Genomic DNA, 144179 nt, shown 5'->3' on the forward strand with positions numbered 1-144179 from the left:
CATAAATAATAAATGGGTATGAAATATAGACATAGTGAATGAGCTACAAGTAAGATCATATAAAGAAATGAAATATAGCCACTCTCAGAAGAAATAGAAACAAAGTTTGAAAATAAAAGTTGAAGGATAAAATCAAAATTAAAATGAAGCTAATTAGAAATAAGAGATGAGCTGAGGAATATGAAATAATAACAGCATTGATATCAGAAGAAGTAGAGAATCAAAATATAGTAGTACTGATTTTGGTGACTAGAACTTGTGAATGGCATATGGAATAATGATGTTTGGAGGAGATCAAAAGGGAAGCTTTAAAATGAGTTGAAAAATTGACAAATCAGAGTATTAGGAGAAGGGAATGTCTCAGGAACATTAGAAACCTAAGCGTACTAGTCTACTTTCTGTTCTCATTGGACAGGAACAAAGTATTCTAAAAAAGGCCTCGGAGAATCACACCATCATCACTGAGTTCATCCTGCTTGGGCTGTCTTCAGATCCCAACATTCAGGTTCTTCTCTTCATATTGTTCCTGGTGATTTACATCCAGACACTTCTGGGGAACCTGATACTGCTGCTGGTGATCAGTACTGATTCTCGTCTCCAAACACCCATGTACTTCTTCTTGAGTCACCTGTCTTTTCTGGATCTGTGTTTCTCTTCAGCCACAGTGCCCAAAATGCTGGAGAATCTCCTGTCTCAGACGAAAACCATTTCTGTTAGGGGTTGCCTGGTTCAAGTCTTCTTTGTATTTGACACCGGAGGTACCGAAGCATCCTTGCTCTCAGTGATGGCCTATGATCGCTATGTTGCCATCTGCCACCCTCTGCTCTATGATCAGAAAATGAACCATCACCTCTGTAAAGGGTTAGCTTTGGGGGCCTGGAGCCTAGGGTTTTTGGATGCACTCCTCAATATCCTTCTAGCAATGACTTTGGATTTCTGTGGGGATCGGTCTATTCCACACTACAGCTGTGAGTTGCCCTCTCTCTTCCCTCTGTCCTGCTCTGATGTCTCCATTAATTTTGCTGTTTTGCTCTTTTCTGGCCTCTTTCATGGATTTGTTACATTTGTCCTGATAATTTTTTCATACACTCTCATTATCTCCACCATACTCAATATCAGCTCTTCCTCGGGTAGAGGCAAGACTTTCTCTACCTGCTCTTCCCACCTCACTGCAGTGATTTTATTTTTTGGATCAGCATTCCTTCGCTATTTCCTGCCAACCTCAGGCTCTCCGCTGGAGACGATCACCTCTGTACAATACAATGTGGTCACTCCCTTAGTGAATCCCCTCATCTATAGTCTGAAAAACAAGGAAGTGAAAGCAGGTGTGAGAAGGACCTTTAAAAAGTATTCACAATATTTTAAGTAGCTAACCAGGGTCGAAGAATTATTATTATTATTATGTGTGATTGTTGTTTTTTCTTTTGCAGGGGGCACACCTGCTGGTGCTCGGGACTTACTCTTTTTTCTGTGCTTAGAGATAAGTCCTGGTGTGCTCAGGGATCCACATGGGATGCTAGATATAGAATGTGGCTTGGTCATGTGCAAGTCAAGTGCCCTACCAGCTATAATATTGCTCTTGTCTCAGTCAATGGATTACTGGGAATGTATTTACTTGAGTTGCATGTTGTGGTAAGTTGGCTCTATAAGAATGTGGTCATTGTTTCAGTTATTATAGAGATCAATATTAGGAATTTGTAGTCTGAAGATCAGGACCAATGACAACATGAAAATTTATTTTTAAATTTTGTAAGAATTTAATGAATCATCATGAATTATCAAGTTTCACAGTTATTTGTGATTGAGTTTCAGCTGAAAAACTTTCTAAGTTATTTTCCAGAAAGATTCCAATATTTTATGTTGTTAGAAGTAATGTACTTGTAATTTAGTTCCTTGTGTCATAATGATAAGGCAGTATTATAATTTTTAAATTTTAATCAATCTAATAATTCTGTGATTATTTTTAAAAATAATCTTTATCCCCCCAAATTAAATCTGTCAAGCAATTAAAAATTGTTTTTGATAGTATTTATGCTGTAATTTTAATATTTGTGACATCTTTTATTATTTATTTATAAATTATCATTGAAATGATTTGGTGACAGAATACTGGAACTATTTGTACCATTTTACAAATATTGTATTTTATCAGTTTTGAATAAAATATAAAGAACTCTTGGTGACTATGCTATATCAATAAATGTTCATCAATTATAATAAATATCTCTGTGAGAGTTCATGAGTAGAACTTATAATGTTTTGAAGGGAAACTATGTACAAACAAAATCTGTGAGCTCAGTATCCTTCTCTTGAATGAACCCCAAAACTACTTGGACAAGAATCTGTTGATGCTCTACTGGAGGCCATGATATTTGTCTTCCAATACGCCAGATTTATTACACTACAAAAACCTGCCCACTGTAATTGGAGTAGTTGCAGAGTGTTACTCAAACTGATGCTGATTTTGAATATTACAAAGCTGAAGTGTTGGAGTCCCTGGATGAAGTCATGGCCAACAAACATTGAGAGTAAGTTTCTAGTCCTGTGTTTGCTGAATGATAAGCTTGTGTAAACTAGAAATCCCATTTTGTCCCTCTCTCCACTAGCAAGCCCATGTTTGGTTTTCAGCTGACCCAAACCTCAATCATAAATTATAACATAGAAAACATAGGCAGAATTCCTTGTGACATTCAAGTGAGTGGCATTTTAATGACCCCACGCTACTGTCCAAAATTGCAGAGCAAAAGTAAAGAAATGAGAATACACCAAGTTTAGAAGTTTCTTTATCTCAAAGAAATGATGATTACAATGAAAATATACCACAGAGACAAGGAGGAATTATTTGTTCAACACTCACTTGACAATGAGTTAAGATTGAAGCTACATAAAGCTTAAATTTAGGAACAAAAATCTTGAACACCTCATCTAAAAGTGGAGAAAAGTAATGAATATATTCCCTCTTAAAAGATACATACATATGAATATTGGTATATCAAAATTCTCTCTTTATAGGGCTGGAGCAATAGCACAGCAGGTAGGGCATTTGCCTTGCACGTGGCAGACCCGGGTTCAATTCCCAGCATCTCGTGTAGTCCCCTAAGTAGCACCAAGAGTAATTCCTGAGTGCATGAGTGCCAGGAGTAATTCCTGTGCATCGCTGAGTGTGACTCAAAGGGCAAAAAAAAAATTCTCTCTTTACTTATCATCAAAGAAATGCAAAACAAAATAGATATAACCTCATGCCAGTGAGATTGTTTCACATGAAAAAGAGGAAACGTGTCCAGAGCTATGAAACCCTCAGTATGGTTGGTGGAAATGTCCACTGGTTCACCCTCTTTAGAAAACATGTACAAGTCTCAAGAAACTAAGAATTGGGGCTGAAAGTGATAGCACAGTGGGTAGGGCATTTGCCTTGCATGTGGCCATCCTGGTTTTATTTCCAGCATCGCATATGGTCCCCTGAGCACACCAGGAGTAATTTCCGAGTGCAGAGCCAGGAAAAACCCCAGTGCATCACTGGGTGTGACCCATAAAGGAAAAAAAAGCTAAGAATTGAGCTTTCAAATAACCCAGAAATTCAGTTTTTGATATTTACCCCAAGATTCTCCCAATACTATTTGACATGACATCTATGCCCCTATGCTTGTGGCAGCATTATTCACAGTCGATAAGATCTGGGAAGGAACAACAGTTCCTCAAGAGTACATAACTGTATATGGGCCAGATCGATAGTACAGCGGGTAGGGAGTTTGCCTTACATGGGTTGACCCGGGTTCAAGGCCCGGCATCCTATATGATACCCCCAAGCACCACCAGGATTAATTCCTGAGTGCAAAGCCAGGAGTAACCCCTGAGAATCACTGGGTGTGACCCAAAAAGCAAAAAAAAATGCATAACAGTGTAAAGAAAATTTGGTATATATACGCAATGGAATACTACTCTGCTGTAAGAAAAGATGAAATCAAGCAATTTGCCGCTATGTGGGTGGAATTACAGGGTATTATGTGAGTGAAGACAGAGAAGAGAGACAGATACAAAAAATTCCTCATGCATAGGATATAAATAAAATAGAAAAGAACCAACATATGAACAAAGGTAGTTGAACTGGAGAGCTTATCTATAGAATTCACCTTACCTGGTGGGGAAGTAGGTAAGAGGAGGTAGTTAAGACATTGGTGGAAGCAGTAATTTTTTTGTGGTAGGGTGTAGTGTTGAAACAACAAATACATTATTCTATTATTAACAGGATTGCAAATAGCAGTATTTCAATACAAATGGGAAGGGAAAATATCAAAATTTAAAACTTGGTAGAGAGGCTTAATAGACACTTCTACAAAAAAAAACATGGAGATATTAAAGAACCATGTGAGAGACTGTTTATCATCACTCTCAGTGAAATGCAAGTCAATATGATGATGCTATGTCATTTAACACCAGTGAAAATACCCTATAACCAAAAAACCATAAGATGTCAAACAGGTGTTATTGGTGATATGTCAAAACAAAATGGGGAAAATTTATACTAGTTCACCTCTATGCGAGATAATAGGTATGAAGATGTATTGAAAGTTCAGAATAGAACTATCATAGGGATCTATCATTTTTATACCATGCTATCTACATGGATAATACAAAAACTAGTGCCAACACATTTTTAATTGGAAAAATAATTTAGCTTCCATTATTTAGAATTTTACACTGTCAATTGTAGAGTTTTATGCTTACAACATTCCAACATTAGACTCACCATGAAAGTTCCTGTTTTTCTCCACTATTGTATTGACATTGTTTTAAATTTATATTTAAAATTTTCTTATGGTCATGTGAAAGGAATACTAAGAGAGTAAGAGTTTCCAGATATAAGTAATTAAGTGATTCATCCTTTCGCACACTTTCTTTATACAGACTATTCTTGGACTCTAAGGCTATTTTCATATTTTGGTTAATGTGAATAATACAATGAATATAGTTGTGCAAATAGATTTTATAATGATTTTATTTATAAAATTTCATTCATAAAAATCATACTAATGTAAACATAGTAGTGGTGGGAAACTTCAACATCCCAATTTTGTTTGCCATTGGACAGACCAACCAGACAGGCATAATATCAATAAACAAACAAGAGCTTTAAATGAGGAAATGGAAGAACTGGGATTAACTCACATATACTGACATATACATTAACATAAGAAAGCTGAGTACACATTTTTCTCTGCTGTACATGCTATTCTTGCCAAGACAGACCAAGTATTAGGACATAATGCTAACACACATAAAGGTGCAAAAATAGAAATCATACAAGTATCATCTGTATTACTATGATGGTTGAAACTAAGCATAAAAGATGGTGGTACAGGTCCAATAATAAGAAACTGAACAAAATGCTGCTAACAGGATGGTAAATAAAATCAATAATAAATTAAAAAATTTCTTTAAACTAATGAGGATGAAGAAACAAGCTACGAGAACTTAAAGGAGATGGCAGAGGCAGTAGTTAGTGGAAATCATAATAACACAAGCTGACATTAGAAAAGAAGGAAAAGCTCAGGACATAACCTACACACATGTTTTAAGAACCGAGAAAAAGAACAATGATAAAAAGGGGAAAAAACTGATGAACGCAAAACAGAGATGAATGGCTAAGAAATTAAGAAGGACCTTTAAAAATTATTTCCAATATTTTAAGTAGCTGATCAAAGTATTATTTTGTTTGTTTTTCTGCCACACCTACTGGTTCTATGGGCTTACTCCTTGCTTTGTGCTCAAAGATAAGTCCTGGCTGTGCTCAGGGAACCATGATGGGAAGCTAGACATCTAACGGATTGGCCGTGCTCAAGCGCCCGACCTGCTGTACTATTGCTCCTGTCCCAGGCAAAGGATTATTGGAAATTTACTTACTCGCGGTACATATTATGGCAAGTTGGCTCTATAAGAACTTAGTCATTGTTTCAGTTATTGATGTAGAAGCAATATTAGGAATTCATAGTCTGACTGATGATCAGACAAATATCAATATAGTATTCATATTTTTTCAATTTTTAAGAACTTTTTGAATCACCATAAGTTACTAAGTTACAAAGTTTTTTATAATTGGGTTCCAGAATCTTTTTCTAAGTAATTTCCCAAAACGGTTCTCATATTTTGTATTGTTAAAGTAATACACTTGTAATTCTGCTATTTTGTATCATAACCTTAACACACTATTACAGTTTTTAATTTTAGTCCCTCTAATAATTTTGTGATGATTTTAGTTTTAAATAAACCATATACTACAAAATAAATGTGTGAAACTAATCTTACCAGTGATTGGAGGCCACCCTAAAAGCCTCCATCCCTCTTGGAAAGCCCGGCAAGCTACCGAGTGTACCCCGCGCAAACGGCAGAGCCTAGCAAGCTACCTGTGGCGTAGTTGATATGCCAACAACTGTAACAACAATGGGCCTCATTCTGAAAGAGCCCCCCATTATGTCAGCATTTAAGAAGGATAAGCAAGGTGAGGCTAATAAAATCTCAGGGAAGAACTTGACTGCCAAAACGAAGAAAGACTAAAATGACTCTCTGTACTTTCAACAAATGCATGCTGGCATCAGAAGCATCCATCGAGGACCTGATGGTGCAAGTGCAGAAGATCAAGTACGACAACGTTGGTCTGACCGAAACAAGAAAGCATCAATCACATCATGCCATTTTCGACACTGGAGAAGAACTGTTCTTCAGAATATGCAACAACAGTGGCATTGGTGGTGTTGGTGTCATTGTCAACATGAACTTGGCCATGAGCATTGATTCATTCCAATGCCTAACAACCCGAATCAGATGATTATGCTTGAATAGATGTGGCTCACAGCTGGCAGTTTCTATCTTCGTTGTCTATGCACCAACATCCAACTTCGATAAAGAAGAAATCGAGAATTTCTATGTGGAGCTGGAGAAGTTCTATAAAGAAGATCACACCTTCTACAAAATCATTGTTGGTGATTTTAATGCCAAGATAGGACCAAGAAGGTCACCCGAAGATCTCCACATTGGGTCCCATGACTAGAATGGAATGAACAGGGTGAGAGACTGTCTGAGTTCATCACGTCGACCAAGACCATTCATGGTAACTCACAGTTACAGATGGCCGAATCTAAATGTTGGACATGGGAGTCTCCCGGTGGACAGTTCCACAATTAAATTACCACATCATATTCAATCGAAGGTTTTGCCTGACTTATGTCGCTGTTGTCCCAAAATTTCAAGCAGGATAGGACCACCGTCTCCTTCATGCAAAATTCTACTTCACAGAGAGGGGAGAAAGGACGCAAAGTTTAAGTTTAAGAAGAGAATTCCCAGAATGGCCACCAACTGGGGGCTCTTTGGCACTATTGCAGCAACTTGGGAAGATACCATCATTGACAACATTGACGAGGAATACAATTGTCTGGTTCACCATCTCCATGATTGCGCAAAAAATGCCGAGTGTAGGAAAGCCACAAAGAGATGCCTGTCTTTGGAAATTCTCCGGCTCATTCGTCAACATGATTCGGCACGAGCCTCGGGCAACCACAAGTCAATGTGTAAGCTCGCAAAGCTGTGCAGAGAAGCGATAAAGGAAGACCTCAAAGAGAGAAGAGCAGCAGTGATGGCTGATATGGCAGAAGTCGGGAAAAGTATTTAAATGCTCGCCTGTCTTTCACCAACTACAATACCAAGATGACTGTCCTCCGACAACCTGACGGATCTATCACATATTCCAGAAAGGCAATGGAGAGGATTATTCATGACTTCTACTCGGATCTCTTCGACAGCCACATCCACCTGCCCACATACTAAATTCCTCAGGATGGATATGTCCTTCCCAACCTCCTCCCTTCCAAAATCCAAAACGCCATTTTGTCGGTAAAGACGCGTACAGCACCCGGTCCAGACAAGGTCAGACCTGAACACCTGAAGAATCTGCCGCCAGTACTTGTCAATACACTGGCTTGGCTCTTCACACGCTACCTGTCCGAATGCAAGATTCCGTCCCAATGGAAAACCAGCAGGACCACTCTGTTGTACAAGAAGGGAGACATCCATGATGTCAGCAACTATTGCCCAATCTGCCTATTATCCATAGTCTACAAGTTGTTCACTCAAGTCATCCTGAGTAGAATAGACTGAACACTAGATGAAGGACAACCATGCGAGCAAGCCAGGTTCCAAAAAGGACCTGGACAATCGACCATTATCCACACAGTGACCAAACTCATCGAAATTTCGTGAGAGTTCAAGATGCCACTCTGTCTATCGTCATCGATTTAAAGAAGGCCTTTGATTCTGTTGAGACTGAAGCGATCATTGAAACCCTAGCTAAACAGGGCATTTAACCTCAGTACATCAAGATCCTCCTCGAGCTGTATTAAGGATTCACCACAAGGATCTCACCATTCTACAAGGAAGTGATCATTGACGTAAAGAGAGGGGTTCTAGAGGATGATACTATTTCACCAAAACTCTTCAGTGCCACCCTCGAGAACATCATGCGATGACAGGAATGGGTGTGAAGATAGACCATAGGCAACTACACCACCTTTGCTTCACTGAAGACATTGTTCTAATAACACCAAACATTAGCCAAGTGGCACAAATGCTGGCCAACTTCAACCATGAGTGTGGAAAGGTCAGACTGTAGCTGAATCTCATGAAGACAATGTTCATGAAAAAACAAACTAGTCCCTGACTTTCCATTTGCTCTCAATGGAACGAATATCTCCAAATGCAGCAGCTATGTGTACCTGGGTCGAGAACTCAGCATGAGGAATAACTTGGTGCCAAAACTGTGCAGGAGGAAGAGAGCAGCATGGAACACCTTCAAAAGAGTATTAAAGAAATGGTTAAGAGGACAAAAATCTTCTGACTCCGTGCACATCTATTTGACTCCACAGTTCTTTCTGCAGTAACATACGCCTCAGAGACCTGGGCACTACACAAACAGGATGAGAACGCTATTCAGGAATCCCAAAGAGGAATCAAAAGAGCATGCTAGGAGTATCACATTTCATTCAAGTGAGAGAAGGAATCCAGAGTTCCGACCTCCACCGATGGTCAAAAATCAGGGACGTTGTCTCATTTGCCAAGTCATTGAAATTCAGATGGGCTGGACACGTAATGCAATTCAGACGACCGCTGGACTATAGCTGTTACCTACTGGATTCCACCGGATGTTAAAAGACTGCATGGCTGCCAACCAACGAGATGGTCAGACTTCTTCATCAAAACCCTGAATGAATGATTTGAGGCTCTGTGTTCCTGGAGGGAACACATACCATTGGGCTACACTAGCACAAGACAGGGACAAATAGAGACATTACTGGCACCTGCTGGAGCAAATCGAGGATCAACAGCATGAAAAGCAATACAAGTGACAAGATGTACCAAAGTTTCTTTAACCAGTCATCTGTTCTTGGGCACTTGGGTTTTTTCCAGATTTTGGTTATTATTAACATATCATCATCATCATCATCATCCCACTAGAATTTCTTAAGGAGATAGTTACCTCATGACCCTTCTCACCCCAGGTTCCAAGCTATCCTTGCGACTAATGATACTTTCTTTCACAGAGGAAAATGTCTTTGGGTTAATGTTTTAAAACCTCGCCGATCCAGAACTATAGAACGATGGGTAATGCACTTGCCTTGCATGTGGATCATCTGGGTTCCATTACAGAACCCCACCAGGAGTGATTCCTTGCTGCAAAGTCAGGAGTAAATCCTTAGTGCTGCCAGATGTGGCCCAATAAACAAAAACCAAAATATTAAAAATTAGGAAGTTCTAATTCCAAAATATACTCGCTTACTTCCAAGGAGAAACACATCATCATCATCATCATCATCCCGTTGGTCATCGATTTGCTCGAGTAGGTCCAGTAATGTCTCCATTCGTTCTAGCCCTGAGATTTTAGAAGTCTCTCTTTACTCGTCCTTCCCAACACTGCTGCATTGGAGGCTCTTTCAGGGTCAGGGCAATGAGACACATCACTGTTACTGGTTTTGGCAGATGAATATGCCATGGGGAGTTTGCCAGGCCCTCCCATGCAGGCAGGAAACTCCCAGTAGCTTGCCAGGTATTCTGAGAGGGAGAACTAGGCTATAGGATGTCTTCCAGGAGTTTGGTTTTATAATCTCTGGATGTTGGCTGTTGATGGGATTACAGGGCTCCAGGGGCAGTTTCTGGGTGTGACCGACTAGCTACTGGAAAATGGGGGATCTGGGCAAAAGAGGCCCTGTCCCGATAGGAGCAGGCTTAGAGATCTCAGCCCCGGGTCCCACACATCTGTGTTCCTCTGCCGGTTCCTTCATGCGTGAGGCTCGTCCAAATGTGTGGAGAGGGGCCTCAAGCATGGCTGTGGCTGGGTTCCAGAGGTTTTCAGCTGTGGGGCTCTGCTCGGGCAAAAAAGAAAACAGTGAATTCAATTCAGTCCAAAGTTTGAGTTATTAGTTCCAGATCTAAAAATGGGTAGAGAGTCTAGTGGTTAAGACTTAGTTTCCTAGAGGGCAGAGTTAGAAAGAAGGGTTTAAGGTGATCTTCCCCAAAGATATTTACCAAGTTTCCTTGAAATGTAAATGTTGGGAGGAGGTACTCAAACCCAGACGCTGCTGTGGTGCAAGCCATGGGAATGGAAGTAAATTTATCAGGAACGAGACAGTTTAGCTGGAGCCAAGACTATACGTTGGTCAGATGGACACAGTGGAGATCTCCAAAAGAGGAGCCCATCAGCATTCTTAGGGATCTCTTTTTAACCATGCAGCTTCAGAAGGGAAACTTCCGCTATCTATTGTTAGTCCCGGGAGGGGATAAGCAGGAGAACGTGCCAAATTTGGGTGAGAAAATACATTGTATATAAAATACTCTAAGAATAAAAATAAGCAGTATAAGGAATAATAGAAATTTGGATCAACAATAATATGTTCTCAGCCAATCATATAGGGATAACAAATTGTAAAGAAAGTAATTTCAGTTCGCAGTGAAATTACTTTCTAGTAATTTTGGTTCAAAAGGACCCCAAAAATGTCTTGGTAGGCCAGTTTGATTAATCAGGGGTGCCTAGACTGGTTTTAGAAAATGTGGGGCAGCATGGAGCAATAGGGGAATCTCTAGAGCTTCCTGGGAACTGCTCATTTTCTTAGCAAGAAGAATCTCACCCTTCCAGCCCTTTAAGATGGGGTTTTGGGTGGGGCATCCTTTTTAGGGTCCTTTTGCTGGACCAATTCAAAATGGATACAACACAGAAACAGAAAATGCTTCATTCCACTTTTTCCCCCTCAGACCATCTTAACAGAAGATAACTATTAAATTAAAATAATACATTGCTTTAAGTGTTCATCATCTTATTTTCTACTGAAATTAAAATATTAGAAATAAGTTTTTTACCAGTGATTTTTTAAAGTAAGGTATGTCTTAATAAGGATTGTATATTATGTTAATCATGTGTAAAAATCTAAGGCACTCCGAGGGGCGTGTGCATTCACGGGCTCTCCAGGCAGCTCTGTCTCACTGCCCACATTCAGTTCTCAGGAACCGCTGTGTATGGGCTGGATCGGGACGGCCGTTGGCCAAGAGCAGGCGAAGGAAGAACGAGGACCAAGTTGGTTGCTGTTTAGTTACCATTTATTCAATCTTCCATCTTTCTCATCTCCCGCACTCCCAACTCCGTCCTCTCTCTGGATCTACTGCAGCCTCTCTCCATTCTCTTCTCTCTCTCCTCCCTCTTTCTCTCTCCCCCTTGCCCCTATGCTACACACAGCCAGGTAGCAAAATCATTATTAGAGAGCCCTTCCTGAGGCCCAGGCATTCCAAAGCCCTTCCTGACTCTTAAGGTGTTTTTCTCCTTTCCTTACTCCAAGCACTCATTAACATCTTAATACTAGTTATTTTTGTATGGACATAGCAAGAGATACATTGAGGCTTGCAAGGCAGCTCTCCTGGCAACATCTTGCCACAGACTCAGACTACAGCACTCAGGCCAGATTAATCAATCATTTCTCACCCTAGCAGGGTTCAAATCTAGTTATCACTATTTGGATCATGACAACATTTGTGAATTATCAAGCTCTTAACTTATAGTTAAGCATTAGGCACTTTGGCCAGGCCCATCTCCATGCCAGGGTAGCATACAACTCACCGCTTGCCCTGGGTCCGTCTTGTCCCTTGTCGGGACCCTGCTTTTGGGAGTGCTAGGAAGTAAGAGCAGCTGAGGCTTAGCTCGAGAGAACAGATGCCCAGGAGGAAAATATCATGTAGAGTCAAATGACTCCTAGGTTACAAAAGCAAAGCATTTGCTTAGTCTTCCTGTGTCCATACAAAAAGGACATGGATCTGAATAAACTATGCAAAGGACTCAAGGAGAAGAGAAAAACAATATTTACAAGTCAACAGAACACTGAGAAAGAAGCTACAAATAAACACAGAGGAATGGGTGCACTGTATCGGGAGTAACCCAAAAAACCTATACTACCTGAGACTATGTAATCCTATAGTCATGGTGCGTCAGATCTAATGAGAACATCAATAGTTTCAAAAACAACAAGTAGAAATATGTGACTCACATAAATAGGTTTCTGGTATTTGTCCTAGTACAGTTACTAAAAAATTATCTTGTCTTAAATGAAATTAAGGATATATAAATGAGGTCATAAGTGCTGAGGTATAATGTTTATATTTAGCAGAGGTATGTGTCCAAAATTATTACTGAAGTATGTAGCTGAGTGATAAAACAATTACCTTGCTTGTGGGTTGCATACAAGGGTTCAATCCCTGGCACTAATTAAAAGATTTGTTATAATACTGTGTGCTTATCTTCCTTGTGTTGCATAGTTAGGCATGGATAAAATTAGGAATGCATGTTTGGTATAAAATGAATTATCTGCATGTAGAGAATTGAGGACACAGAAAACAAAAACATACCTCATGGTACCAATAACTTTACAGGATTCAAAAAATCCTGTATCCAAGAAGTTATCACTATTCATTGAGTAAATACTTATCTGTTCATTAATGAATCAAACCCACAGGACCACAATAGGAAATACAAATACAATTTAGGGAGTCCTGATATCCAAAACTTTACTCTCTAGTTTTTGGAAAGTGAGGTTGGAAAGTGAAAAGAGGTAGCTTAGAGAACAGAAAAAGTTTTACAAAGATGTTAATCTTTAAGTGACTGGAAAGAATTTGGGAAGTGCTTTCAAAAAAATCATGGGAGATATTGCCATTTTCTTGCATTTTCCGATTACGGAAATTGTTTTTTTTCAGTGCTAGCTTTTATACAGGTGGAAGAAAAAAAACATATTTTGGGTCATCACAATCACGATCATGAAATCCCATTAATCATCAATTTCTCGAGCGGGCTCAGTAACTTTTCATTGTGTCCTTTCCCTGAGATCTTAGAAGTCTATCTAGACTTGGCCCTCCCAATGATGTCACACTGGGGGCTCTTTGAGGGTCAGGGGAATGAGATCCAGCTTATTACTGGATTTAGCATATGAATACACCATGGGAAGCTTGCAAGGCTGTCCCATGTGGGCAGGAAACTCTAAGAAACTTGCCAGTTTCTCCCAGAGGGAGAAGTAGGCTAAGATATTGTGTGGACACACAGCAGCCATGCACTTCTGAGAGCTTGCTTTTAAGTCTCTCTCTGGATGTTGGCTGTTGATGAGATTACACACACCAGGGTTCCTCTGCTGGTACTTTCATGCATGAGGCCCGACCGAACATGTGGAGAGGGGCCTCCAGCATGACTGTAGCTAGGTTCTGGTGGTCTTCGGCTGCCAGGAGCTCTGCTCGGGGTGGGGAGGGAAGCTGGAGCCCATCCCCTCTGAGGGGCCCCGGGGAAGACAGCCAGGCATGCGGGCAAGAGACTCTCTTATTTTGGGTCATAAGTACCAATAATTGAATGAACTAACTGTAGCACTGTAGCACTGTTGTCCTGTTGTTCATAGATTTGCTCGAGGGGGCACCAGTAACATCTCCATTGTGAGACTTGTTTCTGTATTTGGCAAATTGAATACACCACGAGGAGCTTGCCAGGCTCTGCAGTTCGAGGTGGGATACTCTCGGTAGTATCTCTGAGATCTCCGAGAGGGATGGAGGAATCGAACCCGGGTCTGCCGCGTGCAAGGCAGACGACCTACCCGCTGTGCTATCGCTCCAGTCCTATAGGGAAAAATTTCTTTCTGGTTGTAACTCACAATGAGGGCAGGGAAGAATTAGCTATAACTTTCCCTGAAGTTTGTATTGGAGGGTGGGTGGTGCTTGAACTAAACACATAGGTCCTCAGAAATGTTTCCTTGGACTGCTCAGACTGTGCTCAACCAGGTGACCCCTGGTTGTTCTCAAAGGACCATATATGGTCCCAGATATTGAACTGGTTCTATCTCATGTAAGCAAGCGTCTTACCTCCCGAATGACCTCTCTAGATTAGTGCTTTCCTGAAGTTTGAGCATCCATTTATTCATTAGTCACAGTGAAAATATTCTCAAATCCTCAGGAGATGGAATTTGGTGAAAGATTTCTTTCAGGTGGTCTCAGATCCAACTATATGGTATCCCCTCTTACTTTTGTTGGTGAAAGTAGATATTGTGCTCAACATAGCAATAAGAAAGTGAGTCTGAACGCTAACCTTTCAGAAAAGCAGGTTCAGGTCCTACAGTTGTTCATAGGCTGGCTGTGCCTAAGAGCTCAAGAGAAAGATGCAACAATATCTGAATTCCCTAGAGTTAGAGCTTGAAGCCTAAACTGCATGGGCTAATTAGGGAAGTAGAACTTCATAAGAACCATGGGAGACTATCTTAACAGTTGGCTCACAACTCGACTTTGAAATTAAAATCTCACAAAACTCCAGGGCATTGGGATCTTTATTTTCTCTTTTTTCCCCCTCTTTTTTTCTTTACACTTTATTTCTTTGTATTCACTTTTTTCCTTTTCTCTTCTTTTCCTTCCTTCCCCTATCCATCACCACCACTGTCCCTTCCTCCATCCTTTCTCTCATTCCTTCCTTCTCTCATTCCTTCCTTCCTTAATCCCTTCTTCTGCGCTCTCTCTTCTCCATTCCTGCCTCTTTCTTCTATAGACTTTCAAGAGGTAATTATCCACAGGCCTAACACGTAGCTATAAAAATATTAAGACTTGCATTTAACTTTAAATTATGTGAAACTGAAGGTTTTGTGTTAAATGAAATAAAAAAAGAGTGTAAAGATCAAATACCAGATGATCTCAATTATCCTTGCTCTATAAAAACAAAAAAAAACGGATAGATGATACCAAATTAAGAAAGACCCTTGATCTCTGATAACAAAGCTAAGATTTCTGAGTAGGTGGAAAAGGTGTTGGGGTAGAGACTAGGTCTAGAAGTTACATAGACAGTGGTGGAAGGTCTTGCACATTTTGATGATAAGCAATTGTAATTGCTCTACATTAAGGCCATAACATCAACACTTTTATAAGTAGGTTATTTAAACTACCATGAAAACAAAAAAATAAAGATGATATTTAAAATTTGCAAAATGATGATCTAATAAACAAAGACATTGTGAAATAATGTGAAACATTGTGGAAATAATAATAAGTGACCACTTCCCTCCACCATTTCTCTTTATTTTTGTTGATGACTCATGTTTTATCCACAAATTCTCCCACAGTATTTTCTTTCTTTGTCTTTTTTAATTTTTTTGAATCACTGTGAGATAGTTACAAGCTTTCATGTTTCGATAACAATCACACAATGATCAAACACCTATCCCTCCACGATTTCAGCATTGAGAATTCTGTAGCTGTGACTTGCTATTTTATTCTTTAGCTTCTTCAAGTCTATTTGTGTGTATTCACTAGTATTCTGCAATAGTTCTTCTTTGAGTTGCTTGCATTCATCCTTAATTTCCATGGCCATTGTATAAAGTGTTGTTTTGAAGTCTTCTTCCATTGGGATAGAAGATTTAGAGAACTTGAGGACTTATCTAAGTTTAGGCTGAGGGTTTGTCAATGTTATTCATTATTTCAAAGATCCAGATTAATTTGGGGTAGAATGCTTCACGATCTGGACCTCAAAGGTACTCAATGAGATACTTGAAAGGCAACAGATCAAAAATTTAAAATGGGACTACATAAAATGAAATCACTCCTGTATGGCAAAAGAAACACGAACTAAAACTAAAGGACAGTAACAGGATTAGAGAAAGTATTTGTGGTCAATACATCAGAAAAATGGTTGATATTCAGGATGTGTAAAGTATTCAAAAAGATAAGCAATGAAAAATCCAAAGATCCTATCAAAAAGGAGGACAAAATGAACAGGGATTTCTCTGAGCGAGACCAACAGATGGCCAACAGGCAAATGAAACAAGTACTCACCATCACGTATTACTAAGGAATTCTAAATCAAGATGACAATGAGATATCTCACATCAATGAGACTAGCACATATCAAAAATAATGGGGAAAATCTGTATTGGACTAATTGTGGTAAAAAGAGCACTTTTACCCACTGCGAGTGTGAATGTTTCTGATTCAACACTTATGAAAAATAGTGTGGAGACTTCACAATCAACGAAAAATTGAGCTGCCTCATCCAATGACTTTAAATACCACATAAAAGTGACATCATTCTGTTTTTTCTTTCTGTCTTACTTAATTTAACATGGTATCAAAATTTTCATCCATGTTGCAGCAAATTGCATGAATTGATTATTCCTTAAGCTGCATATTGTATTGCACTATGTATATATGTTATATACATGTCACTGTATCACTGTATCACTGTCATCCCATTGTTCATCTATTGTCTCGAGCAGGCACACGCAACGTCTCTATTACACTCAACCCTGAAATTTTAGCAGCCTCTCCTTACTCGTCTTCCCCAATGATTGGAGGCTCTTTCAGTGTCAGAAGAATGAGGCCTATCCTTACTGTCTTTGGCATATCAAATAAATACACCACAGGGGGCTTGCCAGTCTCTGCTGTATGGGCGGGATACTCTCAGTAGCTTACCAGGCTCTCCGAGAGGTATGTATATATCTCTTACTGTATTTGGGGTATGAATACACCATGCAGAGCTCGCCAGGCTCTCCCGGACGAGCAATAGACTCTCTCTAGTTTGGCAGGTTCTCCAAGAGGGAGAATTAAGCTATTAAAGGTCGGCGGCAGCAATTCGGCCATTCTCTTCCGGGAGCTTGGTTTTATTGTCTCTGAATGTTGGCCGTTGCTGGGATTACACGGCACCAGGGGCAGTTTCTGGGTGTGACTGCCAAGCTATTGGAAAATGGGGGATCTGGGTGGAAGAGACCAACTCCCCATCCAAGCAGCATTGGAGATCTCAGCCCCGAGACCCACACATCTGGGTTGCTCTGCCGGTTCCTTCATGTGTGAGGCTAGTCTGAATGTGTGAAGAGTGGCCTTGAGCATGACTGTGGCAGGTTCCACAGATCTTCAATTTTAGAGGCTCTACTCAGGGCATGGAGGGAAACGCAACCAGTCCTCTCCGAGGGGCCCAGGTGAAGACAATCAGGTGGGGTGGGCGGCAAGAGACTCTGTGCCACTCTCTTCCGGGAGCTTGGTTTTATAGTCTCTGGATGTTGGCCATTTATGGGATTATACGGCACCGGGGGCAGTTTATATACATATAACCATATATATGCATACATATATATCATATACACATAATATGCTATGGGGGACATAAGAAATATTCTTCACATCACATTTCCTAACTTTAGAAACTAGTGATTGGAACTTGTTTTCTATGCTTTGTCTTAACACTCTTATCTTTTGTTGGATATTTTGTCTATGGGCAATTTTTCTCCTGGCAAGAAACTAAGAGTCTTCCTGCTGATTACTTTGTCCAAAGGTTCCTCCAGACAAGATTTCAAAATAAATCTTGGGTGTAAAATTAAAGCAGTTTATCAAGAATATATTGTCTATGCATTTGGTTTTTCAACCCTGTTGACTCTGCCCCCTCTCCACTGTATTATTAGTTTTTAGTAGTTGTCAAATTATTATTACACTGTATAAATACACTCTCTTGCCCGCATGCCTGTCTGTCTTCCCCGGGGCCCCTCAGAGGGGATGGGCTTCAGCTTCCCTCCCCACCCCAAGCAGAACTCCCAGCAACCAAAGATCACCGAACCTAGCTACAGCCATGCTGGAGGCCCCTCTCCACATGTTTGGACAGGCCTCATGAATGAAGGTACCAGCAGAGGAACCCAGGTGTGTGTAATCTCACCAACAGCCAACATCCAGAGAGAGACTTAAAAGCAAGCTCTCAGAAATGCACAGCCGCTTTGCGGCCGCGCAATATCTTAGCCTACTTCTCCCTCTGGGAGAAACTGGCAAGTTTCTTAGAGTTTCCTGCCCACATGGGACAGCCTTGCAAGCTTCTCATGGTATATTCTTATGCAAAATCCAGTAACAAGCTGGATCTCGTTACCCTGACCCTGAAGAACCCCCAGTGTGACATCGTAAGGAGGGCAGAGTCGAAATAGACTTCTAAGATCTCAGGGAAAGAATGAAATGAGATATTACTGGATCCACCCGAGAAATTGGTGGTTAATGGGACTTCGTGATTTCGTGATATATACTGTATACATATGTATACATATATACAACACTATATGTTTCAAAAGTGATTTATATAATGATATGCCTTGTTGCATGAACATTCGTTCAGTCCGAGACACAGAGACAAGGAATGTGAGAGAAATTATTATATTTCATGGAGGGCCACTGGACTCACTCTGATCCTGTGACAAAAGGCAGAGTCTCCTTTTATTGATTATCGTAACTCTAAAGGGCGCAATATAGTGATGCCATCAAAAGAATTTACATAAAAAACATTGAGGCATCAAAACATGCGTTGTTTTCAGAAAAAGATACAAAACCAAAACCGAAACCAAAACATTTCTTGGGCTCTCCATCATTCTGATATGGCATCCATCATTCTGACTATGATACGTCTTAGTATCTCTTTGTTAGGGTCTCTTTTAGCTGGCACCCTTCAGGCTCCTTGGATCTGGATACCCGCATTTTCTAGCTCTGGGAACTTCTCAGCAATACTATCTTTAACTGTGGCTCTTTCATTGGGGTTGCTTTCTTGCCTTTCCGGTACTCTGATGAGTCTTATGTTGTTCCTCTTGAGATCATCCCATAGGACTCTACTTCACCCTAGAGCTATTTTGAGGTCTTTTGTCGCTGTTTGTTGTTGCCTGTAAGCTTTTTGCAGCTCATCTTCAAGCTCACTGATTCTGTCCTCTGCTGTAGACATTCTACTGTTGAGGGCAACGACTGAGTTTCTTTCTTTCTTTTTTTTTTTTTGGTTTTTACATTTTTAAATTTTTTATGGACAAACTTGTACAGTAAAATGAACAATGAACAAAATCAAGTAGAATCAAGATAAAAAGACAGAAACCCAATGTATAAAACAAGGACCTTGCTGGGCAAGAGCTGGACACCTGCAGCTCCCACCGTCGGCAGGACGGAACCTGGCTGTTAGCCCGCTCACCGCGTCTCCGTCAGGTCTTCATCTTGCTCAGCCTGAGGTTGCGCTCGATTTCAAAGTGCCTGTGATCCACCGGGTCGAGGAAAGCTTTCCGCTCAATGTACCCTTCCTTGCCCTGGTTGTGGATGGCCAGCTCTTCCCGATGCCCTCTTCCTCCTTGAAGCTCTTCCAGTTCAGCTTGGACTTCTCTAGAGTGCTCAGCTTCTGCTTCTTGGCTCCAATTTTCCCCAGAAGGCTGCTCATACCACTTGGTCTTTTTAATCCTGACCCAGCGGGCAGTGACGACAGAGCTTAAGGGACAGAAAGAAGCCTGTGGCTTTTCTATCTCATTTTGCTTGAAGAAGGACTTGGCTTCTTTAGAAGTGGCATCCACTTCCTTCGCCACCCTCACTTCTTCCCCAGCAAAATCAAACACCTTGGTGATTTTAACTTTTTCTGTTTGTTTAGGTTTCTTTAGGTCTTCTGCTTTGACCAATACTTTGCCTGAACTTGTCTCTTCAGTCTCATTTTCTCTTTGACCTTGCGCGCTGGGGGTCACCTTTGGTTTGGGACGACATCGTTGAGAAAGCTGGCCCACAGCTCATCCTCGTTCTTTCTTGCATCGTCTGACCCCGTGCCCTTCTCCTGCTCTTCAGCTGTCTCTTCCTCCTCACTGTTGCTTCCTTCAGATTCCTCACTGGCATCTTCCTCTTCCTCCTCCAGCAAGAGTCCAACTTGTTTTCTCTTTCTGGCTGGAATGCTCTGAGCTTTTCTTTTTTTCCCTTTGGTTTTTTGTGTCTATTCTTCACTGTCCACTTCATCTTCTTTCACTAATTCATTTACATCATCTTCACTATACTCTCCACCCCACGGCACGTAGTCCTCGTCCTCCTCCAACGTGGAGAAATCCTCGGAGATGAATTCCTCCCATGGCGCTGTCCCGTGCCGGTGGCCGAGCCTCGGCGCCCCCCCCCCCCCCAAGCATCAAGGCTTCGAGGCAGCGACCCGGAGCAGCGGCCGAGGGGGCAGCAGTGGCAGCGGCGGCCTGAGTTTCTTATTTCATTTACTGAGTCCTTTATTTGTGACACTTCTTTTTATAGCTTTTTCATTTCTGCTCTCATTTTTTCTTTTATTTTCTTGGCTTCCCATTTCACTATTTCTTTCATGTCTTCCATTACTTTGCTGTATGTCTGTTCCATCGTTACCATGAGTTCATTGAACATCTTCAGCATTTCATCTCTGAATTCTTTTGGAGAGATCGTATTTGTGGGTAGCCCCTGTTGAGGTCTCTGGGATCTTATTAACCTCTCCTCGTGGTCTAAATGCACCAATTAAGAGACACAGAGTGGAAAAATGGATTCAGAAACTGAATTCAAAATTCTGCTGCCTACAGAAACACATCTGAACAGTCAGAGTAAACACAGACTCAAAGTCAAAGGATGGAAAACAGCCCTGTGAGCAAACAACTCCCTCAGAAAAGCCGGGGTGGCCATACTGGTATCCAACAACATAAATTTCAAGTTGAAAAAGATTAGAAGGGAAAGTGAAGGCAATTTTTTATTAATCAATGGATATATACAGCAGGAAGAAATCACACTCCTATGTATATACGCACCTAATGAGGAACCAGATAAATACTTAAAACAACTGCTAGCAGATTTTTAACAAGGACATTGCTAGCAACACAATAGTAGTTGGAGACTTCAATACTGCCCTATCACCTCTAGATAGATCAACAAGATTAAAACTCAGCAAGGACACACTGGCTTTGCAGGAGAAGCTGGCCTCACACGCTGGGGGAAAAGGCAGCTCAGATAGAGAAGAGATCACTAAGTAAAGGGTGCTAGGAGGGCCCACGCAGGATGTAATGTGTGGGCTGAAAGTAGACTATAGACTGAGCATAATAGCCACTTAATACTTTTACTGCAAACCACAACACCCAAAAAGAGAGCAAGAGAGCAAAAGGAAATGCCCTGCCACAGAGCCTGAGTAGAAATAGAAATGCAATCATGTATAATGTTTTATCTCATGGTAATTCAATAAAAAATTCCATATTGGTTTCATTATCACTTCACTAATTTCTGTTTCCCTGATGGTGTATAAGTAACCTCTTCTCTCGGAATAATCTGTAATATTTATTTATTTGTTTGTTTGATAATGGTCATTTTTACACAATAGAATGATATCTTATTGCTGTTTTTGTGTGTGGTGTTTTGCTTTGGGGCCATGTTCAATGGTGCTCAGGTCTTACTCCTGGCTCTGCTCTCAGGGATCACTCCTGGTGGGGCTGAGGACACCATAATATATCTGTTGTACTTATTGTTGTTTTGATATGCATTTGGTGGCTTACCTGTTAGAAATCTGCAGGACTCTATCCAATTCTATTTTGAGTATTGACCTTTGCTTTAATGATGGAGCAGTGTTGGAAAGACTCCTCTATCTGGCCATCTTCACCCTGTTTTCCCTCATTTTGTTCTATTTACCTATTTCTCATTGATGGGGTAAGTTTCACCCAGATTATGAAGTGTGATTTTCTTTACTCGAAATCCATCAATTTAAAGGTTGAGTTTCTGTGTAAACACACAAAAAAGAAAAGAGGGGAGAGGAGGGCACCGCACCGGGCACAGGACAGCAGTGCTCTATCTCTCCCACCGCCCACGTTCGGTAGTCTCCAGTCGCTTCCCCTATCCCGGGGAGGTTGATGGTGATGATGAGGGAGGCGAAGGAAGGAACAGAGCCAGGTTGGTTGGTCTCAGTTGCAGTTTATCCCATTCCCATCTCCATTCTCCTCTGAATCTCCTCCTGCTTCTTCCTCCCCCATGCTACTTCATTCTCCTTCTCCTCTGCATCTGCATCTGGATCTGGCTTCTTCAGATCTGGCACTGGGACTGGCCGCCCGCCCACTCTTTCAGCCTAGTTAAATCCCCCAGCATGAGGGGTTGGGGCTTACACATAGGTGTGGTCACAATCAATAGGGTTAAAGTTCTTTCCCTCAGGGGATGCTTCTTCTAGGACAGATTCTCTTTCACCAGGATGACCCACCCAAGAGCAGAATCCCATCGGTGTGTTTCTCCTCTCCTTGTCCAACTAACATATAAGTATTCATAATATTAATCATTTTGTATGGACATAGCAAGAAATGCATTAAACTTATAGAATACATGTCCTGGAGTCATCTCGATCTCAGACTGCAGTGCGCAGGCCAGATTAGTCTTTCCTATCCCTAGCAGGGTCCTAGTCTCGTCTTTGCTTTTGGATCATGACATGATATGTCCATGACCAAGCTCTTAACTTATAGTTAAGCATTAGGCACTTTAGCCAGGCCATCTCGATGCCAGGGTAGCACATAACACACCGCTTGCCCTGGGTCCGTCCAGTCCCTCGTTGGGACCCTGCTTTTGGGGGTGCTAGGAATTAAGGGCAGCTGAGGCATAAGTCGAGAAAGCAGATGCCCGGGAGTGAATAATATTCGAAGCCAATTAAATCCCATGTTACCAAAGCATATTAACAACTGTCTTTCTTTGTCCATACAAAAAGAACATTGCTCTAAAGTAAACTATTCAAAAGACATAAGAGAGGAAAAAGAGAATATTAACTTATAATATAAGTTCAATGTCCTAGAAAGGTCTGATCTTACAAAATAACAGAGAGTCTGATTAGAGGGAAAGGTGATTAACTGGTTGGGGAAGAGAGCATAGAAGTGATTACAAATAGACAAAGGAATGGGAGTGACTCAGGAGCACCTTGATGGGCGTGACCCGATATACCTAAGCTCCTTGTGGAAAGGAGAACAGGACATACCAATGTTGTCTAAAAATGTTTAGAGATTATAACCAGATAAGCCCAAACTCTGTGGCAAAGGAGTAAGGACAAACCAATGATATCCTACAAGTTTAGAAATGTAAATTTCATTTCTACTATACCTTTTTGCCTCTCCAGGATATATTCCCATGAATGGTATTGCTGGGTCAAATGGGAGCTCAACTTCTAATTTTTTGAGAATTGTCCATATTGTTTTCCAAAAGGGCTGAACAAGTCATTCATTGCAGCACTGTTTACAATAGCCACAATCTGGAAAAATAGGAGTGCCCAAAAACAGATGCCTGGTTAAAGAAACTTTGGTACAACTACACAATGGAATACTATGCAGCTTTTAGAAAAGATGAAGTCATGAAATTTGCAAATAAGTGGATCAACATGGAAAGTATCTTGTTGAGTGAAATGAGTCAGAAAGAAAGAAACAGATATAGAAAGATTGCACTCATATGTGGAATACAAATTTATTTATATTTATATAAATTTATTTATATATTGTAGCAGAGAGATTTGAGCTAGCAATGATGCAAATTCTGGCAGAAATTTCTCTGGACTTTGTTACTAAAATACTAAAAAACAGAAATTGAAAACCTCGCGGCCACTATTGTGGCCACACAACCTCATATCTCTTCATTCTCAGCGATGGAAAACAAATTATCAAATGCTTCCTTTCTAGCAGGTCCGACTTTGGGGTGGGGGGAGAACTCCAAACAATAATAGTGAGTTTTCTGTTGAAATATCCAATGTAATGAAAATAAAGAGAAAGTAAAGTGAAATTTATCAGCTACACAGGCAGGCGGGGTGGGGGGCGGGGGGTTAGGGAGGTGGGGGGAGGTATAATGTGATTCTTGGTTGTGGAATATGTGCACTGGTGAAAGGATAGTGTTTGAGCATTGTGTAACAGACTTAAGCCTGAAAGCTTTGTAACTTTCCACATGGTGATTCAATAAAAAATATATATAAAATAAAAAATAAAAATAAAAAAAGGTTGAGTTTATCCAAAACACCCTCACAGAAATATCTAGAATAGAAAGATACATACAAAATCAATCTGAGGAGCCATACAAAGTCACATATAAAATTTACTATCACAGAGAAGCAGAGTGAAAACTGAGAAATGTCTTATGTACAATGAAATATTTAAAATATGTTTTAGGTAAAATTTAATTTTGGAAGACTAGTTTTTGCAGTATAGGAAAATTATACATAGGATAGCTTGTTTTTTAAAAAAAATTTTTATTTATTTTTGAAAATGAATCACAGTGAGATAGAGTTACAAAATTGTTCATGACTGGAATTCAATCATACAATGTTCCAATAAGAGTCCCTTCACCAAAGTAAATTTCCCACCACCTATATCCTTAGTTTCCTTCTAGCACCTCCCAGACACCCCCTCACCCTGCACACACACACACACATACACACAACTCTATGGCAGGGACTTTCTCTCTCACCCCTTTTGGGCACTACGGTTTGCAATACAGATACTGAAAGGTTATGATGTATATCCCCTTGCCTACTACTTTCAACACCAGCCCAGTACATGTTTATTATATCTTGTAAGTTTCCCTCTGATTGTGAAAATTTCTCAAAAATGTTTTGATGATTTTAGTTTGATATTTTATATGAACACATTCAATTCTGCTGTATCTGATGTTTTTCTTATTGCCAGATTAGGATTATGGGGTTGGGGGAATGAGAAACAGAGGTGAGAGGGTGTCATAGCAATAATATATTCTATTAACATGATTTTTCATTGTTGATATTTGCCTTGTTCGTCTATCTTAAGTAGCACTTGCCATTTTTAAAACATTTCCCCTCTAAATACTATATGTTTAGAAGGAAATAAGTAAAATTACAATGCATTTCAGTAATGGAAAATTGTGCAATTAATTACTTAAAAGTGAATTTTCTATACACATTATTTGAAAGAGATATTTGTGCTAGGCAAATGCTTTAACCATTGTACTATCTCAAGCCTCTGCAAGTGATATTTGTGTGTTTCCCCCATCCCAAATTTACTTAGTGAATTATTTCTTTTTATTGGCATGTATTGATGAAATTTGATCATAATTTAATGATATATTATTTATTTATTTTTATTAGTGAATCACTGTGAGGGTACAGATACAGATTTATACATTTTTGTGCTCATGTTTCCCCCATACAAAGTTCGAGAACCCATACCTTCACCAGTGCCCATTCTCCACCACCAGTAAACCCAGCATCCCTCCCACCCTCCTCAGTCCCGTCTCCCCCCACCTCACACTGCCACTATGGCAGGGTCTTCCCTTTCGTACTCTCTCTCTGATTAGGTGTTGTGGTTTGCAATAAAGGTGTTGAGTGGCCATTGTGTTCATCTCTAGTCTACATTTCTAACAATGTTTTTTACAAAGGAAAACAAAGTCATGAACTCAGACTATTGAACTGAGTTATGACAGGAGTAGGAACACAAATGCTACAGAAGGTTCATTGGACTTTGGCATAGTAATTTTGGCACTTTGGTGAGAGTCGTGGTATAGTGAGATATGTTTTGAAGAGACATAGAGTTGTATGAGTGGGTAAACAGCATTACCCAAAATAGATAAATGAATGACAACAAATCTTAAAGAGAGAAATACATCAGTATTATGCATCTCTAACATGACAACTTTGAGGCTGAAGTAAAAGTATAGTGGGTAGGATGCTTGCCTTGCACACCACCAAGCTGAGTTCAATCCTTGGCACCGCACATGGTCTCTGAGCCCCACAAGGACTGATCCCTGAATGCAGAGCCAGCACCACCAGGTATGCTCTCTCCACCTTCCCCGAAAAAACAGATCCTCCCCAAACAACATGCACAACTTTGGGTGTCATACATTAAACACTAAACACCTGGTAAATGTTTCCTAAAATAGTATTAATCAATGGAAAGAAAATTTGAAAGGAAAAGAGAAAATTCTCGAGTAACCAAGGAAAATAAAATAGAACAATAGCCATGTAATATGAAGTCATTTCAGAAATGTCAGGTGTAGATTTTCTCTGAAATTTTGAAAAGAAATACAGGCAGTTGTTTTTAAATGTTATCTACCAGCAGATTGTAGACATAAAATTCAAGTCATATCTCCTTTATAAACACAAATATTTTTGAATTTGAACCATTTTTTAAGTGTGCAAGATATCTGCAAAGAAAAGTGACCTTGTGGAGATGCAGATGAAGGGAAACAAAAGGGAAGGGATAAATTGTTTCCTTAACAGAAACTGAAGGTGCTAGGACATAGGGAGGATGAAAGATATGAGTTTCACATTTTTCTAGAGAATGTCTCTTTATGCCCCTCCTACATTTGTACAAACTCCCCCATTTGAGTTCATGATTATCCCAAACTTTTCTTGTAACCCCGAGTCTGAATTTTATCTAATGATCAGAGACCCTAGTTCTTTGATTTCTAGAAAATATTTTTCTCTAACTGATATTCAGAAAGAGTTCAGGTATTCAACAATTTTATTACTACAAATTTCATTGAAAATGTTTCTTAAAAGAGAAATAAGTGACCTTACTTTATTCTTGATCAACTTAAGCATTAGCCAGATTAGCATTTCTTGGCTTTCTCTAACATTTCAAAAAAAAGAGTGTTTTAAACTGTTTGTCATAGAAGCTATAAAATAAAGAATGTGTTTTCTATCTATCATTTACTTATCTAATGAAATTTCCATTTCACAATTTTCCTCTACAAGTTATCTACTGTTTAAAAAAACACACACCTTTTTTGCAACAATTTTTTCAGTGCTTCTTTTACTTCTTTATTCTTCAGGCTGTAGATAAGAGGATTCACTAGGGGAGTGATCACACTGTACTGTATGGAAAAAACTAATTCCAGTGGAGAATTTAAGGTGGGCATGAAATAACGAAGCAGAGCAGATCCATAGAAGAAGCTCACCACAATTAAATGAGAGGAGCAGGTAGAGAAAGCCTTGCTTCTGCCAGTGGCCGATTTGATGCTCAGAATGGTCGAGATAATGTGGGCATAGGAGAAGAAGATCAAGAATAAGGTGCCAGAGGCATGAACAATGGCAGAACATATCAGGACAATAAAGTTGCTCGAAATGTCAGAGCAAGATAGAGAAAATAAGGAAGGCAGCTCACAGCTGAAGTGAGGCAGAGTATGAGCCTCACAGAATTCCAATTTACATGCCATAAGGGTATTAATGAGAGCATCCAGAAAGCCTAGTCCCCAGGAGCCCCATATTAGACCTCCACACAACTGTTTACTCATCACCTGGCTGTAGAGCAATGGGTAGCATATGGCAGCATAACGGTCGTAGGCCATGGCAGAGAGCACAAAGGCTTCAATTCCTACAGCAGAAAATACAAAGAAAGACTGGGCAAGACAATCTTCCAGTGACATAGATTTTGTCTGAGACAGGAGATTCTCCAACATTTTGGGAACTGTGACTGTAGTTAAACAAATATCCAGGAGAGAAAGATGACTGAGGAAGAAGTACATAGGTGTCTGGAGGTGGGGATCTGTTCGAATAACTGTTATCATCATAAAATTTGCCAGCAGTGTCAGGAGGTAAATCCCTAGAAACAGGATAAAGAATGTAACCTGGATGTGAGGGTTAGAGGAGAATCCAAGAAGAATGAATTCTTTTATGGCGCTGTGGTTTCCCAAGACCATGACAGATGTTTCACTGGAATAAAAACAGAAAGAAGAAGGTATTCACCCTCCTTTTGTTCCATCTCAGAAAATAAATCAAACTCTATGTAAACTCATTGGGACTTTTTATTACCCTATACATCTTTCACCTGGGTATGAAACAATCTCCTTTCCCAGCCTCTCAATATATTTTCTCTCATATGATGGTCTAACAGTGCTTTGTTTTAAAAATCAGTTCTCTGTTCTTTCCTTAATATTACATCTTTTTCTTTTCAGATGCTTGGCCTCATGAGTTGTGCTCAAGGTTTATTTCTGGAATCACATCCTATTGATGGTTCAGGGACTGAGGATTGAACCAGGGTCAGCAATAAGCAAGGCAGGCATCCTGCCAGCTATATTATGTATCAGGTACCTGCCTTTTTTCTCTGTCGCTCCCTACCCCAAAATATTCCTGGAGAGCTTCATCTGATTTTCCATTTACTCTGCAATTTATTGGTTGCATCTCCTCAAACTGTTCCTTGTTTTAGCCTGCAAGATTGATGCTCAAATTATACGCAACACACATTCTGGAGAAGTGATTTTAATTTTCTATGGTTTCCTGAGCTACACAATATCTCACTTACCTTATAAAAGTTGGCAATCGTCAGGTATTTGTTAATAAAAACTTGCTATTATTACCTTAGTTTACTCTTTATGTATGTTTATATATTCTGTCGTTTAATTCAAGGGACCATCCTTGAGGCGGTTGTGAAGTGTTTGATGGGAAAAGGAAATAAGGGAAAATATTGCTCAACTGATAATTTTACCAATTTAAATACTCAGAGGATTCATATTTGTTTAGTTCCTCATTTTCAACTGCCAGAACTTGAATCCTATCATAGAACTGATTCTCAGGTCTATGAGGCTATCATGTCAAACTTTTACCCCTAAGCATCTGCCATCATTTTCTCATAATGCTTCTCTTCACCCTGTTCTTCACCCTTTTCCTATATACATCTTCATATTTGTATTGCCTTGTTTTCAGTATATGTGAGCAATATTTTCCCTCTAAGTTGTCTACATATTTATGAACAATAAATTCTGCATTTAGTGCTCTCAAATCTTGGATATACAGAAGAATATGAGGCATATAGTGGTCCTCAAATTTTGTTGAATGCAGAAGGAATAAAGCAAAAATATTGCTTATTTGTGTTTCGTTTAACTAATATTGTTGGGAAGAATTCTGCTTGGAAATAAATATAGCTTTCATTTAAAAATGACTGCGATAAAGAAATTTATATGAGGTGCAAATTGTGTGAAGTTTATAATTTCAACTTTTCTCTACTAATTGGCACCTAAAGATTTCTTCCCCAATGAGCAGTTTATACTATATAATACCAGCTCATTTCTTTACACATTTGTAAAGCTACTTAAAATAGTGAAAGTATTTGTTTATCTATTGCATAATTTTTATCTTTCAGTTTTCTATTTGTCTGGACATATGATATATAAATTATTCACTCCTGTATCCATGCTATCAGTCATTTCTGTCAGCTGTCCTAATTCATTCATTTGCCCATAATTATACTGTATCACTGTATCACTGTCATCCCTTTGCTCATTGATTTGCTCAAGCAGGCACCAGTAACATCTCATTCGTCATTTCGCTTTTGAGTCAGGGGAATGAAGCCCATTATTTTCACTCTTTCTGGTGTATTGAATACACCACGGGTAGCTTGCTCAGGCTCTGCAATGATAATTTTACTAATTCCCTTATTTGTGTAGTTATTCAAAATGCTGTGGATTTGGTTTCTGCAAAGTCTCCTACTTACACCACATCAGGAAACAATCTTGAATCTTGAAATTTCTTTTTGAATACACATATTTGTTGTTTTATCAGTTGCAATACCTATATCCACTAACTTTGATATACAGCTTGATTTATTCCTTCACAAGTTCTCTTTTTGGGGATAGCAATTTTGACCTGAGAATGCAGATTGAATTCACTCTGAATTTCCCAATTTTCATATAGGGAATTTTAGCAGAGGTGCAAATTTTTCTTGCCCAAAGAACACACCATAAAAGACTGCATTCTTTGCTGGCCTAGTCAATGCTCTGCTTTCCCTAAGTTTGCTTTATGATCCGATTTCTTTTATTTGGACAAGTTTCCATTATTCCAGCCTGAATGAGATGCCATAGTCAAATTCTATGTGGTGTCTTTGATGAATAATTTGTAGCTCAGCAAATAACCTAAATCAATTGAGACAATGCAGTGAACAGGAAGAATCTAGTGAAAGGGCGTATTTCCCTTTCTTGATGGTAGTAAAAGTCAACACATTTTAATACTTTTTTTCAGTTAGTTGCAAAGTAAGAAATCAATTCAGTGAATTAACTTTAATTTTAAAAATCTCTCAAAAATTTTAGTTTTCTGTTTGACACTTATCATTTATTTACTCCAGTTTTTCTTTTTATTGTTACAAGCCTGTCTGAATTCCCATCTTCCCCTGCCCACAACACTTTTCTAGAAAAAATATACAGAGACTTTGGGGCAAAATGTGAGTTTCATATCCAACATTGAAAAGGACAAAATAATCCTATGCTAATTAATAGCTTGTACAGTTCACCAATTAGGTAGAGGCCCGAACTAATTATATCAATAACTAGGTATAAGTATCAACCGTAGCACTGACATCCCATTGTTCATCGATTTGCTTGAGTTGGCACCAGTAACATCTCCATTGTGAGACTTGTTGTTACTATTTTTGGCATATCGAATACACCACGGGTAGTTTGCCAGTCTCTACCGTGTAGGCGGGATACTCTATGTAGCTTGCCAGGGTCTCCGAAAGGAATGGAGAAATTGAAACTGGATTGGCCATGTGCAAGGCAAATGCCCTACTCGCTGTGATGTCCTACCCGCTATGAACTAGGTATAATTATGAAAATATAAGAGATGAATACAATGGCTACTCAATGCCTCTAGTGCAAACTACAACACCCAAAAGAAGAGAGAGAACAAAAGGAAATGTCCTGTCACAGAGGCGAGGTGGGGTGGGGAAGAGGGGGTGGGGTTTATGAGAGGGATACTGGGATCATTGGTAGTGCAGAACGGGCACTGGTGGAGGGATGGATACTCAATCATTGTATGACTGAAATGCAAGCATGAAAGTTTCTAAGTCTGTAACTGTACCCCACAGTGGTTCACTAATAAAAAGTTTTTTGAAAAAAGATTACAAATAAAAAAATTATAAGAGATGAGAAAATATAAGAGATAAGTTCAGTGCTGAAAGGTACAAGTGGTCTGGGTAACTATTTCTGGAAACATTAGGAACTCAAAAGAGTAAAATACCCTGGGTACACAGGAGCACCTAGAGTGGGAAGAAAGCTCACAACTCTGTTACTAAGAATGGAAAAAAGCCTTCACGTGCCTTAAAATTTTCCATAAACTCTAGATTTGACTCTTCCTCTTCTCACTTAGCTACCAATGCTATAGATAACTAGAATTGATGAGCTGGTAATAATAGCAGACAATTTAGACCCTTTTATCAAGTGCATCTAGGATCTGGGAGAAAGAAGAGAAAGTTCTCAGACCCATAAAGAACATTGACTTTGTTGAGTTCCTCCCACTCTCCTTCATATCAGCAACCCAAGACTCTTGGTTTTAGCTCCTCAGATCAATTCAGACATTGATCTAATATGCAGACTTCAATAACAACTGTGCACAAATACTAAAAGGTTCAGGAATGTTTGGTTTCATAGATTTTTGATAATAACTTATGACAATATCTTCACAGGAGAGAAAGATCCACAAAGTTTTTTGAGACTGAAAATCAGTCTATAGTACCAGGAACAGACAATGAAAGAACTCATTATAAAAGTAGTTGCCTGAGATGGTGAGGAAAAGAAGGCTATAAGAGACAATAAAAACCTTAAATCTTTAGTTGAATAAGCAAAATATTTAGAAGAATTTAAACTATTTCTATTTTCCTGGCACAAAAACCATCTTTTGATTCTAATCTCACCATAGTATATGACATCTTCTTTGATCTTATATTATTATACAGGAGATCACTTATGTACCAATACATCCATAGACCAATTAGACAAAGTGTGCATTTTAAGTTGTTCTATTCACAAGTTTCAAAGAGAGATGTAAAAGAATTTTAGATGGAGACACCCAGAATAACTTGCCATTTGAAATCAACCTTGATTCTTCTGCTCCCACTTACTAAATTAAATGGGAAGCATTTGCTTTCTGAAAGGAGGACTTACTCTAATAGACTTCCTTTTTATCATCCCAGATAGAATCACAAAGGCTCTCTTCATTCAATTAGTTTTCATAAGTCTATGTGCTGGACAAAAGTTATCAGTGAAATAATTGCTTTTTAAATATTATCAAGCTGATGGGATGTGGAGGCTGATGAAACTAAGCATTGAAGGAAAACTAAATTCCCAAAAGTCACCAGCTGTAGGCAAGATTTAAATTCATTAAATAAAAGTTAACTCTGTAGAAGTCCTAGGGGAATATCACAGATGGATATTCTAGAACTTACCCTAAGATTGAAACTCTAATTGAAAAATTTGAAATATTTGAGGTGGAATAAGCAAGTTGGGAAGTCTTTTCCTGGTGGCTACTTGCAGGAGAAATATCTCATTGAGAAGGTTTTAAAGACAGTGATGTAATTCACCTTTTAGCTTATCTTTTCATATTCTAAGTGAATTGTATACTTAAGCTGATTTTAGTTGTATATTTTATCGTTCAATATATTTAAGATGAAAAATATAAATGGAACTATGCAACTTCTGTCAATTCTTAAGTAACGTCTCTTTCAATAGTGTCAAAAAAAAATCAGCACAAATGCAGATTAAACGTCATCTTCCCCTGAAAAGCTCCTTCATCTCTGAGAAAAAGTCATTAAACCATAAAGAAACTTTAGTCAATTTACACAAGAATTTGCTTTGAAACCTCCTTAACCTAAAAACTAAGATGTGTTTGGATTTGGGTGTAAAAAATACAAATGTGCTTGCGCGGAAAGATGCGATGACGTGTGTGTGTGTGTGTGTGTGTGTGTGTGTGTGTGTTGTTCGAGGCCTCTCGGCGCATTTCCCACTCTCTCTCTCTCGCTCTCTCTCTCTCTCTCTCTCTTTTTCTCTTTCTCTCTCTCTCTCACTGCTCGCATTCAGTGCTCTTGAACCGTATGTATACCGGATCAGGATGGCTCTTCCTTGTGCTCTGCTTCTGTGTGTGCCACTGTGCTCTCTTCTGTCTGTCTCTCTATCTCTGTCTCTGTAGTCTCTCCTCTGGTCTCTTCCGACCTCTCTGTCTCTGCTTCTGTGTATTCTCTCCTTCTTCTGTGTCTTCTCCCTAGCTTCTGTGTCTTTTCTCCTGCTTCTGTGTCTTCTCTCTCTACTTCTCTTACAGTTTTAGTTTATATAGCAATCACAAGTGACACAAAGGTGGGTCATGAATATTAACAAAACAACAAAGAGCATAAGACTACTCCTCCAGGAGATTAACAAAATCTCATGTAAGGAGATTACTTCAGATTACTAGCAGATCCGCTCAAGGGTGGGATCCAAACAAGGGTGTGTCTTTTTCTTCTTTCCTCAACTAGTAATCCACTTAAATATTTGTAGTAAATCTACTTTTAATATTTCTAGCAATGTCATTCTATATGAGCACAGTAAGAGATATATCAAACTTAAAGTTTGGTTCTTCCTGAGGACATCTCACTATATTATCCAGAGCACAGTGCTCAGGTCAGGTTAGTCTTCTTAATCCCAGCAGGGTCCTAGTCTCGTCGTTACTTTTGGATCATGATGGCATTTGTCTATGACCATGTTCTCAACTTATAGTTGAGTATTGTGGCTCTTTGGCCTAGCCCATTTCGATGCCAGGGTAGTTCACATCTTGCCCTGGGTCCATTCCATCCCTCGTCGGGGCCCCTTCATTTGGGGTGCTAGGAACTAAGGGCAATTGAGTCAAGAAAGCAGATGCCCAAGAGTAAATATTATTAGAGTCAATCAGCTCCCAAGTTACAAAGCATAATATTAACTATCTTCCAGTGTCTATACAGAAAGGACATTGCTTTAAGGTAAACTATGTATCCTGTGACAAGGCTGGAAGGACAAACCCAATGTTATCTTACAATTGGGGAAGTAGTTCAAAGAGTTGAGTGCATGCTTTGAGGGATGCCTTAATTTAATCCTTGCATGGTTTTCCAAGCACCACTAGAGGTGATCCCCAAGTGCAGAGCTGAGAGTAGCTTTGGGGCTCCACTGGGTGTAACTCCAAAATTCCCTGAAACTGACACGACTTACATGTGTTGTATATACCCATATATATCATATATAACATATATATACAGTCTAATGATTTGCTAAATTTATATATTGCAATATCAATACTGTGGAGTGGCATTAATACTAGCTAACAGCACTTAATTCTACATAATTGTTTTCCTGAAAGGATAGATAATTTAGATCTAATAATCTAGTGAGTTGGTTGTTTATATTAGAGTGGTTTTGCCTTCACTCATGATATGTAAATTTTTTAAATCTTTTTTTAATCTTAATGAATCACAATGAGATATAGTTACAGACTTACAAACTTTAATGGTTATGTTTCAGTCATACAATGTTTGAGTACCCATCCCTCCACCAGTGCCCTTTCCCTAACACCAGTGTTCCAAGTATCCCTCCTGCCACCCCCACCCTTCTCACCCGTGCCTTGGTGGTAGGCACATTCACTCTTTCTCTCTCCCTTTGGGTGTTATGATTGCATTAGGCAGAATTTGGAAAAAACTTGAGTGCCCATGAACAGATGACTGGTTAAAGAAACTTTAGTGTATCTACACAATGGAATACTACGCAGTGTTATAAAAGATGAAATCATGAAATTTTCATATACGTGGATGGACATGGAGAGTATCATGCTAAATAAAATGAGGCAGAAAGAGAGGCACAGACATAGAATGACTGCACTCATTTGTGGAATATAAAGTAGCATAATAGGGAACTAACGCCTAAGGATAATAGAGAAAAGGAACAGGAGAATCTCTCCATGATACGTAAATTTGATCGCTAGTACATATCTGTTACCTTCAGAACTTTATGCTTACATTCTAGTTCCTGTAACCACTTTCAGTCTTTAGGTATTTCTGAATTCCAAGTAGTGCTGAAATGATTTTTGTCATTGAATAATATCATATAATGTTCTTAAGGTTTATGCAAGTTTTCACAAACTAGGACTTCTTTCTAATCTATGGGGTTTAATATTTCGATGTTATTCTTTATCCAAAATTCCCATATTGAAATCAGTTTTTTCTGTATCTTGGTAATTTTGAAATGATCTGTAATAAGCATGGAAATGTATATATCTCTTTAATATGATTGGGATTTGTTTGGATATGTATCTAGAGTGGAATTGCTAGTTATGTGGTATTTCAATTTGTACTCGTAAAGGAATTTTTTAATAATTTGTCATGGTAACTAAACCACATTAATTTGTTTTTTTAATTTAAAAGTTTTCTTTATTCTATGTTTTTGGTGTTTATCGCCCTTTATTTTTTTCCTCCTTTTTTGAATCACTATGAGATCCACAGTTACAAGGTTTTCATGACTGGGTTTCCAACAATTATTTCCAACAATAATGTACAAATATTTCTTGTTTGCATAGTTTCATCAATCACTTGTATCACTTGTCATCCCATTGATCTTCGATTTGCTTGAGTGGGTGCCAGTAATATCTCCATTTGTCCCTGTCGTGAGCTAGTGCAGCCCAATGATATGTGCTTGCTCCAGCAACAGGAAGAGCCTCAAATCGTTCATTCAGGGATTTGGCAAAAAATCTGACCATCTCATTGTTGGGCGGCCGCGAGGTCTTCTGATGTCCCGTGGAATCCAGTGGGTAACAGCTCTAGTCCAGTGGTCATCTCTGAATCACATTACATGACCGGCCCATCTGATTTTTGATGCCTTGGCAAACGAGACAGAGTCCCTGATTCTTGACTGTTGACGGTGGTCAGAACTCTGGATTCTTTCTCTCACTTAGTGAGATGTGACACTCCTATCATAGCTCTTCTGATTCCTCTTTGGGATACCCTAATAGTGTTCTCATCCTGTTTGCGTAGAGCCCAGGTCTCTGAGGCATATGTTAGTGCAGGGAGAAACGTGGAATCGAAAAGATGTGCCTGGAGTTGGAGGTTCTTCATTCTCTAAACCACTTCATCGACACTCTTGAAGGTGTTCCACACTGCTCTCTTCCTCCTGCTCAGCTCTGGCACCAAGTCGTTCCTCATTTGATTCCTCAAACGAGGTACACATAGCTGCTCCATGTTCATGCCACTGAGAGCAAATGGAGCTTCAGGGACCAGTTCGTTTTTCATGAACATCGTCTTGTTGGGATTCAGCTGCAATCCGACCTTTCCACACTCAAGGTCAAAGTTGGCCAGCATTTGTGCCACTTGGCTAATGTTTGGTGTATGAGAACGATGTCATCAGCGAAGTGGAGGTGGTGTAATTGCCGACTGTCTATCTTCACTCCCATTCCTTCCCATTCCAGTTGTCACATGATGTTCTCAAGGGTGCACTGAAGAGTTTTGGTGAACTGGTATCACCCTGCCGCATCCTTCTCTTACATATATGATCACTTCCTTGTATAATGGTGAGATCCTGGTGGTGAATCCACAATACAGCTCTCGGAGGATTTTGATATACTGAGTTTGAACGCCCTGTTTGGCCAGGGCTTCGATGACCACCTCAGTCTCAACAGAATTGAAGGCCTTCTTTAAGTCGATGAATGTTAGACAGAGTGGCATCTTGAACTCTTGAAAAACTTCAATGAGTTTGGTCACTGTGTGGATATGGTCTATCATGCTGAATCCCCTTTGGAACCCGGCTTGCTCTCATGGTTGTCCTTCGTCTCGTGTTCTGCCTATTCTATTCAGGATGACACGAGTGAACAACTTGTAGACGACAGACAGCAGGCAGCTTGAGCGATAGTTGCCAATGTTGTGGATGTCTCCCTTCTTGTACAACAGAACGGTCCTACTGGTTTTCCACTGAGACAGAACCTTGCATTCAGACAGGTAGCGTGTGAAATGTCGAGCCAGTGTATTGTTGAGTACTGGCGGCAGATTCTTCAGGTGTTTGGGTCTGACCTTCTCCGGACCAGGTGCTGTTCGCGTCTTTACCAATGAAATGGCGTGTCGAATTTCAGAAGGGAGAACATTGGGAATGACATATCCATCCTGCGGAATTTGGTATGTGGGCAGGTGGACATGGCTGTCAAAGAGATCCGAGTAGAAGTCGTGAATAATCCTCTCCATTGCCTTTCTGGAAGATGTGATAGATCCATCGGGACATCAGAGGGCTGTCGTCTTGGTCTTGTAGTTGGCGAAGGAGAATACTTTTCCCGGCTTCTGATGCACTGGTCAACACTGCTGCTCTTCTCTCTTTGAGGTCTTCCTTTATTGCATCTCTACACAGCTTTGTGAGCTCGGATGTTAGCTTGTGGTTGCCTGAGGCTCACGCCAAACCATGTTGATGAATGAGCTCGAGATTTTCCGAAGACAGGCATCTGTTTGTTTCATCAATACTGTTTCAAATTATTACTTTAATTTGTCACAGATTTATCATTGGTTTATTTTATTAGGCAGTTTCAGAATTTAGCTTAAACATTATACTTAATATTTTCATTTTATAAGTCATGTTAATAGATTTGAGGTGACATCTAATTTTCTTCTTCACTTCCATCCTCCCTCTTCTTTTGTTATCTGGTTTTAAAAAGCCCTCATTGATCAACCCAGTGAAGCTCTATTGAACTCACAAATTTTGAACCTCTGTGATTTTCACATTATTTTTTTGTTGTTTAGTTCATTTTCTCTTATGCTCTATAATTTACTGCTGAAAGGCTCTACACTTCTAATATCTATAATATCTTTGATACCTTAATACACTTTCATAAAATATCTGTGCTCAGTAAAGAAGTTTTTATTTAAATTTTATACTGTATATGTTAGTTATAAATACCTTTGTTGTTTCTAGGGATAGTTTTATAGAATCTGATTGCATACATGTGTTTAGAGAGGAAGTTCAATAACATTTTAGTACATGCATCTCATAGAGTAGAAGACAGCATTAAATTATTTAATTCCCACATTTGTTTGCTTTGAATTAGTAACGATAGGACAGAAGTAGGGCGTTCGCCTTTCATGCTGCCGACCCGAGTTCGATTCCTTCCCCCTCTTGGAGAGCCCAGCAAGTTACCAAGAGTATCGAGCCTGCATGCCAGATCCTGGCAAGCTACCCATGCGTATTGGATATGCCAAAAATACTAACAATAAGTCTCTCAATGAGAGACGTTACTGGTGCCCACTTGAACAAATTGATGAGCAACGGGATGACAGTGAAAGCATACATTTCACAGTTTATTAAATTATTTAAACATCACGGTTTACAAAGTTGTTCATAGTACAGTTGCTAAGGGCTTTAGGTGTTCCAACACCAAACCCACAACCACTGTGAACTTCCCTTCACCATTGTCCCTATTTTCCCAAACCCATACCCTTAGGTACACAGTAAGTTATATTAATTGTTACAACTAAATGGCTAAAGGTATTATAAAAAGTACTTTGATAAAAAGATGTTGTGAAAAAATTGTAAATATACACCACAAGGTTGTTAAGTCCTTGTCTATGTATTTATAAGCTCTTTGCTGCTGGTGGAGCCTTCTATGTTATTGCTTCATTTGGTAAGTTTGGTTGGTTTCTATGTTAGTTTTCCACCTAATTCCGTGTGCTCCTACTGGAATGTTAGTACTGTGGAATGTCAGTATCGTGATAAGCAGTCACCAGATCCAAAAACTAAAGGATCTGTAAAATTGGATCAATGAGTTGGCATGGAGGCAGCTGTCAGGGGAGTGCCTGGCTCCAGGGCTTCCAGAAGTACAGAGCAGGGAGTGAAGGGAGGCTACTGCCCCACACGCTTGGAAAATCAGGAGTTCTCAGCCTGACCATTAGAGTAACTGGAATTTTTGTGAGGTTGTTTGTGTGTGTGAGTATGTGTGTGTATCTTTGTAGACATTGTTAGAGAAGCAGTGGATTGAACCATTGGCATGGTGGTAGCAATTGGATCTGGGTGCAGCTGATGGTGCTTTGGCAGGATGGGGTTAAGGATACCCCACTCCAGGGGTGCACTGGCGTTTATTCAGCTGGGAAATTAGTGTGTCTTCTAAATTATAGCAGCTTGCCTTGCATCTCCTTGAAGCTGTTGGAGGTGAGAGGGCTGAAGCTATTTATTGTTATAATGCTCTTTACTCTCTGTTCATGGAGTGAATGAAAACTTTTGGTTTGATATTCATGAGATTTCCCATCTAAGGTTAATTCCATTTCCTGTCAGATGGAATTTCTAAATGCTTTTACTACCCTGAATAAGGTTCTCAAATAATCACCACGGGCATAGCTGAAATTCAGTCTTTAGTTAATTCTCTTACAATTTAAATCTATCTACAAATACATGTAAAATATCCCTGGGAAATGTTCACAAGAATTTGGCTTTCAAATTTAAGCTTCATTTTACCTCATATGATTGCCTGTCTTTCCCGATGTGATAGATAGTTTAATTTTCTTTCCTGGAAAAAATATAAAAGTATTTGATGTTTTTACTGTCTTGATATTTTAAGTAGTCTATCTCTCTTTAGGTTTCATTTTTTGATGACTATGAGTCTTGGTCTATTTTTCTCGGTGTTTTTTTGGGTCTCATGAAGCTGTGCAGAAGGCTCCCTCTAACAACTGAGAAAGTTCTCAATTAATTGTTTGTTTGACCAGTCTTTCTTCCCTTCTCTTTTTTCTTTCCTCCCTCTAGTATTCCTATAATTCAGAGATTATTCCTCTTACTGTTATCCATCAAGAATCTAACATTCTCTTCCATTCTTTTCTTCGACCACTTCATTTATGCCACTGGGTTATATTGTATCTTCCAGATCTCTGTACAATTTTCCACATTTAGGATTCTGTTGCTGTGAATTGCTACTATTTTCTTTCCTTCAATTCTATTTGTATGGATTCTTTAATACTCTGAATTAATTTTTCCATGACTTGATTGAGTTTCTTTCCCCGTGGTTTCTTTCATGGTTATTACATGGCATATTGACTTGAAGAACTTTTTGATGTGGCTTTAGAATTTTGCTGAGCTTGAGGTCTTGTCTGTACTTCTGGTTCTGACATCCAGTGTAGCTAAATACCTTTGTTTCTTCACTGTCTATAGAAGTTTGTGGATGCTGGCAGTTGAACATTAGGTCCCTGACAACCTGAACACTTCACATTAAGTTACTGATTTGTTATTTTATAATAATATTGTTTTGCACCAAGGGGCTAGTGCTTGTGATTTATTATTCTAATCATTTCTCTGACCCTGAAATGGTCACAGAATGGTCACTGAAACACACAGGTATTGGTCTGCTTCCCTCCATTTAGATATCAGGGTTATTTATGAAGGTTTTCTGGGACAGAATTAAGGCCCTTTATTTATCCACCACCCCTTTAAGTCAGTGATGAGGGAGAAATAGAGTAGTCCAGATGGATTTGTATGTCAGGGTGACTACTGACAACACTTGAAACATCTGATTGGATTTAGGGAAGATTTTAGTTTGGTCTCTAGTGGTGGTTGCAGGTTATGGAATGGGGAAGTGATGTTTCCCATGTCCAGAGACATGGGGGTGAGAGGGTGGTGGGATTAGGGAGATGTGTCCGCGGCTCCATGGAGGAGAAAGGGCGGATTCAAAGCTACATGGAGCACCTAACTGGATTTTACTCTTTTAATTTTGTGTTTGTCTTTAGACCACACCCAGCAATGCTCAAGGGTTAATCCTCCCTCTGCACCCAAAAATTACTCCTAGAAGTGCTCAGGGACCGTATGTGATGCTGGGGATCAAGCCCAACTTGGCCTTCTGTAAAGAAGTGTCTTACGTGCTGCACTATGTCTCCGCCCAGTCTTTTAATATTTTTTTAATTTTTTAAATCACTCTTCATCATTTCCTTCACTATTGTTCTTTATATTGTTGCTGTTGTTGTTATTGTTGTTTCAGTGACCAGATGTTGCTTTCATGCCTTGTTGAGGTGCTTACATATTTGTCATTGCAGAACTCACCCATCGGCATACTTCTGGGCCATGGCACACATGGATCTTTTAAACTTGTGGTGCTTGCAGGGGTCACAACCAATTTTGTGGTGTTCATATGCCCAATCTGAAATTTATAGCTGTGCCAGATATTGCAGACAGCAGAGTTTGCAAACTCAAAGAGGTTATAGGATTTCTTGTAGCAAATATGGAACAATGGGAATTTAAACTCATGACCAAAGCTTGTAAACTCTGTGTTCTAACACCACAGCATTTCTTCATGTCACATATTTTTATCTTAACCTGCATGTTAGTACACAGATTTGTCTGTACACGTTTTCACATCAAGGCTTAAGGATTCCATGTGATTACAACTCAGCCTGATTTCTCTCCATGTTTGTAAAATAACAATTAGACTCTCAAGGATATATTGGCTTGCTTACTGAATATCAGACACCAGCAGAAAATATCAGCTTTGGCAGACAATATAAACTCTGAATCTTCAGATATAAAATATAAGTAGTTCCATTCTGTTAGATCGGCTATTTTCTCGGTTCTTCATTTATATCACAAAATTCTGCCAATTTCTCATACAGGATATTGTTTTCTTTTCCACTCATAGGTCTGATATCATTTGCATTCTTACAAGAATGACATTGTTCAGCTTTAATTGTATAAGGCATAGAAAAAAGTCAATCTCTCAAAGTAAGGAGATATTTTCATCTATAGGTTTATCAAACTTCATTTATTTGGTGTGTTACACTTAAAATAAAATAGTGAATTAATATTTCTAATCCTTTAAATTCAAAGCTATTGGAATTTGTCATCTGAATTTTCTATCATTCTCTCGTTCTTCCTTCATTTCAGTGTAGGCCTTGTGATAATGTGTATTTGTTCTCTAAATGCTGACCTGAGAGAAGTTTCAACATATCTAATTAGATATTTAAATGTGAAAACTCCAAATTTAGCACAGAATAGGAATCCTTTCAGTAAACCAGGAGTAGCCCAAGTGAGTAATTTTATAATTTTAGACCCACCAAATACCAAAACAAGAGCCTCCGTTGATAGCTTAAAATAAAAATGTCACAGAAGTATATCTTCCATATTTTAATTTACTGAAATATCACTAACAGACAAAACTTAATTGCAAAAATAAAGGCATTGAGATGCTAATTATTTTGGAGTACTTGTCAATCAGAGGAAAAAACAGGTGTCCAGTGACAAAAGAGTGGATAATAAGGTTTTTTTATAATTTACACTTTAAAATATAATGCAGGCACGAAGTCTGATTAAATCATGCATTTGCTGCGACTTGAATAGAGCTGAAAGACATCATGTTCAGTTAAATAAGTCAGGATACGGGGATGGAGCAATAGTACAGCAGGTAGGGCGTTTGCTTTGCACGTAGCTGACCTGGGTTTGATTCCCAGCATCCCATATGGTCCTCTGAGCACCACCAGGGGTGATTCCTGAGTGCAAAGCCAGGAGTAACCCCTATGTATTGCCAGGTGTGACCCAAAAAGCAAAAAAAGAAAAAAAGAAAAAAGAAATCAGGATAATTCAAATACACTTAACATGAGATCCTGGGTGTTCTCACTAATTACTGGTCTTGAGAATATCATGTCTAGGGACCAGAGCAATCATAAGATGGGTAGGTCATTTGCTTTGCACGTGACTTGTGTTAGATCCCAGCATCCCAAATGGTCCCCTGAGCACCGCTAGGAGTAATTCCTGAGTGCAGACTCAGGAGTAACCCCTGAACATTGCCAGGTGTGACTCAGAAAGAAAAAAAAATATCATGTCTAGGGAATGGAAGGTCTCAAAGACAGGCAAAACATTTACTCTTGGTTACAGAAACCAAAATGACAAGAAAAAGAGAAATGTTTGGTAAGCAAAAAGTAAATTTGTAAGTATCATGGAGACTAGGTACAGGGGCCCTGGACTTATCTCTTGGGGTAGAATTGAGATATCAATCTATTAGGCTTATCATTAAAGAATGTATAGGACCCAGAACACAATAACTAAAATTTAAAATATATCTGTCAAGAGGTCAGATTAGTTTAGCCTCAGTGGCAGACAGTATGGAGGCTTCTCAAAAGACTAGGAATAAAACTCTAACAAAACACAGTGATTTCACTTGTTGGCATCTACTGCCCAAATACAAACACCTTCATTCAAATACATATATACACACCTGTGTTCACTGTAGAACATGCCAGGATGTACAAAATAACCAAGTGTACAATGATAAATAAAAGGGAAAAGAAGCATAATGTATACTTGGAATATTATGCAGCTGTTAAAAAGGATGGAACAATATATTTTTCTGCAATATGGACTAAATATAAGGCATCAGGTTGAGAAAAATAATTTAGAGGGATGGGAATCAATACAGAATAACTCAATTATAAATGGAATTAAGAGTGAAAGTACAAGGGAGTAGATACTATTGAAATATTTAAAGACTCTTGGCCTTGGATTCTTAAAACTTTTCAATAAAAGAAGGTGGATAGAATGAATTTTGTATAAGAGATGACCTAAGGACAGTGGTTGAGGGTCATTGATGAGTTAGCTATTGTGTTATACCATTGTTATTTTCTATGCTACAAACTAAAACACCATTAAAACCATATTCCCTAAACTCTACTAAAAATTAAAAATAAATATTTGACTTAACAATGTGGAGGACTTTGAATTTTCACAAGTGGACCCAAAGTTTTGTGCCTGGTAATTTTAATCATCTAAGTTTTTTTTTCATTTTTTGCTTTTTGGGTCACACCCAGCTATACACAGGGGTTACTCCTGGCTCTGCACTCGGGAATTACCCCTGGCCGTGCTCAGGGGACCATATGGGATGCTGGGATTCGAACCCGGGTCGGCCGCATGCAAGGCAAACGCCCTACCCGCTGTGCTATCGCTCCAACCCCAATCATCTAAGTATTTTATGCTCTTTTATCCACCAAACTTTCTGTGGCAAGAGAAAAGCTCTGTATTTTCACTGTCTGTTACTGACACCACTAGCTACAACTCTTAAACATTTGAAATATTGCTACTGGAGCTCGGTTGAGGAAAGGAATTCTCTAAGATTAATTATTTTTATTTAAATGAACAATGCACTTAATAACTACAATAAATATTGGTGTAGCTTTTTTCACCTGTGGTTATCAAGTTTCTTCTGTACAGAGTCAGACAGTAAATATTTTAGATTTTGAGAATCATAAGGTGATAATAAGATTCAAATTGTCCACATAGTAATACCAAACACACTGAATGAAGTCTATTTTGACTGTAACAATATTGTCTTTTAAAATTTGCAATTTCATGTTTGGTAGGTACATTGCTTCAAAACTATTATAGATGTGAAACTTTACATGTCTTTCATAACAAAATCAAAATTTTTTCAGAAATAATATTAAGGATTTTAAATAGGTATTAGAACTAGTACAGTGTTCAGTCAAAGGAGAACACTGCTCACATATATGAGTTATATATAATTTTATAAGTTATACTCCATAATTTTACATTCTAAGCTACCAAAAGTATCTCACCTGCATGGCAGAGCCTGGCAAGCTACCCGTGGCATATTTGGTATGCCCAAAACAGTAACAACAAGTCTCACAATGGAGACGTTACTGGTACCTTCTCGAGCAAATCGATGAGCAACGGGATGACAGCGATACAGTGATGAAGACCTTAATTAGTGGGTAAGGCAAATATACTATCCATAATCAGTATTAACTTAATTAAATACAGTAATTGAAGACATATATCATAAAATGTTAACCTCAGAGACATCATACTATCTTTGGATAGCACAGATTATCTTGCCTTGTTTGCAACCTCTTTTGGTTCGATCTTCAGCATCACAGATAATCTTCCATATTCTCCTAGGAATGACACCTTCTTAAGAGTCAGGAGTAAGGCCTGAACATTACTGGGTGAAACCAAACCACATCCCCCTACCACCCTCGGCGCCATCTTGTCACAATCCACAGAGAAGCGGCAGGCATTCTGGTGAGCAACGCGGCCTGGACAATGCTCCGGACCCGAATCGGGGCCAGCAACACCGGGGGGCCGGAAGGAGGAGGTGCCGCCAGCACACCTTCTCCAGATGGAGCCCTGGTGACACTGAGCAGCAACTAACACAGCTCCAGGATTCGGGACTGGGACACATCCGACCTTTTCTAAAACCTGAAAACATACAATCTTTTAATGGAAAACTAATTATCAAATGCTTCCTTATTAGGGTTATCTTGTTTGGGGGTATAACTCCCACAACAATAGTGGGTTTTGTGTTGAAATATGGAACGTAATCAAGGTGAAGAGAAAATGAAGTGAAATTCATCAGTTATACAGTTGGGGTGGGGGGAGGGGGGTATACCGGGGATTTTGGTGGTGGAATATGGGCACTGGTGAAGGGATGGTGTTTGAATATGGTATAACTGAGACATAAACCTGAGAACTCTGTAACTTTACACATGGTGATAAAATTAAAAAAAAAAAAACCACATCCCCCCAGTTCCTAACATCATTAAATGTCACTATCTATTACTATCATCCCGTTGGTGGTCGATTTGCTCGAGTTGGCCCAGTAAGGTCTCCATTCATTGTAGCCCTGAGATTTTAGCAGCCTCTCTTTACTCGTCCTTCCCAACAGTGCCACATTAGAGGCTCTTTCAGGGTCAGGAGAATGACACCCATAATTGTTAGTGTTTTTGGCACATGAATACTCCACAGGGAGTTTGCCTGGCTCTCCCGTGTAGGCAGGAAGCTCTCAGTAGCTTGCCAGGTTCTTCGAGAGGAAGAACTAGGCTATAAGATGTCATGCGGTGGCCACGTGCTTCCGGGAGGAATATATATATATATAAACATCATTTAAATATATATTTTTATATATACTTAATATATATAAAATCAATATAGTTAATGATTTCAGGAACTCTGATTGTTCATGAAGACCGCAACTCTTGGTAAAGCATCTGTTTTGAATTTGGTGTGAAATCCTGAAAATCTTTGCTTTCATTTCAGTTTATTCAAGTTCAAAAAAAAGTTCCAAAACTCAGATGTCTAAGGGGGACTTCAAATGTTTACATTTGTGTTCTTTGAAATCTTTTAGAATTTAGAAAATTATGGTTAAGTATAACTTTTCTTTCACAGAAAATGTGATAAAAATACATGCAATATAAATGTATATTTTCAAATTTTGTGTTAAAATTGATAAACTTCATTTACATGCAAAATCCATCTCATAAGATACATGAAAATTGTTTGGAAAGAGAGGTGGTTCAGAGCACATTCCCGGAAAATTCTAACTTGAGGTATCCAAACTAAGTATGGCTGGGAAAACATTTCCAGCCTTGCATTTTTTCTGAAAGACAAGTGACGCTCAGGAACATCTACCCAACAGTCAAAAATATTCTGTTACCCAAGAAGAATTAAAATTCCAAAATGTTAAACTGTTCCCTGTGGCTTAGAAAGTTAACTTTCCTTAGTAAATTGAAAAAAATCTGGCTTCAGATTGACTTCAGGGAATAGAAATCATTAGCCATAGTCTTAAATTGCCAGAATCCACTGACCAATACACAGTGATCATTATGCAATGCCCCTCTAGAAGAATAAATCTGAAAGTCTTTCCTTTCCTTACTACATTGTACTGCACGTGGATACACAATGTACAATGAATCAAGATATGAGTTAGTGGTAAGTGCTAGCACCAAGACATAAAATCTATGTATGCATATAACAATACGTATTGCCATCATGCAAGGTGTTTCAGAAATAAGTATAGTTTTCCTCCTAAAATTCAAATATTTTTGTTTGCAAAACTTTTGCCTACTTGTGATTTATTCAAGATAATGTTGCAAGGTGTTTTGCATATTTCGGTATCAGAATGTATTTTCTCATGTGTGAAGAATTATTGACTGCATGCAAATTAATTAGCAACAGGAAAAAAGCTATGCTGTATACAATTTATAAGATACCATTTAAATATTATATATGTTAATTTTATTCAAAATATTATGAATATAAATATTTTAATTTCAAAGACTTGGTACATTACAGCTGATATTTCTGCTAGTTTTTCTCCACTTTCCCAAATCTTTCCAGCTGTTTTCTCTCTCCCCTTCAGCCTTTTGTTCATTGCTCTAATCCATATTTTCCCTTTAGAATCTGCTTTCAAATTTTTGCATGACAGTGCTCTATTGTTTTTCCCCCCTAAGTGAAGTTTTGTAACATCACAGGACAATGACTCTTTCCTGAATATGACGGGCATTGGCATTAGACATAATTTGCTCTCTGACCAGCAACTCTACTGTGCATGAAACCTTAGAAAAGGAGGAAAAGTCAAACTCTCACTTTAAACTTTTTTTTCTGAGGACAACAGAAAAACATGTCAGGATTGATAGTGATTTCTTTCTGATCTATGGATTCTTATTTGGAAGGATCCAAATTTTATCTTTTTTAGCACAGCGGTTAGGGTGTTTGCCTTGCATGGGGCTGACCCGGGTTTAATTCCTCCGTCCCTCTCGGAGAGCCTGGCAAGCTACCGAGAGTATCCCACCCACAAGGCAGAGCCTGGCAAGCCACCTGTGGCGTATTCAATATGCCAAAACCAGTCTCACAATGTAAATGTTACTGGTGTCTGCTCGAGCCAATTGATGAACAATGAGACCACAGTATTACAGTGCTAAAAAAAGTATTGAGACTTGTTTTTACCATTCAATAATTACAACAACAAGTCTCACAGTGGAGACATTACTGTTGACTGCTCGAGCAAAGCATTGAACAATGGGATGACAGTGCTTACAGTGCTTAAAAAATTATTAAAGCACCATTATTTACAAAGTTATTTATAGTTGAGTTTTAGACATACACTGTTCCAGCACTTATCCTGACATTAGTATCTTCTCCCCTTCTACAGTGTTCCCAAGGTCCCTTCACTGCCCTTCACCACCTCTAACCTGCCATCTTGACAGGCACCTTTTATGGTTTGGTCATTAAAGTTTGTGTCATATTACTTCACTTTTGTGATTCTATGGTTTAGATATTTATCTCTATCATTCCTAATACCTCTGATGTAACTAATCCCCTTGACCCTTGGCCCGCCATTAATTCTCTTCTGTATATTCTCTCCCACCTTCCTAATAGATTTGTTTCCTTTCCCTCCAGATACTCTTGTCCAAGGTTGATGTAGGTGTCCCACCTTTAAACCATTGCATCCTCACATCCAGTGGTTCTATATGCCATAGATAGGTGCTATCATTTTGTGCTTCTTCTGACATTCTTCATATAACATATATTCCAGTTCCTTCCATGTTCAATCAAACTGCATGATTTCCTTATTCCTTACAGCTATGTAGTATTTTTCATGTATACATGGCATATTATGTACATATACCACATCTGTCACTGGCATCTAGATCAAACACAAGTCTTAGCTAAAATACTGAGTGCTGCAAAGAATAATGGTGTACATATGTTCATTTGAATAAGTATTTTTCTTTCTTGGGGGAAGATGACCCGGAGAAAATTTCTGGGCCATATGGTAGCTCAGTTCTAATTTTACCTCCACGCTATATTAATGAAAATTTATATCTTTCAGTAAATCTGCCATTCTGATTTTAACAGCAAACTTTTTTTCAAGTGTGATTATCTTTTTCTATTGAATTACTGTGAGATACAATTACAAAGCTTTCATTGACTTTCAGGCATATAAGCCACCCCTCCATCAGTGCACATTTTCCACCCCCAATATTCCCAGTATTCCTCCTGCCATCCCCACCCAATTCCACTCCCTGCCTCTGTGGCAGGAAACTTCCTTCTTAGTCTCTGTCTAGTTTTGTGCATTATAGTTCATAATATAGATACTGTATTATAGATTATATTGTATTGTATTATAAAGATACTGTAATATAAATACTGTCATATTGATTGGTACTAAGTCTACTTTCAGCACACATCTCTTATCCCGAATGATTCCTCAAACCATCATTGACTAATGATCCCTTCTCTATCCCAGCTGCCTTCTTCCCAGCTCATGAGGCAGGCTTTCAGCTATGGAGGAATATTCCTGGCCCTTGTGTCTACTGTCCTTGGGTATCAGTCTCATAGTAAGTTATTTTGTATTCCACAAATGAGTTCAGTCATTCTGCCTGTCCCTTTCTTTCTGACACATTTCACTTAGCATAATACTTTTCATGACCATCCACTTATAAGAAAATTTCATTACTTCATCTTTCCCAACAGCTGCATAGTATTCCATTGTGTACATGTGCCAAATTTTCTTTAACCAGTCATCTGTTCTCAGGCGCTCAAGTTGTTTCCAGATTCTGGCTACTGTTAACAGTGCTGCAATGAACATACAGGTGCAGATGCCATTTCTACTGTGCTTTTTTGCACCCTCAGGATATATTCCCAGAAATGGTATTGTGGACTTATATGGGAGCTCAATTTCTAGTTTTGGGAAGAATGTTCATATTGTTTTCCCAAAAAGGGAGGATCAGTCAGTATTCCCACTAACAATGAATGAGAGTCCAAATCTGCACCAGCAGTGGTTTAACAACAAACTTTTACAGGTGGTGGAACGTACAGAAATATTTAAGATTTACCATAAATTCGAGTGCATGTGGTCCTTTGCATCATAATTTGTCTTTTGAAGATGTTTGTCAACAGATTCTTCGTGTCTTCTTTAAGATTTGACCCTACAAAACACATATGTACACTGCCCACTATGTGCCTTTTGATTTTGGACAAATGATTCAGTCCTTACATATATGATAATGCTTCTTTCAACCCTCCTTAGCCCCAAGACCCATCTTCAGGAAGAAATCCATTTATTTATGTACTCAGTCAATAATTTCTGCTATTTTCAGTTGAATGAAAAAGCTATCATACACATGCTTATTTTTCTAAGAACTATTTTTTACCATCATGTAACTATGAAAATGATACACATTCTTATACCATGTCTATATCTTTACAAATGTGTACATATTGTACTCTTATTATAATATAATGAACAGTTGATTATATTTCATCCAAAGTCAGCGGAGATCATTCTGTATGAGATTTATTTGATTGGGAAATAAGATAATTTGGAAAATGATGGTTGATAATACTAGAAAACTAATTCATTTTTATGATAAAACTTGAGTAGCAAGAGGAAAGTTTTCACTTATTATTGGAGAGGCAGTAAGAGTCATATGATGTGTAAAACACATGGTTTTCAATGTATATGGGATCAACTGAAACACTAAATTTTTCCAGTGGATGTCATGTTATACTGTATAAAGTGAAGCTTCTATTTAACTACTTTCAAATCATGTTGCCCTCGACAGAGTCATGCATATAATTCTAACAATATTATTTCTATAATTAAAAACATAATACCAATAACTATTATATTAATATTAGAGTATAATCAATCAAGAGACCTTATGACATAAATAATAAATGGGTATGAAATATAGACATAGTGAATGAGCTACAAGTAAGATCATATAAAGAAATGAAATATAGCCACTCTCAGAAGAAATAGAAACAAAGTTTGAAAATAAAAGTTGAAGGATAAAATCAAAATTAAAATGAAGCTAATTAGAAATAAGAGATGAGCTGAGGAATATGAAATAATAACAGCATTGATATCAGAAGAAGTAGAGAATCAAAATATAGTAGTACTGATTTTGGTGACTAGAACTTGTGAATGGCATATGGAATAATGATGTTTGGAGGAGATCAAAAGGGAAGCTTTAAAATGAGTTGAAAAATTGACAAATCAGAGTATTAGGAGAAGGGGATGTCTCAGGAACATTAGAAACCTAAGCGTACTAGTCTACTTTCTGTTCTCATTGGACAGGAACAAAGTATTCTAAAAAAGGCCTCGGAGAATCACACCATCATCACTGAGTTCATCCTGCTTGGGCTGTCTTCAGATCCCAACATTCAGGTTCTTCTCTTCATATTGTTCCTGGTGATTTACATCCAGACACTTCTGGGGAACCTGATACTGCTGCTGGTGATCAGTACTGATTCTCGTCTCCAAACACCCATGTACTTCTTCTTGAGTCACCTGTCTTTTCTGGATCTGTGTTTCTCTTCAGCCACAGTGCCCAAAATGCTGGAGAATCTCCTGTCTCAGACGAAAACCATTTCTGTTAGGGGTTGCCTGGTTCAAGTCTTCTTTGTATTTGACACCGGAGGTACCGAAGCATCCTTGCTCTCAGTGATGGCCTATGATCGCTATGTTGCCATCTGCCACCCTCTGCTCTATGATCAGAAAATGAACCATCACCTCTGTAAAGGGTTAGCTTTGGGGGCCTGGAGCCTAGGGTTTTTGGATGCACTCCTCAATATCCTTCTAGCAATGACTTTGGATTTCTGTGGGGATCGGTCTATTCCACACTACAGCTGTGAGTTGCCCTCTCTCTTCCCTCTGTCCTGCTCTGATGTCTCCATTAATTTTGCTGTTTTGCTCTTTTCTGGCCTCTTTCATGGATTTGTTACATTTGTCCTGATAATTTTTTCATACACTCTCATTATCTCCACCATACTCAATATCAGCTCTTCCTCGGGTAGAGGCAAGACTTTCTCTACCTGCTCTTCCCACCTCACTGCAGTGATTTTATTTTTTGGATCAGCATTCCTTCGCTATTTCCTGCCAACCTCAGGCTCTTCACTGGAGATGATCACCTCTGTACAATACAGTGTGGTCACTCCCTTAGTGAATCCCCTCATCTATAGTCTGAAAAACAAGGAAGTGAAAGCAGGTGTGAGAAGGACCTTTAAAAAGTATTCACAATATTTTAAGTAGCTAACCAGGGTCAAAGAATTTTTATTATTATGTGTGGTTGGTTTTTTTGTGTGTGGGGGGGCACACCTGCTGGTGCTCAGGGCTTAGTCTTATTTCTGCGCTTAGAGATAAGTCCTGGTGTGCTCAGGGATCCACATGGGATGCTAGATATAGAATGTGGCTTGGTCATGTGCAAGTCAAGTGCCCTACCAGCTATAATATTGCTCTTGTCTCAGTCAATGGATTACTGGGAATGTATTTACTTGAGTTGCATGTTATGTAAGTTGGCTCTATAGGAACGTGGTCATTGTTTCAGTTATTGGATATAGAGAGCAATATTAGGAATTTGTGGTCTGAAGATCAGGACAAATAACAACGTGAAAATTTGTTTTTAAATTTCATAAGAATTTAATGAATCATCATGAATTACCAAGTTTCACAGTTATTCGTGATCGAGTTTCAGTCAAAAAACTCTCTAAATTATTTTCCAAAAGGATTCTAGTATTTTATGTTATTAGAAGTAATGTATTTGTAATTTAGTTTCCTTTTGTCATAATGATAAGGCAGTATTATAAGTTTTAAATTTTAATCAGTCTGAATGGGGGCGGAGAGGGGTGGGGGGAAAAATTTTTAATCAATCTGTTATTATTTTTATTTATTTTTTTTGTTATTATTTTTAAAAATAATCTTTATCCCCCAAATTAAATCTGTCAAACAATTAAAAATTGTTTTTGATAGTATTTATACTGTAACTTTAATATTTGTGACATCTTTTTATTATTTATTTAAAAATTATCATTTAAAGGATTTGGTGAAGGAATACAGGAACTATTTGTACCATTTTACAAATATTGTATTTTATTAGTTTTGAATAAAATATAAAGAAGAACTCTTGGTGACTATGCTATATCAATAAATGTTCATCAATTATAATAAATGTCTCTGTGAGAGTTCATGAGTAGAACTTAAAATGTTTTGAAGGGAAACTATGTACAAACAAAATCTGTGAGCTCAGTATCCTCCTCTTGAATGAACCCCAAAACTACTTGGACAAGAATCTGTTGATGCCCTACAGGAGGCCATGATATTTGTCTGCCAAGATACCAGATTTATTACACTAAAAGAAACTGCCCACTGTAATTGAAGTAGTTGCAGAGTGTAACTCAAACTGATGCTGATTTTGAATATTGCAAAGCTGAAGTGTTGGAGTCCCTGGATGAAGTCATGGCCAACAAACCTTGAGAGTAAGTTTCTAGTCCTGTGTTTGCTGAGTGATTAGCTTGTGTGAACTAGAAATCCCATTTTGTCTCTCTCTCCACTAGCAAGCCCATGTTTGGTTTTCAGCTGACCCAAACCTCAATTCATAAATTATAACATAGAAAACATAGGCAGAATTTCTTGTGACATTCAAGTGAGTGGCATTTTAATGACCCCATGCTACTGTCCAAAAAAGCAGAGCAAAAGTAAAGAAATGAGAATACATCAAGTTTAGAAGCTTCTTTATCTCAAAGAAATGGTGATTATGATGAAAATATACCACAGAGACAAGGAGGAACTATTTGTTCAACACTCACTTGACAATGAGTTAAGATTGAAGCTACATAAAGCTTAAATTTAGGAACAAAAATCTTGAACACCTCATCTAAACGTGGGGAAAAGTAATGAATATACTCTCCCTTAAAAGATACATACATATGAATATTGGTATATCAAAATTCTCTCTTTACTTATCATCAGAGAAATGCAAAACAAAAGAGATATCACCTCATGCCAGTGAGATTGTTTCACATGAAAAAGAGGAAACATGTCCAGAGCTATGAAACCCTCAGTATGGTTGGTGGAAATGTCCACTGGTTCACCCTCTTTAGAAAACATGTACATGTCTCAAGAAACTAAGAACTGGGGCTGAAAGTGATAGTACAGTGGGTAGGGCATTTGCCTTGCATGTGGCCAACCTGGGTTTCATTTCCAGCATCGCATATGATCCCCTGAGTGCACCAGGAGTAATTCCTGAGTGCAGAGCCAGGAATAACCCCTGTGCATCACTGGGTGTGACCCAAAAAGGAAAAATAAAGCTAAGAATTGAGCTTTGAAATAACCCAGAAATTTGACATTTTGATATTTACCCCCAAGATTCTCCAATACTATTTGACATTGATGTCGGTGGGCCCCACGGGTGACTTTCGTGAAGCGGGGAGGAGAAAGACGGTCACTTTCTCTCCAACCGCCTCAAACACCCGGGACCCAGGGTTACTGGGTTCTTGTCTCGCTCGCGGAAAAGAATTTCAGGAGTAGACAAGCAGTGAAGTAACAGACTTTATTTAGAAGGTCTTAGGGAAGGAGGAAGAGATAAGTGAAAAGGAAAAAGCAGTAGGAGTAACGCGCTCAAGAGAGACCTCGAGCTCCTCCAAAGATGGAGAGAGCTCTACACACACCCTAGCACTGGACATGAAAGCATGAAAGTACACATCTCAAGGGGGGAGATGCGGGCGACACATGTGCTTGGCCACATGGCACAAGCAGCACATGGGCTCAGGCAGCATATGTGCGCACTTCCTTTGTTCAAGGTGGCTTTTATAGGGTTTCTCCAACTTGCCCCCAGGTGGGGGCTTCTTCCCAGGTAAAAGTCCTTTGCTAAGGTTACCAGGGAGGTTGGGAGTGGTGATGGCCTTCTTTGGGGAACCCCCTGGGGAGGGGTCTATTGTCCTCAGGGTCTGCTGATGGTTTCTTCCGGGTCTTTTGTTTTCTTGAATCTGCACATCTTAAGAGTCCCCTTCCCAGAGACTCTGTTAAATCTCAATTTTCATTGCCAAGGGCCTTTCCCTATCTACCTGCCTACATCAACATGACATCTATGCCCCTATGCTTGTGGCAGCATTATTCACAATCGATAAGATCTGGGAAGAAACAACAGCTCCTCAAGAGTACATAACTGTATAAAGAAAATTCGGTATATATACGCAATGGAATACTACTCTCTTGTAAGAAAAGATGAAATCAAGCAATTTACCACTATGTGGGTGGAATTACAGGGTATTATGTGAATGAAGACAGAAGAAGAGAGACAGATACAAAAAATTCCTCATGCATAGGATATAAATAAAATAGAAAAGAAGCAACATATGAACAATGGTAGTAGAACTGGAGAGCTTATCTATAGAATTCACCTTACCTGGTGGGGAAGTAGGTAAGAGGAGGTAGTTAAGACATTGGTGGAAGCAATAATATTTGTGGTAGGGTGTAGTGTTGAAACAACAAATACATTATTCTATTATTAACAGGATTGCAAATAGCATTATATCAATACAAATGGAAAGGGGGAAAAAATCTTAAAAATTAAAACTTGGTAGAGAGGCTTAATAGACACTTCTACAAAGAAAACATGTAGATATTAAAGAATCATGTGAGAGACTGTTTATCATCACAGTGAAATGTGAGTTAATATGTTGATACTATATCATTTAACACCAGTGAAAATACCCTATAACCAAAAAACCATAAGATGTCAAATAGGTTTTATTGGTGATATGTCAAAACAAAATGGGGGAAATGTATACTGGTTCACTTCTATGCAAGATATTAGGTATGAAGATGTATTGAATGTTCAGAATAGAATTATTGTAGGGATCGATCATTTTTATACCATGCTATCTACATGAATAATACAAAAACTAGTGCCAACACATTTTTAATTCGAAAAATAATTTAGCTTCCATTATTTAGAATTTTACACTGTCAATTGTAGAGTTTTATGCTTACACCATTCCAACATTAGACTCACCATGAGAGTTCCTGATTCTCTCCACTATTATATTGACAGTTTTAATTTTATATTTAAAATTTTCTTATGATCATGTGAAAGGAACACTAAGAGAGTAAGAATTTCCAGATATAAGTAATTAAGTGATTCATCCTTTCTCAGACTTTCTTTATACAGACTATTCTTCGATTCTGAGGCTATTTTCCTATTTTGGTTAATGTGAATAATACAATGAATATAGTTGTGCAAATAGATTTTATAATGATTTTATTTATAAAATTTTGTTTATAAAAAATCATACTAATGTAAACATAGTAGTGGTGGGAAACTTCAACATCCCAATTTTGATTGCCATTGGACAGATCAACCAGACAGGCAGAATATCAATAAACAAACAAGAGCTTTAAATGAGGAAATGGAAGAACTGGGATTAACTCACTTATACTGACATATACATTAACATAAGAAAGCTGAGTACACATTCTCCTCTGCTGTACACGCTATTCTCGCCAAGACAGACCAAGTATTAGGACATAATGCTAACATACATAAAAGTGCAAAAATAGAAATCATACAAGTATCATCTTAGACCGTGTTGGGGATGGACTGAGCTATCAGAGCGAACACACACAGACTGAACTACAGACAGGAACATTTTCCCCCTTCAAGCTGCCTTCAGAAAAATCACTGTCACTTTCACTGTCATCCCGTTGCTCATCGATTTGCTCGAGCGGGCACCAGTAAGGTCTCTCATTAAGAGACTTATTGTTACTGTTTTTGGCATATCCAATACGCACGGATAGCTTGCCAGGCTGTGCCATGCGGACTCCATACTCTCGGTAGCTTGTCGGGCTCTCTGAGAGGGGCGGAGGAATTGAACACAGGTATGTCGCATGAGAGGCGAAAGCCTAACCACTGTGCTATCGCTCCAGCTTCAGAAAATAATTTCAGTATATTGAAAGGGGCAGTTTTCCTTCTCACACAGAAGCCTGGCTGGTCTTTGACATGCAGATCTCAGGTGTTAGCCAGGCCTGACCTTTGATATTGTAAATTGTAGGCTCTGGCCCAGTCTAGTCTTTGGGATGTAGGTTTCAGGTGCTGCCTACTTTGTAATTGAAATGTAGATTTCAAGTGGCAGCCCAGCCTTGTGTTTGGGATGTAAATCCAAGTGCTTTTAGCCCAAGAAAAGTTTCAGTTTTGTTTTTGTATCTTCTTTCTGGAGGCCAAGAATACTGGCCTGCAGATGCAAGGAAATAATGCATATTCTACTACCTCAATGTTCTCCCTGTAACTTCTTTGGATGCCTTTGGTGACATCACTGTATTGCGCCCTTTAGAGGTGCCATGATCAATAAAAGGAGATCATGGGGCTCTCTACTTTTGTCTAAGAGTCAGAGAGAACCTAGGCGCTCTATGAAATACATTTCTTCCTCGTTTCTTGTCTCAGTGCCTCTGACCACACAAATATTCACATAACAAGACCGTATTACTATGATGGTTGAAACTAAGCATAAGAGATGGTGGTAAAGCTCCAATAAAAAGAAACTGAACAAAATGCTGCTAGCAAGATGATAAATAAAATGAAATAATAAATTTAAAAATTCCTTTTAACTAATGAGTATGAAGAAACAAGCTACCAGAACTTAAAGGAGATGGCAGAGGCAGTAGTTACTGGAAATCATAGTAACACAGGCTGACATTAGAAAAGAAAGAAAAACTCAGGACATAACCTACACACATGTCTTAAGAACCCAGAAAAGGAACAATGATGAATCCCAAAACTAACAAAGAGGGAAAAAACTGATGAATGCAAAGCAGAGATCAATGGCTAAGAAATTAAGAAGGACCTTTAAAAACCATTTCCAATATTTTAAGTAGCTGATCAGAGTCAAAAGATTATTATTTTGTTTGTTTTTCTGCCACACCTGCTGGTTCTATGGGCTTACTCCTGGCTCTGTGCTCAAAGATCAGTCCTGGCTGTGCTCAGGGAACCATTATGGGATGCTAGACATCTAACGGATTGACCGTGCTCAAGCGCCCGACCTGCTGTGCTATTGCTCCTCTAACAGGCAAAGGATTATTGGAAATTTACTTACTGCGGTACATATTATGGCATGTTGGCTCTATAAGAACTTAGTCATTGTTTCAGTTATTGATGTAGAAGCAATATTAGGATTCATAGTCTGACTGATGATCAGACAATTACAACATAAAATTCATATTTTTTTCAATTTTTAAGAACTTTTTGAATCACCATGAGTTACTAATTTACAAAGTTATTTATAACTGAGTTTCAGAATGAATTTCTAAGTAATTTCCCAGAATGGTTCTAATAATTTGTATTGTTAGAAGTAATGCACTTGTAATTCAGCTAGCTTGTGTCATAACCTTAATATACTGTTACAGTTTTTAAATTTTAGTCACTCTAATAATTTTGTGATGATTTTAGTTTTAAATAAACTATATACGGGGCCGGAGCGATAGCACAGCGGGTAGGGCGTTTGCCTTGCACGCGGCCGACCCGGGTTCAATCCCCGGCATCCCATATGGTCCCCCAAGCACCGCCAGGAGTAATTCCTGAGTGCAAAGCCAGGAGTAACCCCTGAGCATAGCTGGGTGTGACCCAAAAAGCAAAATAAATAAATAAATAAATAAACTATATACTACAAAATAAATGTGTGAAACAAATTAAATTAATATCGTTTGTAATCGATTCTGTTGAGACTGATGGGGTCTTCGAAGCCCTGGCCAAACATGGTGTTCAAACTCAGCATATCAAAATCCTCTGCGAGCTGTATTGTGGATTCACCACCAGGATCTCACCATTCTACAAGGAAGTGATCATTGATGTAAAGAGAGGGGTGCGGCAGGGTGATACCATTTCATCGAAATTCTTCAGTGTTGCTCTTCATGCAACGACTGGAATGGGAAGGAATGGGAGTGAAGATAGACGGTCGGCAATTACACCACCTCCGCTTTGCTGATGACATTGTTCTCATAACACCAAACATTAGCCAAACGGCACAAATGCTGACTGACTTCCACCATGAGTGTGGAAAGGTCGGATTGCAGCTGAATCTCAACAAGACAATGCTCATGAAAAACAAACTGGTCCCTGAAACTCCATTTGCTCTCAGTGGAACGAGCATCTTCGAATGCAGCAGCTATGTGTACCTGGGTCGAGAAATCAATATGAGGAATGACTTGGTACCAGAACTGCGCAGGAGGAAGAGAGCAGTGTGAAATGCATTCAAGAGTGCCGAAGAGGTGGTTAAGAGAACAAAGAACCTCCGACTCCGGGCACATCTTTCTGATTCCACCGTTCTTCCTGCACTACCATATGCCTCAGAGACCTGGGCCCTACACAAACCGGATGAGAACACTATTAGGGTATCTCAAAGAGGAATTGAAAGAGCTATGTTAGGAGTGTCACGTCTCACTAAGTGAGAGAAGGAATTCGGAGTTCTGACCGCCGTCGACAGTCAAGAATCAGGGACGCTGTCTCGTTTGCCAAGGCATCAAAAATCAGATGGGCTGGTCATGTAATGCGATTCAGAGATGACCGCTGGACTAGAGCTGTTACTAACTGGATTCCATGGGATGTCAGAAGACCTCATGGCTACCCACCAACTAGATGGTCAGAGTTCTTCGTCAAATCTCTGAATGAACGATTTGAGGCTCTTCCTGTTCCTGGAGCGAGCAGGTATCATTGGGCTGCACTAGCTCGCCACAGGGACAAATGGAGACATTACTGGCGCCCGCTCGAGCAAATCGAATATCAACGGGACTACAAGTAAGTGAGTGATTGAGTGTTTGTAATTGATATATTGTAATTTAAAATTTGCAACATCTACATTATGACTTATTTAAAATATCATTCAGATAATTAGTTTAAAGGGACAAAGGAATTCTCTACAATTTTAGAAGTTATGTATTCTAACGTTTTTAATAAATGTATAAAGAACAACTTAGGATGATTATGATTATATCAATTAAAGTTCACCAATAATGCATATATCTGTGAGATAGTAGATAGACTCTAACTTAAGCTAATTTATTTCTTTTTTAAAAAAACTGTAAGATACAGTTACAAAGTTTTCATGTGTGAGTTCCAGTTATACAATGATCGAACTCCCATCCCTCCACCAGTGCACATTTTCCACCACCAATGTACCCAGTACCCCCCCTCCATTTCAACCCTCCCTCTGCCTCTATGGAAGACGCGTCCCGTGCCCGCCCGCGGCAGCGGGACAGCTCGGAGCACCCCCTCCCCGCCGGGCAGGTCCCAGTCATTCGCCCACCGCGCCTGATCCCGCCCTCCCGTGTCCGACAGGTATATTGGCTCTTCCCCTTGGAGACCCTGTGCCACCTGGAAAAGCGCCCCCCGCGTCCCGTGCCCGCCCGCGGCAGCGGGACAGCTCGGAGCACCCCCTCCCCGCCGGGCAGGTCCCAGTCATTCGCCCACCGCGCCTGATCCCGCCCTCCCGTGTCCGAACAGGTTAGGGGCGTGTCCTGTCATTTGGGGGCGTGGCCTTAAAAGTGGGCGTGGCCTGTTTCCGGAGCGGCGGCCGCTAACGCGGCCGCAGATATTTTTCTTACCATTCCATGCATTGTCCTTTGGCTACAATTGATTGAACCCATTTCTCCGAAGAACTCCCTCATCATCTTAGTTACTATATGTAGATACTCAACTAACCTAGCCTATCCTAACTTCACAAAAACTGTCAATGAACACATCAACTTGCACGGAAAAGTACTTTGTCAAAAGAGCATAACCAAAAATCTTTAGTCGAGGTTCCTCCCAAGTTAACGAGAGCTCCAGATAGTAAAGCCCATAACAACATGAAGAAACTGAGAAAATCCCCACCACTAGGAGAGAGCCAAGAAAATATCTCACTAACCTCACCAGCGACCTCCCAGAAATACACCCTCCTCTCAGATAGAGAATTCAGAGAGGAAATTGTCAGGATGATTCATGAACTCAACACAACTATGGAACGAACATCCAATAAATTAAGGGAGGATATGGATGCCGCGTTGGAACGCTCCACCAAGATAATCCAGGAACAAATGAGAACAGAAATTTCAAAGCTACGAACAGAAGTCACACAACTAAAAGAATCAGTAGATGAAATTAAAAACTCCGTAGGAGCCCTCAATAGTAGAATGACTACAGCCGAAGACAGAATCAGTGAACTTGAAGATGAGCTGCACAAAGCATATAGACAACAGCAAATAATGGCAAAAGACCTCAAAATGGCTCTAGAGCGAGTTAGAGTCCTAGGGGACGACCTCAGGAGAAACAACATAAGAATCATGGGAGTGCCGGAACCACATGGAACCAATCCCAATGAAAAAAACACCATTAAAGACATCATTGCTAAAAAATTCCCAGAGCTAGAGAATGTGGACATCCAGATACAAGGAGTCCGAAGGGTGCCAGCTAAAAGGGACCCAAATAGAAAATCCCCAAGGCATATCATAGTCAGAATGATGGATGCCGTGGATAGAGACACAATACTGCAAGTAGCAAGATCAAAGAAGGAGATCATATACAAAGGCGCACCCCTTAGATTCACAGCAGACCTATCAGAAGAAACCCTCCAAGCCCGAAGACAATGGTGGGATATAGTGAAAAAACTTCATGAAATGAATGCCTCACCAAGAATACTCTACCCGGCTAAACTCTCAGTTAAACTTGAAGGAACCATACATTATTTCATGGACAAGCAACAGCTCAGGAACTTCATAGACTCAAGACCAAATTTAAAAGAAGGACTCAAAGGGCTACTATAAGACAAGGAAAAAGACCTATAAGAACAACAAACCCTACAGAAAAATGGCACAAAATCCAATGACAATAATCTCTCTTAATGTTAACGGGCTAAATGCCTCTATGGAAGATAGGTTCCCCCATACTCTCTTTCTCTACTTTTGGACAATATGGTTTGCATTATAGAAACTGAGGAGCTATCACTTTTGGTCCTTTACTTTTAGCACGCATCTCCCATCCCGAATGATCCCTCCAACCATCATTGACTTAGTGATCCCTTCTATATTCCAACTGCTTTCTCCCCCAACTCATGAGACAGGCTTTCAACTATGGATCAATATTCCAGGCCCTTGTGTCTACTGTCCTTGGGTGTCAGTCTCATATTACGTTATTTTATATTCCACAAATGAGTGCAGTCATTCTATATCTGTTCCTCTCTTTCTGACTTATTTCACTTAGCATAATACTCTCCATGTTCATCCACTTATAAGCAAATTTCATTACCTCATCTTTCCTAACAGCTTCATAGTATTCCATTGTGTAGATATACCAAAGTTTCTTTAACCAGTCGTCTATTGTCAGGCACTCAGGTTGTCTACAGATTTTGGCTATTGTGCTGCAATGGACATACAGGTGCAGATGTCATTTCTACTGTGCTTTTTTGCATCCTTGGGATATATTCCCAGAAGTGGTATTGTGGGGTCATATGGAAGCTCAATTTTTACATTTTGAAGGAATGCCCATATTGTTTTCCAAAATGGATGGACCAGTTAGCATTCCCAACAACAGTGAAGGAGAATTCCTTTCTCCCCACATCCACGCCAACATTGGTTACTTTTGTTCTTTTGAATGTGTGCCTATGGTGTGAAATGATATCTCATTGTTGTTTTGATTTGTATCTTCCTGATACAAATGAGTTTCAGTCATACAATGAGTGAAAACCCATCCATCTCCACCAGATGAGTGATGTATAGCATTTTTTCATGTGCCTTTTGGCCATTTATATTTCTTTTTTGAAGAAACTTCTGTTCATTTACTCTCCCCATTTTTTGATGAGGTTGGAGGTTTTTTTCTTGTAGAATTCTACTAGTGTCTTGTATATCCTGGATATTAATCCCTTATTGAACTAAAAGTGTTTTGAAAGGGAAATATGTATAAAATCTATAAACATTTAACTATATTATTAATGCAAAATGCTCTACAGCATAATGAAAATTATGTCATTGTATTATAAAATTAAATGACATATATAAAGATGGTAAAACTAAATACCTGATACTTAAGGGCACGTTAATTACATAATGTATCATTTTCATTACTTGTAGAATTTGATTATATATGTAAAGAAAACTATATGCAATGCCTAAAATAATTAATAGAAGACAAAAAGAAATAGAAAGGGACCACTTGTTCATGAATTGGAAGGATTAACGTGATCAAAATGATAATTCTACAAAAAGCACTATACAGATTTAATGAAGTCCACATAAAAATAGACTAGTCATTTAAAAATGCATATTAAAAAAGTGTTGAAATTTATAAGGAGCAATACTGCCCCTACAGATAGCCTAAACAATTGCCAGGGAAAAGAAGATAAGAGACTTTTCTTTTCCAAAACTTAAATAAGGCCACATCTTAGGAGATGTAAAAATCTAGCTTTTTTCCCAACAGACACAGAACCGCAGGGAGTCTCATTTTAAAAGTTAGAAGAAAAAAAAGTTAGAAGAAAGACAAATATCCCATAAAAACTTTTTAGGTATAAAAACTTTTATAGACCAATATGAATGAGAAGATTAGATCAGTAACAATCAGTGTTTTAAAAAAAAAACTCTGTAACACTATACCACTATAGTCCCATTGTTCACTGATTAACTCAGGCAGGCGCCAGTAAATGTCTCCATTGGACCCAGCCCTGAGATTTTAGCAGCCTTTTCTTATTCGTCTTTCCCAACACTTGGAGGCTTTTTCAGGGTCAGGAGAATAAGACCTGTTATTGTTTCTATTTTTGGCATATCAAATACACCATGGGGAGCTTGCCAGGCTCTGCCATTCAGGCAGGATACTCTTGGTAGCTTGTCGGGCTCTCTGGGCATACATATGGCCCCAAGGGACCCTGCCCCAGCAGCTGACCTCCACTACCCAACCACCGCCACACTCCAGGCCGCTTTCCACTTGCTCAGGCCAAGCCTCACACATAAGCCAATTCCTACAGAACCCAGATAATGTGGAACTTTGTGATCTCAGACTCTGGGCTCAATGGACCCCGGAGCAGAGATCCTCTGCCTTCTTCCCCCAGATTCTGGCGACCCGGGGGTCACACCCATAAGCCACCTCATGCCAACGCCAGATAATTTCCTCTTCGGCCACTCTCCAGAACTCACGGATGTTTCTCCCAAAAGGGAGCATAAAATGAGGCCCCCATAGCCATGCCACCGGACTCTGCACCAGGCTATTTTCACTCAGGGCGCCCCAGAGACAAATATACATGCAAAAAAATTCCACAAAACATGAAAGATCTAAACTTGAAAACATATTAAATCAATAACATCTAACGATCAATGGTGATTAATCTCTCTCATATAAGTACCATCCAAGCTATGCAGATCAAGATATGTTACACAGTGAATTAATTACCAAAGAGAAAATTATACAATCATTTAAATAAATGCAGAAAAAATGAAAATGACAAAAGTCAATTTCCTTTCATAAAAAATTCTCAATGAAGTGAGTCTAGAACATAGATATTACAACACAATTAGAGCCATTGTGACAATTTCAATACACACGTTGGACCATACAATATTTTAAAGGGTAAAAATATTTCCTTTAATATAAGGAACAATAAAACAGTGCCCACGACCGGTGTTCAATTCCTCTACCCCTCTCGGAAAGCCCAACAAGCTACCGAGAATATCGTGCCCACACGGCAGAGCCTGGCAAGCTACCCGTGGCATATTGGATATGCCAAAAATAGTAACAATAAACCTCTCAATGAGAGACGTTACTGGTGCCCGCTCAAACAAATCGATGAGCAACGAGATGACAGTGACATTCTTTGCAGATGATATGATTGTGTACAGGGTACATCTAGTAACTAGATTGAAAAACTGTCAGGAGACATAGTGTAGGGATTAAGGCACTTCTCTTGCAAATGACTTGACTCTGTTCAATTCCTGGCATGATATACAGTCTGGAAAGACCCTTAGCACAGATTCAGGAATAAGCCCTATGCACACTGGATGTGACCCAAACACAAATACACATACAACATGAAAATCCTATTAACGATATTCACAAAAGTTACAGGATACAAAACTGACACAAACAAACCAGTTTTTCTATATACTCAGTATTATAAATCTAAAATATAAACAAAGTGGCTGGAGAGATAGCTCAGCAAGGAGGGCACGAGCCTTGCATGCAGGCAACCAGGATTCTATCACAGCATTCTATACGGTACCCTGAGCATCTCCAAGAGAGAGTCCTGAATGTAGAACCAAGAGTAATCCCTGAGCACCACCAGTGTGGCCCAAAAACTTTTTAAAAAACTGAAATGAAAATACAGTTTATTTGTTGGCAAAAAAATTGTTTTAAAATGGGGCTGGATAGATAGTACAGTGGGTAGGGCATGTGCTCTGTACATGGCTGACATGGGTTCAATTGCCAGCATTCTCAAATAATCCTCCCAGTAAACCAGGAGTGATTCACTAGTGCAGAGCTAGAAGTAATCCCTGAGCACTGCCAGGTTCAAAACCAAGAAAATAAATAAATAAATAAATAGAAAGAAAAAAATAGTAAAACATTTTAAAAGAAATTTAGAAAGAGGAATCGTATGACTGAAATATTTAATTACAGAAAAATAAAAGGATAACTCATCAAAAATGACTCAAAATGAACTAAATACTTAAATGCTAGACTTGAAATGATAAAACATAAAGAAAAGAAAACAATAACTAGTCTTTGAAATTGATCATAGCAATATTTTCTTGGTCATGACATTACATACAAAAAAGCAACAATAGCAAAGAAATTAAGCCAAATAACAAGAGACAAAAGATTTTTTCACAGCAAAAAAAAAAAGGTGAGCATAATGTTTTTATGAAAAAAATAATTGTGCTCTATAAATTCTGAAAAAGATATTAAAACCCTCTGTCTCACAGGTCAATAATATCCAAAATTCTGGAGATAATACACAATCCAATTTAAAAAACTGAAAATTTCAACTAAAATATGGCCCAAAAGAGGGAAAAATCTTGTAGCTATTCAATGAGTCAATCAGAAATAAAAAGGTGCTTGTTGAAAAGCAAAGTATTCCACAAAAGTACATAATTCAAACAAAACGCTCATCATGTAGAATGGTTTTCCTGAAAGAAACATGCATCTGAGTATCAGAAAGAATAATCACGGCCATGCATCAAAACTGAGGGGCCTGGTTGAAAGTTCCACACTGCTTTGGAAAGCCCTGTTCCAGGAATGAGAGAGACAACGGTACAAATAACTATTTCAGGTAGTGCTGAAACAATGTTCTCTTGACATAAGCAAGGCTCTGGCGTGGGGCAGAATAAATGCTATGTTTTAAACTGACTACAGCTAGATTGTATAATACTCAGCAGAGTCCTCCATCCCAGCTACTGCTACAGCTTGGATACCCATTCGAGTACTCATTGGCCTAAAACCTTTACAGGTGTTGCCCTGTCTTTCTGGTTTAGTCATTCAATGCAGTTTTGGGGTAGAAGTATATGTTAACTGTGCTCTATTGGGCAGGCCCACACTCTCCACCAAGTCTATTCACTGCCCCATTGTCATCTCTGCAACCTTGCAGCTTTACCTGTCAATGAAATTATCTTATTTTCTGAGTAAAGCCAATGATAGTTATTGAAAGGTCAGAACAGTCTTCCCAAAAGTTGTGGCTTGCTCTTTTCAGGACTTGTTCTCTCTTGAATACATTACTGCTCTATTTCACTCCAAGGCATTTTCTATTCTGGAGAAGGCTAGGTTCTCTCTTGATCACGAATTTCCTCTTTCTCTTCCTTCTTATCTTTCTCAGGAAATTTCTTTCTATAAAAACGATCCTGTTTCACCAATAAGATGAAAAATGGTGAAATCCCAGCAGAGGTGGTTAGTTGTTCTGTATTATTATGATTTCAGTGAAGAATAAAACTGCCGCATCCCGCGCGGCCAACTTGAACCTTGGCTGGAGAGAGGGAATGAGAGTTGAGTGGGCTAGGGAGGACTACATGCAATATACGGCATACGCAAGTTTATTGAAATCCAAGAGGGTTTATATAGTCTTATTTTAGCAATGATCAGCAGGTTACATAAGCGGCATAAACAATATTAATCAAGCTGTGCAAGCAACTTTATTTTTGCCAATATTACTTGTTTTTCGGTTCCTTGTTACTATTTCGGTTCCTTATCTCAGCCTTGAGAAACATGGGAAAGGAGATGTGACCTCGAGCATGGCCAAGGCGGACGTGAGTCAATCCTCCCTTCAGCCTCCTCTCGAGTCCAGCTGCCAGAGCATGGTGGCCCTTCAACTTTTCTCTCAAGGCAGGTCGCCGGAGCATGGTGGCCCTTCGACCCTCTTTTCAGGCTGGCCAGCAGAGCATGGTGGCCCTTAGGCCACCTGTCAAGGTCAGCTGTCAGAGGATGGCCCGTCCCCATGCCAAGTTTCTCCATACTCATTCCTGTTTACAGGAACTAATTTAGGGAGTGCCCAGGCCCCCTCTGCACCCAGTCCCTGTTTACAGGGACAGAGGTAGGGGGTGCCTAGGCCTGTCCTCAACATAAAACTGATTAAAGTTTTGAAAATTTATGGATATGCAGAAATAAGTTTTTTAGAGATTTTATATATTACTCTGTTTAATTTTAAAAATTGCATGTAATGTTTATGGCATTTTATACATTAAAAGCCAACGGCAATACATCTCTTGTACACAGCTATGCAACTAATTTGTGGTAGAGAGAGTTTGAGTCTGTATGATGCAGGAGTTCACAGATTTATTCACTGATCTATGATGTACACTATTCCCTAGAATCCAACATTCTGCTGCATACAAGAAACACACCTGAACAGTCAGAGCAAACACAGACTCAAAGTCAAAGGATGGAAAACAATCCTGCAAGCCAACCATTCACTCAAAATAGCCAGGGTGGCCATACTGGTATGCAACAACATAGATTTAAATTTCAGCTGAAAAAGATTAGAAGGGATAGTGGGGGGGAAAAGCATATTTTTTATCCCCCCAAAACCAAATACATATTCTTGTCCAATGAATAAGGAACATTTTTGAAGATAGACTATGTGCTGGGACACAAAATATATGTCAATAGAATCAGGAAGATAGACATTGTATCAACTATCTTTTCAGACCACAATGCACTGAAGATAGAAGTTGATCACACATAGAAACAGAGAATCAAATCAAGCACCGGGACATTAAATAGCTCAATGTTGAACAATGAGTGAGTCAGTGAGGAAATCAAGGGATAAATCAAAAGATACCTGGAAACAAATGAGAATGAAGTCATGAGCTACCAGAACTTGTGGGACACAGCTAAAGGGAAAAATTTATAGCTCTGCAAGCATTTCTCAGGAAGGAAAAAAGAACTCACATAAATAACTTGACTTCAGAACTTAATATCTTAGAAAAGGACCAGCAAAAGGAGCCCAAACCATATAGGAGGAAAGAAATAATAAAACTTAGAGCAGAAATTAACGACATGGAAACCCCAAAAACAATCCAAAAGATCAATGAAAGCAAGAGCTGGTCCTTTGAGAAAATAAACAAGATTGATAAATCACTAGCAAGACTCAAAGAGAAAGAGAGAGAGAAAATCCTAATAAACTGAATCAGAAATGAAAAGGGGGACATCACAAAAGAAACCAAAGAAATTCAAAAGATCATCAGAGATGACTTTGAGGGTCTGTATGCCATGAAAGAAGAGAATAAATGGATAAATTACTGGATTCCTAGAACCTTCTTAGGCTGAGCCAAGAGATTTGGAATACTTGAATAGACAGACCTATCCCTATCAAGGAAACTGAAAGAGTAATTAAAATTTTTCCCTAGTCCAGATGGATTTACTAGAGAATTCTTCCAAACATTTAAAGAGGACCAATTGTCAGTGCTTTTCAAGCTTTTCCCGGAAATTGAAGAAACAGAAATATTCCCAAACAGTTTCTCCGAGGCACATAAATACTTAGTACCCTATATACCTTAATGCCAAAAGCAGACAGAGACACCACAAAAAAAGAAAATTACAGGCCGATATCCTTAATGAACATGGATGCAAAGATGCTCAACAATATATTAGCAAATAGAATCCAACAACTCATCAAAAAGATTATACGCCATGACCAAGAGGGTTTCATCCTGGGAATGCAAGGATGGTTTAACATTCGCAAGTCAATCAACATAATCCATAATATCAATAAAAGAAAAGATAAAAACCATATGATAGCATCAATAGACACAGAGTAAGCATTTGACAAGATCCAGCACCTGTATATGATGAAAACTCTCACCAAAATGGGAATTGAAAGAACTTTCCTCAATATATCCAACTCCATCTACCACAAGCAGATGGTAAGCATTATCCTCAATGGGGAAAAACTAAAAACCTTCCCTCTAAGATCAGGGACAATATCAGGGACAAGAAATGCCCACTATTGCCACTTCTATTTAATATAGACTGGAAGTACTTGCCATAGCAGTTAGGCAATAAAAAGATATTAAGGACATTCAGGTAGGAAAGGAAGAAATCAAGCTCTCACTATTGCAGATGACATGATTCTATACTTAGAGAACCCTAAAGCCTCTGCCAAGAATCTGCTAGAAACAATATACTTGTAAAGTCCCAGACTATAAAACCAATTCCCAAAAGTCAATGGCTTTCCTATGTGCAAATAATGAGAGAGAAGAAAGTGATATAAAAAAAAACTATCCCCTTCACGATCATGCCTCAAAGAATCAAGTACCTCAGAATCAGCTTAACTAAGGAAGTAAAGAATCTGTACCAAAAAAGCACAAAATTATACTTCTAGAAATAAAAGAGGACACGAGGAAATGGAAACACTTGCCCTGCTCATGGACAGAGAAAATTAACATTGTCAAAATAGCAATACTCCCAAAAGCATTATACAGACTCAATTCAATCCCTATAACCCATGATATTTTTCAGACATATTGATCAAACACTCCAGAATTTCATATTTAACAATAAGCCTCCATGAATATCTAAAGCAATTCTTAGGGTAAAAAAGATGGAAGGCATCACCTTACCCAACCTGAAACTGCACTACAAAGTGGTAATAATTAAAACAGCATGGTATTGGAACAAAGACAGATCAGCAGACCAATTTAATAGGTCTTAAACGCATATATCTTTAAACACATACTCAAAATATATGGTCATCTAATTTTTGACAAGGGAGCAAGAAATATAAATGGAGCAAGGAAAGCCTCTTTAACAAATGGTGCTGGCAAAACTGGACAGCTACATGCAAAAAAATAATGCGCTCAGACCTCTACCTAACACCACGCACAAAAGTCATGAAACTGGATTAAAGACCTCAACATCAGTTCCTTGGCAAGTGGCGTGTCATTTTTGAAGATACCTTTAGCTTCAATGTCGTGGAGGGTTTTGTTAACCTTGTTTTCAATGTATTTTATGGATTCTGGTCTGATGTTGAGGTCTTTAATCCATTCAGATCTGATTTTCATACATGGTGTTAGGTAGAGATCTAAGCCCATTTTTTTGCATGTAGCTGTCCAGTTTTGCCAGCACCATTTGTTAAAGAGGCTTTCCTTGCTCCACTTCATGTTTCTTGCTCCCTTATCAAAGATTTGGTGATCATATATTTGAGGGTGTGTGTAAGGATATTCAACCCTGTTCCATTATTTCCAGTACCATGCTGTTTTAATTATTACTGCTTTGTAGTAGAGTATGAGGTTGGGGATGGTGATGCCTCCCATCTTCTTTTTCCCTGAATTGCTTTAGTTATTCGTGGGGGTTTATTGTTCCATATGAATTTCAGGAGTGTTTGATCCACTTCTTTGAAGAATGTCATGGGTATTCTTATAGGGATCACATCAAATCTGTACAATGCTTTGGGAAGTATTGCCATTTTTTTTTAAAGAAATACTTTTCTGTGCCATTTATTTATTTATTTATTTTTGCTTTTTGGGTCACACCCAGCGATGCTCAGGGGTTACTCCTGGCTTTGCACTCAGGAATTACTCCTGGCGGTGCTTGGGGGACCATATGGGATGCCGGGGATCGAACCCGGGTCGGCCGCGTGCAAGGCAAACGCCCTACCCACTGTGCTATCTCTCCGGCCCCCAGTATTGCCATTTTAACAATGTTAATTCTCCCAATCCATAGCAGGGGATATCTTTCCATTTCCTTGTGTCCTCTTTTATTTTGTGAAGGAGTGTTTTGTAGTTTTCTTTGTACAGGTCCTTTACCTCCTTAGTTAAGTTGATTCGGAGGTACTTGATTTTCTGAGGCACGATTGTGAATGGGATTGCTGTGTTCATGTCTCTTTCTTCTCTCTCATTATTTGTGTATAGGAAAGCCATAAACTTTTGGGAATTGATTTTATAGCCTGAAACCTTGCTACACAAGTCTATTGTTTCTAGGAGCTTCTAGGTAGAGGCTTTAGGGTTCTTTAAATATAGTATCATATCATCTGTGAATAGTGAGAGTTTGATTTCTTCCTTTCCTACCTGAATGTCCTTAATATCTTTTTTCTTGCCTAATCGCTATTGCAAGTATTTCCAGTGCTATGTTGAACAGAAGTGGTGAGAGTGGCCATCCTTGTCTCGTCCCTGATCTTAGAGGCAAGGCTCTTAGTTTTTCCCCATTGAGGATGATGCTTGCCATAGGCTTGTGGTAGATGGCTTTGACTCTGTTGAGGAAATTTCTGTCGATACCCATTTTGGCGATAAAGTGAAAAGAGATTAACAAATAAGACTATCATAAACTAAGAAGCTTCTGCACCTCAAAAGAAACAGTGACCAAAATACAAAGACAGTCAACAGAATGGAAAAGGATATTTACCCAATACCCTTCAGATAAGGGGCCTTGGATATTGGATATGATATCATATCAAGGATATACAAGGCACTAGTTGAACTCTACAAGAAGAAAACATCCAACCACATCAGAAAATGGGGCGATGAAATGAACAGAAACTTTCTCAAAGAAGATATCCGAATGACCAAAAGGCACATGAAAAAATGCTCTTCATCACTAATCATCAGGGAGATACAGATCAAAACAACAATGAGATATCATCTTACACCACAAAGACTGCCACACATCCAAAAGAACAAAAGCAACCAGTGTTGGTGTGGATGTGGGGAGAAAGGGACTCTCCTTCATTGCTGGTGGGAATGCCAACTGGTTCAGCCCTTTTGGAAAACAGTATGGACAATTCTCAAAAAATTAGAAATTGAGCTCCCATTTGACGCAGCTATAGAACTTTTGAGAATATATCCTGGAGAGGCAAATGAATATAGTAGAAATGAAATCTGCACTTGTATGTTCATTGCCACACTGTTTACAATAGCCAGAATCTGGAAAAAACCCGAGTGCCCAAGAACAGATGACTGGTTAAAGAAACTTTTCTACACAATGAAATACTATGCAGCTATTAGAAAAGATGAAGTCATGAACTTTGCATATAAGTGGATCAACATGGAAAGTATCATGTTAAGTGAAATGAATCAGAAAGAGAGGGAGAGACATAGAAAGATTGCGTCCATCTGTGGAATATAAAATAACAGAATGGTAGAATAACACCCAAGGATAGTAGAGATAAGAACCAGGAAATTTACTCCATGGCTTGGAAGCTGGCCTCAAATGCTGGGGGGGAAAGGCAGCTCAGATAGAGAAGGGAACAGTAAAGTGTGGTTGGGGGACCCGCTTAGGATGGGAGATGCGTGCTGAAAGTAGACTATAGATTGAACACGATGGCCACTCAATACCTCTATTGCAAACCACAGTACCCAAAAGGATAGAGAGAACAAAAGGGAATCCCCTGCCACATAGGTGAGGTGGGGTAGAGGGGGATTGGGAGGGAGGGTCTTAGGGATACTGGTTAAATAAACTTTGGCACACCTACACAACGGAATATTGTTAGGAAAGATAAATTATGAAATTCGCTGATAAGTGGATGGACGTAGAGAGTATCATGCTAAGTGAAATGAATCAGAAAAAGAGGAACATACATAGAGTGATTGCACTCATTTGTGGAATATAAAATATCATAATATAAGACTAACACCCAAGAACAGTAGAGGCAAGGGCCAGGAAGATTGCTCCATAAGGAAGGTTGAAAGCCTGCCCTGTTAGTTGAGAGTGAAGGCAGCTGGGATAGAGGAGAGATCATTAAGTCAATGATGGTTGGAGGAATCACTCAGGATGGGAGTTGTGTGCTGAAAGTAGATAAAGGACAAAACATAAGCCTCTCAGTATCTGTATTACAAACCATAATACCCATACGTAGAGAGAGAGAAGAGAAGGAAAATTATCTGCCATAGAGGCAGAGGAGGGTTGGGATGGGGTGGAGAGGAGGGATACTGTGGAATTTGGTGGTGGAAAATGCACATTGGTGGAGGGATGGGTGTTCAATCATTTTATAACTGAAACTTAATCATGAAAGTTTTGTAACTAGCTCACAGTGATTCAATTAAAAAAAATTGAAAGATTTTTTTGAAGTATTTTTAACAAACGAAATCCTAAAATTAAAAAAAATAGGATGGTGGTTAATTGAAATAAGCAACATACAAAAGGAAGTCATATATTTTCACTGGCAAGAAGTATTACTGGCTGTTCATGATATTACATGACAACACCTAAACTGAATATGCATGTGACAATGACAATGACATATTACATCCAGAAAAATGATTTACTTTAATTATTTTAAAAATAAGACAAATGCAGAACTTTGTGACCTTGGACTCTGGATTGTTTTTGATTACTTGCCATATTTCAAATCAAAATCAGTTAAAATTTCTCTTTAATATCAATTTGTCCATTGTAGCTTTATGAATTTCTTTTTTATTTCCTCATCATCTTCTCTCTTTATTAACATTCTAAATACTTCTCTAGTGTTCTTTTCACAGCTACCTTCATTTCCCTGTTCTTCAGACAGTAGATGAGAGGATTCTACATGAGAGTGACCACACTGTTCTGCACAGAGAATATCAACCCCGGGGAGGATCCTGAGATTGGCAGGAAATAGTGGAGAAAAGCAGAGTTATAGAACAATGTCATGCTAACGAGATGGGAGGAACAAGTGGAAAAAACTTTACTTCTGCTAAACATAGAAGTGATATTCAAGATGGTGGACAAAATAAAGGCATAAGAAATAAAGACTGAGAGGGAAGTTATAAAGCCATGAGGGATGACAGAGCAAAGCATGGCAATGAAGTTAATGAAGACATCTGAGCGAGACAGAGGGAAAAGGGTAGCTCACAACTGTAGTGGAGAATGATTTTGGTGTCACAGAAATCCATTTTTATTGCCAGAGAGACATTGATGGAACATCCAAAAATCCCAGTTCCCATGAGCCCCAGCCAAACTGCATATAGCACTGTCCACAGAGTAGATAATTAAGGCAGATGACAGCATAATGGTCAAAAGCCATCAATGACGGCAGACAGACTTCAGTACTACCAGAAATAATCACAAAGAAGACCTGAACTAGACCCCCTTCTACTGAGACTATTTCCCTCTTGGATAATAGGTTCTCTAGCAATTTGGGTACAATGACTGAAGAGCAGCAGAGATCCACAAAAGAGAGGTGACTCAGAAAGAAGTACATAGGGGTATGGAGTGAGAATTAGTTCTGATCATTAGCATCATTGCTAGATTCCCTATTATGGTCAGGATGTATATTCCGAGGGAGAGAAAAAATAACAGAGCTTCAAATCAAAGGTCAGCAGAAAATCTGAGAAGGATGAAGTCTGTGACTGTGCTTTTGTTCCCAAAGGCTTCTTGGAAGGATCGATTCTTAAGATGGTAACTGTTTGTACAACAGTCACTCAGAAAGTATTAACCAGGTTTTACGTAAGTTGGTAGAAATGACTTTCTATCATTTAAAATATTATGTGTAATGGAAAACAAATTATCAAATGCTTCCTTTTCAGCAGATCTGACTTTAGCGGGGAGAAAATCCAAACAATAATAGTGATTTTTTTGTTGAAATATTGAATGCAATCAAAGTAAAGTGAAAGTAAAGTGAAATTTATCAGTTACACAGGCGGGGTGGGGGGCTGGGAAGGTGGGGGAGGGGGGAGAGGTATACTGTGATTCTTGGTGGTGGAATATGTGCACTGGTGAAGGGATGGGTGTTCGAGCATTGTATGACTGAGACTTAAACCTGAAAGCTTTGTAACTTTCCACATGATGATTCAATAAAAGAATAAATTAATTTAAAAAATATCATGTGTAGGGGCTGGAGCGATAGTATAGCAGGCAGGGCATTTGCCTTGCACGCTAACAAGCCGAGTTTGATTCCCAGCATCCCATATGGTCCCCTGAACACTGCCAGGAGTAATTCCTGAGTGCAAAGCCAGGAGTAACCCATGTACATCACCGGGTGTGACCCAAAGAGAACAAATATATCATAGGAATTTTTCCATAATTTAAAATATCATGGCTCAAATCTGGTCACAGATTTAAAGATAATAAACAAATAAATATTAATGAACAGAACTGGGAATTTACAGCTATTGATAAAGAATTTCAGCAGTTCTTACACTAAAGTTATCTAAGCAAAATTTTAAGATTCAATACAATTTTTGTATGAATCATGGAATGAAACCAATAGACTTGGAATTGAAAAATAAGTATCAAAAACCACTAACAAGGCATTTTTGATAAGCAGGGGCAATTTTGCTTGCTAACACTTGGAATATTGATAGTTAATATAGTGTAGTGACTAAGGATTTTGAGACAGGAACACAGTCTGGTACAGACTAAAATCAAATCCCAGTTCCATCTTGACATATATGTATAAGCATATACACATATATGTATATCTGTATACATATATATCACAAACTTATGTTTTCTTGCTGAGGTAATTGAGCTCTTAGAATTTTGAGAATTAAATATCATATTTAATGTGATTTTAAGACCTAAACTATATTAGTAAATGTAACATTTTAATTATTATATGAACTGGAAATTATATCCTTGCTACTCTGCAATTGTGAAACAATGTCCAAATTATAATATAATTTCCTCATGTAGATAAGAATCATCTCTTTCCATAGTTAAAGTCATTCTTTCAATTACTGTTCTTATTCCTTACTAAAAGTGGCCTAATATAATTGTGATATCACTATAGAGAGATGTTCTTGTTTTCCTATCTCCTCAATTGAAGGACAATTTGACATTAGGAATCATAAGAAAACTTCCAAGGACTCAATACCTAATACTTATAGGACTATATAAGAAGAAAGTATAGTCAGACATGAGAGAGAACAAGAAAATTGTCCTTTGTTGAGTTCCTTTTGTGGGATGAATGTTTGCTTCCCAAAGGATCAGACCTCCAAGCATTAAGAAGAGGTGACTCTTACAACATATTACCATACCAGACCATTTGGAGATAAGTACTGTGAATTCAGTGCAAGTAATTAAGATTTTTGATGCCAAGAATTTTCTTCCAATTCTCAGCACCTCCTAGAACCCTGGAAGGATCATCTCTGGCTAAAATATTGGTATCTAGCAATGATTTAAGAATTCCTTTCCCTTGACTAATCTCTGGGAAGACTCCAAAGATAACAGAAACAAGGCTTGAAGTAACTGATTGCAGAGCTGAGTTTGGTACTTTCTCTGGCTTTGGTAGCCAACATCACTTAACTCTAGTGTCTTGAGCTTTAAGAAAGAATCTTAGAAAGGACCACCCTAAGAGAACCACCCTTAGCAGAACCACCTAACTTTTTAAAATGGCATTTCCAAAAGAGTTAAGTAGCTCTCTACACCATCTGTTCAGATGTCTCCTAAATATATGTGTTATGATATTTTATTTTCCTTAATTTTTTAATCAAATACTTCTTTAAAAAAAAAGAAGAAGAATAGGTGACTCAAGGAGCACTGTGTCAATGTTCATAGCATGAACTACACAGGCAGGTGGGGGAATGCAAGGACAAAATTTCAGGAATCTGTAATCCTGAAACATGGAAGATTGCTAAATCACTGCAATTTATTTATTTTAATTTTTAAATTTTTGCCATCAATGGGTGTTTCTAGTCCCACAAGATGCTAAAGAGCATTCTACTAATTCTACAGGAGTTCCTCAGTATATCAGTACTAAAGCTTCCCCATTTCCCTTGATTTTGACCTTTCCGAATCACTAAGGCCTGTTCTGTTACAACTTTGCCTATTTCAAAATTCTAATTTCCATCAGTACCAACATGTCAGACTTCTCATGATGGTCAGGTCCACTTTTGTTTCTACCTACTTTTTTTCTACCCTGCTCCCTGTATGAGAGTCTCACTAAGGGAAACACTGGCTCCTTACTTTTTATTTTTTTATTTTTTTGCTTTTTGGGTCACACCCAGCGATGCTCAGGGGTTACTCCTGGCTTTGCACTCAGGAATTACTCCTGGCGATGCTTGGGGGACCATATGGGATGCCGGGGATCGAACCCGGGTCGGCCGCGTGCAAGGCAAACGCCCTACCCGCTGTGCTATCGCTCCGGCCCCTCCTTACTTTTTAACTGGTAAGCCATAAGCACATCCCTATTTCAATTCAATTCAATGTTTAAACGCATATTACCTGTACATCTCCAATGGATGATCTGTTCCACAATGAAACTGCAGGACTTATACTTGATTCAAATACTAGTAATAAAATTTAACTTCAAGAGATTAGTTTAGTAACAGGTTGTTTGATATTTTATAAAGTTCCACCACTAATGATTTTTTTTGGGGGGTCACACCTGGCAATTCACGGGGGTTATTCCTAGCTCTGCACTCAGGAATTACTCCTGGCGGTGCTCAGGGGACCATATGGGATGCTGGGAATTGAACCCAGGTTAGCCACATTCGAGGCAAATGCCGTACCTGCTGTGCCATTGCTCCAGCCCCATATGAATGTTTTTATTGAATGCTCTAAGGCATTTCTTTCCAATGATTTGAAAAATCTTCACATTCGTACCTCTTCATTTTTCCCTTCCATGTGTCTATATTTGTATAACTTTAGGTTCACTTGGAAGCATTAGTAACTTGGAAAATAGCTGAATCAATGCCAATTATCCCCTATAGCCAGAACTTGAAAGACATTTTGTAATCAAGTGCACCAATGAGTTTCCCCTAAATGTAGCATTTAGAGTTTTTAGGTTGAAGTAAGAATAAATCCTCCAAGTGTTAAAGGAATTTAACTATTGTCATTTTTAAAAGAAACATTTTACAGAAGACATTTTCTGACAATTTCACATAAATCTTATATGTATGACTTAACAATAAATTGAGTCAAATATTATAATAGGTTTAGCACAAAGAAATTCAGCATAAATTCAGATAGTTATAATAAAAATAGCCCTCAACATTGCAGTTCTGAAGTTAATAATTATTCTTCCGGGGCAGGGTAGGGCACTTGCCTTTCAGACAGCCGACATGGGTTCAATCTCCAGCACAGCACCACCATATGGTTCCCTGAACCTTTCAGGAGTGGTCCCTGAGGACAGAGCCCTGAGAACTATCAGATGTGGCCCCCAAGCAAAAAACAATTATGTTTCTGCCTTTGAATTTTTGTTGGACAGAATAAGTGAACTAATGTGTTGTACATCACACTGGTTTTTCATTAACCACTATTTTTTTTCACTATGCACCCACAACTTGAGTCAAAGTGAACCACAATGAGTGATTAAAGAAAAATTTATTACAACATGTAGTTATTTTATTCTAGAAAGAACTTACTTCAACAATGTAAAGATTATATACTGAAAATAAATAGCTAACATTATACTCAATGCAAAAAATAAAATGAGATAGTATAGCAATAGGGTGCTTGCCTTGCATGCAACTGATTGAGGTTCAATCCCCAGCACCCGACACAGCTGTCTACTGTCAGCAGTGATTTCAACGTGTGGAGTCAAGAGTAATCCCTGAGCATTGCTAGACCTAGCCCCAAACAAAAACAAAAACAAAAATTGAAGACATTTCTTAAGAACGAAATATGAGGCAGAAGACAAGGATTCTGTTACTGCAATTACTCCACGTAGTAGTGGTATTAGTCAATTTAGTTAAACCAGAGGATACATGAGGGATTGTTATACCTGGGTTTAGGTTTTCCTGTTTGCAGAGAGACCTGTTCCACGTGTGAGAATGCAAAAGCAAAGGCACCTTTATTTCTAGCTCGAGCTAGGGTCAAGTCTCATCCAATGCAGTGGTCTTCACAAGGACCCTGAGCTCCTACTACAGCAGGTTTTTATATCCTTAGTCACACAAGCATAGGGAACAGGTGCCAACAGAAACAGACTGCAAAATCAGTGGTTGACTGATTAATGTAAGCAGTGAGGGACGAACGGGGCCAGGGGTTCCCAGTAACTTTAACCACAAACTTTGGGAAAACAGGAACACAGTTGTTTGGGGAAACAGAATCTCAAACTTAGGGGAAATAGAAACTTAGGCCTACTGCTTGCTTTGCTGAAGTGCAGCCTGTCACGGCTTCTTGTTCTGCCTAACTCCGGCCCTTCAGGATTTAAAGTGGGAAAGAAATGCAAAATTATGACTATTGGTAGACAACATAATAACATACAGAAAATCGAGGTCAGAGAAATAGTATGGTGGGTAGGGCACTGGCCTTGCAAGCAGCTGACCTGGGTTTGATTCCCAGCATCTCGGATGTTCCCCCGAGCACCACCAGGAGTAATTCCTAAGTGCAGAGCCAGGAAGAACCTCTCAGAATTGCCAAGTGTGAACTGCCCCCTCAAAAAAAAAGCCAAAAATAATAGAAACAAATCTTTACCTATGCCATTTATTTACAACAAAGGAACCAAGATCATTAAGTGAAGAAAGGAAAGCATCTCAACAGATGGAATTGGGGAAGCTTTTGCATTGAAAATAATGAAATTGGATCACAACCATATGCTGTGCAAAACTGTTAACTCAAATTGAAACAAAGAACTACATTACAGACTTAATTTTTTTGTTTTTTTTTAATTTAAGAATTTTATTTTATTGAATCACCATGTGGAAAATTACAATGCTTTCAGGCTTAAGTTTCAGTTATACAATGTAAAACAACCATCCCTTCACCAGTGCCTATATCCCACCACCAAAAAAAAAAAACACAGTACACCTCCCATCCTGCACCCCCGCACCCCCGCACCCCCTTGTAACTGATAAATTTCACTTTACTTTCTATTTACTTTGGTTACATTCAATATTTCAACACAAACCTCACTATTATTGTTAGGAGTACCCCACTAGAGTCAGACCTGTTGTGAAGAGATATGAGGTCGCGCGGTTTTGGATTTCTGTACTTTAGCAACTAAGTCCAGGAAGATTTATTCCAGATATTGGATCATTGCAAGCTTGTAAACCCCATCTGTGGTCGTCATAATATGGCAGTCACCACGCCCTTTACCCCTGGCAAGGAAGAGGTGAGAGAGAGAAATACCTTTCCCCTCCTGGGCGGGCATGGGGCCGCGGCTTAGTTCTCAGGCTGGAGACATTCTGCGAGGAGTTGCCCATGCCGAAAAATTTAGCTGGTGTCTGGAGTCACGCTCGTGCAGCTGCGGAGAGGCCGCACACACGTGCAGCCCCCAGGATCACATCTTGGTGGCAGCTACATGACAGACTTTAAATCATAAAATACAGTTAAGGAAAAACTCCATGATATTTATTTCATTGGTGCCTTAAGTGATTCAAGTCCATTGACAAGGGAAATAAAAAAAAAACATAAATTGAATAACATTAAAATGTGAAAAAAACTTACTGAAGCAAAAAGTTATACCTGGAATCGGAGAAAATGTATACGCAGTACATATTTTTAAAAGGGGTTAATATTTGATATATAAAACACCCAGAAAATTTAACAAGAAATGGAAAATTGTGACTAGAGAAGCAGAAAATTGTGGGAACTACCTTTCAGGTGGCAGACTCGGGTTCAATTCATGGCACTGCTAGAAGTGATCCCTGAGCACAGAATCAAAACTAAGCCCTGAGCACAGCAAGGTGTGGTAAAAAAAAAACTAATAATAATAATTAAACTAGCTAAGCAAATACTTCTTCAGAGAATACAGACAGTTAATGCTCATCTCTATTTACCATGAAAATACAAATAAAAGTGACCGTAACATATCACCTCAAACCAATAAGAATGGCCCATATCTAGGGGCGAGAGTGAAAATACACAGGTAGGGCATTTGCTTTGCCCATGGTCAGCCCACGTTCTATCCCTGACTTCCCATAAGGTCACTCTGAGCCCTGCCAGGAGTAACCCCTAAGCATCACAAGGTGTGACCTAAAAGCCTTAAAAAGAATAAAAGAGTGGACAAACAGTCTATACTTAAAAGACTGAAATTATACATACTTATGAGAGGCCAAGTGAACTGTTAAATTCCCACCAACAGTTCTTAAACTGTTGATGAGAATGTGAAATGTTGTAGCACTGTCATCCCGTTGTTCATCGATTTGCTCGAGCAGGTACCAGTAACGTCTCCATGTGAGACTTCTTATTACTGTTTTTGGCATATTGAATACACCACGGGTAGCTTGCCAGGCTCTGCTGTGCAGGTGGGATACTCTCAATAGCTTGCCAGGCTCTCCAAGAGGGACAGAGGAATCGAACTCGGGTCAGCTGCGTGCAAGACAAACACACTACCCGCTGTGTTATCGCTCCAGCCTGTAAAATATTAAATTCAAATAAAAAATAGTTTAAAGATTCCTCAAAAATTAAAAACAAAACTACAATATTATCTAGCAGTTCTACCACTAGAAGCACAAAAATTTTTTTTTAAATATCTATGTATACTTATCCTGAAGAGTCGTGATCTTGAAATTAGTGCCCAATGACAGATGAATAAAAAAAATGTTGTATATTAAAAAAAAGGCTACTAAATACTCTGTTTTAGACTCTCCCCTAAAAATCATAATTTCCCTTCTCCTATATATGACCTAGTGCTCTTTTCTCATTTCTTAGTTGGGAGGTTCGTCTAATGTCATTTCAATCCATTTTTTTTAATGTAAGTTTAAAAACTATACACTTCACTCTAATTACTGTTTTCTGCATCCCACAAATTTTTATATTGGATAATTTTTGTCATTTCTAATTTTTTGTTTTCATAATTATTTTTATGATTTAGGACTGGAGCGATAGCACAGGGTGTTTGCCTTGCACGCAGCTGACCCGGGTTCGATTCCTCAGTCCCTCTGAGAGTGCCTGGCAAGCTACCAAGAGTATCCTCCCACATGGCAGAGCCCTGCAAGCGACCTGTGGCATATTCGATATGCCAAAAACAATAACAACAAGTCTCACAATGGAGAAGTTACTGGTGCCTGCTTGAGCAAATCGATGAACAATGGGACAACAGTACAGTGCAGGAATTGTTTGGAAATATGTTTTTATTTTACAAATGTCTGGTATTTCATTGGTCCCCCTCCCCCATTAAAAGAAACAAATTTCTAAAAAAAAATAGACTACTACTCATCTATAAGAAAGAGAAGATTTGATGGAGGGGCTAAGATGGTAAAGAAAGGAGACTAGTGATCGGCACCAGGAAACAAAGGAAAAGAACATAAACAGCTTTCCATTCTATCTGCAGTTAGACAGTGAGAGGAACATGCAAAACTCTGTACGAGTGTTCTAGAGAATTTATACATTGGAAGAATAATTAAGTGGCTTAATTATGGTGTAGTCATTGGGGTGGGAGAGGAATGAAGAGCTTCAAAGGGAAATGGGAGCCTGTGACACTGGCTAGAAGGCTAGAAAGCCACAGTGGGTGCTGGAGCAACACCCCTGGGCAACTGGGGGTATTGGTACCAGGTGGGAAACGTGCACTGGTGAAGGGACAGGTGTTGAGCATTGTATGATTGACACTCAGTCATGAACAACTTTGTAACTGTGTATCTCATGGTGATTTAACTAAATAAATAAATGCTTTGACATCAGAATCACCATAGTCCACCAGAAGAAATTTAGAAAGGAGGCCTGCTCTCTTGTTCCTTTCTGGGATGCACCAAAGGCCAAAGTTTCTGACACTAGGGGGTGCCAGAGAAACACAAAAGATATAACCCCTACCCCCCCACTTCTGAACCCTTACACTCCAGATTAGAATTCCAGTTTCCCGGACTCTATTAAATTAAACCCAGGCAGGGTGAGGCACTGGGAACTACAAAACCAGAAGGTAAAAATTATTCATAGTCATCAGAACAGAGCAATCATAATGGGAAATTTGCGTAGAAACCCACCGAACTCCAGGACTACAGAAATAGTCCAAAAGGTTCTACCAGCACCTACTAGCTAGTTAGGATATCTCAGAAAAAAGGACATATTGGAGAGGTTTAATGAGCTCAAAGAAGCGATGCGGCAGGCAATCAATAAAGAACATGAACATAGGCAAGGGGAAAGTATAAGACTGCACTCAGAAATAAGGAACTAAAAAGCAAGATCGGTGAAATACAAAAACTCACATGAAGTCCTCAGCAGCATGGTGACAGCCGCTGACAAATAAATCGGTGACCTCAGCAATAGAACACAGAAGATATCCTAAAAACAACACAAAATTAGAAAAAGTCTGAAGAAAAATAAACATAACACAGAATTATGGGATGAGTTCAAGAGGAGCAATATAAGAATCTTAGGAACAGGAAGACGAAGTAGACAGAGAACTACCATTCAAAAAGTCTTAAATAAGAATTTCCCTGGGTGAATAGTACAAGAAGCTCAAAGTGTCCCAGCCAAAACAAATTCAAACTGAAAAACCTTAAGACACATCATGGTCAAAATGACAAAGGCAAAGATAAGGATAAAATACTGGAAGCAGCAAGATCAAAGAAGCAACTTACATACATAGAAATTCCCATAAGATTCACAGCATACATACCAAATGAGAGTCTACGTGCAAGAATAGAATGGTGGGATATTGTGAAAAACAAAACTAACTCAATGAACGGAAAATTTCACTAAGGGTATTATCAAAACAGGCTAAAATTCAGATTAGGGGGAATATACAAAGCTTCACTGAGAAGCAACAATTTTGGAAGCTCATACCTAAAAATCAATTTGCAAGAAGCAAATTGACTTCTTTGAAAGTCAAGAATAACTTCACACTCATAATTTTAAAAAATGATGCCTATAGATTCCAAACATGGTGGAATATTTAAAATGTAAGACTGGACCTTGGGATGGAGGACAGTGTTAGGTCAATGGAGACAAATGGAACCGCTGGCTAGGGAAAATTGAGGCTTCCACTCTCACTACCTAAATTATTGTATATATTCAATGCAATCTTACTCAAGTTCAGACACCTTGAAGGACTTAATAAAGTTCAGTGATAAATAATAAAATATTTCAAAGGCATAATAAAGTCAATAATAAAGTTTGTATGAGATCATAAACAAAGCCAAATTAAAAGATTAAGAAACTTGGGGCTAGAGCAATAGCATAGAGAGTAGGACATTTGCCTTGCACGCGGCTGACCCGGGTGCGATTCCCAGCATCCCATATGGTCCCTGGAGCACTGCCGGGAGTAATTCCTTAGTGCATGAGCCAGAAGTAACCACTGCACATCACCAGGTGTGACCCAAAAAGAAAAAAAAAATTAAGAAACTTGGAGGCAATTCATTACCTAAGTTAAAACTATACCATAAAACTATACTGATCAAAATAGCATAGTACTGGAATAAGGATAGACTATCTGACTAATGGGATGGAATTGAGTAACCAAAGATAAACCTCCCAATACAACTAATTTTTGAACAAGGAACTGAGTACATGAAATGGGATGAATATATCCTCTTCAACAAATGGTGATGTGAAAACTGGATAACAACATATGAAAATTGAAGCTCAGGGCTTGAGCAATAATAGTACAGTGAATAGGGTGCTGGCCAAACATATGGCCAATGCAGGTTCAATCCTTGGTGCCACATATGGTCCCATGAGCCCCACCAGGAGTGATCGCTGAGTGCAGAGCCAGGAGTAAACCGTGAGCATCTGAGTGTGGCCCCAAAACAAAAGAAAGCAAACAAAATGAAGCTGGATCTATATCTTAAGGCTTACACAAAAATAAATTTGAAATGGATCAAAAACCTAGAGATCATTCTAGAATCATAAAGTATATAAAGAAAACAAAGGATTCTTCAAGATTTTGGAACTCAAAAGTGTTTTCAATAATATTCTGATGGCAAAATGACCACCAACTGGGAGCTCTTTGGCACTATTGAGTCAATGTGGGACGATGCCATCATTGAAAACATCGACAAGTAATACAATTGACTGGGTCAGCGCCTCCCTGACTGCAAGAGGAATGCCGAGAGTGGGAAAGCAACAAACAGACACCTGTCTTCAGACACTCTCGAGCTCATTCACCAACATGGTCTGGCGTGAGCCTCAGGCAATCACAAGCTAATGACTGAGCTCTGAGCTAAAGCTGCTCAGAGAAGCAATAAAAGAAGACCTCAAAGAGAAAGGAGCAGCAGTGTTGGCCAATGTGGCAGAAGCTGGGGAAAATATTCGCAAAGCTCACCTGTCCTTCGAAAATTACAAGATCAAGATGACTGCCCTTCGACATCCTGATGGATCTATCACATCTTCTAGAAGGGCAATGGAGAGGATTATTCACGACTTCTACTGGGATCTCTTTGATAGCCACGTTCACTTGCCCACATACCAAATTCTGCAGGATGGATAAGTCATTCTCAATGTCCTCCCTTCCAAAATCCAACGCATCATTTCATCAGTAAAGAAGCATACAGCACCCAGTACAGACAAGGTCAGACCCGAACACCTGAAGAATCTGCCGCCAGTACTCATCAATACACTGGCTCGGTTCTTCACATGCTACCTGTCCCAATGCAAGTATTCATCCCAGTGGAAAACTAGCAGGACCGTTCTGTTGTATAAGAAGAGGGACATCCACAACATCGGCAACTATCACCCCATTCGAGCTGTTCACTCGAATCATCCTGAATAGAATAGGAAGAACTAGATGAAGGACAACCATGCGAGCAAGCTAGGTTCCGAAGAGGATTCAGCATGATCGACCATATCCACACGGTGAGCAAGCTCATTGAAGTTTTGCAAGAGTTCAAGATGCCACTCTGCCTAATGTTCATTGATTTAAAGAAGCCCTTTGATTCTATTGAGACTGAAGCGGTAAGTAAAACCCTAACCAAGAAGGGCGTTCAAACTCAGTACATCAGCATCCTCTGTGAGCTGTATTATGAATTCACCACCAGAATCTTACCATTCTACAAAGTGATCATCGATGTACAGAGAGGGGTTCGGCAGGGTGATACCATTTCACTGAAACTCTTCAGTGCCACCCTCGAGAACATCATGCAGCAACTGAAATGGGAAGAAATGGGAGTGAAGATAGATGGTTGGCAACTGTCACTGTTGCTTCACTGATGACATCATTCTAATAACACCAAACATTAGCCAAGCAGCACAAATGCTGGCTGACTTTTGCAGGTCAGACTGCAGCTGAATCTCACCAAGAAAATGTTCATGAAAAATGAACTAGCCCCTGAAGTTTCATTTGTTCTCAATGGAATGAACATTTTCAAATGCAGCAGCTATGTGGACCTTGGTCGAGAACTCAGTACGAGGAACGACTTGGCGCCAGAAGTGCACAGGAGGAAGAGAGCAGCGTGGAACACTTTCAAGAGCGTCAAAGAAGTTGTTAAGAGGACAAAGAACCTTCGGCTCCAGACACATCTTTTTGACTCCATCCTTCCTCCTGCACTAACATACCTGGGCCCTACAAAAACAGGACGAGAATGCTATTCAGGTATCCCAAAGAGGAATCAAAAGAGCATCACATTTCACTCAAGTGAGAGAAGGAATCCCAAGTTCTGATCGCTGTCAATGATCAAGAATCAGGGCTGCTGTCTCATTTGCCAAGGTGTTGAAAATCAGATGGGCCGGACACGTAATGAGACTTAGAGATGACCGCTGGTCCAAAGCTGTTACCGACTGGATTCCACAGGACGTTGAAAGACCGCGTGGCCGCCCACCTACGAGATGGTCAGACTTCTTCGTCAAAACCCTGAACAAATAGTTTGAGGCTCTTCATGTTCCTGGAGTGAACAGATGTTATTGGGTTGCACAGCACATGACAGGGATGAATGGAGATGTTACTGGTGCCTGCTCGAGCAAATCGAAGATCAACGAGATGACAAGTGATACAAGTGATTCCAATGGCAAAGGCCACATAATAAAAATGAATAGATGGGACTACATCAAATTAAAGAATTTCTGCATGGCAAAAGAAACCCAGACCAAAATTAAAGATATCCGATGGAATGAGAGAAATTATTTGCTCTCAATACACCAGATAAGGGATTGATATCCAAGATATATAAAGTACTCACAAAGATCAACAACAATAAAAAGTTCAAAATCCCTATCAAAACTGAGGACAGGAAATGAACAGGCACTTCTCTGAAGAAAACAAATTGATGATCGATCAATAGACACATGAAAAGGTTTTCCTTATCACTTATTATAAGGCAAATACAAATTAAGATGATAATGAGATATCATCTCACACCAGTAAGAATGGCACATATATAAAATACTGAAAACAATTTGTATTGTCAGATAAATGGTAAAAAGGGAACTCTCATCCACTCCTGGCAGGGATGTTAACTGGTTCAACCCCGATGGAAAATATAGCAAAAAAGGAAGAATTGAGCTGCAATACTTTCCATTTTGATTTCTACTCCAAGAATACAAAAACACTCTCTCAAAATGATATGTGCACATCATTTATTCATTGTAGCATTCAGCACAACATCTAACATATGGAATCAACCCATGTGTATACAGACATATGAGTGGATTCTGGAGACGTGATATATGGTGATATATATACAAGGAATGAGATGCTATGTATTATGTATTTAATTAAAGAATCATAAAATCGTTCAGTTCACTGCAACTTGGATGGAACTGGAGGATTCAGGAAGGCAGAAGGACAAACACAGGACATCACTTACCTTTGGTGCATGGAATAACATAACAAGGGAACACAAGGTATTGAAGATGATCTGGATACCTAGATCACCCTTGACTCCAGAGTATATTTAGGAGGAAAGGGAAGAAAAGAAATCAAGGGAAAATTAAGACAATGAGAATAGGATGTACAAAGGCAGGGGTCAGGGACCTCAGGCACACCCATGGGGTGGAGGTATGATATACCTATAGATCTAAACCACATAGTCAACAACATTTTAAGCATGAGAACCAAACTATTAACAACCAAAAATTATTTAAAGTCTATCAAGGAGCCAGGCTGGGAAGTTGAGGGTTGGCTTCCATGATACAAGTGCCATAACAGAGAAATCCTTGTACCATATTGAAGAAGTTGGAATGCCCTTGCGGTCCAATGGTGCCTTACTGTACTGTCATTTGGATGATGGCTCAGGTTCATGTTGCTCATGGGTCTGATGCAGAAGTGTGTGATGATGGCTGCCAGAGAGACCAGTGTCACCACCAAGAGGTATAATGTGATGAAACATACCCGTTTTAAGCTTTCTGCCACTCCAGTGATCCCCTCTCACTTCTCAATAGAAACCTCATGTTGGAGAGAGATGTTACAGCTGACCTTTGTCCACTGGAAATGGCTGAGCAGAACCTAGTCACATCCTCATAGTCTATGTGTGCAGTCTTGCAGTGGTAGTGGAGGGGCTTTCCCATCATTTTCAGAGATGAATTTTCTATTGCTTTGAGGTATACCATTTATTTTTATCATTATTTTCACATTTCAACGTAGTATCTTAAGGCCTCCATGATTTCTGTTGGAAAATCTGTATCCAGTCAAATAGTTTCTCCTTTGGAAGTAAATATGCTTTGGAAGCATATTTTACTTGATTCTTTTCCAGGAAAAAACTACAGATAGTGGACAGAGACTTACATACATCCAAATTAACAAAAATTTGGTTGCAGGGAGAAAGGGACTCTCATTCACTGCTGGTGGGAATGCTGACTGGTCCAGCCTTTTTGGAAAGCAATATGGACATTCCTCAAAAAAACAAGAAATTGAGCTCTGATTTGACCCAGCAATATCACGTCTGGAAATATACGCTGGGGGTTCAAAATCACAAGGCAGAAACACCATCTGCACTTCTATGTTCATTGCAGCACTATTCACAATAGCCAGAATCTGAAAACAACCTGAGTGCCCAAAAACAGATGAATGGATAAAGAAACTATGGTACCTCTACATAATGGAATGCTACACAGCTGTTAGGAAAATTTAGGCAATAATTTTGCCTATAAATGGGTAGACTTGGAGAATATCATGCTTAGAAAAATAACTCAGAAGGAGAGGGACAGATATATAATGACTGCACTTATTTGTGGAATATAAAAAAATATGAAACCATTATCCAAGGCCACAGAAAATGGGCCAAAAGGATTGGTCATAGTTGCGATTTGCCACAAGAGTGTGGGGGATGAAGGGTAGTTAAGATAGAGGAGGGTCCATTATGACAATACTAGTGGGAAATGATCACTCTGGACAAGAACTGAGTGTTGAAAGCAGGTAAAAAGATATACATTATAACCTTTCAGCATCTGTATCAAAAACCAAAGTGTGTGTGTGTGTGTGAGAGAGAGAGAGAGAGAGAGGAGAGGTGCTCTGCCATAGAGGTAGACTGTGATGGAGTCTTGCTGGAAGGGATGGGAGGTAAACTGGGGACACTGGTGCTGGGAAAATACACTGGTGGAGGGATGGGTATTGGAACATTGTATGACTGATACACAATCACTGGAAAGTTGTGTAATGCTATACCTCACAGTGATTCAATAAATAAATAAAAGTTGTTGCTGCAAAAAAAGAGAAATATTCCATACACAATGGAATACTATGCCTAATAAAAAACAAATTCATGCAATTTTCAGCAACATAACTGGAAATAGATGTCATCATTCTAAGTAGCTGAAAAAAAGGGAGAAATACAGAATGACCTCTCTCATAAATGGAGCATAAAGATGCAGAGTAAGATAATAACAAAAGCAAATGACAATGCAAGGGGAGAACTGATCTACACAACTGAGTTTGTAGGGGTCTGGGGGTTGAAAGAGGTCCCGGGGGGAGGGAGATGGGTACACCTGAGCAGTGCAGTGGTATGCGTGTAGGAAAACATCATTGCCATGACTGTAAATCAGAGGACTTCAATCAATAAAAATGTTTTTTAAAGAAAAAAATCATAGATGGCAAACATTGATCGGTACTCCTTTCTTGTCCCACCTGCTTTGGTTCTCTTGGAATGAAAAGGGGTCATCATATGCTTAAATAATTCAGTCCATACAATCAAGCTCCTTCCACATACACCCTAAGGCATGGGAATACATTAATCTTGACGGAGGGTGTGAAACCTGCAAGTGAACCTGAGGCTATTTGGACAAGCAATTCTGAGGTTACACATATGTGAAACAAACTAATAGGAGTGTACCCGCCTATAACTATTTATCAGCTATAAGGTGAGTCTTCTCACCTTATAAAGACTGATAGGTAGGAAGGATACTAAACAGAGCCCCCTAAAACAATCTCTCCAGGTCTGGCTACTTTTGATTCTCTACAGGCTACTATTTATAGGTAATCTGTCACTTGTGTCAGGTTGTTTGAAAATCTGTTTTTAATTTTTAGGTAGTTCATCATCAAGTCTGTAGGTGTGACTTTCTTATGTTCTGGCATTCAAGGAGACTATTTGCTTACTCTGACACCATTATCCCCAACAGTAGCTGGTATTCCACTTTCCATCTTTTTCTCTGTATTCCTGGAACTAGTGTTATTCCATGTGTGTGTGTGTGTGTGTGTGTGTGTGTGTGTGTGTGTGTGTGATACACACAAATTCAAAACTACCTAGTGATGCTGCTGAGAGGATTGAGAGGATGTGGCTGGGGATATTCTTATCCTACATTTTCGGCACAGAGGGTAGGGCATTTACCTTGCATGCGGCCGACTGGGGTTTGATTCCTCTGTCCCTCTCAGAGAGTCTGGCAAGTTACTGAGAGTATCCTGCTCGCACTACCCATGGTGTATTCGATATGCCAAAAACAGTAGCAACAAGTCTCACAATAAAGACATTACTGGTGCCCGCTCGAGCAAATCTATGGACAACGTGACAGTGCTATAGTAACAGTGCTACAGTGCTACATTTTCAGCCTAAAAGCTGCAGCAATGATCGCCTTCACAATGCCCCCTTCCCAGCCCTACAACACCACATACAGTAATGAGCTCCCAAACCAGCACAGGGGAGCAGCAACCCCCTTTAGATATCTGGATCCTAATATATGAAGAATATCCTACACTTCCTAGTTGTTTATGATTCAACCTTTTGTTTTGTCCCCTAGTGCTTTCTAGTTTGTGATTCAACCTTTTATCTTTAGTTCCCTAGTTTTAAGAATCATAGCTATTTTCTGTTCATTATATTTTTTCATCATGTCCCTTTTTAGCTTTTCCAGTTTTTCAATTAATTAGGCTTTCACATTAAATTATATTGCTGTCTTGCTTGTTTTTCATAATTAAATAATTACAGAATAATAAGCTAGATGTTATTTTCCTAGATTTTAATGCTTTCAGACTGTAATTCCCTTTTACCCCTTTGTTTTTCCATATGAATATTTTAGCACACTCTAATATATTTTCTTGTTTATTCTACTTATTTTTGTTATACTTTTTAATTCTATAATTAACTTCTGGGCTGGAGCGATAGTGCAGTGGGTAGCGTGTTTGCCTGGCATGCTGGCTGACCCAGGTTCGATTTCTCCACCCCTCTTGGAGAGCCTGGCAAGCTACCAAGCGTATCTCGCCGGCACGGCAGATCCTGGCAAGCTACCCGTGGCATATTCGATATGCCAAAAACAGCAACAAATCTCACAATGAAGACCTTACTGGTGCCCACTCGAGCAAATTGATGAGCAACGGGATGACAGTGACAGTGATAATTAACTTCTATTATATTTTCTAGATTTCTTTCCTAGAGAAATACTCCATTGCGCGTGGCTCCTGAGGGGTGCTTAGGATGGTCCAGGGACCACTTTTCATAACCCTAAGTCAACAAGGTGAGAGAGTTCAAAACTAGGGTCCATGGATAGCATGCTAGACCCGCAGATATTGCTTAAGTCCTGTGGGGTCAGGGGCTAATTGGGACATGCCAGCAGTGCTTAGGGGTCAACAATCACGGATATTCAGCCACCGTATTTTGGAAGAGCAGATAAGCCAGGTTTTCCCCTTACTCAGATCTTGTCTTGAATTCTCAATAAGCCTCGGCAGATGGATGCAAAGATCTGGCTACCATACTCTATTCCATAAGTGAGTATATGAGAGTATTTACCGTATGGAATTAGGTGTCAGATTAAATAAAGGAGTAGGTAATCTTAAAAAGTGAAGGAAATAGTCTGACAATTAAGGCGTGCTTTTGAGGACAGCAGACTAAAATACTTGACTAATGAAAATAGTGGAGTCTATTATCAACCTACTGTGATGAACTTAGCCTGGGTTCTGAATTAAGTCCAATGGTAATATAAGTAATCGGAGTAAGGGAATAATTGGCCTCACCTGTTAAATATGTTGGTTAACTTCCTCCATTCCAATCTTTCTATCTTCTCATTGTGTCTCCTGATTCCTACACACTCCATCTTGTATAGAACGATTCACACCTGTTTTGTTTTTTTCCTTTGACTTGAGACAATTAAAGGAGCTAGATTGGCTGTGCCTTTGCCAGTCCCATTTTTTTTTATATGTGGACACCTTTGTTTGGTGGGGTGATATTCTTCACGTTGGGACGAGGACCCATAGGGACTAGGTTCCTGACTACAGAAGAGTGGGCAGAGTGAGGTCAGGGGAAAGACCAGATAATTAACACACCAGGTAGAGACGAGGAGAGAATCTTTTATTGAAGATTCAGTGTTTCAGGATAGAAAGCAAACTGATCAGTGAGGTGGTTCTCAGGCACAAGAACCTCAGGTTCCTTGGTGTCTGTTTTTCTGCGTTTTGCTGGTTTTGTTCCTGTTTACAGTTCTTTGAGAATCTGGAAGGCTTATGCTTCTGCAAACAAGACAAAGTTTAATTTATTACTGGGAGATAGATCTTATTCATGGAATCCTCCTCTCTCCACATCCATTTATCTTAAGAATTTTTATCAGACCTTGGGAATGGACTCCAGTGGTTCTGTAAGATGAAATTTGCTGATTTTTGTATGGAATGCATCCAAGAGCCCTGCTGTAACAGAAGACAAGATATTAAAATTTTGAAGCCAACATTTTTATTAGAAAGGTTAGAAATACAGCTTGGAATTTAATAAAAGTGATAATAAAATTACTTATAAAGTATGTTGAACAATCCAAGGCATTTCTTATATATAAAGTTATTTTAAGTCTTTGCTAATATGAAATAAGTGTCACTTATTTTTTTCATAGTTTCAGTACAGATGTACTGAAAATGTAATGGTATACCTTATTTAGGTGAATTATTTTCATTTTACTAGAGAAAGAAGGAAGAAAAAAAGAAAGCAAAAGAATTTTCTTGTGAGAAAAAAATTAATACAAATATGAATATATCTATTGATTTTATCTCCAATTCCTGGTTAATACAAAAACACGACCAAACTATTATAACTAATTTTAAATAGTATTTTGGTTTATACTTCACAATGCTCCTGACTTTATTATGATTAAGTGCTAAGTTTCTCAGTTATCACTACTGGAAAGTCATTTCTAATGCCTAATTAAATTTATAATGTTTTAACCTAATCTTTTTTCTCATATCTTCTTTCCTTTTATTAGTGGGGAGGGCACACACTGAGTGGTGCTCCTGGATTACTCCTGGTTCTGGTGGTGTTCATGGAACATATGCAGTCTGGGACTCAAACATGGGCTAGCTTCATCCAAGGCAAGCACTCTACCCACTATATTATCTCTCCGCCCCCACCACCCTTATCCTATTTCTTGTATAAAAGAACTCAACATCTTCCAGTTGTGGCACTGGACTCTCAAGATTTTAATTAATTTTCTCTTAATACTTTATCCTTTAAAGTATTTTATTTGGTATGCTACCTATGTAGCTTTACTGTGGGATACTTTTTCTACACTCCCTTATTTCCTCAATTTTCAATTAACAGAATCTCTTTCACTTGATTATTATCAGTGCTAAGATTGACTCAAATATTCTAGAAACTCCTGGCAAAGATGGAAGGGGAGGAGAAAGATTGCACTGTCCCTCACCACCATTTTATAGAGGCAGCTATTCCTTAAAAAAAAAAAATCTATATTGAAAGTATATACTTCTAAGGCTCGAGGTTCAATGCTATATTCCTAGTCATTAAATCCTTATTCAGGTGGATGCCATCTCCCTTGTGGGTTATAAAAATAAGGATCCACTTACCCATTTTCAGGTGCACATGACATGAGCATCTTGGAGCACTTGCTCATCCCTGGAGTAAACATCAAAGAATTCATCACATCCTGATCACATTCCTCAATTTAAGTATAACAAAAGCGTGGCAGAGGCCATATCTTAGAAAGCAATTGAAAATCCATTTGCCTTTCAGAGAGGCAGTTGCAGAATATAGCACTATAAAAGTACAGTGAACCACAACTACCAGACCTCTCACTAACCAGTAATAGGTTTCAAGAATTTTCCATGGGACTTGCTCTCAGAACACCGCCACTAGTGACAATCAGTGGTTTTCAGTTACTTGTATTCTTTGGCATATGTAATATGGGTACACTGAGACTCAAGTTTCATGTCATTATTAGTCCCCTGCCTCCAGGTCTGACCTATCTTTCACGAAGAAAAGAAACAAAATTTAAGACCCTACATCCACATATTTCCAGCCTTATTCATGAATCAGGTACTCCCAGAGTGATGCAGTGGCTGCTTTAGAAATTAGGTTTTCTTCTACAGAGGAAAGAATTCTTCAAAAGTTATTGCCTTTCATCAGTCACCATAAGCCATCAACAGTCAAGAAGTTTCTTCTGTGTCTCACAATGGATGCTACCTCACTAAATTTCCTCAAGCTGTAGAGTGGAGATGACTGGAGGGCCTTCTCTCTAGGCTGACTGAATTTAAACATGGCCAAGAAGTTCTGTAGTCTTACACTTCTGTTTTGTGGAGTAGCTAGAAAAGCATGGAGTACATCCAACCCACAGAAAACCTTAAACTAGTCATAACTTACTTTTGATTTATCATTCTTTATAATTTCTGAACTCACTTTTAAAGTTTCCTCAATTTTTTTATGGACTTCTAGCTTCCTGAATAGATCCTTTTATTCTAATTTTGAAGGATATTTCTTGAGTCTTACTCATTTGAATTCTTGAATACAAAAACCATCAACCAGAAGCTTTAACAACACAGTGGGCCACTTTAGAAACATACAATGTCAGACCATCCCTCGACCTGCTGAGTGATCTCCCTTGAAATGAAAACTGAGTAATTGCAAAAGTTTGAAAAACATGGATATATAATTTCTGCCTTGAATGGATTTGGAAAGAACTCCAAATGTGTTTTTTATTCTGAAATTCAATACCCTTGAATTTTTTTTTTGCTTTTTGGGTCACACCCAGCGATGCTCAAGGGTCACTCCTGGCTCTGTACTCAGTAATTACCCCTGGCCGAATACCCTTGAATTTTTTTGAGAATTTTTCTAAAACATCTAGAATGTACATCTTGAGAATTTGAGAACTATAACATGGCCAACTTGAATAATTCTTTTCTGTACTCCCCACTAGTTAGTCCCTATGTCAGCCCTGTAAAGTTGTTGGAGCAGAATTTGGAAGTTGTTCACCTATATATTCTCCCTTATCTTCTGAAACAAGCTGTGTGAATGAAAACTGAGTATTCTTAGGTCCTCAAGAGCCATACTTAAGATAGAGAGTAATCCATGTCTAGATAAGTGTGCTGGACAGAAAAGGATAAATATTGCTCATGGGAGTTCAAGAAAGATGATTTCTAACTTCACTGGAGGGACCTGGATTCTAACTATTAGCCAAACGGAAGTTCACAAGATGAGATATTTGGATGAATTCCAGTTTGCTTTCCTTCATCACTCTTCACTTTTTGAAAGTGGTACACTTTATTTACCTCGAGTCCGAGCATATTTCTGAAGCTAGAAAAAGGAGAAAATTTAGAAAAAAAAATTAGAGACCTGGTATCAACCTCTTCTTAACATTCAGTATAGAAATATACTGAAAGTAAATTTCAGCTACACAATTGTCCGTAGTCTATAGGAAATTTGGGCTTCTTCTATAAGGAATTAAATTGCAAATTTCATGAAAGCAGCATTTGTGTTGCTTTGTATCCCTCACATATATCACCTAACATAATACTCTACATATATGCTAAATGATTAGTAACAAGTAAATCGGGCCAAATGGTAGCCACGTTAAAAGACTAGAGAATATACACAATTCATTACGTATAGACAGCCATTATTATGATAACATGTCCTTTTAAAATGTCATTATTGCCGGGAGTGCCCTCCCACCTAGCCCTGGCCACTCTTTTCTACAGGTCCATAGGCTGGGGACTAGCATCCAAACGGGCTGGGAGTGTGGCCTCCACTCCAGGGGTGTGGCCTCCACTCCAGGGGGCGTGGTCTCCTCAGAAGTGGGCGCGGCCTTCTTTGTGGCCAGAGGCTGCTATCACGGCTGCAGTTATATTCCCCCTTCCTAGCATTCTCAACTCACATCCAAACTTTTATCACCTAAATCTGCAGAAAACAACCTGTCCACCTAAAACATAATCCAGCAATAGTCCCCTTGCCTACTCCAACTTCACCAAAATACCAGTGTATACAAGAAGTTGTACAAGCCCAATTTAAAAGAACACATCCTCCACAGCTTTACTAGATGCCTATCATAAGTCACAGAAAAATATGTGAGAGCAAGGACATATTCTAGAAGGGGAGAAGGGTGGCTATCATCGACTGAACTCATCCAGAATCCTTCCTTGCAGAAGAGGAAATAGTGCTAGTGAGATGGAAGGTTTTACCCCTATACAACCACAGCAACATGAAGAAACAGCACAAATCCCCACTGCAAGGAGAGGATGAAGAAAAGAGTCCAGAATCCTCAACAGGGGTTACCCGCAAATATGATCTGTCCAATAAAGAATTCCGAGATGAAATGCTGAGGATGCTCAAAGAACTCAAAGAAACAATGGAGCAGATATCCAGAAAATTACAGGAGGAAGTGAAAGAAACAGCAGAACAGACAGCCAATAAAATACAAGAAGAAATGATAGCAGAAATAAGGCAGCTACAAACAGAAGTGTCACTAATAAAAGTTTCTAATAAAAACTCAATAGGTGCCCTCAACAGTAGAATGGCTACAGCCAAAGACAGAATCAGTGAACTTAAAGATGAGCTTCAGAAATCGTACAGGAAAAAACAAATAATGGGAAAAGACCTCAAGATAGCTCTAAGGTGAATCAGAGAACTAGGGGATGATTCCAAGAGAAACAACATTAGAATCATCGGAGAACCAGAATGACAGGGATGCAACCCCAATGAAAAAGCCACAGTTAAAGAAATCATTGCTGAAAAGTTCCCAAAGTTAGAGAATGCAGGCATCCAGATCCAAGGAGCCAGAAGAGTGCCAGCTAAAAGAGACCCTACCTAATAAAAACACTCAAAGGCATATCTCTATCCTTTGATAGAGATATCAAAGGATAGAGATATGGATGATGGATGCCATGGATAGAGACACAATACTGCAAGCAGCAAGGTCAAAGAAGGAATTCACATACAAAGGAGCACCCCTTAGATTTATAGCAGACCTATCAGAGGAAACCCTCCAAGCCCGAAGACAATGGTGGGACATAGTGAAAAAACTCAATGAAATGAATGCCTCACTAAGAATACTGTTTCCAACTAAACTCTCACTCAAACTCAAAGGAATGATACACTATTTCACAGATAAACAACAGCTCCAGAACTTCATAGACTCAAAACCAAACTTAAAAGAAGGACTAAAGGGGCTACTGTAAGACAAGGAAAAATGCTGCAAGACCAACAAACCCTACAGAAAGATGGCACAAAACCCCATGACAATAATCTCTCTCAATGCCAATGATCTAATGTACTAATTAAGAGACACAGAGTGGCGAAATGGATTTGAAAACTAAACCCAACATACTGTTGCCCACAAGAAACGCACATGGTCAGAGCAAACGCAGACCAAAAGTCATAGGATGGAAAACAATCTTGCAAGCAAACAACTCTCTCAAAAAAGCTGGGGTGGTCATACGAGTATCTGACAACATAGATTTCAGGTTGAAAAATATTACAAGGGACAGCGAAGGTCATTTTCTATTTATCAAGGGATATGTACAACAGGAAGAAATCACACTCTTAAGTGTATACACACCTAATGAGGAACCAGCAAAATACTTTAAACAACTGCTAACAGATTTTAAGGAGGAAATAATAGTAATCAGAGATTTCAACACCACCTTATCACCTCTACATAGATCAATAAGAACAAAAATCAGCAAGAAAACACTGCTATGAAGAAAGAAATGGACGAGAGAGGACTAATAGGCCTAGACAAGACTTTACACCCCAAAAAGAAAGAATACACATTGTTTTCCAGTGCACATGGAATCTTTTCCAAAGTAGACCATGTGCTGGGTCACAAAACATACCTCAATAGAATCAGGAAGATAGAAATTGTATCAACTCTTTTCAGACCATGATGCACTGAAGATAGAAGATAATCACACACAGACGCAAAGAACCAAATCAAACACCTGGAAATTAAACAACTTGATGTTGAACAAAGAGTTGGGTCAGGAAGGAAGTCAAGGAAGAAATTAAAAGATACCTCAAAACAAATGAGAATGAAGACACGAGCTACCAGAACCTATGGGATGCAGCTAAAGCCGTGTTAAATGGAAAATTTATAGCTCTGCAAGCATTCCTCAGGAATGAAGAAAGGGACTACAAAGATAGCTTGACTTCACAGCTCAAGACCTCAGGAAAGGACCATCAAAAGGAACCCAAACCAGACCTCAGGAAAGAAATAATAGAACTTAGAGCAGAAATTAACAACATGGAAACCCCAAAAAATAATCTGAAAGGTCAATGAGACCAAAAGCTGGTTCTTTGAGAAAATAAACAAGATTGATATACCACTAGCAAGACTCACAAAGAGTGTGTGAGAGAGAGAGAGAGAATCCTAGTAAACCAAATCAGAAATGAAAAGGGGGACATCACAATAGAAATTAATCAAATTCAAAATATCATCAGAGGCTACTTTGGAAGTCTGTATGCCACAAAACAAAAGAACCTAAAAGAAATGGACAAATTCCTTGATTCCTATGGTCTCCCATGACTGAAGCAAAATGACTTGGAATACCTGAATAGACCCATTTATCAAGTAAATTGAAACTGTAACCCAAAAGTCTTCCCCAAAACGAAAGCCCAGGTCCATATGGATTCAAGCAAATTCTTCCAAACATTTAAAGAATACCTGTTGCCAGTTCTTCTCAAGCATTCGCAGGAAATTGAAGAAACAGGAACTCTCCCAACCAGTTTCTATGAGGCACATATTTGCCTAATACCAAAAGCTATCAAAGACACCACTAACAAAGAAAACTATAGACCAATATCCCTGATGAACACTGATGCAAAGATCCACAATAAAATATTAGCAAATAGATTCCAACAACTCATCAAAAAGATCATACACCATGACTAAGTGGGATTCATCCCAGGGATGCAAGGATGGTTTAACATTCGGAAATCAATCAACATAATCCATCATATTAACAAAGGTAAAAATAAAAACCATATGATCATATTAATATATGCAGAGAAAGCATTTGACAAAATCCAACACCCATTTGTGATGAAAATTCTCACCAAAATGGGTTTTGAAAAAACTTTCCTCAACATAGGCAAAGCCATCTACGACAAACTCATGGCAAGCATTATCCTCAATGGGGAAAAACTAAGGGCCTTTCCTCTAAGATCAGGGACAAGACAAGGATGCCCACTCTCACTGCTTCTGTTAAGTACTGGAAGTACTTGCAATAGTGTTTAGGCAAGAAAAAGATATTAAGGTCATCCAGATAGGAAAAGAAGAAATCAAACTCTCACTATTTGCAGATGATATGATACTATATCTAGAGAATCCTAAAGCCTCTACCAAAAAACTCTTAGAAACAATTGACTTGTACAGTAAAGTCGCAGGCTATAAAATCAATACCCAAAAGTCCATGGCCTTACTATACACAAATAATGAGACAGAGGAAAGGGACATGAAAAAAGCAATACCATTCACAATCATGCTCTAGAAAATCAAGTACCTAGAAATGAGTTTAACTAAGAAGGTAAGGGACCTCTACTAAGAAAACTACAAAACGCTACTCCATGAAATAAAAGAGGACATGAGGAAATGGAAACATATCCTCTGATCATGGATAGGGAGAATCAACATTGTCAAAATGGCAACACTCCCCAAAGCGTTATACAGATTCAACGTGATCCCTATGAAGATACCCATGAAATTCTTCGAAAAAATGGATCAAGCAATCATGAAATTCATATGGAATAGCAAACGCCCACGAATAGCTAGAGCAATTCTTGGTAAAAATACGATGGGAGGCATCACCCTCCCCAGTCTCAAACTCTACTACAAAACGGTAACAATTAAAACAGCATGTCGGCGCCATCTTCATGCCACAATCCACAGAGAAGCGGCAGGCATTCTGGTGAGCAATGCGGCCTGGAAAATGCTCCGGACCCGAATCGGGGCCAGCAACACCGGGGGGCCAGAAGGAGGAGGTGCCGCCACCACACCTTCTTTAGATGGAACCCTGGCGCCACTGAGCAGCAACTAACACGGCTCCAGGATTCGGGACTGGGACAGATCCGAGCCGCGGGGGCCACTGGAGTGGGGCGGCGCCAGCCCAAAACTCCACGTGGTCCCGGCCGCCGGAAGTCACGCCCTCGACCCACCCTCGGCGCCATCTTCATGCCACAATCCACAGAGAAGCAGCAGGCATTCTGGTGAGCAACGCGGCCTGGAAAATGCTCCGGACCCGAATTGGGGCCAGCAACACCGGGGGGCCGGAAGGAGGAGGTGCCGCCACCACACCTTCTTCAGATGGAACCCTGGCGCCACTGAGCAGCAACTAACACGGCTCCAGGATTCGGGACTGGGACAGATCTGACCCTTTCTAAAACCTGAAAACATACAATCTTTGAATGGAAAACTAATTATCAAATGCCTCCTTATTAGGGTTATCTTGTTTGGGGATATAACTTCCACAACAATAGTGAGTTTTGTGTTGAAACATGGAACGTAATCAAGGTGAAGAGAAAATAAAGTGAGGTTCATCAGTTATACAGTTGGGGTGGAGGGCGGGGGGTATACCGGGGATTTTGGTGGTGGAATATGGGCACTGGTGAAGGGATGGTGTTTGAATACGGTATAAATGAGACATAAACCTGAGAACTCTGTAACTTTCCACGTGGTGATAAAAAAAAATAAAATTTAAAAAAAAAAACAAAACAGCATGGTTCTGGAACAAAGGCAGAGTCGCAGACCAATGGAACAGGGTGGAATATCCCTACACACAACCCCAAATGTATGATCATCTAATATTTGATAAGGGAGCAAGAGATGTGAAGTGGAGCAAGGAAAGCCTCTTTAACAAATGGTGTTGGCACAACTGGACAACCACATGCAAAAGAATGGGCTTAGACCACAACCTAATACCATGCATAAAAGTCAGATCAAAATGGATTATCTCAATATCAGACCACAATCCATAAGGTACATTGAAGACAAGGTGGCAAAACCCTCCACGATATTGAAGCTAAAGTTATCTTCAAAGGTGACACGCAACTGACCAACCAAGTAGAAACAGAGATAAACAAATGGGACTATATTAAACTAAAAAGCTTCTGCAATGCAAAAGATACAGTGACCAGAATACAAAGACAATCTACAGAATGGGAAAGGATATTCACCAAATACCCATCTTATAAGGGGTTAATATCAAGGACATATAAGGCACTGGTTGAACTCTACAAGAAGAAAACATCCAACCCCATCAGAAAGTGGGGTGAAGAAATGAACAGAAACTTTCTTAAGGAAGAAATATGAATGGCCAAAAGACACATGAAAAAATGCTCTTCATCGCTAATCATCAGGGATATGCAGATCAAAACAACTATGAGATACCATCTCACACCACAGAGACTGGCACACATCCAAAAGAACAAAAGAAATCGGTGTTGGTGTGGATGTGGGGAGAAAGGGCATTGCTACACTGCTGGTGGGAATGCCGACTGCTTTAGCCCTTTTGGAAAACAATATGGATACTTCTCAAAAAATTAGAAATTGAGCTTCCATTTGACCCAGCAATACCACTTTTGGGAATATATCCCGGAGAGGCAAAAAAGTATAGTAGAAGTGACATCTGCACTTGTATGTTCATTGCGGCACTGTTTACAATAGCCAGAATCTGGAAAAAACCCTAGTGCCCAAGAACAGATGACTGGTTAAAGAAACTTTGGTACATCTACACAATGCAATACTATGCAGCTGTTAGAAAAGATGAAGTCATGCACTTTGCATATAAGTGGATCAGTGGATCAACATGGAAAGTATCATGCTAAGTGAAATGAGTCAAAAAGAGAGAGACAGACATAGAAATATTGCACTCATCTGTGGAATATAAAATAACAGAATGGGAGACTAACACCCAAGAATAGTAGAAGAGATAAGTACCAGGAGGTTTGCTCCATGGCTTGGAAGCCAGCCGCACATGCTGGGGGAAAAGGCAGCTCAGATACAGAAGTGAACAGTAAAGCGTGGTTGGAGGACCCGCTCAGGATGGGAGATGTGTGCTGAAAGTAGACTATAGATTGAACACAATGGCCACTCAATACCTCTATTGCAAACCACAACACCCCAAAGGATAGAGAGAACAAAAGGGAATGCCCTGCCACAGAGGTCGGGGTGAGGCGAGGGGGTGGGGAGGGGGAGGTGTGCAGGGGTGGAGTGGGGCAGTGGTGGGGATACTGGGATCATCAGTGGTGGAGAATGGGCACTGGTGAAGGTATGGGTACTCAGCATTGTATGACTTAAACACAAGCACGAAAATATGTAAATCTGAACTATACCCTCACAGTGATTCACTAATAAAATTATTAATTAGCTAATTAATTAATTTTAAAAAAAGATAACTGAGCAGGGAGAAATAGAACACTGAAAGAATTACAATTCCTGATCCCTAAATTGAAGTTTCTCTCACTGTCTGTCCATATTAGATAATTTTGACAGAATGAATGCAATTCAAAATGAAACTAACTAGTAAAAATTATCTCCCACTGTTGTTTTCTACAATCTTTTGTCTTCTGGTATCTTCAAACTGAGGTAATTAGAATTTTAAAAAATTATTTGTAGGAGATGAGCCTTAATGGAATAGTTTCTAATGCTACCAGAAAACAATACATTATATTGCAATGTGTAAAGATCTTTGTTAGTAAGTAATGTTTTTCTCGTTTTTTCATTATGTTGTATTCAAAACAATTACAATTGAATTATATGAACTTCTTTTAATTATTAACTTTGTTTCTTGAGACAAAGAAAATATGAATTTGATTTGTTATTGAATTAATCTCATCCTACTATAGTAATTCATTTTATTAAGGAAAGGATCCTTTGGCATCCATGAAAGCTTATTCCACTATCACAATATTTATTATCAAACAATAATTCTCCAATTATTTAACATTATTCTGTTGAATGCCTATGTTGCATTACCAGACTTTGGTGAATAAAATTATTGAGGTCTTCTTTTCTGTAAAAGCAAATAGTCTTTAGGAAAATACTAAACGCTACATCCCTGAACTCTCTCTAGTTACTACCTCTAAACCATTAAATGAAACTTATATTTTAAGTTTTAATGTTTTCTTATCACATCATGTAACATGTAACATTATTGTGTTCTCCTGTTTTGCAGTCTACCTGAAGCACTTTGTTGTATAATACCTATAGGTGATTCAAAAGAAATCGCAGATTTTTATCTTCATGCCTTTTATGTTAAATGAGATGATAATCTCCATGACTCTAAGAAAATGATGGCTGGAGGAATCAGTGGGGATGGGAGATGTGTGCCGAAAGTATATAATGGACCAAACATGATGATCCCTCAGGTTCTGTGTTGCAAGCCATACTGTCCAAAAGTAGAGAGAGAGAGTATGGGGAATATTGTCTGCCATGGACGCAGGGGGAGGGTGGGAAAGGGGGGGTATACCGGGGATATTGGTGGTGGGGAATGTGCCCTGGTGGAGGGATGGGTCTTTGATAATTGTATTATTGTGAGCCAAATATGAACACTTGTAACTATCTCACGGTGATTCAATAATTTTTAATGAGATAATAATTATGAACACAAATAAAATGCAAATCTCTAGTAAATAAAATAAAATGTTATTATCTATTTTAATTTTAAATAACTGAACCAATATTTTGTTCTATATGGGAGCTGTTGTTACACTTTGCCCACTTCCAGAACTCCTTAATGCTTACACCATTATCTCAAGATTATTTTCTTCATACCCTCTACCCCAGTAAACTATGACAAAAATTCTAATTGACAGTTTCATGGGGCATACCCATTAGAATTGTCTAGTCCCTTAGTCAATCTACAAAAATTTCTTAATCCACAAATGAGTCAGATAATCTAATAATTATCTTTTTTTTTATCACTTGGTTTACTTGGCATGACTCCTTCAATTCACATCCTAATTGTGGGAAACTGAAAGATTTCATCTTTCCTCACTGCTGAATAGTATTCCGTTCTGCAATCTTTATCCAGACATTGTTTGTGTGGTATGAGTTGTTTCCATATCTTTGATATTGTAAACAGTGCTGCAATACACATAGGTGATCATATGTCCTTTCAGATAGGCTGATATGTGAGATGTATAACATCTGCTCAAAGCCCAACACCAAGAACACCAAGAACACCAAGGAGCCCAACAACAAATACACCAATCAGAGAAACTGGGCAAGGAAATGAGCTTAACTCCTGAAAGATGACTTAGAGAAAGCCAACATGCATGTTAAAAGTCATTCCTCATCATTGATTATGAGGGGAGCTCAACTTGAAAGCAACACTGGGGTATCACCACATGCCAGCAATAATGGCTTACTTCAAAAAGTTTGAAAACAAATGATATTCTCTAATTTGCCTAGGATTTCTGGATTGATAAGTCAGTGCTAATTTATTTATTTATTTATTTGCTTTTTGGGTCACACCGGGCGATACACAGGGGTCACTCCTGGCTCTGCACTCAGGAATCACCCCTGGCGGTGTCAGGGGACCATATGGGATGCTGGGAATCGAACCCTGGTTGGCTGTGTGCAAGGCAAACGCCCTACCCGCTGTGCTATCGATTCAGCTTGTCAGTGCTATTTTTAAAAGGAGAAACCATTGTTTAAGGAAAGAAAATTAAAACCTAAGTGGGAAACAAAATCATAATAGGGTCAGAAAATAAATAGGAATAAGGGCAAGTATGTGGTCAGAGAATTTAGATTAAAAATATTCAATCTCACCTCCTTTTGAATACCCCTAAAAGTCATCAGCACCTGAAAAAAGACAAAAATGTGGGGGGTGGGGGAAATTAATGTTATAGACTATCCCTTTAATACAACAGGATTTTCATAGAGAGGTTTAGATTACCTAAAATCCAAATCATGAGGCTATATAATGAGAACAATAAGAGATTATAGCCAGTTTCTGTTTAAGCAACAAAATCTATTTATTTCCATTCTACATATAATTTTGAACTATAATTTCTCTATATGGGAGAAATACTAGATCTCTCCTTCTTTGTTATAAGTATTCAATTATGAATATTCTCAATAGAATCACTTCCTAAATATTGTGTTGGGAACATAAAATGTTTGTTCTAAAAATATATAAATAATATTGCTTGCTTTTGTAGAGTCATTGAAAATTATAGAAAATGGAAAAGTTAATTATGCTATTTAAAAAATAGTATTCAATGGGTATATTTATTAGAGACAATGGATACTTATTCTTTTTATCAGGAAGACATAATCATTAAGATTGTCTTTACCTTTGAAGTCCCATCACTGTCACTGTCACTGTCATCCCATTGTTCGTTGATTTACTCGAGTGGGCACCAGTAACATCTCTATTACACTCAGCCCTGAGATTTTAGCAGCTTCTCCCTTCTCATCTTTCCCAATGATTGGAGACTCTTACAGGGTCAGGGGAATGAGAACTATTGTTACTGTTTTGGGCATATTGAATATGCCACAGGTAGTTTGTCAGGCTCTGCCGTGTAAGCAGGATACTCTCCATAGCTTGCTGGGCTCTCTGAGAGGTATGTATATATGTGTTACTGTATTTTGGATATGAATATGCCATGGGGAGCTTGCCAGGCTCTCCCAAGTGGGAAATAGATTATCGGTAGCTTCTCAGGTTCTCTAAGAGGGAGAACTAGGCTATTAGATGTCACTTCTGGGAGCTTGGTTTTATAGTCTCTGGATGTTGGCCGTTGATGGGATTACACGGTGCCAGGGCAAGTATCTGGGTGTGACTGCCTAGCTACTGAAAAATGGGGGATCTGTGTGGAAGAGGCCCAGTCCTCATCTGAGCAGCCTTGGAGATCTCGGCCCCAGGTCCCACACACCTGGGTTTCTCTGCCAGCTCCCCCATGCAAGTTTCCTACAAGTTTTCTACAAGTTCCATGTAGGAAATTAATATAGCAGATTTAAACATAATCTTTTGTCCCTTTGGTTTTGTTTCCTCGTAAATATTTTAAGTACACATGAAACTAGACTGTCAAGATTGGTAAGTTGAAGCAGTTATTTGTAGAAAGAACTCCAACCACTTTTTGAAAGAATTATTTGGATTTGTTTCTTATTGATCTTTATGAATGCTTTATCTTGGATAGTTAAGCCTTTATCTGATGTGTTGCATTCAAATATTTTCTCCCATTATCACTAGAGTAAGACTTCTCTCTCAAGGTTTTTCTTCCACTTTGAACTGACTCTGTGTAAGGTGTAAGGTATGGAGCCAGCTTCATGTTTTCTACAGTTTTCCCAGCACCATTTATTGAAAAAGCTTCTTTTTTTCTAGGTTCTGTACCCAGATCTTTTGTTGAATATAAGCTGACAATAGATCTGGAGTTTTATCTCTGGCTACTCAGTTCTAACCAATGAAAATGATTCTAGCCATGGATTTGTTACACATGCTCCTATCTTTTTTGGGGGGAGGGCAGGCGGTCACACCCAAACAGGGATTACTCCTGGCTGTGTACTCAGGAATTACTCCTGGTGGTACTCGGGGGACCCTATGGGAAGCTGGGAATCGAACCCAGACCAGCCGTGTGCAAGGCAAACACCCTACCCGCTGTGCTAGCGCTCCAGCCCCCACAGATGCTCATATCTTGAGAAAGATTCTTTCTGGCCCTATTTTGGTGAGAGATTTTGTTTTTGTTTTGTTTATCGTGATGATGAATTTTGTTGAAATGATCATAATTTTTGTCTTTCATTTTATCGATACGGGAAACAATGTTAATTAACTGTATGTTGAGTGATCCTCACATCCCTGGATAAATCTAACTTGACTGTGGTATATGACATTTTTGATTTGCTGTTGAAATGAGTTTGCTAAGATTTTGTTAAGGAATCAGAGCAACAGTACGGTGCGTAGGGTCACTCCAGGTGGTGCTCAAAGCTTACTCCTGGCTCTGTGTTGAAAGATCACTCTTGGCAGCCTCAGGGGAACACATGGGATGCTAGAGATAGCTCTGTGCAAGGCAAGGCCCTATCCGCTGCACTATTACTCCAGACCCTCCCTACCTTCTTTTTGTGGTTCATTTCTACCTTCATGATATCCTGTGGGGATGCTTAGTGGTGATACCTATATTTTAAATTTATGAAAGTTTGTATTATGGCCAAGTATGTGATGAATCTTGTAGAATGGCCCATGTGCACTAAAGAAGAATGTGCATTTTGCTTTATAAGGATAGAAGGCTCTGTATCACCTTGCTTGAGCAGGCACCAGTATCATCTCCATTCATCCCTGTCGAGTGTTATTGTAGGCCAATGGTGTCTGCTCACTCCAGGAACACGAAGAGCATCAAACTGTTCATTCAGGGTCTTGACGAAGAAGTCCGACCATCTTGTAGGTAGGTAGCCAGGCATTCTTTTGATGTTCCCGTGGAATCCAGTCAGAATCCACTCTGTATATGCCAATTAATTCCAGGTCTAATATCTCATTTAGAGCACTTGTATTTTCACTTATATTGCCGAGTTAATCTGTCTAAAGGTGAAAGTTAAGTGTTCAAGTCTTCCACTATTACTGTTTTTTCATCAATGTGCCTCTTTATTTCTGTAGGAAGAAACTTTATAAACTTTACTTCCTCTTCATTTGGTGCAAATCTCTTGATAAGATTTAGTGTTTCTTGATATATTGTTCCTTTAACAAGTAGTATACATTCCTATCTCCAAGCACTTTCTTTAGATTAAATACTACTTCAATATGATTAAAGTATGATTGTCATAGCTTTTATGAGTATTTTCCACCTATGTACTGAACTTGTGTTTATCCTGTGACTTAGGTATGTTTCCTGTAAACAAAATATGAATTTTGTTTCCTGGTTCATTCAGTCTCTCCATGACTTTTGATGGGAAATGTAGTTCACTGACATTTATAGAAATTATTGATAAAAATGAGTTTTCCTCATTTTTCTATAACAATTTATATTATTTTGCCCTTGAATATTGATTTTTTATGGCAAATATTTTACTGTTTCAAGAATGGATTAGATGTTAAAAATGTTTTGGTTTCTTTTTTGTCTGTTGATGTTTTTATCCTTCCAACAAATCTGATTGATAGCCTTGTAGGGTAGAAGACCCTAGGTTACCTTGCAGTATTTTGAATATTCCATTCCAATGTCTTCCTTCTTAGGTAAATTCATGTCTGTTGTGATTTTGATGTAATTTCTTGTGTGTTTTAAATTTTGCTTCTCTTTAAGCAATTTGTCTCTCTCAATTTGGTTGGTCTGCAATTTTTATTACAATATGCCTTGATGTAGTTATAGTTGGGTATATTTTGTTTGATACATTTTGGGTCTTTTTAATCCATGCACAGATCTTCATCCAATGATTGGGAAGTTTACAACTATCGTCTCTTTCACTCGTCTTTCTTCCCCTTTCTCATCTACATTTCCCACTATTCCTATGATTCAATGATTGTCCTTTTATTTTACACTTTCCATTTTTATGTCTTCTTCTATTGCCTTCTCTTTTGAGTTGCTCACTTGTGTTTTATCTTCCAGATCACTGGTAGAGTATTCAGCATTTTGATTTTGTTTCTTTGACTTGATACTATATTCTTTGTCTCTTTCAATTCCATTTGATGAATTATTCATTATTTTGCATTTTTCCTCGAGTAAATTAAATTTCTCTTTCAGAGTTTCCTTGATTTCATCTACCATTGTTAAGACTGAGGTCTTCCTCAACTGGTGTCAAGGTTTGTGAACATTTGAGGACACTGTGCCCTTGTTCCTTAGAAGCACAGTTTCTTTTCGTTTTTCTTTTTTTCATTGTTCTCTATTTACGAGATGGTAATCACAGACTGCAAGCAAAGACACGAGTCCACCTAGGACCCAAGGGAACAGCTGCTGCAGGAGGAAGCCTGTGATTCAGTGACAGGAAGAAGAGGTTATGGGTAGTGGATCCCATGATTTGAAAGTGGGCAGTCGACAGGGTGAGCTGAGTCTGCAGCCGCATACTGTGGTTTTTCCACCTTTATACACTCTCAAAGGTCTGAGGTTGATGGACAATAGGTGTTATGACACAGGAGGAGAGCATTCTTAAGGGGCCTCAAATGAGGGCTTCATTTTCACATACCTATTAGAGTTGGGGGATGTGCCACTGAACTGGATGTTGTAGAAATGCGGACAACTCCTGATACAAGAGCCTAAGCTTTAAATAGCCATCTTCTTGGTCATGACCTCTAAAATATCAGGTGAAAGTAATTAAGTATGGCAGGGAATGTACATGAGACTTGATTTTCCAATCAAAAAGGTCCTCCCTAAATGAAAAAACTCAGTAAAACAAAATTATCACTTTCCCCAAATTAATCTTTAAAATATAAGCAACTCTAATCAAAATAAAGATGACTTTAACAAAACTTGTCAAACTTACTCTAATGGACACTGGTGGAGGGATGCAAACAAAATGCAAACACGAAAGTTCATAAGTTTGTAATCACCTCAAGGTGTTTCACTAATAAAAAATAATAAATAAATCACTGTCATCCCGTTGCTCATCGATTTGTTCGAGTGGGTACCAGTAACGTCTCTCATTGAGAGACTTATTGTTACTGTTTTTGGCATATCCAATATGCACGGGTAGCTTGCCAGGCTCTGCCGCGTGGGCTCCATACTCTCGGTAGCTTGCCGGTCTCTCCGAGAAGGGCGGAGGAACCGAACTTGGGTCGGCCGCGTGAAAGGTGAACGCCCAACAGCTGTGCTATCGCTCCAGCCCAATAAATAAATAAATAATAAATTAGGAAAAATCTGATATTATTTTAAACATAATTAATGGTTCATAAGTACATATCAAAATGCTTTTCAAAGTAAACAAAATACCAAAAAATTGCATAGTAGTAGAAAAATATATAAATGAAGTTCTCAGCCAGGAATTATGTACTTAACTTCCCTTACTCCCACTGATGAACTTTTTGTACTGTTTTAAGGCAGCGTTTGTTTAAGTAAAGAAGGAGGTTTAGGGGCTGGAGTGATAGCACAGCGGGTAGGGCGTTTGCCTTGCACAGGGCTGACCTGGGTTCGATTCCCAGCATCCCATGTGGTCTCCTGAGCACCGCCAGGAGTAATTCCTGAGTGCAGAGCCAGGAGTAACCCCTGAGCATCGCCGAGTGTGACCCAAAAAGAAAAAAAAAGAGGAGGTTCACTATAGTGATCTATAATTGGAGATATTTATATCCTACACTGCGTAAGACAGCATTCTACAACAAAGAGTTACATATCTCAAAATGCCAATAGTGTTGTGGTTGAGTAACTGGTTTAGAATGATCAGGACTTATATTTATATAACATTTTCACTATAATAAATGTTATAAATCAGTGGGTGAATGACCAGCAGCTATTAAAAATCTAAGGTTAAGATTGTCTTTAAGTGTATGAGAATATTGCAAAATTCAATTCAAATTTATAAGTATTTTTTAATTTTTATTACTGAGAAATTATAGTCTACATCAATATCAAAATGATTGATAGTTATATTTCAAGATAAAATCATTTATAAGCTATAAAGCCATTAGATAATATATAACATTGGGGTTATAATATTTTTAAATATATAAAACAAAGTAAAACTATATTAAACTTTATGTGCAAAAGATAAACTTGAAAAAAGTCACAAAAAACTATGATATAGTACAAAGAGTCAAAACATCAAAATTTTATATGAATATACAAATAAATTTGCATTGATCTATAATATATTTAAACAAAAATAGGAATAAATATCTAAGAATATTTACATATGTATGTATATATATATGACTTAACAATCAAGTAAAATTTGGAAGAAATATGTGGTACTAGGGTAATATAATTAGATCATAGGAAAAGAAAGGAAGGAAGGAAGGAAAAAGGAAGAAATGAAGAAGGGTGGGGGGAAAGGAAAGAAGGAAGGAAGGAAGGAAGGAAGGAAGGAAGGAAGGAAGGAAGGAAGGAAGGAAGGAAGGAAGGAAGGAAGGAAGGAAGGAAGGAAGGAAGGAAGGAAGGAAGGGACATATCATTCCTAGACAGCTCCAGGAACGTATGGGGGTTGAACTCAAGGAAGCCCAATGCCAGGCAAACACCTTATCTACAGTGTTATCTCTCCAACTTCTCACTTGTTTTCTTAAATGCTAAATTTACTTATATATTTCTAAAATATTTCAAAAAATTTTAGTCACCATAATTTACGGGCTGGAGCAATAGCACAGCGGTAGGGCGTTTGCCTTTCACGGGGCCGACCTGTGTTCAATTCCTCCGCCCCTCTAGGAGAGCGGCAAGCTACTGAGAGTATCGTGCCTGCACAACAGAGCCTGGCAAGCTATCCATGGTGTATGCGATATGCCAATAACCAGTAACAATAAGTCTCACAATGAGAGACATTACTGGTGCCCACTCAAACAAATCAATGAGCAACGGGATGACAGTGACAGTGACCATAATTTACAATACTATTAATTATAGTTTCATGTATACAATGCTCCAACGTCACAGCCTCTGTCAATATACACTGCTATTCACCATAGTGTCAGAAGGGTAATCTCTTCCTAAAACAACCTCTCTGCTCAGTTTTGTAGACCAGATGTCATATTTTATTGCCTTTGGCCCTTCATTATTCCATATTAAACTTCTTTATATCCCCCTATGAGATGCAAAGAAGTATCTGTCCTCAGCATCTGTCCCATTCTCTATATGTCCCTCTCCCTCTGGTTGACCTCACTCATCATGATTCTTTCCATTAGTGCATATTCATAGGAAAATAAAAATATAACAACTTTTGTTTATGTACCCTACAAAAACTTCAAAAAGCTGTGCAGAGAAGCGATAAAGAAAGACCTCAAAGAGAGAAGAGCAGCAGTTTTGGCAGATGCGGCAGAAGCTGGGAAAAGTATTCACGACGCTTGTCTGTCCTTTGCAAACTACAAGGCCAAGATGACTATCCTCCGATGTCCTGATGGATATATCACATCTTCCAGAAGGGCAATGGAGAGTATTAATCATGACTTCTACTTGGATCTCTTCAACAGCCATGTCCACCTGCCCACATACCAAATTCCATAGGGTGGATATGTTGTTCCCAATGGCTTCCCTTCCAATTCCGACACACCATTTCATCAGTAAAGATGTGTACAGCACCCGGTCCAGACAAGGTCAGACCCGAACACCTAAAGAATCTGCCACCAGTACTTGTCAATACACTGGCTTGGTTCTTCACACGCTACCTGTCTGAATGCAAGGTTCCATCCCAATGGAAAACCAACAAGAGCATTCTGTTGTACAAGAAGGGAGACATCCACAACATTGGCAACTATCGCCCAATCTGCCTATTGTCCGTCGTCTAAAAGTTGCTCACTCAAGTCATCCTGAATAGAATAGGCAAAACACTAGATGAAGAACAATCATGCAAGCAAGTGGGGTCCTGAAAAGGATTCAGCATGATCAACCATATCCACATGGTGATCAAGCTCATTGAAGTTTCTCGAGAGTTCAAGATGCTGCTCTGTCCAACATTCATTGATTTAAAGAAAGCCTTTGATTCTGTTGAGAATGAAGCAGTTATCGAAGCCCTAACCAAACAGGGCATTCAAACTCAGTACATCAAGATCCTCCGCAATCTGTATGAAGAGGATGAAGAACCACTGGCTTAGGCACATTTTTTCGACTCCACAGTTCTTCCTGCACTAACATATAGATTCACACCAGGATTTCACCATTCTATAAGGAAGTGATCATTGATGTAAAGAGAGGGGTTAGGCAGGGTGACACCATTTCACCGAAACTCTTCAGTACCACCCTCGAGAATATCATGCGATGACTGGAATGGGAAGGAATGGGAGTGAAGACAGAAGGTGAGCAACTACATCACCTCCACTTCACTGATAACATCATTCTAATAGCACCAAATATTAGTCAAGCGGCACTTGTCAAAGTCGACTTGCTGGTCGACTTTGACCGCGAGTGTGGAAAGATCGGACTACAGCTGAATCTCACCAAGACAATGTTCATGAAAAATGAACTAGTCCTTGATGTTCCATTTGCTCTCAACATCTCTGAATATAGCAGCTATTTTGACCTGGGTCGAGAACTCAACATGAAGATCGACTTGGCGCCAGAACTGCTCAGGAGGAAGAGAGCAGCGTGGAACGCCTTCAAGAGCATCAAAGAAGTTGTTAAGAGGATGAAGAACCACTGGCTTAGGCACATTTTTTCGACTCCACAGTTCTTCCTGCACTAACATATGCCTCAGAGACCTGGATCCTATGAAAACAGGATGAGAATGCTATTCGGGTATCCCAAAGAGGAATCAAAAGAGCTATGCTTGAAATATCACATTTCACTCATGTGAGAGAAGTAATCTGGAGTTCCAACCTCTGTTGATGATCAAGAATCAGGGATGCTGTCTCATTTGCCAAGGCATCAAAAATCAGATGAGCTGGACACGTAATGTGATTTAGAGACAACCACTGGACTAGACCTGTTGCTGACTGGATTCCACGGGACATCAAAAGACCATGTGGCCGCCCACCTATGTGATGGGATGAACAAGGGGGCTGGAGCGATAGTGCGGTGGGAAGGGTGTTTGTCTTGCACACAGCTGACCCAGGTTCGATTCCCAGCATTCCATATAGTCCCCCGAGCACTGCCAGGAGTAATTCCTGAATGCAAATTCAGGAGTAATCCCTGTGCATTGCCGGGTGAAACCTAAAAAAAAACCCTGAATGAATTGTTTGAGGCTCTTCGTGTTCCTGGAGTGAGCAGATACCATTGGGCTACACTAGCACATGACAGGGACAAATGGAGACATTACTGAAACCCACTTGAGCAAATAGAAGATCAACGGGATGACAGTGATACAAGTGACAAAAATACTTCATTTTTAATGAGAAATACCAAATGCATTAACATTGCTTCTTCAATTATTTTTATCAATCCTTCTGTGAGATTATTTCAAATATGGACTATGATATTAAATAGAATTGAAGATTTTTTGTTTTGTTTTCTTTTGGGGGCCACACTGGTGGTGCTCAAGGCTTACTCCTAGCTCTGCATTCAGGGATCATTGCTGGTGGGTTTAGGGAGCATATGGCCTGCTGGGTATTGAGGGTATTGAACCCAGGTTGGCCACCTGCTCTACTATCACTCTGGCCTTTATGTAAGTTCTTTTCTTTTTTATCTTGCTCCTTTCAATTTCTCTGTCTTTAGGTTTTAAGTATGCCTTGCAGTTTTCCAAACTGATTCAATCTGGGACTCTTTGGGCCCGTTGGGTCTCAGTGCTGGTAATCCTCAACTCTGAGAAGTTCTTACCAATGACTTTATCTATTGTTTCTCCACATTTACCCTCCTATTCTTCAGAGATTCCAGTGATTCTCATATTGTTCCTCTTGAACTCATCTCAAGCATGCTTTCCATTTTTTTCAGACTACTTTCCACTTTTAGCTGTATCCTAATGGTTTCCTCCTTCTCATCTGGGAATGTTGGGGTCTTAGCAGCTAGCCTGAGACCCTGGCCAAATCCCCTGCCCTTAGAGATAGAAACAGGCTCTCTTCAAACAGGGCCCTAAGGCCCTGTGCCAGCACTCCACCCAGAAAGGCTCCCTGGTCGAGGAGAAAGTGGGATGAAACTTGAAAGTCACCACTTGTCTGGGCTAAGCATACCCGGCCTTGAAGGGAGGGAACATAGATCATCAATTAACATCTGTAAAGGGCCTAGCAAAATGTTTACTTCAGAGCTGATAACCAGGTGTCCATCCCGCCCACTCCTCCCTAAAATTTCTTCTTTAAATATTGGTATGAAAGCTTAATAAAACTGAGAGTTGTGTTGACCTCCAACTCTCCCCTCTCTGCGTGGTTCTTTCTCGGGATTGGCGGTGCGGGTGACCGCGGTGCGCAGGGGGGCAGGGCAGAGGCTTCTCCCTCTCCCACTCCCTCTCCTACAGGGAGTAAGTCCGGTGGCTGGGGGATCTTACCCCAGTTTGTCAGGGTTGACTGGCCAGGATCCTGACATGGGAACTCCTCAATATTTTGCTCAGCTTCTGTCATTCTGCTGTTCTACTGACTTTATATCACCTGCCATGTTCTTCATGTCTTTCATTTCTGACAAATAACTTTTTCACTTCAAGTCTCATACTTCCTTGTGCTTTGATAATCTGTGCTATTATTTTTTAATTTTTTTAACTTATTGAACATTCTCATTATAGTGCCATTAAAAATACTCTCTAAGCATTTATTGGTATTGCTTATGTCTTTGGTGCTATCGTATTTGCTCATTGAGCTTTAGAAAACTATTAGTTTTCGAGTGTTCTGGATGTGCTGGGGTTAGGTTTTGCAGTTAACCACCTGAGAAGGTGGTATAAGATTAGCTAAAAATTTTTCTCTGTCTTCTCTGCAGTGTGCTTCAGGAGCTGTGGTGTGGGCCCTTAATATAACACTGGTTGGGTGTGGAGGCTGCTGGGATCCAACAGAAAGGGAGGAACTCTTTCTCCCATTGGAGCTCTACCTCCCATTCGGAATAGATCTGGTGATATCAGTCGGCCTCACCTGCTATAGTGGAGCAACCAGCAGAAGGTCCTGTTATGGCCTTTAAATGAAGTTATTTCATTTGTTTGTTTCATATAAGTCTACATGTGATAAAGGTACTTATATTTATCCAAAAGGGGTTAGAAATAGAGGAAAGTTAAACTTCCCTATGTGAATCAAAATACAGTTAACCACATTTGAGCCTTGAGAAAGGTCAAACCTGTAACATCAATTATGTAAAAGACACCAGAAATTAAGGAATTAAGCTAAAATAAGTCAGACATAAACAAGATCCCATGAAAGCTTCATGGCAAGTTGAGGTCACAATGGAATACTGATACACATATATGTGATTTTCTGATGAGTTGAGAATGAAATAAAGAAGTTAAGAACCCTGGTAATATTTACCATAAATTATCATTAAAATAATCCTTCTTAAATCCTTCTCATAAATCTCACCATGATGACAAAGACAACCCCTTGTACTCACCTGGTCCCACAGAGCTTCAGATACCATCACCTGTGTTTCCTGTTGAAAATAGAGACAAACCTTGGGAATGTCATCTTACACTTCCCAGAATATGAATTAAAATATTATTCAACTGACGGGAAAAAATTTTTTCTTTTGGAATTTGGATTAAATTTGTAGTCACCCCATTTTTCAGGCAGCCTAGTCTCTAATCTCTATAATATCCAGGGAATCATTTTCAGATGATAATTTGTCAGCTTTCAAACTGACTAATATATATTTTTTTATATTTATTTTTTATTTATTTTTTATTAGTTTATTTTTAATTAGAGAGTCATCGTGAGGGTACAGTTACAGATCCATACATTTTTGTGCTCATGCTTCCCCCATACAAAGTTCAATAACCCATCCCTTCACCAGTGCCCATTCTCCACAACCCGTAAACCCAACATCCCTCCCCCCCTCCCCAGACCCGTCTCCCCCCACCCCACCCTGCCACTATGGCAGGGAATTCCCTTTTGTTTTCTCTCTCTGATTAGGTGTTCTGGTTTGCAATAGAGGTGTTGAGTGGCCATTGTGTTCAGTCTCTAGTCTGTATTCCACCCGCCTCACCCTTCCCCCACATGACCTCCAACCACATTTTACTTGGTGGTCCCTTCCCTGAGTTACCCAGAATGAGAGACCAGCCTCCAAGCCATGGAAACATTCTCCTGGTACTTATTTCTACTATTCTTGGGCGTTAGTCTTATAGTCTATTATTCTATATTCCACAGATGAGTGCAATCTTTCTATGTCTGTCTCTCTCTTTCTGACTCATTTCACTTAGCATGATACTTTCCATGTTGATCCACTTATATGCAAACGTCATGACCTCATTTTTTCTAACAGCTGCATAGTATTGCATTGTATAGATGTACCAGAGTTTCTTCAACCAGTCATCTGTTCTAGGGCACTCGGGTTTTTTCCAGATTCTGGCTATTGTAAATAGTGCTGCGGTGAACATATACGTGCATATGTCACTTCGACTATACTTTTTGGCTTTTCTGGGATATATTCCCAGCAGTGGTATTGCTGGGTCAAATGGGAGCTCAACCTCTAGTTTTTTGAGAATCGTCCATACTGTTTTCCAAAAGGGCTGAACTAGCCGGCATTCCCACCAGCAGTGTAGAAGGGTCCCTTTCTCCCCACATCCTCTCCAACAGCGGTTGCTTTTGTTCTTTTGGATGTGTGCTAGTCTCTGTGGTGTGAGGTGGTATCTCATGGTTGTTTTGATCTGCATCTCTCTGACGACTAGTGATGTAGAGCACTTTTTCATGTGCCTTTTGGCCATTCGTATCTCTTCCTTGGTAAAGTTTCTGTTCATTTCTTCGCCCCATTTTTTGATGGGGTTGGATGTTTTCTTCTTGTAGAGTTCAACCAGTGCTTTATATACCCTTGATATCAACCCCTTATCTAATGGGTATTGTGTAAATATCCTTTCCCATTCTGTAGATAGTCTTTGTATTCTGGTCACTGTATCTTTTGCGGTGCAGAAGATTTTTAGTTTAATGTAGTCCCATTTGTTGATCTCTGTTTTTACTAGATTGCTTAGTTCCGTGTCATCTTTGAAGATACCTTTATCTTCAATATCCTGGAGAGTTTTGCCGACCTTGTCTTCAATGTACCTTATGGTTTGTGGTCTGATGTTGAGGTCTTTAATCCATTTTGATCTGACTTTTGTGCATGGTGTCAGGTCGAGTTCTAAGCCCATTTTTTTGCATGTGATTGTCCAGTTGTACCAGCACCATTTGTTAAAGAGACTTTCCTTGCTCCACTTCACATCTCTTGCTCCTTTATCAAAGATTAGATGATCATACATTTGAGGTTGTGTGTGGGGATATTCCACCCTGTTCCATTGGTCTGCAGCTCTGCCTTTGTTCCAGTACCATGCTGTTTTAATTGTTACCGCTTTGTAGTAGAGTTTATGGTTGGGGAGGGTGATGCCTCCCATCATCTTTTTCCCAAGAATTGTTTTAGCTATCCGTGGGCGTTTATTGTTCCATATAAATTTCAGGATTGCTTGCTCCGCTTCTTTGAAGAATGCCATGGGTATCCCTATAGGGATCGCGTTAAATCTGTATAATGCTTTTGGGAGTATTGCCATTTTGACAATGTTTATTCTCCCTATCCATGAGCAGGGGATATGTTTCCATTTCCTCATGTCCTCTTTTATTTCGTGGAGTAGAGTTATATAGTTTTCTTTGTAGAGGTCCTTTACTTCTTTAGTTAAGCTGATTCCAAGATATTTGATTTTCTGGGGCACAATTTTGAATGGGATTGCTTTTTTCATGTCCCTTTCCTCTGTCTCATTGTTTGCATATAGGAAGGCCATGGACTTTTGGGTATTGATTTTATAGCCTGCGACTTTACTGTATAGGTCAATTGTTTCTAAGAGTTTCTTACTAGAGCTTTTAGGTTTCTCTAGGTATAGCATCATATCGTCTGCGAATAGTGAGAGCTTGATTTCTTCCTTTCCGATCTGAATCCCCTTAATATCTTTTTCTTGCCTGATGGCTATTGCTAATACTTCCAATACTATATTAAAGAGAAGTGGTGAGAGTGGGCATCCTTGTCTTGTCCCCGATCTTAGGGGAAAAGCCCTTAGTTTTTCTCCATTGATGATAATGCTTGCCCTAGGTTCGTGGTAGATGGCTTTGACTATCTTGAGAAAAGTTCCTCCAAAACCCATTTTGGTGAGAGTTTTTATCATGAATGGGTGCTGGATCTTGTCAAATGCTTTCTCTGCATCTATTGATATGATCATATGGTTTTTATCTTTACTTTTGTTGATGTGATGGATTATGTTGATTGATTTCCGAATGTTAAACCATCCTTGCATCCCCGGGATGAATCCCACTTGGTCATGGTGTATGATCTTTTTGATGAGTTGTTGGATTCTATTTGCTAGTATTTTGTTGAGGATCTTCGCATCGGTGTTCATCAAGGATATTGGTCTATAGTTTTCTTTGTTAGTGGTGTCTTTGTTTGCTTTTGGTATTAGGGAGATATGTGCCTCGTAGAAACTGTTCGGAAGGGTTCCTGTCTTTTCAATTTCCTGGAAAAGCTTGTGGAGAACTGGCAACAAGTCTTCTTTAAATGTTTGGAAGAATTCGCCAGTGAATCCGTCTGGACCTGGGCTTTTGTTTTTGGGGAGACTTTTGATTACAGTTTCAATTTCCTTGATATTTATGGGCCTATTGAGGTATTTCACGTCTTCTTGGCTCAGTCTTGGGAGATTGTAGGAGTCAAGGAATTCGTCCATTTCTTTTAGGTTCTCTTGCTTCGTGGCATACAGACTTTCAAAGTAGTCTCTGATGATCCTTTGAATCTCCTTGGTTTCTGTTGTGATGTCCCCCTTTTCAACAAACTGACTAATATTTATCCACCTTATCAAGACCCACACAGCTACGTGATTCTGGAGTCATATAGCAGAGTGAGATGCATTGGAAGTTTACTTAAAATTGGCAGGCAATGAGTCACCAACCTTGGAAGAACAGCCTTAACTTCAATCCCCATGGCTTCCAAGATAGGGTCCTTGTCTGATAGCTGTTCTGCATCCTGGACATAGCTTCTTCTCCTATGCTTTCCCCAGGGACAAGGAGCTCTCAAAGAATTCAATGTATTTGGAAATATTTCTTACATTTATCGCCATTGTGCCTTCAGTCTTTTCTCTGAAAAGAAACAATAATGCAGATCGTAAGAGTCACAGAGTTGGCAATACAGAAAGATGAAAGACTGAAAAAGTCCAGCCTTCACATCCCTCACAGAAACTTCACTTTTGACATCATCAATAATGGGAGTATCTTGATGAGAGGCTAGAAGCTCAGTTATGAGATTCCCCAGCATGCAGCTATATAAATGAGTATGACTTTTGCTCACTTGAGAAAAAAATCTCCAAATAAACACAAAATGCAAATAGATACATTGAACATTGTAAGGAAAATAGCATACTTTACCTGTGTCAGCCCACTTACTACAAGAAAGCACATCTCAGAACCCAAAGAGCTTTCAACCTTGTGCTTTTTCCCATGAGGAAGAGTAAAATTAATTCCTGGAGCCACCAGTCTCCCAAGAAAATGCCCGTGTGATCCACATCTCATTTACCTACTCAGCCTAAATCACTGAATAGATAGACACGATGGCATAACACAAGGTGGTGTGAATTGAAAACAGAAAAGGACTAGGACTCTCAGAAACAACACGTTTCTCAAAAACAGATTCAGAAGAGACCACTAACTGGTTTACAAAGCCTACCAAGATGTCCATTCATTAACTTTATGGAATTATTACTGCAAAGAAGCCCCTTACTGGCTGACACATGTCCCTGATGCACATGAAGTTGGTGCATGCACACAAACTCAGTCTGTAAAGAGCACAGATATACCAGCGGCTCCTTCAAGTTTGTTTAAATAGTAGAAGGAATACTTAAATACTAAAGGGTGGATTTTTGAGGAAAAATTGAAAACAAAAAATTATTGCCATCATCTTAATTTGTTTCTGTGATACTAGAATCACTTCAGTAAGTCAAACCTATGGGAATTAGTGGGAATTCTTTTAGATCTACAAATTAATGTAAAGAACTAACCTGGCATGTCCTGTGAGAGTTGATTGCTAGAATTCAAATCCTACACTGCCACTACCTTTTGTGTGACTTGGGAAAATTGCTTCACGTCTCCAGATCTGCAGTTTCTTTCCAGAAAGGAGCCCGAGCAATAGTACGGTGAGAAGGGCTTGCCTTGCACATAGTCTACCTGGCTTTGATCTTTGGTCTCCTGTGAAAGAAATTTTTTTTTCGTCTAACTTGAGTCTTTTGATTCCTTTAATAAAATTGTGTTATTGTCTTCAAAAAAAAAAAAAATTATTGCCATCTCCCAGAATGGTATTGGTGGCCAATACAAGGTACAAAATCTAAAACGTTCTCCAAGAAGGAGCAGGAAAATAAGGACCTGTATACCCAAGGAATAAAGTCTGTGCTGTCCTAAAAATCTTCAGCTGAACTCACTTCTGTAATTACTCCACTCCCAAAGCTATTCAGTAAATATTAGAGAAGGAATTACTTCTTTAAATGAAAGATAATATTACCATAATTTATGGTACAATGAGAATAATAAATTAAGGTACATGTTACACCATTAAAGGAATGAAATCAAGTTCAAGTGATGGTCATACAAAGATATGAAAAACAATTATGTTAAAGAAGAAGTACAGAAAGCTATAAGAAAAGAGAGATAAATAGCAGGGGGGGAGGGTAAATGGTCAATATTAACTTTCAGTTCAAAAATAAGACCTGGGATCAAATGTACAACACAATGAGTATAATTAGGAGCACTGCATTATGTACTTTAATTAGAGAAGATACACAAATAGTATCTATGTGATGTCATGAATGCAATAGCTAACCTGACTGTAGTGATGATTTCACAATATTTACATATAAGTACATATACCAAAATAATTCTGTTGAACATTTGAATTTTGCTTGGGTTGTATTAATATCATATCAATAGAATGTGGAAAATGTCTGTTGAGTAAACAAATAAATTACTAAATATAAAATATTTTTCTAATGCCTTCATTTTCTAGATCGTGTTTTTATCTTTTTGTGGTATTTTTTCATATTGGGTTACTTGTTCCAATCTTCAGGAATATTGGAAATGAAATTGGGACTCTAAATGATTTTATTTAGTTCCACACCTTATTCTTGTTCGGTTAAGGGAACTGCCAATATATAATATTAATTTTATACAAAGTTGAGCTGTTTCATAATTATGTTTCTGTTGTGATAATCTGTTGCCCTAGTTTACTATCACTTGCATGGTGTAGCGCTGCTTTGACCTATCATAGATCTAACTGGAGGTGTCATGTACTTCATTTCTGTGGTTTCTTAGTTATAATATTGTGTGCCATTATTTGGAATCACGCCTGGCAATGATCAGGATTTACTTCTGGTTCTGCATTAAGGTATCACTCCTGGGGGTTTGGGGACCATATGGGGTTTCAGGGATGAAACCCAGATTGAGTGCATGCAAAACAAGCACCTTACCCACTGTATTAGTGCTCAGGTCTTATGACCTCTAATTTTTGGTGGGCTAGATCTTTTTGGCTTCTCAGTCTTAGAGACACTGCATTTTGTTTTCATAGTTTACTTTAGAATACATGAGACACCCTACTCAGAAATGGATAAACGTGGGGGCTGGAGTGATAGCACAGCGGGTAGGGCATTTGCCTTGCATGCGGCCAACCCGGGTTCAATCCCCAGCATCCCATATGGTCCCCTGAGCACCGCCAGGGGTAATTCCTGAGTGCATGAGCCAGGAATGACCCCTGTGCATTGCCGGTGTGACCCAAAAAGCAAAAAAAAAAAAAAGAAAGAAAAAGAAATGGATAAACGTTTGGACAATTCTAACTATCTAAGGTTGAACCAAGAAGAAACATTGAGCAGGCTAATCACTACTGAGAAATTCAAAATGGTAATCAAAAATATTCCCCCAAATATAAGCCCAGTTCCAGACTTATTTACTCACTAATTCACCCAAACCTTTAAACAAGATTTGATTAACGCTTTCATAGAAAATTGAAGAAACAGGAATTTTTCCAATTTTCTATGATGCAAACACTACCCTAATATCAAAATCAAACAGATACATTGCAGTAAAGAAAATTGATGTACCTATAGCCCTGACAAGCGTAGATACAAAGATCCTCACTGAGATATTTCCAAACCACTATCACTTCAGACCTTCTTAACATATGAACAAGCCCAGCTCCACAACTAATTTCAAAAATAAGCCAAGTTGCCAAATTGTCCCAGGAATATCTATCTCCAGGCTGAAAACTCTAAGTCTTTCTTGAATGGGGCTGGGAAGATTTCCCTCTCTTCCAGAGAGGCTCAGCAGCCACCACACCCAAACTCCTCTGACATACCAAAAGCCCAGATCCACAGCTCCTGGAGCGTGTGGCTCATACCTGGTGGTGCAACACTTCCTTTATATTCCACAGTACTAATATCCCAAAAAGAGTGCCACAAATTTGATGGAAAAATTGAGTTGAAGCTCACCAAGCTCAGTGAGGAAAAGCAATAACATAAAGACTCGATTAGCCCCAATCAGTTCAGTAAATCTTTAGACAACGACCTTAATAACAACATTGTAAGATATAACTGCTGTCAAAAATTGACTTTATTGATCTATTTGCTAATAATTCCACTTGCTATTTTGTTTTAACAAGCAATATGAAGTAAATTTTTTGTGGATGATAAGGGGACAGGTTTGGGGATGGGAGGGAAATTGGGGGCACTAGGGGGTAGAAGATCACACTGGGGATAGGATTGGTGTTGGAACATTGAATAACTGAATGGCTAAATAACTCTATTATGAACAACTTTGTAAATCACGATGTTTAAATTTTATAAATAGATATTACCAAACCAAATACATCAAAAAGATCATATCCTGTGACCAAAAAGGATTCATTCCAAGTATGCAAGGATGGTTTAATATCACTGTACCACTGTATCACTGTCATCCCATTGTTCATCGACTTACTCAAGCGGGCGCCAGTAACGTCTCCATTCTTCCTAGTCCTGAGATTTTAGCAGCCTCTTCTTTCTTGTCTTTCCCAAAGATTGGAGGCTTCTTTCAGGGTTAGGGGAATGAGACCTGTTATTGTTACTGTTTTGGGCATATCAAATACGCCACAGGAAGTTTGCCAGTCTCTGCTATGTGGGTGGGATACTCTCGGTAGCTTGCTGGGATCTCCGAGAGGCATATGTATTTATTTCCCTCTATGATGATGTGTTCACAGCCACACAGTCCAGGAATATGTTCACTCATGCGTGAGGCTTGGCCCAAGCGTGTGGAAAGTGGCCTGGAGCATGGCAGCGATTGGGTAGTGGAGGTCAGCTGCCAGGGCTGGGTTCCTTGGGTTGGGGAGGGCTCTCACCCCTCACCTGCCCACCCCTTAGGGGCGCCCCGAATGAAAACAGCCTGATGCGGAGTTCAGTGGTATAGATATGGGTGCCTCATTTTATCCTTCTGGGAGAAGCAGCCATGAGCTCTGCAGGATGGCTGATGAGGAGATTATCTGGCGTTGGCAGGAGGTGACTTATGGGTGTGACCGCCAGGTCACGGAGACTAGGGGAAGCAGGCAGAGGATCTCTGCTCCTGGGTCCCATTAAGCCCAGAGTCCAAGATCACAATAAAATTGATTGATTTAAACATGCATTAAATCATGGTTTAATATATGTAAATCAATCAACTTAATACAACTTATCTATGTGATGAAAAATAAAAATCACATGAGCATATCAATAGATGCAAAGAGAACATTCAACAGGGTCCAATTCATGATCACAACTCTCAACAAAATGGGAGTTGAAGGAACTTTCCTCAACATAGTCAAAACCATTTGCCTCAAGCTCACAGCAATCACGTACTCATTGGTGAAATACTGAAAATATTTTCTTTAAGAGCAAGCAGTAGACAAGGCACCCACTCTCACCATTAATATTTAATATAGTACCAGGAGTTCTTGCCAATGCAATTAGGCAATCAAGAGATACTAAGGACATTCAGGTTGGAAAAAAATTAAACTCGCACTATTTGCAGATCAAAACCCTCAACACCTTACAAAGAATCTTTTAGAAATAATAGACATGTATAGAAAGGTGGTAAGCTATAAAACCAATATTCAGGAATTTCATTGTTGTAACTTGTATTTCATGGAGTTTTTGCTTGCAAATAATGAAATAGAAGTGATATAAATGAAAAAACAAAGTACCATTTATAATGTGCCTCAGAAAATCAAGTACCCAGGAATCAGCTTAAGAAAGAGGAGAAAATGTATGCTGTAGAATAACATAGCCTCAGGTAGTTTAGGTTTATTGGGTTACTCCCGTTACAGTGCTCCCACTCCTCTTTGCTTATTTGTAGCTTCTTTCTTAGTGTTCTGATGACTTGTAAATATTGTTTTCTCTTCTCCTTGAGTCCTTTGCATAGTTTATTCAGAGCAATGTCCTTTTTGTATGTGCACAGGAAGATCTAGCAAATGCCATGCTTTTGTAACCTGGGAGTCATTTGACTCTACATGATATTTTCCTCCTGGGCATCTGTTTTCTCAACCTAAGCCTCAGCTGCCCTTACTTCCTAGCACCCCCAAAAGCAGTGTCCTGCCGAGGGACGAGATGGACCCAGGGCAAGCGGTTAGTTGTGTGCTACCCTGGCATCGAGATGGGCCTTGCCAAAGTGCCTAATGCTTAACTATAATTTAAGAGCTTGGTCATGGACAAATGCTGTCATGATTCAAACAGTTATAACTAGATTTGGACCCTGCTAGGGTTAGGAATGATTAATCTGGCCTAAGTGCTATAGTCTGAATCTGTGGCAAGATGTTCCCAGGAGAACTGCTTTGCAAGCCTCAATGTATCTCTTGCTATGTCCATACAGTAATAACTAGTATTAAGATGTTAATAAGTGTTTGGACTAAGGAAAGGAGAAAGACACCTTAAGAGTCAGGAAGGGCTTTGGAATGCCCTTAGGTAGTATTGCCTTTTGAACCTGGTGGCCCTCAGGAAGGGCTTTCTTATGTTGATTTTGCTCCCTGGCTGTGTGTAGCCTAGAGGGCAAGGTGGGAGAGACAAGTAGGACTAGAGATGAGAGAATCCAGAGATGCTGCGGTAGATCCAGAGAGGACGGAGCTGGGAGTGTGGGAGATGAGAAAGATGGAAGATTTAATAAACGGTAACTAATCAGTAAGTAGTTTGGTCCCCATTCTTCCTTCGTCTGTCCTTGGCCAACAGCTGTCCCGATTCAGTCCACACACAGCAGTTCCAGAGCACCGAACGCGGGCGGTGAGACACAGCCGCCCGGAAAACCTGAGAGTGCACAAGCCCGTCGGTGTGCTTTAGTTTTTTACAGTATGCAAAGAAAACTGTAAATCACTACCAAAAATAAAATAAAGGAGGACAAAAAAATGGAAACACAACCCTTTTTCATGGACTGGAAGAATAAACATTGTCAAAGTGACATTTTCCCAAAGAATTACACAGATTCAATGCAATTCATATAAAAATACTTATGTTATTGTTTTAAAGGTACAGATCAAACTCTCCCAAACTTCATAAGGAATAACACCCACCCTTTCATAATAATCAACAAAATCCTACGAAAAAAGAGCATGGGTGGCTTCTATTTCCTCAACTTTACACTGTACTATAAAGCAGCAGTAATCAAAACAGTGTGGTGTTAGGAAAGAACAAACTTTCAGACCAATGGAATAGAACTGAGAGGCCAGAGACAGATCCTCGGATACAATGGAGCAAAAAGTATGAAGTGGAGCAAGAAAGGTCTATTAACAAATGGAGATTGGGTAACCAATTTATCACATGCAGTAAAAGAAATCAGACTCCTCCTTATCACTATGCACAAAGTCATATCGAAATAGATAAAAGACCTCAACATCAAATGTGACTGTCAAGGAATACTTTTCCTCTAAGTTATTCCTTAACGGGAAAGACTGTCAAAAAAAAAAAAAGGCTCGGGGGTGAAAAGGAACTTGAGGAGTTGGTGGAGGAAAGTTGACATTGGTGTTGGAACATCATATTCCTGAAACTCAACTATGAATAATGTTGTAAATGATGGTGCATCAAAAGAAATAAAAATTTAAATAAAAGTAATAGTGATAATTTCAGTAACTTCATCTTTAGAAGTAAAAAACTAGAAAGCAACTACATGAGCATCTTTATTTTGTCTGTGGAAGCTTGCCTACTCTTTAGGGTATCACTTGTATCGCTTGTAGTCCCGTTGATCTTCGATTTGCTCGAGCGGGCGCCAGTAATGTCTCCATTTGTCCCTGTTACGAGCTAGTGCAGCCCAATGATATCTGCTTGCTCCAACAACAGGAAGAGCCTCAAATCGTTCATTCAGGGATTTGATGAAGAAATCTGACCATCTAGTTTGTGGGCGGCCACGAGGTCTTCTGACATCCCGTGGAATCCAGTCAGTAACAGCTTTAGTCCAGCGGTCGTCTCTGAATCGCATTACATGACCGGCCCATCTGATTTTTGATGCCTTGGCAAACGAGACAGCATCCCTGATTTTTGACCGTCGACGGAGTTCAGAACTCCGGATTCCTTCTCTCACTTGAGTGAGACATGATATTCCCAGCATAACTCTTTCGATTCCTTTTTGGGATACCCTAATAGAATTCTCATCCAGTTTGCATAGGGCCCAGGTCTCTGAGGCATGCTCTTTAGGGTAAAATTTGCTATTTGAAAACTTCCAGAAAATGTCTTACTGGAATGCTTTTAATACTATATTTAACTATTTTGGAAAATACGAAATGACGACCATGGATATGCCATAAGTGAGCATGTGACAGTTTTCTCCATATGGGTCTAGGTGTCAGATGAAACAAAAGAATAGTCAAGTTTAAAAAGATAAGGAAGTGGCCTAACACTTAAGGAGTATCTTTGAGGACAGTACACTAAAGTACTTTAACAATGAAAATCCTGACAATGGAGTGTATTATGAACCCACTGCATTTTACACTTATTGCACTATAGCACTGTCGTCCCATTGTTCATCGATTTGCTCTAGTGGGCACCAGTAACGTTTCCATTGTGAAACTTCTTGTTACTGTTTTTGGCATATCGAATACACCACAGGTAGCTTGCCAGGCTCTGCTGTGTGGGCAGGATATTCTTGGTAGCTTGCTGGGTTCTCTGAGAGGGACCAAGGAATCGAACCCGGGTCGGCCTCATGCAAGGCAAACGCCCTACCCACTGTGCTATCGCTCCAGTCCTTTACACTTATTAAGGAGTTACAACCAAGAGTAAGGGGCTGGAGTGATATAGCACAGCAGGTAGGGCATTTGCCTTGCACACGGCCAACCCGGGTTTGATTCCCAACATCTCATATGGTCCCCCGAGCACTGCCAGTAGTGACTCCTGAGTGCAAAGCCAGGAGTAACCCCTGAGCATCGCCAGGTGTGACCCAAAAAGCAAAAAATAAAACCAAGAGTAATATAAGTGATTGGGAGTTAAGACCAACAATGTTCAGGATACCGGTAATATTATTATCCTCTAATGTTTAGTTTGTTTTTAAGCTTCCTCTCCAACTCTATATCTTTCATTGTTTCTTCCAGATTCCAGAACATTCCTACATTTATAAAACTATTCACACCTCTGTGTGTGATTTTCTTCATTTCAGAGACCTAAAAACATCTAAATTGGCTGTGCTTCATCCTTTCCATTCTACTTAGCCCCACTTGCTTGGCGGGGTGCTCCTCTATACTTTTTAATGAGGGCGCATAAAGCCAGAGTCTCTACTCTAACAGGATGGGCAGGTGGAGTTGAAAGGAAAGACCAGGCAACAAATTGTGAGTAGACAAACGGATTTGGGGTGCCAGCATGGGAAACAAATCGGAAGGAGTTATTTTCCTTGTGGGATGGGGGCCGCATTTGGCTGTCTGTTCTCATAAGTTTGGCAGAATTTTTCCAATTTTAAGGTCATTAAAAAACCTGGTAGATTTATTTTTCTGCAGACAAGAAGAGGTTATGTTTACAACAAGGGGAGAGACCTTATCCTCAGGGAAGTCAGCTTCATATCCACTATTTCTAAGAATTTTGTTATCAGACTCCAGGAATGGCCACCAGTGACTCTGAAAGTTGAAATTCGCTGATGAGTGTGAACCAGAGACAAGAGTCCTTGATGTGATGGGAGATGAAGTGTCAGAAGTTACTAGAGCCAATCCTTTACTAGAAAAGTCAGGAAAATTCCTCACATTCGATTTTGATAAATATTAAATTTAAGTTAATAGAAAATGGTCTTAGCAAACAAATTTACCTCTCATAGAAAAAATTATTGTGATCATATTTTAAGTCTATGTGAATATGGAACTGCTGTCATTCTTTTCATGGTTTCCATGTAGGTCACTTTAAAATGTAATGGTCTCATTCATATTAATCATTTTCACTTTATTAGGTTTATTTCTCTGAGAAAGTATCAAATTTCATTCAAATATAGAAGTACTTCAACCTCTCCAAATCCTCAATCACACAACAACATAGAAAATAAATGAAAAAACTTATTTTTAAATAGTCTTTCTTTTATACTTCAATACTATCTTATTGTGTCCTAAATTTATCATTTGTCACTATTGCAAAGTCATTTCTAATGCATAATTAAGTTTCTAATGTTCTGATATAAACTTTGTTATCTTAGACTTTTTTATATGAAATATATTGATGCCTTCAAATGTTGGATCATTGGACTATCAAGATTTGATTAATTTTCTTTTAAGACCTTCTTCATTCATTTAGTATTCATTCTACATGGCTTTACTTTATAATACTTTTTTCCTTATTTACACAATTAAATGAATAGAATATTCCACATGCAACTACGGTTAGATCTAGATTTTTTTGTTTTACCCAGTTGATCCAGATATTAGGGGAAATCCTAGTTCTTCTATATGAGGGTAGAAGAGAAAGACTTCACTCTGATTCACTATCAGTTGGAAGTGGTAGAGTACTGCTTCCTTCCCCTTCAGAAGCCACTTCAGACTTTTCAAGGCTCAAGGTTAGTGCTATATTCCTAGGCATCCTACCAACATTAAAATGGATGCCTTGAGGATTATAACAATAGGTCCACTTACCCACTTCCAGATGCAGATCGTGTAACTTCCTTGGAGCAATTGCTCATCCCTGTATTGAACAGAAAAAGGATTCATTCTAGAACAAGAGCCTAGAAATGGCTCCATATAAATATAAGTCCTGATCACATCCCTCTATCTGGATTACAGTCAAAATGACAGAGGCTAGATCTCAAAGAGGAACTGAAGAGGTTAGAGAGGCAGTTGCAGAGTGTGGCACCTGGCACCTGGCCAGCAAAGTAGAGTGAAGCACAGACACCAGTTATCTCTCTAGCCAGTTACAGGCTCTAGGAATTATCCAAAGGTCTCAGTCTAAGGCAACTACCACTAGAGAGTGATTGGTTTTTAGCTTTATCTATTCCTTCAGACTGAAGCTATAGCACAGCGGGTAGGGTGTTTGCCTTGCACCCGGCCGGCCCAGGTTCGATTCCTCCGCCCCTCTTGGAGAGCCCAGCAAGCTACCAAGAGTATCCCACCCGCACAGCAGAGCCTGGCAAGCTACCCATGGTGTATTCAATATGCCAAAACAGTAACAAGTCTCACAATGAAGACGTTACTGATGCCTGTTAGAGCGAATCAATGAACAACGGGAGGACAGTGCTACAGTACTATCTATTCTTTTACCATATGTAAAATGGATACACTGAAACTATATGTAAATGAATATACTAAAAAATAAATGGTTCTCATCTCAGCTTTAGTCCTCTTCCTCCAAGTCTGACCCACATTTCAGGAAGGGAAAAAGAAACTTTAGGACCCAAAATTCACATGTTTGCATTCTAGGTTATAAAAATGTACTCCCAGGATATTTCAGAGACCACTTTGAAAATCAGATTTCCTTCTACAGAAGAATTATTCAAGCTGAGTTGAATTGGTGTCTTTGATCACTCGCCCTTAAGAATCAGCAACCAAGTTTCCTCTCTGTCTCATAATGTATTCTGGCTGGTTAAATTTCCTCATCCTTTAGAGTGGAGATGATTGGCTAGCTTGGAGAAAGATCAGAGGGAATTCTCTCAAAACTGACTGTATTTAAAAATTACCAGGGGTTTGAGGTATGTTTCTGTTTTATGCAGGAGATAGAAAAGCATAAAGTAGTTCTAACTTACAGAGATAATCTTAGATCACTCTAAGTTCCTTAGAATATTTATCCCTCTAATTTCTGAACATACTTCTAGAATTTCTTCAGTTCTCCCACGAGAGCTGTAAGTTTCTAAATGAATCTTTCATTCAGACATTTGAAGATATTTCACAGGCCTATATCATTTGTAGTCCTGATAAAATCTGATCCAGAAACTAGAAGTTTTAGCATCACATGGGACCATTAGAAATGTAGAATTTCAGACCATCCCTAGACTTACTGAATAATAATATTCTTCTAAACAGTTTAACCAGATGAACGGAATACATGTAAATTGTGAAATTTACAACTCCTTTCTTAAACGTATATGGATTGAGTTCAAATATAGTCTTTATTTTATAATTCTAGGATCCTGAATATTTTTTTTAAAAGTGCAATCTGTGTGTGGACTTTTGAAAACTGTAACATGACCCTTGAATGACCATTTTTTTTTAATTCCTCACTATTTATCACCATGTCAGTTATGGCAAATCTTCTGCTCTTTCTCTACTCAAAATTATCATGTTTGACTGGGACTGAAATTTTTCTCAAGTTCTTAAGAGCCATCGCAAGGGAGCAGGTGATACTGATATCCATGTCTACATCAGGGGGGTGGACAAAGATGGATCAATATTGCTTCTGAAAGTTTCAGGGAAGAAAATTCCTAGCCTTATTAAAAGGATCTAGATTTCAATTCTAGAACAAATGAAATATCACAAGATGAGTCATTCCTTGTTATTCTCTTCTACCATCTTTGACTTATCCAAACTTCAGGATACATCTAATACCTTGAGTCCGAGCACTTTTCTGCAGCTGAAAAACACACACACACACATAAACACATACACAAACAATAAATTTGGGGGAAAAAACAGAGCCCTAGTATTACCCTCTTTTAAACTTTTAGTATACCAGCTATAGAAAAGGTCCAGTGTAGAAGAAACAATCTTTAAAGAAACTATTTAAAAAGTATTTGTTTTCTATTTGTCGCTCACACCATACTACCTACTATAGTACCCTACACATAACCTATACTCAAGAACTGTTAAATAATAAATGAAGATAAAAAAGTTGTTTTTCCTAAATGGACTATTTTGGACAGTTGAAGATGTAAACAATTCATTAGTTACAGTCAAAATTATTCTTCATTTCACTTTCCTCCTTTATTTTTTCTTAGTTTTTCACAGTTGCTATTTTCAGCCCTTCTCCATTGTCACTGAGATGAATCTTAAGTGAAGGATTAAAAAAAAAATTCTTGGGGCTGGAGCGATAGCACAGTGGGTAGGGGGTTTGCCTTGCACGCGGCCGACCCGGGTTCAATTCCCAGCATCCCATATGGTCCCCTGAGCACCGCCAGGAGTAACTCCTCCTGTGCATTGCCGGGTGTGACCCAAAAGGCAAAAAAAAAAAAGCAAAAAGCAAAAAAAAAAAAAAACTTCTTTATTTCCCAAGAAAAACTTCAATTTTAGAGATTTTCAAATTTTCATTTGAGGATGAAATTTGGTAAGAAACCCAGTCAGGGATTCACAATATAAACATTCCCATATGAACCTTTAGATTACATATTTTCTAGAACTAGAAATTATATGATGTGAACATGTATATATGCATTTTATTCATATATACATACATGTATATTTATATATGTCCTTTGTAGTATAATTTGTAGTATAATTACACACAGACTAACTCATTAGATCAGTATTCATTATCATTATTCAATTTCCATAAATTTATATGTAATTTTATATATCTACCAAGAGTATCCCGCCAGCACGGCAGAGCTTGGCAAGTGACCCGTGGCATATTCTATACGCCAAAAAACAGCAACAATAAGTCTCATTTCCCTGACCCTGAAAGAGCCTCCAATCGTTGGGAAGATGAGTAAGGAGAGGCTGCTAAAATCTCAGGGCTGAGAGGAATACTGGTGCCCACTCGAGTAAATCGACGAACAACTGGATGATAGTGATACAGTGAATTTTATAGGTTGCATGAAGTCAGGTGATTAGTAAATGGTGAAAAGAAGATTCAAACCCAAGCAGTTTGCCTTAAAAATAAGTGTGTGTTCTGCTTTTTTATTGCAGTTATTAAAACTGGTTCATTATAAACCATATGATCAAAAGAAATAGTTTTCCATAAACTTATTTTGAGTAGGTCTTTATACAGAATGCATTGCAGTTTGCTGTTTAGTCCTCAGAAATGATTTAGCTACTATTTAAATAACCCAGTAACAAAAACCAAAAATCATTTTTACTCCTCTCAGTACAATAATTAACTGATGATATATACTCTAACTCCTTAGCTCACAAACATAAGAAAGCTTTTGGATATTATGGATCAAATGTCTTATAGATCAAGACATATTAACACTTTGATCAAGATAATACAATAGTGTTTGGAACAGATCAATAATATAGCACCTGTCTGGTTTTATAATTGTTCAGTGGTTCTATAGAAAAAAACAAAAGTATTCGTGGAGAAGAACATATAATTATTGTTTCTAGAGGACTATTAGCTCTGGCCTCTAGTTTGCACTTCCTTGAAGTTAATAAAAATACTTGCCTAATGCAGCAATTCGCTGTGTCAGATAAAGCATTAGAATGGGACTAGAGAGTCCTATAACCACAAAGTATTCTTGCTAAGTGAATTTTTGATAATACAGTTTTCTCTGTATATTATCATATTTTCACAGGGAAATTTTAAGATCTCCTTTTGACCTTAGCTTCGTGGACTTACAAGTCAGTACTATCTTTTTAAGAGTATAAAAATGAAACTAAAATCTTAATCAGAGTTAATATCACATTAAGGTATGTAAAATAGAGAAGCAAAATTCATCTCACCTCTTTTTGCATTTGCCTAAAAAACACCGGCACCTGACAGAAAATCATAAAGAAACTTTAATGATAAAATCTATATCTCCATTATAAAGGGACTTTTTAATTGAGAATTAAGTTAATCTCCTAGCCATTAAGCTAACAAATGTGAATGACAAGAGAATATAGCCTTTTTGCTTAAGCAATGAATCCTATTGATTTCTGCTCAACATCTAATTTTGAGTAACCATTTTTCCATATTGTAGATGGGGTAAATACTGGAATGTTCTCCTTTGTCATATCATCAGTATCTGGTTATGAATAACCCCAAGAGGATAATTTTCTAAATCTTTCATAAGCAACACAATCTTTTGCTAATATAGTCATCAAGGGAACCTGTATTAATGATTCTAAGGATCAGCATTTTAAGATTTTTTCTGTAAAGTTTATAGAAATTGAAAAAATCAATGAATGAAAAAAATTAATTGTTACTCATTTTTTAAAAATTTATTCTTTTATTGAATCACCATGTGGAAAGTTACAAAGCTTTCAGGTTTAAGTCCCAGTTATACAATGCTCGAACACCCATCCCTTCACCAGTGCACATATTCCACCACCAAGAATCACAGTATACCTTCCCCCACCCCCCAACCTCCCCAGCTCCCCACCCCGCCTGTGTAACTGATAAATTTCACTTTACTTTCACTTTACTTTGATTACATTCAATATTTCAACAAAAAAACTCACTATTATTATTTGGAGTTTCTCCCCCCTAATGTTACTCATTTTTTATAGTATTATTCAGCAGTAATTTTCAAGGGAGGCTATGAGAGACTCTCCTCATTTTTTTATCAGTAAATTATAGTGACTGACAGTCTTTTTCTATGCAGTTCCATAAAGGAAATTGATATTACAGATTTAAACAATGATCTAATCTCCTTTAATTCCTGTTTATCTTGAATATTTAAAGTGTACATAAAGCAAGAATGTCAAGATTTAATTGTTAAAATAGTTTTCATTTGTGGGAAGACCTCTTAGATACAATAAATAAATGGTTATGTTCTGTCAAAGCTCAAAACAATTTCCTGGCCATCTGATGGGTATAATTTGGTCTTGCACTAATATGCAATTCTGATAAAAACCAAACATGGTATTTATGTTTGAAAATGATCTATCTCGATTTTCATATAGTTTAGAAACTAAGTACATTTTGTTAATGTGAACAAACATACAAACGTTTATATATGAAAAAATCGATTCTAATTAATTAAATTTTAGACATTTTTTTACTTATCATGCTCCCAGGTTCCCTCCCATTCTCTAACCTGTGTCATTAGCAGGCACAATTTTAAGTTTACATGCTGTGGTTTGGGTCTCATTATACTCACTGGGCAGTACTGTTGGCTCTGTAATTTAGATATATACACATACAATACCTCTAGACCACTGATGTGTCAAGGTTCTTGATCCTTGCTTCTGTTAACTTTTACATTTCTAAAATTTAAGGGCCATTTGTTTGCCCATCTTTGGCAACTTGCACTTTCTTGTCATGCTATTCTATATACCACAGATAAATGAGATCAGGTATTTTCTTAATTCGTTTGACTTACTGAGGGTATAACACAATACCCTCCAGTTCCATCCAAGTTTCAGCAAACTGCATGATCTTATTTTTCCTGTGGCTAAGTAGTACTCCACTGTGTATACACATCACTGTAGGATGACATTACTTTGTCCTCTCCCTCCTTGCCATGAGTAGCTTGTCCCAGTTTTTCCCGGAGTTTAGGCTTACCCTAGTCACACCCATCAAGGTGTTCCCGTATCTCTCCCATCCCTTTGTTTAGCTATAATCACTTCTCCATGCTCTCTTCCCCAAAAGAGTTAATCCGCGGCTTTCCCTTAATCTGACTCTTCTAATTTGTAAGGTCAGACCTTCCTAGGATACTGAATTTATATTATATAAGTTAATATTGCCTTTCTCCTCTTCTTGTGCCTTTTGAATAATTTACTTTAAAGCAATGTGCTTTTTGTATGGACACGAGAAGACAATATTATGTTTTTGTAACTTGGGATTTAATTGGCCTCGAATATTATTCCCTCCTGGGCATCTGCTTTCTCCACTTAAGCCTCAGTTGCCCTCAGTTCCTAGCACCCCAAAAGCAGGGTCCCGACAAGGGACGGGATGGATCCAGGGCAAGCGGTGAGTTATGTGCTACCCTGGCATCGAGATAGGCTTGGCCAAAGTGCCTAATTCTTAACTATAAGTTAAGAGCTTGATCATAGACAAACGCTGTCATGATCCAAAAGTAATGATGAGACTAGGACCCTGCTAGGGATAGGAAAGACTGATTTGGCCTGAGCACTGTAGTCTGAGATTGAGATGGCCCCAGGAGAGCAATTCTATAACCTTTAATGCATCTCTTATTGTGTCCATACAAAATGATTAATATTATGAATTCTTATATGTTTGCTGGCTGAGGAGAAGAGAAGCACACTCATGGGACTCCGCCCTTGGGTGGATCCTCCTGCTGAAAGAGAATTAAGTCCTAGGAGAAGCATCCCCTAACAAAAAGGAACCTTACGCTATTGATGGTGACCATACCTATGTGTACGCCCCAAACCCCTCGTGCTGGGGAGATTTAACTAGGCTGTAAGAGTGGGTTTGGGGCCCAGATCCAGGGATCCAGAGAGAGATCCAGAGCCGGGAGAGAAGCAGAGAGAGAGATTGAAATAAACTGATCGAGTAACCAGTGTGGCCTTCTTCCTTCTGTCGCCTGCCCTCGACCGACAGCACACACAGTGGTTCCGGGGCACCGGACGTGGGCGGTGAGACAGAGCCGCCCGTAGAGCCCGAGAGTGCACGCGCCCCTTGGCGAGTCTTAGTTTTTTACACATCACATCTTCATTGTACACTCACCTGTCATTGGACACCTGGGTTAAATGCGTATTTTAGCTATTATGCCATGTGATGCAATGGACCATGGTGTGCATGTGTCCTTTCTAAAACCTGAATCACCATGAGATCCACAGCTATAAACATGTTCATAATTGGGTTTCAGTTATACAATGCCCCAGTACCCACCCCTTTACCTTTTGAGTGAGCATACTGTTTACTGTTTTGCATTGGGGTTGAATCAGACAACATTCTCAACTTCTGGTGTTTATGATTTATGCCATTTTCACGCTTAGATGGTATCTCACTATTCTCTCGATTTGGATTTCCCTGATAATCAGTGACCCAATTAACACTGTGTCATATACCTATTGGTCATTTATCTTCTTTCTTTAGAAAAATGTGTTTTCCTTTCCCCATTTTTAGGGGGTTTGCATTTTTTGCTGTTGATACTTAATAAATGCTTTGCATATTTTGTATACTACCTCCTAACGTTGTTTGTGGAGTGAAAATATTTTCTTCCATCCATTAGGATGCCTTTTTAATTTTGCCCCATATTTATTTCTGTACTGCAGAAATCGTTGAAAATTTTATCTAGTCCCATCTATTTGTTTTTGTTTCTGTTGCTTTTTACAATGGAATAATATCATTGAAAATAAGTTTGAGGTCCAGGTCTTAGAGCTTTATGACTGGTTTCCTCAATACATTTTATGGATTATGGTCTAATCTCAAAGTCTTTGATTCACTTGAACTGAGTTTTATCTATGTAAGGTCTAAGATATGAAATCAGGTTTATTTTATCATGTGATTATCCAGTTTTCCCACCACCATTTGTTGAAGGTGAAGGCCACTTCATGTACTTAGCTTCTTTGTCAAAAATTAGTTGATCGAATTTGGGGTTTGTCTTTGAGTTTTCAATACTACTCCAAAGGTCAATCTTTCCTTATTCCAGTACAATCCTGTTTTAGCCATTATAGCTCTATAGCATAGTTTTAAGTCAGGTAATGAGATACCTACCAAATTCTTATTTCTCAGTGTGGCTTTGGTTATTAGGGGGTATTTCATGATTCATACAAATTTGATTGAGGACCATTCTAAGATATTAAAGAATCACTTGTATCACTTGTCTTCTTATTGATCTTTGATTTGCTTGAGCAGGCTCCAGTAACGTCTCCATTTGTCCCTGTCTCATGCTAGTGTAGCCCAATAATATCTGCTTGCTCCAGGGACAGGAAGTACCTCAAACCGTTCATTCAGGGTTTTGAAGAAGTCTGACCATCTCATTGGTGGGCAGCCACACAGTCTTTTGACGTTATGTGGAATCCAGTCGGTAGCAGCTCTAGTCCAGTGGTCATCTCTGAATCGCATTACATGTTCGACTCATCTGATTTTTGATGTCTTGGCAAACGAGACAGCGTCCCTGATTCTTGACCAGATTCCTTCTCTCACTTGAGTGAGACATGATATTCCTAGCATAGTTCTTTCAATTCCTCTTTGGGATACCCGAATAGCACTCTCATCCTGTTTGTGTAGGGCCCAGGTCTCTGAGGCGTATGTTAGTGCTGGAAGAACGGTGGAATCGAAAAGATGTGACCAGAGTCGGAGATCCTTCGTCCTCTTAACCACTTTGTCGATGCTCTTGAAGGCTTTCCATGCTGCTCTCTTCCTCCTGTGCAGTTCTGGCGCCAAGTCATTCCTCATGTTGAGTCCTCAACCTAGGTCCACATTGCTGCTGCATTTGGAGATGTTCGTTCCAATAAGAGCAAATGGACCGTCAGGGACTAGAGCATCTTTTTTTTTTTTTTAAGGTTTAATTTTTTTTTATTCAATCACCATGAGATACACAGTTACAAAGTTGTTCATGATTGAGTTTCAGTCACAAAATATTCCAACACCCTCCTTTCACCAGTGCACATTTCCTGCCACCAATGTCCCCAGTTTCCCTCCCACCCCCCACAGCCTGCCTCTTAAATTTTGTTAAGATCAGATAACACTTCAGGAGTAGCGGGCAAGGGACTAGAGCATCTTTAATCATATTAAAGAATATGATTGAATTTTGATGGAGATTGCATTGCATCTATATAAAAGTTTAGATAGGGTGGTGATTTTAAGAATATTGATTCTGGAGCTGGAGCAATAGCACAGCAGGTAGGGCGTTTGCCTTGCACGTGGCCAACCCGAGTTTGATTCCCAGCATCCTATATGGTACCCTGAGCACCTCCAGGAGTAATTCCTGAGTGCAAAGCCAGGAGTAACCCCTGTGCATCACCGGGTGTGACCCAAAAAGAAAAAAAAGGATATTGATTCCTCAAATCCATAAATACAGAATATTTTTTCCATTTCATGTTGGGGTCCCGGCCAGTTGACCCCAGCACACTGCATTATGATCCCCTGAAGTCGCCGGATTTACTCCCTATGGGAGAGGGTGTGGGAAGGCAAAAAACCTCTGCCCTAGGCGTCTGCTAATGGAGGGATTCCTGCCACGCCACTGCTGAGAAAGAAACCAAGAATGAACAGAGCAGAGAGGGGGGATCCTGGTGGTCAAGCAGGTCTCCGTTTGTTGACTCTTACACAGGGGTTTTTATGCACACAATCATTTGGGGGGGGCGGGGAGGGAGGGGCATTCCACACATGTATCACGCTTATCTCGTCAAGCTCAATACAGAGGCTAGTTCATGATTTGTATTCCCCAATCTCAGGGCCCAGTTAACTAGCTCAGGCAAATGTTAACTGTTACTCCCATCATCCCATTGCCTCCTCAACCAGAGTGCCTGTGTGTGGAATGCTGGAGCAAGCCCCTGGACCCCTATAAACATGCCCATCTCTTGTTTCAGGGGCAGGGGGTTTGGTCAAAGTCTTAGGCTGGCTGCTGAGACTCCAAAAATTTCATGTGCTTTTTTTGGGTTTATTTTTTAAATTTGTTTAATAAGTTTAATAATAGTTCATAAGGCAAGATTTTTCATGTTTTTGTCAAGTTGATTCATAGGTACTTGATTGTTTGGCAACTATTTTTAATGGTATGGTCTTTTATCTCTTTCTCTTTTAGTTCATTGTTAGCATATACACATGTGGCTACTTTACTGTATTTGATTATTGTTTTAGGAGCCCTGTTTCTCTATTTCTCTTGTATGGTTTCTGTGGTTTGGAAGCCACACTCAATAGTGCTCAGAGATTGCTTCTGCTCTGTACTCAGGAGTCACTCCTGGTAGGCTCAATAATTGAATCAGGGTCAGCCATGTGCAAGGCAACTGCCTTACTCATTATTCTACCTCTTGGGCCTATTATGGGAGCACTGATAGAGTACTCATTAGAATTCCCTGTGCTGTGTTTATTATCATATCGGCAGCAAATAGTGATAGTTTCATTAATTTTCCAATTTGGATCTCTCTGTGTGTTCACAAAATGTGTGAGACCACGTGCCACATTTGTTTGATGGCTATGAGCCACTTCCCTACGCCTATCTGCCACTGCCAGTGAACTCATGTAGGAGGGAACAGGGCCATTGAGCTGGTGGTGATCAATCACTGTTTATTTCTATCTCAGTCCCACCATTTATTCCATTCTCCCCAAGTGCCTATTCCAGTCTCACTGAGTGCCCTATTCTAGTTTCCCTCTGCCCCTCATTCCCATATCCCACTGTCTGTCATGCTAGTCTATCCGAACCTTTTCTCACAGCCTTGGTCATTGACCTAATCCTCCAGAGCTCGGGGTCACATAGGTAAGATGGAACAGTCAACATTTGTAAAGCTTCTGGGGAAGCTTCTCATAAGACAAAGATCTCATCATGCTAAGAGATCCACTTAACGGCGGAATATGATTTATGGATGTGCTTCTCCCTTCTTTAATCCATAAACAGTCATCTTGAATTTACTTATTAATCTTTCTAGTCATTTTGTAAGGACACAGTAAAAGATTATTAAGCTTATAGGGTGGCTCTCCTGGGGACATGTGGCTAAGGATCCAAGACTACAGTCCTCAGATCAGATTAGTCCTTCCTGATTCCTGCAGGGTCCTTGTTATTCACTTCTCTTTGGGTCATGACAGAATTTGTCTACGACTGTGCTCTTAACTTATTACAAATTTTTATGGTGCTTGGTCTGTCCTGTTTCGATGCCAGGGTAGCTCACAGATTGCCCTGCATCCATCCAAGTCCCTTCATCAGGACCCTGCTTTTGGGGCACTAGGAACTAAATGCAACTGAAGCTTAAGTCAAGTAAATATGACAGATGCCCAGGAGTAAATATTATTCAGTCAATTAACTCCCAGGTTACAAAAGCGTAGCAATAACTATCTTCCTGTGTCTATACATAAAAGGTCTAAAGAAAACTGCAAAGTACATAAGGGAAAGAGAAAAATATATTTCTCTTACAAATACAAAATCTAGAGTCCTTAGGATAATCTGACTTTACAAGTCACAGGCACTACTTTGGGGATAGAGGTGATAAACTGGTTGGGGAAGAAAGTACAGAGGATAGGTTAAAGATAAACACAGAGGTTGGGAGTGCCTCAAGGAGCACTGTGATGGATGTAACTCAATAAATCTAAGTTCTTCTCGGCAAGGGAGAAAGGATAGAGGAGAAAGGATGAATCATTATTAAACCTAAAATGTTTAGGACTATAATCCAACAGATCTCTTTGATTTCCTTTCTTGCTTGATTTCTGTTGCTAGAACTTCTAGCATTGCATTGAATAAAAGTGTAGACAGTGAACATCATTGCCTTATTCCTGATCCCAAAGGAAATGCGTCTGATTTTTCACAGCTAACAATTATACTAGCTGTAGATGTTGCTTACTACCTTGAAATTTGGATCTTTAAAAAAAAATGCTTCTCTATAGAGGCAGGGGGAGGATTGGGCAGGAGGAGGGAATACTGGGGACATTGGTTGTGGAAAATGTGCACTGGTGGAGGGATGGGTGTTTGATCATTATATGACTGAAACTCAAACATGAAAGTTTTGTAACTGTATCTCACAGAGATTCAATTAAAAAAATTTTCTGAATTAATTTATGATTATAGAATTTTAATATTTCCTTTAATTGATATGATTATATTAATTAGTATTTATTAAACTATCCTTTAATCCCTCTGATGAATCCCATTTGATAGTGGTATATGATCTATTTAATATTAGATTCAGTTTGATAAGATTCTATTGATATTTGTGATGTTTATCAGGAAAATTGGTCTAAAATTTTTTAGTAGTATTAGTAATATCTCTGTCCGTGAAAACAAAGTATTTCTTCATTTTAAAATAGCTTTAGGAGTAAGATAGTCTTTTGCTCATTTGTTTGGTTGGTTTTAGAATTTGGGTCACACCCAGTTTTCCTCTGACAATGCTCACCGATCACTCTTATTAGTGCTTGGGTGAAAATATTCAGTTCCAAGGATCAAGCTATGTTCAGCCACATGTGAGGAAAGTCCCTTATCCCCTGTATTCTGTCTTCTTTAAAGATTTGATAGGACATCAAGAAAACCAGTCTGGGCCAGGGCTTTAGCTCCTGGGGAAATTTTAATTTCTGTTTCAATTTCTTTGCTTCTGATTGGCCTGTTCAGGCTTTGTGTTTCCTTTTTTCACTCAGTTTTGGAGTTATAATCCTAAGAATCTGTCCAGTTCTTCTGGATTCTCCAATTTAGCATCATAAAGTTGCTTACAGGGATCTTTCATAAACACTGAATTTCTGATGTTCTACTGTAATTTCTCTATTTTTGTTTCTGATATGATTTGTTTGGGGTATTTTTCTCTTTTTTTTCTTCAATAGCCTAGGCAAAGGTTTGTTTTTCTTGTCAATTTTTCAAAGAATCAGTTCCTGGTTTCATTTGTCTGTTTATATTATTGTCTTAATTTCTATAGAATTGATTTTTGGATTTAATTTTTATGTTGTCTACCTTTAACTACTGTTAAGTTTTTTTTCTTTTCCTTAACTCATGTGTTTCAGTTATTGATTTGAGTTTTTCTTCTTCCATAAGCAAATCGGTATTTCTATAAATTTCTCCCCATAATACTGTTGTTACTCTGTTCCATAGTTTCTGATTGTTTCTTCGTTCCCATTCATTTCTTTTTATTTCTAGTTTTATTTCTTCTTGAATTGGTTGATCTTTAGCATCATTTTGTTCAGTTTTGAATTATTGCAGTTTCTCCCTATCTTCTTTTTATGGTCAATTTCTAGCATTCTCTAAGAGAATGCTTCATATGATTTCTCCATTTGTAAATTTATGTACACATGAGTTGTTCCAGAGTGCACAGAGTGCACCTTTTTGAGGATGGAAGGCTCTGTATGTCACTTAATCCCAGTTCTTCTAAGTCTTCACTTGGGACTCCTTTATCTTTACTGATATTCTATCTGTTTTATCTGTCAAATGACAAAAGTTAAGTCTTAAAGTCTCCTACAACTGTGTGTTTGTCAGTATAACTCTTAGCTTCTGTGAATAAAAGCTTTGTAAATTTTGCTGCCTCTTCATTTGGTGCATATATGTTAAAAAGAGTACCTCTTGCTCTACTGTTCCTTAATCAATAAGTAGTATCTGTCTTCATCTTTAATTTCTTTCTTTATATTGAATGCTATTGGTTTTATATAACAATTGTTGTCCTAACTCTTTTTAAATATATACTATTCACTAATAAGATTATTTTCTCTCCTTTCACTCTGAGACTGTATTTATCATGTGAATTCAGATGTGTTTTCTTTAAGCATCAAATAGTCAAATTGTCTTTCCTGATCCATCCAGTCACTGTATGCCTTTGATATTTTATTTCATTGCCAGAGACATTGATGGAAACCATTTTTTCATCATTTTTAAATGGCAATTTTTGGTCGTTTTGGCTTTAGACATTTGATTTTTGTGGGAGACCATTTATTATCTATTGAAGGGATGGATTAGTAATAGCAAATATCTCCAACTCATTTGTCTGAGTTTGTTTATATCTGACTTTCAGATTTGAATGATAGTCTTTTGGGGGAGAGGAACCTAAGTTCTAAGTTTAAAATTTTTCTTCTACAGTGTTTTTAAACATATCCTTCCACTTTCTTCTTACTTATATGGTTTTGTTGGAGAGATTTGTTGTGAGTTTTATGTTATTGTTTTTGTACTTTAGGTTTTGCTATACTCTCTTGCCTTGCTACTTTAGGTAATCTGTCTCTCTAGTTGGTGCTTGCTATTTTTATAACAATATGTCTTGGTGTTGTTCTATTTGGGCGTTTTTATTTGGTATTTGGGGCCTCTTGAATATATGCACAGGTCTACCTCAATGACTGGAGAAGTTTTCAGCTATTATCTCTTGCACTAGTTTTTTTTCCCCCTTTTAGTTTTACTCT

The 144179-nt window shown here is 39.0% G+C and overlaps 3 protein-coding genes and 3 pseudogenes across 3 annotated transcripts; 3 read left to right on the top strand and 3 right to left on the bottom strand.

Annotated features, from left to right (window-relative positions):
* Positions 1-451: 451 nt before the first annotated feature.
* On the top strand, positions 452-1369 carry LOC101542472 (olfactory receptor 8S1-like). Its single transcript, XM_004603962.2, has one exon. The coding sequence runs from the start codon at positions 608-610 to the stop codon at positions 1367-1369; it is 762 nt and encodes a 253-aa protein (XP_004604019.2). The 5' UTR covers positions 452-607.
* Positions 1370-6553: 5184 nt separating this feature from the next.
* On the top strand, positions 6554-59382 carry LOC129405710 (uncharacterized; annotated as a pseudogene).
* On the bottom strand, positions 19507-26995 carry LOC101542207 (craniofacial development protein 1-like; annotated as a pseudogene).
* LOC101541939 (olfactory receptor 8S1-like) lies at positions 27028-27960 on the bottom strand. The gene has a single exon (XM_012931674.1). It carries the CDS (start codon positions 27958-27960, stop codon positions 27028-27030), a length of 933 nt encoding a protein of 310 aa, XP_012787128.1.
* On the top strand, positions 46708-51847 carry LOC129405589 (olfactory receptor 8S1-like). Its single transcript, XM_055141857.1, has 2 exons — positions 46708-46737; positions 50894-51847. The coding sequence occupies exons 1-2, from the start codon at positions 46708-46710 to the stop codon at positions 51845-51847; spliced, it is 984 nt and encodes a 327-aa protein (XP_054997832.1).
* A 14075-nt stretch (positions 59383-73457) lies between the features above and the next one.
* LOC105942771 (olfactory receptor 8S1-like) lies at positions 73458-109057 on the bottom strand (annotated as a pseudogene).
* Between the last annotated feature and the right edge of the window lie 35122 nt (positions 109058-144179).

Source organism: Sorex araneus, chromosome 6, assembly GCF_027595985.1.
Source record: "Sorex araneus isolate mSorAra2 chromosome 6, mSorAra2.pri, whole genome shotgun sequence".
Classification (NCBI taxonomy): Eukaryota; Metazoa; Chordata; class Mammalia; order Eulipotyphla; family Soricidae; genus Sorex; species Sorex araneus.

Coding starts and splice junctions, on each gene's coding strand:
- LOC101541939 (XM_012931674.1), bottom strand. CDS start 27,960: ATGGTCTTGGGAAACCACAGCGCCATAAAAGAATTCATTCTTCTTGGA.
- LOC101542472 (XM_004603962.2), top strand. CDS start 608: ATGTACTTCTTCTTGAGTCACCTGTCTTTTCTGGATCTGTGTTTCTCT.
- LOC129405589 (XM_055141857.1), top strand. CDS start 46,708: ATGTACAATGAATCAAGATATGAGTTAGTG. Junction 46,738..50,893: donor AATCAAGATATGAGTTAGTG/GTAAGTGCTAGC, acceptor CTCATTGGACAG/GAACAAAGTATTCTAAAAAA.